This window comes from Microtus pennsylvanicus, chromosome X (genome assembly GCF_037038515.1).
Source record: "Microtus pennsylvanicus isolate mMicPen1 chromosome X, mMicPen1.hap1, whole genome shotgun sequence".
NCBI lineage: Eukaryota > Metazoa > Chordata > Mammalia > Rodentia > Cricetidae > Microtus > Microtus pennsylvanicus.
This window is the reverse complement of record NC_134601.1, coordinates 53,242,874-53,387,052: the sequence shown is the minus strand read 5'-3', so window position 1 is coordinate 53,387,052 and position 144,179 is coordinate 53,242,874. Positions and strand designations below refer to the sequence as shown.

Here is a 144,179-nt window from a genome sequence, read left to right as displayed (position 1 = left end):
CACCTGTGGCAGCTCAGGTCACTCAGATCAGTATGGCCCCAGCAGCAGCATGGCTCTCAAATGCCAACATGGTTTGAGATAGCTAAACAGACCCTAGGCATCAGCACGACCCTTGTTGGCAACAGAAACCATGGGCATTGACTCAGACCCTGGCTGCTGTAGGACCACGGACCCAGAGATAGCCCAGATGCCAGACATATGCATGGCCTTCAGTGATAGCAGGAGCCATGGACATCAACACAGAGAGCCTGGCCACTCTCCCAGACATGGCCTTCAGCAGCATCTCAGTCCCAGATATTACAATGGCACAATGGCCGGGTCTGGGTACCACCTTGACCCTGGGTGGTTAACAGGTCGCCCACAGCAGCCTGCTCCTCACCCCCTTTGCTCCTTCTGTTCTCCCTCTTTCTACAGCACATGAACTGTTCTGATTCATTCCTTCCAATTTCTAGACCACACATTTGCTCATCGCAGTGACCCTCTCCTGCCCATGAATGTCTTCAGCAGGTCCAGGAAGGCCTGTGGGCAGCTTCCACGTACCTGAGCTGAGGGACAGAAAGGGGAATGTATCCAGATGGGAGAGTAAGTGGGGAGGAACTGGGAGAAGTAGGGGGAAGGGAAACCATAATCAGGTATGAAAAAAATCTAATTACTTTAAGAATAAAAAAAGTATTGGTACAATGCCCCAAATAAAAGTTTTCATCACCATCAATATCGTCTGTGCCAACTTCTCCTTAGATTCTTGTTTGCAGGATTACTTCTGAATTACTTGCTCAGAGGATCTACTAAGCCTGAATCAAGAAGGCTTATGTGATCCACTGTCTTCCAATCACCATGTATTGGGAATATTCATCTATGCAAGCAACACTCATGACTTAAAATGCTAATCTATGGAACTAGACTTTGTCATTCTGTTTAGATGGAATTTCCTAAAAAGTGTACATCCTATCCTACAAAATACCAGAAAGCATGTGGAGCTTATGTGTTTATTGTTAACATGAGTGTTGAATTTTAGTAAATCTCGGCAATGGACACATGGGTCACCAATTAGCCATTTGGCTGCTGAACGAAGGATGATGCCATTCTAGGAAATATCTTCAACAGTTTCCCACAGCATGATGATGTCTTCAATAGGAGGTGTTGTCTCTATCAGTACACGTTTTTCCTTCCTGTCTTTCGCTCTTCGTTTGGCGAACCACACCTAAAATCAGAGGGAGACAAGATTGTTTTAGCATTGGCTTCCACCCCCAGAGCCGAGGGAGAGACATCACTTTAAGGCACCTAACATGGAACTTCCTACTCAGCTCACAAAAACAAGCCCCGGCTGTGTGTCAACCTCTGCAAACAGGGCCATGATTTTGTCTTTTTCCAGCAGTATATACACTTCAGTGGGGACTTCCACCCATGGTAAATCTGACCAGAATATTCTTTCATGTTATACAATGTTCTCCAGCATCAGGATGAAGAATACTATCTCTGCTTCAGCGAGATTTCCAGAATCCTGCCCTGAACAATATTAATCTTTGTATTTTAAGTGTTGTTCTTCCATACCTATCAGTCCATGCTTCCTCTCAACCCTAATATAACTATTTGGCAATGTGTTTGACTAGATACAACACAGAATCCCAGAAAAATTAACATTAAGGGATGTCACTATTAATTACCATCGTCTCAAGTTAGGATCATTTTTTTCTTCTGCAGTGTAGCACTTTTAACCCTGACATTCCAGACACAAAATAGAAAGACGGGGACAATTAAAGAGTTAATGGGGCAAGGAGTATTTCCATAGGAGGCTAAGTGTGTGGCCAGCTGGGGGTCCAAAATTGCATCACAATGAAAACCATGTGCTATGAATGTTGTCCACCTAGAGCTGATGTCCCTTTTATGTAGAGCTGTTTCAATTAAGGTTAAAATAGAGTTAATGACCGCTCAGTTTGTCAAGTGCTGTAATCTCAGCACTTGGGGGGTGCAGGTAAGAGAACCCTGAATTCAAGGACAGCCAGTGTTACACAGAGAAATCCTGTGCCAAAAAAACCAGCATTCAAACAGGGAAAAAAGGAAATGAAATCGATTCATTGAAAATTACCTAGGACAAGGCTAGCTAATGCCTAAGGAAGGCTATAGATTGTCTGTCCAATTGCTTTGTTTGGATTCACTGACCTTCAGTTTCGCTTCAGGCACTTTCAGAAGTCTTGCAAGTTCTTCCCTGTGTAAAGACAACCATGGATGTTTATCATGCAGTGTTTTACATGCAAAAGAACGTCATACATAAGTTCTATGCCTTTTAAAATATCACTGTCCTTTCTCACACTTGGCATTAACATTCATTCTCAGAGGCACTCTTAACTTTTGAAATGAATTCATCTCCTGCAAAAGTTTCTAAATGTTAGAGACAAATAATTTTAACAAAGTATCAAAAATTAAAAATAAATGTCAAAGTCTCTGCTGAGCAAAGCATGCTAATTTAAAAAGAGTACTAGGGGCCAGGTGGTGGTGGCACAAGCCTTTAATCCCAGTACCAGGAAGGCAGAGGCAGCAGATCTCTGTGAGTTTGAGACCAGACTGGTCTACAAGAGCTAGTTCCAGGATAGGCTCCAAAATCTACAGAAAAACCTTGTCTCAAAGCCCTCCCCCCAACCAAAAAAAGACAAAGAAAACTAAAGAAAACAAAAAACAGAACAAAAAGCCAGCACTAGGGTAGGGGAAAGAGAAACCAAAAGGAGTTGATGGCTAGGTACACAGTCCCTGAAAAGATGAGGAGACTACTGGTGAGGAGGTCACCCAACAAACTATGAACTCCTAGCACTCTTGAACTTGATGCTAGAAAGTTGTTTGGGCCCACAAATATCTATACTTCACAGAAATTAAAATATGACCCGGAATGAGAGGTGTTGACTATGGACATTTGATTCATGTCAGCACTACATGTTGGTACTGAGCTCGGGCCCCACACGGGGCATCCTCCTGTGCCCGCCACCAAAGGAGAAGACCCCTGTGACTTGGAGAGGGACGATAAGGAATACAGGGCCTCGAAGAACAAAAGGACACCTCAACATGAGCCAGAGGCCAGGGAGGTTGGGGAGCTCTTGGGCCAAACCACATACCTGGCCGCCAAATTTGGGTTCTGCCATATTTTAAAGAATCTTTCCATTTCCCTGATCTGGTGCGGTGTGAAACGGAAGTGGTTTTGATGACCCTGTTGCCTCCGACGAATCCTTGCCACACCAGCCTCTGAGGTGTTCAGTTCTTCCAGGTCAAGCTCCAAAGAAGAATCCGGGTGGCTATGGCCACCATCTACCTCCATGGCCGCAGCTGATGTGGAGGCCACAACTCCGTTCTCACAAACTATTTCCTCTTCACAATCTTTCGGACTATAACATTTACGCTCATAATAAAACGTCTTGGCCATAACTACAACTGTGGACCTCAAGCAGAACTAGGGTCCCGGAATGACTGACCTCGAGGTCTAGAATCTCGGCACTGATACTGAGTAAACAATGAGAGAACGGGAGAAAAGGGTGACGTCAATGCGTCAATGCACAGGTCCGCGCATGCTCCCCAGTTCTTCCGGGTCCTCAGGCACAATGTCCAAGCTCTTGCTTGCAGGAAGGAGCTGAGGACACGCGCGCCTGCCACTCACTGCTGCCCTGACTGACTGCGCTGGCCCTTCTGCCCACTTGCTGAGGTAAGTGCTGTCCATCAAACGGACCTAATAGTGGGTGTGGCTATTCAAATATCTAACAAAAGTGACTTCAAACTAAAATCAATCAGAAGAGATGGAGATGGATATTTTATACTCATAACAGGAACAATTCATCAGGATGAAGTCTCAATCCTGAATATCTATGCCCCTAATATAAAAGCACCCACATATGTTAAAAAAAATTACTTGAACTCAAAGCACACATCAAACCCCACACACTAAGTATAGGAGACTTCAGCACTCCTCTCTCACCAATGGACAGGTCAACCAGACAGAAACCTAATAGAGAAATAAGAGAAGTAATGGAGGTAATGAATCAAATGGATTTAACAGACATCTATAGAACATTCTACACAAACAGGAAAGAATATACCTTCTTCTCAGCATCTCATGGAACCTTCTCGAAAATTGACCACATACTCGGTAACAAAGCAAACTTCCACAGATACAAAAAAAGTTTAGTAACCGATAAGACCTGTGTCTTATCGGATCACCATGGAATAAAGTCAGAATTTAACAACAATTCTACCCCCAGAAAGCCTACAAACTCATGGAAACCATTCTCATTCAAACACATATGTGTGTGTGTGTGTGTGTGTGTGTGTGTAATCATGCTGTCAATGAGTGAACTTCTGTATACACCTATCTCGTAGGGTGGTTGGTTTATAATGTTTATTTTGTCTGCTTCTTTGCTGATCTTCTTTATAGATATTGTATTATTGAGGTAAGAATTGAAATTCCCAACTTCTATTCTAAAACTACATTCTTTTCAATTTTGTCAGATTGTTACATATGATTTGGCATTGTGGTGTCCACTGCATATAGATTTATGATTGTTACCTTAATAAAGAAGAAGTCAGGAGAGACAAAATGATATTATAAGCAATGGTTCTCAACCTGTGGGTCACAATTCCTTTGGGGTCACATCCGGGATATCCTGCATATCAGTTCTTTACATTATTATTTATTGAATGTAAGGCTCTATGAATACTGTTTAAGTTGTCCAGGATAAACAATAGATTTTCCTACAGATCTCTTTTCTACAGTAATCTTTGAAGTTTCCAGGAAGATGATGGGGCCCCACAGCAACAATTCCACCTGGTTGAGATGACATCATGACACTGATAGCACTATTATAAGACCAGTTGTTTGGGTACCAGCTGCTTAAATGGTGCACCTACTCATAACGTTCTGGCCAGAACTCCAAATAAGAATTTGGAAAAACCCTGTCGACTACATACAAATCGATAACAACTATACTAGACATTAATTTTGAAACTTAACCATCACTTTACTTCTCCAGGATTCCACAAAGAGAACATTGCCTCCATGACAGCAGGAAGCAATTCTAGAGGACAACGCCCCTGTTACAAAAATGTTTATCCTCAGGGTTGAGAACACCATTTAGGGGTTTTTGATTGTTACTTGTATCAGGTAGAGGGTTGGGGTGGAAAAAAGTTTGTTCCAAAGGACGTCTTGAATTTTGCATACAAATGGATGGAAATAGAAAACACTATCCTAAGTGAGGTAAGCCAGACCCAAAAAGAGGAACATGGGATGTTCTCACTCATATTTGGTTTCTAGCCATAAATAAAGGACATTGAGACTATAATTCACGGTCCTAGAGAAGCTAAATAAGAAGGTGAATCCAAAGACAAACATATACACATCCTCCTGAATATTAACCTTCATCAGGTGATGAAAGGAGACAGAGACAGAGACCCACATTGGGGCACCAGACTGAAATCTCAAGGTCCAAATCAGGAGCAGAAGGAGAGAGAGCACGAGAAAGGAACTCAGGACCGTGAGGGGTGCACCCACACACTGAGACAATGGGGATGTTCTATCAGGAACCCACCAAGGTCAGCTGGCCTGGGTCTGAAAAAGCCTGGGATAAATCCGGACTAGCTGAACATAGCGGACAATGAGGACTACTGAGAACTCAAGAACAATGGAAATGGGTTTTTGATCCTGCTGCACGTATTGGCTTTGGGGGAGCCTAGGCAGTTTGGATGCTCACCTTACTAGACCTGGATGGAAGTGGGTGGTCCTTGGACTTCCCACACGTCAGAGAACCCTGATTGTTCTTCGAGCTGATGAGGGAGGGGGACTTGATCGGGGGAGGGGGAGGGAAATGGGAGGCGGTGGCGGGGAGGAGGCAGAAATCTTTAATAAATAAATAAATTAATTAAAAAAAAGAAAAAAGTTTGTTCCAGAAAAAGGGGGTGATAATAGTGGGTTATAGAATGAATACTTGTGAGCTATTATTTAAGGATAATTTACATTGGTATAGTTTTTGTTCATTGATACAAGTTCAAATTATATTTGTTATTTCTGTTTACAATATTTGTACACTTATGCAAAGTTACCTTGTCAGATTGTATATATACATGTTTCTACCTCAGTTTAGGACATTTTGCATATTGATACAACTTTTAGGATATAGTTTCATATTGCATTATATATTACTCCTACCTCTAAACAAGATACTTACACATTGTTTACATTTTGAGGTCATTGTCCTCATTTGTTGCAAATTTGTTTACACATTATTTAATATTTTGACATGAAATTTTAGTTTTTAAGTTATACAGGTATTGCATATTAAGTCAATAATTTTTCATGTTTGTTGTACATACAGTCAGATCAATTAGGTTCTTTAGATACACAGAGATTGTATTCTGTCTAGATAGGTAATCTGCAACCACTTCAAGGATCTGTAGAACATAGCATTTAAAGAACTTAGGCTCTCATGTCGACATGAGACATGTTTGCTCCTGACAGCACCAATCATTTCCCGAGAGAATTTTGAGCATCAAAGACACTCCACTCAGAGTGTGTTTTCTTCTTGGCACATTTGGCCTTTGGGCAAGGAACTGCCCATGCCTCAACCGCTGATAAAGTACATGGTATCCAAAATGGATAAGCAGGACACAAGGAAAAAGACTGTCAAATCTTGCCAAGACAGGATAAGACAGTTCTAAAATTTTTCCTGCCTCTCAAAATGGTCTGCCAGTTACACTAGACCTTAGCCAAAGTTGGTTGCTTTCAGTGTTACAAATGAGACTTTGGGTGATTGCTCAGGTAGCCAATTGTCTCTATCATATGTTGCTTGCTTTGGAAGCTGCTTGATTGCACTTCATGCCTGCTCAAGTAATATTATCTCCCTTCTCAGGCCTTTGATGGGGTTGAAGATTAGATAGTCGCAGTTACCTTCCACTTATGATTTAGCCAAGCTTATTTCCGATGAAAGATTTAGACTCATTGAAATAAAATTTTACTGAAACATTTGTCATGTGTTCTTTGCTTAGTATTGCTTATGTTGTTTGTAATATATTGATGTCTGTTCCTATTGTATACAGTTTTGAATTGGGTTTGGATTACTCTTGATTATACAAAAGGGGGAGATGATGGGGAATCTTGTTAGCCAACCATCTATAAGGTGAATGTTAGTTAAGGTTTGGCCTCGCTGGGACCCAGGGTAAAAGGTGTGCACCTCCCTGTGCTCTCTCTCTACTCCTTTTCTCACGAGACATTGCTGTGCTTGGATTTCTCATTTCCTGTTTTGTGAGTTTTCTCCTTATAATAAATAAAATATAATTGTTTTTGCTTAGCTGGCCTGGTTAAGCCTACACAGGCTCTTCAACTGAAGGAGCTACTTGGGGAGACTTAGTGAGGGGTGGCCCCATTGAAGGAAATATGTCACTGTGGACAGGCTTTGAAGCTGCATAACAGCACACCATTCCCAATGTATGCTCTCTGTTGCTTCCGTATGGATCAAGAATCCTCAGCGTCCTGCCCCTGCTAAATGCCTCTTGACGTGAAGGACTCTTATCCCTCTCAAAACATAAGCTCAAATGAATTCATTCTTCTATAAGTAGCCTTGGTCATGGTATTTTGTCACAGCATAAAAAAATGTAACTGACACATGTACCTTTAATGCCCTTGTTTAAATGACCTGGCTATCTGAGAACACAATGCTTAACAAGGTTGTTCTTCAGATATGCCAGAGAAATAAGGACTTATACAAAACAAACAAAACCAGAGGGAACTCGTCACACAAGGTCTGTCCAGTCTATCTGACAACCACAGCTAAAGGGAGTTCTGCTGCCTATTTTCATGTCAACAGAAGCTAGAGTCACCTGGGAAGAGGGAACCATAATAGAGAAAATGCCCCCATAAGACTGACTTATAGGTAAGCGTGGAGCATTTTCTTAAGTATTGATTGTCACAAAGTGCCCGGGTCACTGTGGGTGGTGCCACCCCTGAGCAGGTAGGACTTGGGTGTAGAAAAAGCAAGTTTTGCAAGCCATGGGGAGGAAGTTACTAAGTGGTGAGTGCGGAAGGAACGGGGAAAGTAGGGAAGAAGAGCAGTGAAGTCATAAGTAGATCAGAAGCAACTTCAGCAGCAGAGAGGACGAGATGCAGAAAACTGAGCAGAGGCCAGGAGTGTGTGAAGAGGACAGCCACAGCTCCTCTCAGCTTATGTGGGCAGAAATCAACCCTGCACCTCTGGTACCATGTGCTCAGACACCAATATGGTGAGCAAGTACAGGGTGGGGAAATGGACAAGGGCAAGGCAGAATGGTTCAAGGACTAGGATAAGGTGGATCTGAAGAGTCAAGGGCAGTGACGAACGGCTGACCTGAATGGCCCTTGCCTCCCAGGTCCAAGGCAATGGTTGTCTGGGCTTGGGCTGTTTCCAGGGGCAATATCTTGGTCAAGGCCCTAACAAAGCTGTGGGGGACTGTGTTGATGTCTGTGGCTCCTGTTGCCACCAAGGGCCATGCAGAGGCTGTAGTCTGGGCCAACACCTGAGGTCATGTTGGTATTTGAGGGTCAGGGTACAGCTTGGGCTATATGAAGCCGGGTGACCTGTGTTGTCACCCTGGGTCCAGGTGTTGTCTGGACTGAACTGAGCCGAGGGTCTGGTTCCATGACCCTACTGCAGTCAGTAGGGCTATATAAAGCCGGGTGACCTGTGTTGTCACCCTGGGTCCAGGTGTTGTCTGGACTGAACTGAGCCGAGGGTCTGGTTCCATGACCCTACTGCAGTCAGTAGGGCTATATAAAGCCGGGTGACCTGTGTTGTCACCCTGGGTCCAGGTGTTGTCTGGACTGAACTGAGCCGAGGGTCTGGTTCCATGACCCTACTGCAGTCAGTAGGGCTATATAAAGCCGGGTGACCTGTGTTGTCACCCTGGGTCCAGGTGTTGTCTGGACTGAACTGAGCCGAGGGTCTGGTTCCATGACCCTACTGCAGTCAGTAGGGCTATATAAAGCCGGGTGACCTGTGTTGTCACCCTGGGTCCAGGTGTTGTCTGGACTGAACTGAGCCGAGGGTTAGTTCCATGACCCTACTGCAGTCAGTAGGGCTATATAAAGCCGGGTGACCTGTGTTGTCACCCTGGGTCCAGGTGTTGTCTGGACTGAACTGAGCCGAGGGTTAGTTCCATGACCCTACTGCAGTCAGTAGGGCTATATAAAGCCGGGTGACCTGTGTTGTCACCCTGGGTCCAGGTGTTGTCTGGACTGAACTGAGCCGAGGGTCTGGTTCCATGACCCTACTGCAGTCAGGGTCTGTGTTGATGTCCATGATTCTTGTTACCATGGAAGACTGAGCGGATGCCTGGGATCTTATTGGGGACTTCTGAGTGCCAGCCTCGGTGTCCCCTTCAAAGCTCAGAAGAAGACTTACAACAGGCATGGGACTTAGATTTGAGGGCAAAATGAAGTCTCCACTACATACTTTTCTGATAAGTTTCTTTATTCTTCTCCGGCTGTTCTATTCTGTAAAGTTTCCAATTTATATACACACAAAACAAGCTTCGACATCCCTTTATCTTTGAAGGTCCCTAATGTAATCTGTATGAAAGACTCCTTTCCTGACTGCATGTCCTGTCAAATGGAAGGGAGTTGCGGGGAGGTGGCTTCTAACGGATCTCAGGGAAAGAAGCGGAGATTAGACTGTGGGAACCAAGGTTATTGCCTGTGTGAATAATTTCCCACTAGTGTCCCACAGAGTTGGGGAAGAATGACCCAATATACCAGTACACGGGGAAGAATCGTGCCCAATAATCCATACTCTGCTGAATCTTGTGCCAAGGGAGAGTGCTTATGGATTCACAAGAGATCTACTGTAAGAATCAGCTGATATACAAAAGGTGGTGTAGGCCCAGGGCCTTGTGAACTGGTTTATCTCCATCAGAACACATTCATTCTGGTGGGTCAGCCTTCTGCTCTATCAGCTGAAATCTCACTGGATGGTCCTGCTGACCACAGCAGGATCTGGGCTGCCACCTGGGGCCATGTTGTTGTTCAGGGGTCACACTGCCATTGGGCAAAATAGTATAGCTGAGCCTATTGATGGGGGCGCAAGTGATCTGGCCCCACGAACTTGCATGGGAAACCTGGTCCCACCCTCATCTGCCATATGGTGGAGTGGGTAAAGAAGAGAAGACCTCCCTGCTTCCTTGACCCTCACTACCTATGGCATCTGGGAGAGCTGGCCCTGACACATTCTTGAGAATGAGAGAGCTGGTACTGCCCCTCACCAGCTACAGCACTGGGTAGAGGAGACCCCGCCCTCACCTGGGCTGCACACTACAGCTAACCCTGATGGCAAGGGCACAAGAGAACCGCCTGAGGGCCTGACAGGAGATATGACCTCACCCACTGCTCTCGCATGCCCCCTACCCAGCAATCTGGAGAGTGGGCCCTGCTCCTCTAGTGGGCAAAACTGAGAACCCACCCTGGTGGTGTGAGTGTGGGTGAGCAGTGTCTGGGAGCAGGAGAACGAGCCCCGCCCCTGGCTGCAGGCTGCACTGCGTGAGCTAGCCTAAGAAATGATAGCAAACTCACATGGTAGTGACAGCGAGGGAAAGCTGGCAGGCTGACCAACCAGCTCCACCCAGGCCCAGAACTAGGCCTATGAGTTGGCCCACGCCAGGATCCATCTTATCTCTGATCTGTTGGAGCATGTGGAGGGGTGAACCTGCAGAGCCAAAGTTGCAGGATCTCCACAACACAGGAGGCTATCCGAAAGGAGTCCCCCTGAGGGACCATTACCTATAGTGTAGCAGAAGCCAGAGGCCAGACCAATGACTCATAGCAGTGAACACTTGCAGTAATGCTGTATGGACTAAGGGAAAACTGTGATTCACTGGACCACACCACAGTTTCCACAATGACATGGTGATTAATCTTCTCTTTATCCTTCTTTTTTGCTTGTTGCTACTCATTTGGTTTAGCTTTTCTTTTAAATTTGGTTTTGTTTTGTGAGAGAGGTTGCAAGGGCAAAGGGCAGACGCCAAGGGGCAGGGAGATAAGTCAGATCCGGATGCATGATGTGAAATCCACAAAGAATAAATAAAATGTCTTATTTTTAAGATGAACCATGGGAATACTCAGGTGAGAGGGCTCAGGGGAAAGGGAACAAGTTCAAAGACCCCAAGGTCAGGATAGGAACATATCTCTGGTTGAGAAACAAGCAGCGTGGCTGAAGTAAGGAAGGTGAACAAAAAGGAAGTAAGTAGTAGATAACAGCTTCAAAATTAGAATTGGTTGGTAAAAGGGGGCTCAAATTTACTTGGGTTTTGCAGCCCATTGTCAAGACTTTTAGTTTTCCTTTCAATTTACTACATGACCACTGAGTTTTCCAGGTGCAAATTTTCCCTATCTTGGTGCCTCATTCTAGTGTTAGTCAGGAGCCCAGACTACAGCCCAGACATAAACGGAGACACACTCCAAAGCCAAATGCCCAGGAGTCACTTGCACCATTCAGTCCCAGAATGCTCTAGACACTCCTCTTACTGGATATCCCTACTGGTGCTAACAGTTCCACAGAGTAAGGATAAGAAGTCATCAGGCTTCCCTACTTCCTCCAGGAAGAACACCTGGACAGAATGGCCAGGGTCTAAGAAATTGCCCTGGGGCGGGAGTGGGGCTGCAGGATCAGATGAGCTGGCCAGAGCAACACACACCTGGAAACATCCAGGGGCTAGGTGATCCGCCAACTTTAGATTGCCTCTTTTCAGAGAAAATACAGTGGAAAGGGTTTCAAGCTGTTCTTTGTCTACAGCACCCTTTTATGATTATGCAAATCAGCCCTGAGTCTACTCCCCAAAACTATAGAAGCCACCCACAGGAAATAGAGCCAGACACATGGGAAAGAGTATGGAATTTGCAAGCATGATTTTCTGTGTGGTCATATTACAAAACAAAATCAAATATGTCTTTTGGCCCATTCACTTTGATATGAGCAAATTAAAGTTGGTGACAGACAGTTCTTTTTGTAGATGTGCCCTCTTTAGAACAAAGATTGTCATTTCACACCTCGATCTGACCAAAATGTTTAGTAGGGAATTTAACAGGGAAAATGTAGAGTTAAAATACAAACACTGGAAACTCGGACTGGTTTTCACCCCCAGACTACTGTCCCTTGGATTTTAGAAGGTAGATAGGGACAATGCTTACTTGTTCAAGTTACTTTCAATATGATTCCTAGTGTATCTATACTTCAAACTTTATTTTTTCCTTTTTAAAATTGATTTTATTGAGCTATACATTTTTCTCTGCTCCTCTTCCCTTCCTCTCCCCATCTCTTCTATTCTCTCCCATGGTCCCCATGCTCCTAATTTACTCAGAAGATCTTGTCTATTTCTACTTCCCATGTAGAATAGATCCATGTATGACTCTATTAGGGTCCTCATTGTTATCTAGGTTCTCTGAGATTGTGAATTGTATGCTGGTTTTCTTTGCTTTATGTCTAAAAGCCACTTATGAGTGAGTACATATAATATTTGTCTTTCTGGGTTTGAGTTACCTCACTCAATATGATGTTTTCTAGATCCATCCATTTGCCTGCAAATTTCAAGATGTCATTTTTTTTCTGCCTTGTAGTATTCCATTGTGCAAATGTACCACATTTTCCTTATCCAATCTTCTGGAATTAGTTTTGCTATTGAATTCTAATTTTAAGCCATGGTGATCTGATTAGAGACATGGGGTCATTCTGATTATTTTGTATCTGTTGAGGTTTGTTTTGTTACATAGTATGTGGTCAATTTTTGAGAAGGCTCCATGAGGTGTTGAGAAGAAGGTATATTCTTTTATATTTGTATAGAATGTTTTATAAATGTCTGTTAAGTCTATTTGAGTCATAAGAACTGTTAGTTCCCTTATTTCTCTATTAATTTTTGTCTGACAGACCCATTCAATGGTGAGAGTGGAGTGTTGAAGTCTCCTACTATTAGTGTGTGGAGTTTAATGGATGATTTAAGCTTTAGAAGTGTTTCTTTTACATATGAGGGTGCCCTTGTGTTTGGAGCACAGATGTTCAGTATTGAGATTTCCTCTTGATGGGTTTTTTCTGTGACTAATATGAAATGTCCTTCTTTGTCTCTTTTGACTGATTTTAGTTTGAAGTCTATTTTGTTAGATATTAGGATAGCTACACCAGCTTGTTTCTTAGGTCCATTTGATTAAAGAAAATTTTCCCGACCCTTTACACTGAGGATATGTATGTCGTTAAGGCTGAGGTGTGTTTCTTGTATGCAGCAGAAGGATGGGTTTTGTTTTTGTAGACAGTCTGTTAGCCTGTGTCTCTTTATAGGTGAGTTGAGTCCATTTATATTAAGGGATATTAATGATCAGTAATTGCTATCTCCTATTATTTTAGTTTTCATTGTTGGTGATGTTATTTTGTGTGTTTTTCCCTTTTTTGGGATTTGCTGGTGTGAGATCATCTATTGTCTGTGTTTTTGATGATGTGGCCAATTTCTTTGGGCTGTAGTTTTCCTTCTAGTACTTTTTGTAGTGGTGGGTTTTCTGTCTAGGTATTGATTAAATCTGGTTCTGTCATCTTGTTTTGTCTTTCTATAGTGATTGAAAGTTTTCCTGGGTATGGTAGTCTGGGCTGGCAACTGTGGTCTCTTATTGTCTGCATAACGCTTGACCAGGACCTTGTGGCTTTCACTGTTTCCAATGAGAAGTCAGGTGTAATTCTGATAGGTCTGCCTTTGTAAGTTACTTGACCTTTTTCCTTCACAGCTCTTAATATTCTTTCTTTACTCTGGATGTTTACTGCTTTTGTTATTATGTGGCAAGGGGACCTTATTTTCGATCTGGTCTATTTGGTGTTCTGTAAGCTTCTTTTATTTTCATACGCATATCTTTCTTTAGGTTGGGAAAGTTATCTTCTATGAGTTTGTTAAGTATATTTTCTGTGCTTTTGAGTCAAACTTCTCCTTTTTCTACACCTATTATTCTTACGTTTAGTCTTTTCATGGTGTCCCATATTTTCTGGATATTTTGTATCAAGCTTTTGCTAGATTTAATGTTTTTTTTTTAACTGATGAGTCTGTTTCCTCTATTGTATCTTCAGTGCTTGAGATTCTCTCTTCAATCTCTTGTATGCTGTTTATGCTTGCATTTGTGGTTTCTGATCATTTTCTTGTGCTTTTTGTTTCTATAATTCCCTCAGCTTGTGTTTTCTTTGTTTTCCCTATTTCAGGTTTCAAGTCTTGAATAGTTTTTCTTCATATGTTTGACTGATTTTTTTTCTTGCTTTTTTTTTTTAAGGGATTTGTTGATGTCTTCCAATTTCTTGTTTGTCTTTTCCTCCATTTCTTTGGGGGAGTTTTTTCATTTCCTCTTTAAGGGCCTCAAGCATTCTCCTAAAGTTATTTTTGGGTCATTTTCTTCTGCTTCATCTATACTTGGTTGTTCAAGTCTTGCTGTTGTAGGGCCACTAATTTTTACTGGTGTCGTGTTGCTCTTTGTGGTGGTGTGTGTGTTCTTACCTTGTCTACCCATCTTTTCCTCTAATTGGTGTAGTTGGGTCTGTCTGTGACTCTGGTGATCAATCTTTCAGGTGACAGCAGATCCAAGGCTCAGATGGTTGCTCCTTCTGGTGCAGTCAGGGCCAAGGTTCCAGTCACCCAGTTGATCTCTCCTTGTTCCTGGGAGTTGCTCAGTGCTTGTGAGGTTCCTTCTGCCATACCAGGGGTCGTTAAGACCTGATACCAAGGAGATTGCTTGCTTGGGGCTCTTTTTACTGAGGTTGCTGCCTTGGGCCTGCTCTGGTAGAGACCCTGGCTCAGACCTCGGTTGTCCCAGACTCATGGCCAGACCCGAAGAGGTCTCTGGTTGTGGTCTACTCTTTAGAATGTCCCAGACCCATACCAGGATCGCAGAGGTCTCTGGTTCTGGCCTACTTTCTCAGTGGTTGCTCCCTTGTACCTGCTCTTGTGGAGTTCGCTGTCTCGCGCCTGTTCTAGCAGAGGTCCCTGGCTCAGATCTGCTTCTGTAACTGTCCCTTGTCTGGGCTGGCTCACTCCTGTGGAGGCCCCTGGCTTGAATCTGATCCCTTAAAGGTCTCTGGTTCCTGCCCACTCCCTCAGGCCTACTCCCTCAGACCTCCTCCTGTCGAGTTTGCTGTCTCAAGCTTGATCTGGCCTCTCAAACTTTATTTTTATATTGTGCTGGAGACTCACTTCAGAGCCTTGGACATGCTACTGAAATACATCACTATTGTCATACATCATTTTTATCAAACTAAAAAAAAATTGTTGTTATTGTTGTTGTTAATTGTAGCACACCAAACCGGAATGATCAACTTACTGAAACAAATTTTCCTAGGGCCCAATTCTGCCATGTTCCCTCACACATGAGCCACTTTATGTCTCTGCTGAGGGTTGTGCATCTCTAGTGTACACTCTTGGGCAGAAAATTCTTTAAGCTTTCCTAACTGTTCTTTACGTATCACCTAGTTTCTTGTTTCTGTTCCTTTGGATTATAAAAGGCAACAAACTTTGAAAATAAAGTAACAACAGCAAAAACAACAGACTAAAACTCAGAGTGCAGATTCATCTCTCCATTCTGAATATTTATGCTAACAGTTCACACTTGCATTAATGCAGATGTGTATGTTATCTTTGAGAGTTTATGTGTTTTCAGAACAAGGGAAACACACAACAATGAAAATGTGTGGCCCAGGTGATCCAGCATCTCAGAGTGCATCTGTTACAGTTTCCTCAGAGTTTTATATCCATAACAGCTTCAAGGCTTCTGGCTGAGATGGTCCAGCATCACAGACTATTCTAGCCAAGACTTGACCATTATCCTAATTTTCTCAGGGTCCTCCAAAGATTCCAGTACCCCCAAACAACAGGAAACAGTCTAGAGAACACAAGACCCACATTCCCAAGAGATGGGGTGGGTAGTTTTTAGTCATTTGTTGGGTTAAAGATGTTTTTCACAACCAAAATTGGTTAGAAATTGTTGGTTACAAATTGTTACTGGTCATGGTCAGGGAGAAAGCTAAACAAAGGAAACTAGATTCAGGGATATCTTCCTGAAGGGAAAAAGAGGGGAATATAGTATAGAAATGATGGGATAAAAGGATGGATTGTTGAACCTACTTTTCAACAACCACTAGTCTCAAATATTTTACACTACTTTGAATTTATTTTGTATATTGATACAAATTTAAGGTTATTTTTTTATACTAAATATATGTTTCTACTCTTGTTAAATGTAGTGTGCTTATGCAGCTCAATTAAAAATGCAACGTATAATTAAGAAATGCAGGTTAGTAGTAAAAAAAAAAAAGAAGCTACACCCATATGGTCTCAGCAATATGACAGCCTGAACACTATCTGAATAAGAACAACAGCAAGCATGGGCAGGAGAAAGTTCACAGGCCTCAGTCTTACCCAAAATACTATAGGCAACTGAAGAAATCTGGAGCAAGAGAAACAGTCTCCCCCAAGGAAGAGCACAGCAACTGATTATACAACACCAAATGGTCATCCCTGCAAACATACATAGAAATAATATTATACAGACCAAGCAGGTTATATTTAAGGATATACATGTATGTACATACACACATATGCATATAATTCAATTAATGAAAAAGAGACTATGAATTTGAAGGAAAATGGAGAGAAGGTATAGGAGGATTTGGAGGGATGAGAGTGAAGGGGGAATATTGTAATTATATTACAATGTCAAAAGTAAAACAAACAAAAGAAAGTTATTGAAATAACTATTAGAAATCACAGCTGCCAAGTTAATTCTTAAGTTTTATTTATATTTTTAAAAATTAGCAGTAGCTGGGGACAAGATAATTGTTTGAGGCTATTCTAGGCTACACAGTCAGTTTCAAGGCAGCCTAGACTCTCCTTCAAACACGAATAAAAGTTTAGTTTTAATTTCAATAATACAAGTAAACATTTAAAGGTCTGGCTTTTTATTTTATGTGTACAAGCGTCTTGTCTGCATGTATGGATGTGCTCCTCATGTGTGCCTGGAGCCCGGGGATTCCAGGAGAGGTCACCAGATTCCCTGGAACTGGAGTTATATAGAGATGGCAGTGACCCATCATCCATGTGCTAGGAACTGAATTCAGGACCTCTGCAAGAGCAGCAGCCAGAATTCGAAACTGCCGAGCCATCTCTCCAGCTGCAATGAAATTGATTTCTTAAAGCTTAGTGGCCTGGTTTGAATCAGAGAGTTTCATGACTTATATTGATAATTTTGTTTTTACATCAGCAATGATCCCATCTTCTAGAATGTCATCTTTGTCAAATTATACTACTAACTTTTAGTTCACTGATCTTCATAGTCTGCAATGATCGATTTTGGGGTTCCTGTTGTTGGTGCTGCTGCCGTTGTTCTTTTGAGACAAGGTCTCACTGCATTGCCCAGGTTGACTCAGGCATCCTTGAACTCACTATCCTCCTGTTTATGCACCCACAAGTCCTGTTGTTATAAGTGTCCATCCCCAGGAGTGACTTAATAGCTTGTTTTGTATAGGATTCTGATTTCTGTCAAAGGGAGTTCATAAAAAGAGATAAGTAGATTTCTGGAGTCATCTCTCCATATCAAAAGCAAGCTGATCCTAATGCTATCCAGCTCTCAGCATGGAGGTGGGTGCTGGAACACCATGCTTGTTGTAGTCATATAGCTGTAAGAGTATGGTAGAGCTAAGATCCTTCCTGCCACTCACACCACAAACCTCCACCATTAAACCTCTATCCTCCACATGTACATACACACACTAGCACACAGCCACGCGAGCATATCTATAACACACATGCATGGAGAGAGAGAGAGAGAGAGAGAGAGAGAGAGAGAGAGAGAGAGAGAGAGAGAGAGAGAGAGAGAAAGTGCACATGGCCTAGCCTGGCCTGGGTTTTTGCCAGGACCTTGCTGACATAGGAATATGACTTGGTAACACAGCAACCTCACAGGCTGAACATCCTCTTTTCCAAGCTGCACGTTTCTCACACCTGCCCCAACAGGCTTCAAATCACTTTACAGATCTAGGCAAAGCCACCAATGGTAAGAAGTGGACATTTGTGGGAAGCAGGAACAGAAAGTGTTGCATGAGAGAATATGACTGCAGCCATGAGGAGCAATGCAGCACAGCCCCAGCTCTGCAACAGAGGGCGCCAGAGAGCTCCAGGTGAGGACACTCCTGCTGAGAGCAGCCTCCCTACCTGTCTTAATTTATTGTAAGCCATAAATAATCAACACAGAGCTGGAGAGAGGGCAGAGTAGTTCAGAGTTCTTGCTGGCCTTGAATTGAGGTGGGCATATTTTCCAGTACTTACATGGTGATCACAACTTTCCATTGTTCCATGATCAGGAATTCTGAGATGTTTTGATCACTTTGATGATCACGTACCCAGGTGGTGCATATCCACCCAGACATACATAATAGTCATATTGATTTTAAAAAATCAAATCAAGCATAACAAGATGGAAGACGTTCATGCTCCTGCAATTCAATGACTCGGAATGTTCAGGCAGTATTAATGTCATGAATACATGGCATCCTGGGAATTAGAGTGATACCTTCTTTCTAGTGTTTTCATCTGTCCATTTGTAACTGCTTTATATATGAAGTTACTTTCTACAAAATGTTATTGGTATTTCTGTTTAAGTTAGGGTACTTCAGATGTCTGGATGATGAATAAAGAACTGGAGTAAAAACAAAATTCTTTGTAGAAACTTCAATAAAAGTCTTTCAGTTCTTTCTAAAAAAAATTTATTGTACGCCAATGGAAACAGGCACTAACTACTACTCTTGAAAAACTACTCTTTCTTCTTGCTCCTTTTTAGTTCACTATGCTTCCTAAAAAGAATATTTTAAATGAAGCCGGAAGGTAGTGGCGCACACTTTTAATCCCAGCACTTGGGAGGCAGAGGCAGGCAGATCTCAGGAGTTAGAGGCCAGACTGGTCTACATGATTCTGTGGATCTCTATAAAACAAAGCTAGTTATCATCATTATTTTTTTAATCAGGTATATGTGTCATTTTTTAAATTGATGACAAAAATCTTGAAGGGTGGGAATGGAAACTGAAGAGTCTTCTTCTGTTTCTAATTTTGTTTGCATTATACGGTAAGATGTTTTGACACGTTTAATCTGTTTGATGTACTGATTAAAACATCTCTTTCAGGGAAAGACTCCTTTTTCAGAGTGATCAGACACTTATTGGTGCAATGAATTAGCTTTTCTTTCTCAAAAGATTTATGGGAAGGAAATAGTGGGAATAGCAATTTCACATATGAAAGAAAACAAATTGTGAAGATACCATTTATCACATTCAAATCCTCATACACCATTAAAGGGGGAACTATACCACTAATTAGATACATTAGGCCAAAGAATATTAGGACTAGAAAGAGGCTTCAAATTTAAGCTATATTCTTATAATTATGTTCATGCAACTGGAAGCTGTGATGATAAGTGGCTTGACTAAGTGCTCAGAGTACAGTCAGAACTCATTACTCATTACTTTGCACGTTAATTTCAAAACAACAAAACATTACTTTCTGCTAAATTATAATAACAACAGAAAAAAAAACTAGCATCAACATTCAAGAGATTCCCAGAGGGTTTTTAAGAAAATCTGGTTCTACAAGAACTGGCAGCCAAAGATGGAATGTGCAAAGAGATTGAAAATAGAGGTAGAAAAAAAAATCCAGGACAGTAGGAAATGTGATTTGCTGGGAACTTACAGACAGAAATGAATGTTTTTCAGTAGCCAAGACCAGGATGCTCCTCATGCCTCAGTACTGGTTGCCTGTAGGCCATGGATATTTGGTTGACTTTATAAACTCACTCACCCTGCACTGAGTTATAGTTATATTTTTCTTTAGTTATGAATAAAAGATAAACTAGATATGAAACTTTACACTCACAAGGAAATATTGTAAATGTAATTCTTGTTTGGTACCTGTTTTGTTATATGTAATTTTACTCTGTTAAAGTTAAAACCTTACTTTTTATTTAGACAGAAAGGGGGAGGTGATGTGAGATTGCCCTCTGTATGCTCTGAATATGTTTCATTACCCTTGGTTATATAAAAAAGCTGTTTCAGTCAATGGATTATCAGAGCAAAGTCAGGCAGGAAATCTGAATATATATATTATAATATATATATATAATATATGTGTATATATATACATACATACATAAAGAGAGTAGGCAGAGACAAGGAGACATCATGTAACTGCAGAAGGAGAAGGGCACACCAAAACCTTAGGAACCTTACTGGTAGATCACAGCCTCATGGTGATACACAGATTAATAGAAATGGGTTAATTTAAGATGTAAGAGTTAGTTAATAAGAATCCTGAGCTAATAGGCCAAACAATGCTGTAATTAATATACTTTCTGTGTGATTATTTGGATCTGAGCAGTCTCCTTCTACAACCCTGTCAAAAAAATTTTTTTAATTATTAATGAAAGAAACATCAGTTAAGAAATATCCTGGGGTCAATGGCCAGCACAAAACGCTTAGCTTGATATGTGGTTTGAAATGCTTGGCAAGTCAGGCAGAGGGGCAGTTATGTTCAGGGTGACTACTGTTATATCAAGGTATGAAACCTATGTATGAAGGATTCCTGTACAACACATTTGAAGAACCAGAGTGTCAACCTGTGCAGTTTTGACCAGTGGTATATTTGAATCCCACTATCCAAAATAGGATTTATTATGCTTTCTTTAGACTATATGTTTATGCAAAAGGATTTTAAACCTTAAAATAGGAAAATGAGGAATCAAGCAGAGAATGAAGGCCTATAATATCACAATGTGCACTTTGGAAACTTTCAAAGGGATTACCTATGATGTGAATGACAGAAAGAGGATGCTAATGCCTACTAAAGGGTTGTGTTAGGATCTGGGGGAAAGATTTGTGTGAGCTCATCTTTACACTGTTATTGAACTTGGACTAAAATTCCTAGTCCTATTTTCATCTTGCAGGAACTGGGGATGAAAATGGAATCCTTTGGTTGAGCAATGGAGCTGGCAAGGTCATCCCACGAGTCTGGGTAGCATTGTGTTCCACTGGAATCCTGCATCTGTAGGTAGGTGGAACAGGCTTAGCTGACAATGTTCTGATACCCAAAATATCTCAAGAGAATGAATTGCTTAGAGGCTGTGGAATTAACAATGCCCTGCATCTTCTACAAATCCCCATGTGGGCTACTGTTTCGAGTTTCCAGGAATTTAAACTCAACGAGGTTAAACTTTCCATAGTATTAAAGGGTTGAAAATCAAGGCAGCTTCTATAGCTTCAGCAAGCCTTGTGTCCCAGCCAGACAAAATTCAGACTTTCTTGTTGCCATGATTAGACATCCCTCACCATGCAATATTAATTCTCAAGTGATTTCAAGAAATAAATTACACATTAATCATGTTTTAAGGAAACATTCTGTCTAAAGACCCATGCAATCCTATCAGATAGTTAATTCACACCAAGGATAGGCATTTCAAATAAGATGCTTTTTTTCTCAAGAGCTAAGGGGCAAACCCAGGGTACTGTGCTTGTCAGTCAAGCACCGCACTGCTGAGCTGAACCCCAACCACCAATCAGGAGGTTTCTGAGAGAGAGAAAGTCATTTTTCTCTATCCTTGCCTAGTTCACAGGACTTGTGACACAAGGTTCTCCACTGCACACCAACTGAGTTGTCCTGTAAGTTAATTTAACCCTAACACTATATATCTGATGATAGCATCAGATCTCCTGAGTTAAGGGTTTGGTTCCATAAGACTACTGCCCACCCACTTCAGATGCCAGTCACCAGTTCTAGTCTGTCACCCACACTTATGATTGGCTGGCCGTAATTGGCAGGTTCCTACAGCTTTCCTCCTCAGGCTCAATTAATTGCCTAAAGCAGTGCATGGGATTTAAACTCACCAGTCCATCATAAGTATGTTTCAAGGACACAAAGGAACAGAAAATGGAAGAGGAAAGTAAGGCAAGACAGGGTGAGGAGTGCTCATGCCTTCTCTGGGAATAGCACTCTCCAGGCACCTCACTTTAGCAATACAGAAGTTGATCAAGTGTGGCTTAATGCCTAGCTCGTTTCTATAACCTGGTAGGTGAGGCTAAAAGTTCTGACCTTTTTAATACTCTAATCATTTGCTCTTTCAGCTTACCAGCCCCCATCTTTGGCTATCTTGGGGCCTCAACCTATACAAATTCATTAGCATAAATCCAGGTATGATCAAAACAATTTATTATAAAAAAAAGACACTCTACCACTAAGAAAACTGCATGGATGTGAGGAGCTGTGCATGGTCATAAGCTAGAGACCCAGTTTAACATTTCCCTTATTTTTAAATACGTGCATGTGGGAGAGGAGGCCCACACGTGAGTGTTGCTACCTACAGAGGCCAGAAGTCATCAGATGCCTTGCAACTGGAGTTACAGGTGGTTGTGAGCTGCTGACATGGGCGCTGAGACTTGAACTCAGGTCTTCTGCAAGAACGATACTTACTCACAACCACTGAACAGTTTCACCAATCCCAGGATCCAATTTTAAAGACATTAAACTTCACTGGGGATCAGATGGTACTGTTTCTAGGAAGGAGGAAACAGATGAGCTGGAAAGATGATGATTGGATGTCAGGACACTTTTTTGTTTAAATCTTCTTACCAGGCATGGGAAGCATTACCAAGGAACCACACAGACTGTAATTCATTAGGCACACTTCCATCCGAAACCTGGAGGTGGTGGGCAGGGAAAGAACCAGAAATATGGGTATTCCGAGCACAGATCAAAATCTAAAAAAATATTTCCTAATATGCTCCTCATGGGATCTTATGTGACGATGGTAGCCAAACACTCATTTGGTAAACTCCAATTTTTGTTCATGGTCCTCCCCTTTCTTCTGAAGACATTCAGAAATTGGAGCTGTTTGAACCTAAGGGTCCTGCTACTTTAACAAAACCCAAGAGGAGACTACATCCAAGCCAGAATGAGCTCTTCTTGCTTTTTCTCTCATCCACATTCTCCAGCTCAGAAGTGGAAGATCATGCATTAGGATCCTACTTCCTGGAGACTAAATACTAAAAGGAAATGCTCTAATTCTGACAGTGAAAGGAGGGACATAACCCTCCCCCCCACACACATGTTAACATTTCAATTGTTGAGCTGAAGGTATAATTCAGTGGTAGAATATCTACCTAAGATGTCTGGAGTCCTGGGCTCCATCTCTAACACCACAAATATAATCGATATCCCAATGGTTAACTGACCTTGAAAAAAAAAAAGCAGATTTGGGTTTTTTTCATGCTGCCTTCCTCGCGCAGAACTTCCAAGATATAAAACAATTTTTAAAAGTTAAATGGTATTTAATGAAATTGAAGAATTACTGCTAGGGCAATTGCGTTTTTCAAATATCTCATAGAGGAATGTGAGAAACTGATGATAAATGAAGACACTTGTACTGGTTTCCAATTGGAGGACGGTGACAAGCTTCCACTGGTTGGTAATAGTTCAGGATCAACACTGCATTCCTGTGAAATCATTATATATTCTCTCTACATATATATATATTTGTTTCCATATTAAAATTAAATTAATAAGTAACCATATGTATTTTCATCTTAATGTTTTCTTTGGCTTCTATTATTTTCCTTTCTACATCTTTCAACTGCAAATTGAAATATATTAAAATTACTATGGATAATCTAGTGAGACCAGTTTTTAAAAAACAAAATGAGAGAGTTAGAAGGAAAAAAGGAAAGGGAAGGAAAGAGAGGACGAAGAGAGAATAGGAGGAGGAGAATGAAAGGGAAAAGGAGGGGGAATATGAAAGAGAAGAAAAGCGGAAGGGAATGAAAAAGAGAGGAAGAAGGAAACACACACACACTGAGCTCTGGCTATAGATACATAGGTATACCTGATATATATATAATATTATATATATATATATATATATGATATGTATACACACATAGATAGACAGACAGACAGACAGATGATAGAGAGATAGATCAGAATCTCAGTGTAGTGAAAGTGAGGGGAGGGGTGGGTATTAAGGTGAACACAATCTAGAACAACTGAGAGAAATGTAGGTGCTTGGGGCATAGTAGTGAGCCCCCAAACTAAAGTGATTCAGAGAAAGTAATTGAGGAGTGGTTATAGGGAAGCAATGACTCTTAAGCTAGTTCTTTTTGAAATCAGTTTCTTGCAAAAGTAGTGAATGTCCTTTGCTGCACTGCGCAAGACAAGGTGGAGCAGGGAGTGACTGGTCTGAAGGCAGAGGCCTGCTGCACCAGGTGAGAGTCAAGAGAAAGCAAGTGGAATACTTAAGGCAGGATACAAAAACAGGGGAAACTGAGGGACATGAGAAAAAGAGAAGCCCTTCACCGGGCCATCTAGATGAAGGCTCTCACCAGCAAAAAATCCAGCACAATTCACAACTTAAGACCTTTTCCCTTCCCAACCATAAACCTGAAATTTTCTAGCAGAAATCCCATTTAAAGAGGATGTGTGTTAAACTTCCTGTGTAACTAACCCTCACAGCTTCTGATTTTACCTCATTGAATTCTAAATTCCGTACAATATATTTTTGGAGTCCCCTCCTGTATCTTGCTAAACGAGGAATAGATGGGTATAAAAGGTTTCTTAGCAACATTCTGAAATGCATATTTCAAGAGCCACCAAAAGAATGGCTATGACAGATGCTGAGACAACTAATTGCTTCCTCTTTCTTGTAGACACACTCCAGCACACCTCATTTTCCCCTCCTCTCGCATGGGAGCACAAGCCCCCACTTGTCTTATTTTCCTCTAAGTATCTTTCTTCCTTTTAACCCTCATGCTCAAATCTATATTAAAATATGTAAGAAAAAAGTCTGCTTTACTGGACGAGCTAGTCCTGGAATTCTTTTCAGCATGAAAGTCATGAATCCCCATCTGGCCTGAGGCAGGTCCCTAAAAGCTAAGGGGAATGCCTCAGGCCGCTGAGAGCAGCTGCATAGAGCTGTGTGTCTGTGTTTGCTCACCCACCAATGACACACTGAGATTACAAATGATGCGGCAAGAGAGACAGTGGCGTCTGTGGCTAGAGACTCAGCAGGCTGGGGTTGAAGTTTGTCTTGGAGGGTAAGGGAGCTGGGGGATGATTTTTTTCATTTTTATGTAAATAACATTTTTTTCTCATTTTACCTACCAACTAGTTTCCCCGCCCTCCTCTCCTCCCATCCACTCCCCTTTTCCATCTAATCCCCCCTTCCCCATCCACTCTTCCTCCAACTCCATTCAGAAAGGGACAGGCCTCCCATGGACTTGAACAAAGCATGGCCCATCAAGTTGAGGCAGGACCAAACTCCTCCTTACATGGAGGCGGGGCTAGGTAATATAGCGTGGGGGAACAGATTGCCAAAAGCCAGATAAGCACCAGGGAGAGGTCCCCGCTCTCACTGATAGAAGCCTTACTAAGAGACCAAGCTACACAATTGTCTCACACACTTGCAGAGGGCCTAGGTCGGTCCCATGTAGGCTCCCTGACTGTTGGTCCAGAGTCCATGAGCTCCTGCAAGCTCAGGTCACTTGTCTCTGGAGGTTCCTGGGGATGATTTTAAGTAGAAGACTGACCAGCTCACATCCTACACTATGACTGAGATCAGTCCTCCAGCAATGCGGAAATAGCAACAGGAGCCAGAAAAACGGATGCCATCAGAGGAAGAAGTAAAATTATCAGTCAGGATAGGGCACAGAAAGGTCACGCTCCTGCACGTTATAGTAGAGGTATAACATTTAGGAAGCACAGAAATAAACATAATTTTTAAAAATTGACAATATCATATTTTAACACATTTAAGGAAAAGTGGGATAAATCAAATTTGAGGGGTAGGGAAGTAGCTCAGTGTTAGGACATATGCCTAACATGTACAAGAACATCACTTCTTTTTATTCATTCTTTGTGGCTTTCACATCGTGCATCTCCATCCCATTCATTTCCCTGTCCCTTCCTATCCACCCTCTGCCCTTGCAACCTTTCCCCAAGATAAAATAAAATAAAATTTAAGAGAAAAAAAGAAAACTCAATCTCGTCATGGAAGCTGTAGTGTGACACACTGAGTCACACAGTAAATAAACCCTCTTATCCACTTATCTTTACTCTCAAATGTTTATTGCAAAGAGTCATTGGTCCGGTTCGAGGTCTTTAGCTTCTGCTACACTATTGATGCTGGGCCTTCACTGGGCCTCCTCTTGGATATCCTGTGTCATGGAGATCCTACAGCTTTGGGTCTGCAGGACCGGCCCCCTTTGCATGCTCCAGCAGATATAGATAGGTGAATGCTGGGGTGTGCCAACTCGTAACCCTGGTTCTGGGCCTCAGTAGTTGCAGGGTTGGTCAGCTCCCTCGCGGCTCTCCCTTGTCCTCACCACCAGAGTGAGCTCTCCTGCATTGCTCTGCCGACTTCACCCCTTGCAATGATAAGGAAGGGGCAGGGCCAGTTCTCCTGCTTTCATGTCCCCAGGGTCAGATCTCCCACACCTGCACCTTGGGGATCAGCTCTGCTGTGTTGCTCAGGTGTGATGCAGCTGATAAAGGACAGAGCCAGCTCTCCCACCTGCCTCAGTTAGCAGGGGGGCATCTTTCCCCCACCCACGCTGCCCAGATGAGTGACAGGAGCAGCTCTCCTAGGCTCACACCTTCTGGGCTGGCCTACCCACACCTCTACCAATGGGGATGGCTCTATGCATACTAACATTTTAAATTAAAATTATGATTTGGGCAAAATAAAACTTTTTTAATGGGTGATTCTGTCGTGATCCAGGTTTTCTGAATTTTAGATTTTAAGCTTTCCTCACCCTGAAAGTTTTCCTAAAGAACACATCGTCTCGACTCAACCTAATATAAACACAGAAATAGAGAAGAAAATTATGAATAACAATGAAAATAAATAAGCAAGAGAAAATGCACTAAGCTTTTGGTAGTATGGCTATAAAAGACTAAACAAAAGCATATTGTTACACTGATCTTTAATTTAATACTCTATATATATATATATATATATATATATATATATATATATATATATATATATACCTATATTTCTTTGTAATCGAGCCTGGTGATACAAGACCATCATCTCAGCTCTTTAGAAGCCTGTGGCAAGGAAGTCCACACATTTAATGCCTGCCTAGGCAACAAAGCAAGTCCAAAAGCAGCCTAAGCAGTTCAGCAAGTTCCTGGCTCAAAACAGAATACCAAGTAAAAAGCGGGGCTTAAGGAGATGGCTCAGTAGATAGAGCTTTTAACAACCTGAATTCAGATCTCCTGAATCCAAGTAAAAGACTAACACAGCAGTGCAAGTGTCTGTCATTCCAGTGAGCCCACATAGGATGGGAGGGAGAGCCAATACATCACTGAAAACACACAGGTCTGCTAGCCCAGTACCACAGTAGTGAGTTGCAAGAGAAAGCCTGTCTCAAAGTAAAAGGTGAGCACTGACACACATTTCATGACATGTATGCACCCCTCTACAAACACACACACACACACACACACACACACATTATACACACAAATTAAGGACAAAAAATAATTTTTTGAAGTGCTTGGAATGCAGTTTAGTAGTGAAGCGCTTGCCTGGTATGCTTGAGGTCCTAGGTTTAATCCCCAGTAGCATAAAAAAATTATAACACAATAATAAAGATCCTCTTGTAATATATCATCAGACATGCAATGTGCTACTAAGTTAAATAATTCAATATTAATATATTATTTGGTTTCACAATGAATCTTTCTGTTAATAAGAAATTAGCACCATATGCATTGATATTTATATTAGCATTAAAAGAACAATCAATATGCTAAAACTGACTAGCAACAAGTGTTTTCCTTACTTTCAAGTTCTTTGAGAATTTCATATAATGCATTTCATCATATTCATACTCCCAGTGGCAAAAATGTTTGTTCTTATATAGGTTCTGTGTTTAAAATGTAAGAGATAGGAGAGCTGTGGGATGGTTCAGAATTACTGATGCGCAAGCAGATAGACTGGAGTTTGGATCACCAGGTAGGCAAAGCCACCATCTCCATTTCCAGTCTCAGGGGAAAAAAAGACAGAGAGCACTCCTGGATAGGGAGATTAGTCTTATTGAGAGAGTTCTGGGTTTGACTGAGAGACCCTGCTTCTATGACACAGCTATAGAAGAAGATTCCTACCATCGGCATCCACATATACGTGCATACAAAAGGGAAAACACACACGCACACACACATACGAAGAAAATTATTAGAAAAGAATAAATCACACACACACACAAACGAATGAGTAAGATGTACTTAAAGTATACTTGCCAAAATCTTTGGAAGAAATCAAAGCATCCTTATTTGCAGGTGAACATAATTCCTTACATACAATTTCTTAAGACTCTACCAGAAAATTCATAGAACTTTCAGCAGTGTTAGCATATAATATTGACATACAAAAATCAGTAGCCTTCATATAGACCAATATCAAACATGCTGAGGAAGAAATCAGGGAAATAATTCCTTTCACTATTGTCTTAGAAAATATCTTGATATTTTCTATCAAGATAACCAAGGAAATTAAAAGCCTCTACAATGAAAACTATAAAGCATTCAAGAGAAATTGAAGAGTCTAAACGTGGGACGATATCCCAAGCTCATGGACTGGAAGAACTAACATTGTGGAAATGGCTACCCTACCAATAGCAATCTATGAATTCAATGAAATATTAATCAAAATTCCAATGCCACTACTAACAGAAATAGCAAGAGTGGACAGCCTTGTCGTGTTCCTGATTTTAATGGGATGGCTTTGAGTTTCTCTCCATTTAATTTGATGTTAGCTGTCGGCTTGCTGTATATAGCTTTTATTATATTTAGGTATGACCCTTGTATCCCTAATCTCTCCAATACTTTTATCATAAAGGGATGTTGAATTTTGTCAAATGCTTTTTCAGCATCTAATGAAATGATCATATGGTTTTCTTCTTTCAGTTTATTTATATGATGGATTACATTGATAGATTTTCGTATATTGAACCAGCCCTGCACCCCTGGGATGAAGCCTACTTGATCATAATGGATAATTTTTCTAATGTGTTCTTGGATTCGGTTTGCCAGTATTTTGTTGAGGATTTTTGCATCGATGTTCATGAGTGAGATTGGTCTATGATTCTCTTTCTTGGTTGAGTCTTTGTGCGGTTTTGGTATCAGAGTAACTGTATAAAAGGAATTTGGCAGTGCCTCTTCTGTTTCTATATTGTGAAATACATTAAGGAGTATAGGTATTAGGTCTTCTTGGAAGTTCTGGTAGAATTCCGCATTGAAACCATCTGGTCCTGGGCTTTTTTTGGTAGGGAGGTTTTTGATAACCTCTTCTAAATCTTCGCGACTAACAGGTCTATTTAGATTGTTCACCTGGTCCTGATTTAACTTTGGTATATGATATTTATCTTAAAAAGTATCCATTTCCTTTACATTTTCCAGTTTTGTGGCATATAGGCTTTTGTAGTAAGATCTAATGATTCTCTGAGTTTCCTCTGTGTCTGTGGTTATGTCCTCCTTTTCATTTCTGATCTTATTAATTTGCAAATTCTCTCTCTGCCGTTTGATTAGTTTGGATAGGGGTTTGTCAATCTTGTTGATTTTCTCCAGGAACCAGCTTTTTGTTTCATTGATTCTTTGTATTGTTTTCTTTTTTTTCAGAGACAAAGTTTTATTTTATTTAATTATATTTAAAAATATTTTAAAGTAAAATTTCAGTGTTTTTTTCCTCATCCCTCCATTTTGTAAGCTTAAATAAGTATTTCTATAACATCGGTTTTGCAATATGTCTGACAGCTGTTCTTTTGTCTTCTTACAACATGTTTACAGTTCACATTGAGTTTTACAATTGTTATCTTGAAATAATAGTAGGCACACAAAAACTGCAAATAAAATGCAAGGAAACTCCATGTGTCAATGACCCAGATTATGATAAGGGTAACAATTTACATAATGGCAATCAATTATTTAAAACAAAGTAGGAAGTAAGCTTGGGCAATTCATTAAACTAAATTAAGTTATATATAAAGGGCCTGGGTTATTTGTAACTGTGTGATTTTTTTTTCCAATAATCAACTTTGTATTGTATTCTGTGTTTCTATTTTGTTGATTTCACCCCTCAGTTTGATTATTTCCAGTCTTCTACTCCTCCTAGGTGAGTCTGCTTCATTTTTTTCTAGAGCTTTCAGGTGGGCTGTTAAGTCTCCAATGTGAGCTTTCTCTGTTTTCTTTAAGTGGGCACTTAGTGCTATGAACTTTCCTCTTAGCACTGCTTTCATAGTGTCCCATAAGTTTGAGTATGTTGTTTCTTTATTTTCATTGAATTCCAGGAAGACTTTAATTTCTTTCTTTATTTCTTCCTTAATCCAGGTATGGTTCAGTAGTTGACTGTTCAGTTTCCATGACTTTGTAGGCTTTCTGGGGGTAGCATTGTTGTTGAATTCTAACTTTAATCCATGATGATCTGATAAGACACAGGTGGTTACTAATATTTTTGTAACTGTGGATGTTTGCTTTGTTACCGACTATGTGGTTGATTTTCGAGAAGGTTCCATGAGCTGCAGAGAAGAAGGTATATTCTTTCCTATTTGGGTGGAATGTTCTATAGATGTCTGTTAAGTCCATTTGCTTCATTACCTCCATTAATTCTCTTATTTCTCTGTTAGGTTTCTGTCTGATTGACCTGTCCATTGGTGAGAGAGGAATGTTGAAGTCTCCTACTATTAGTGTGTGCGGTTTGATGGCTGTACTAACAGAAATAGAAGAAAACAAAATTCATTTACAAGCACAAAAGTCTTTGGATAGTCAAAGCAAGTCTGAACAAATAAAATAGTGTTGGCAATGGCATTATACCCGATTTCAAACAGCTAGACTTTCAGAAAAGCAAATAAGTTTGTGGTCCCTAGATTTTACAGTCACATGTATGTATGTACATATGTATAAGATGAAAGCATAAATGAAATTGCCTATGGCAATAAAGGGTACTAATTGGGGTGAAGGAATGGTAGAGAGGAGCATTAGGGAACATATTCAATTTAAAATATATACTTTATATTTGTGTGGGGGCATGTGGAATTCCACTTACATGTGGAATGAAAGAAGGTAAAGTGCCTTTACCTGTTGTGCCATCTCACAGCACCTGTATAAAAATTTGCTTTAATATTTTAAATAAATTTTGTCAATATATTTGATATTTAATAAATGTTCTAACATACTTTAAAAATACACATTGAAACAACTTTGTCTCATCAAGGTATGTATTAGTCAAGCAGGGCATCTATAACAAAATACTACAGGTAACATAGTTTAGGCACCAGAAATTGATTTTTTTCACCATTCTGGAGATTGTAACTATAAGAACAAGATCCTTTTATGGGTTGGTTCTCAATATGTGTTCATTTCCTGACTGGTAGACAGCTGCCTTCACCCTGTATCTGCATGTAGCCTTTCTTCTGTGCACAAGAAGAAAGAAATTTCTACTGTGGCTTCATCTTCTTATGAGAACAGCAGTCCTACTAGTCTACGGCCCACCTTCATGACTTCATTTAGCCTCAATTTCCTTCTTGGAGGTCCTCTCCCCACATAATCACACCAGAAATTAGAAATTCAGCATACAAATTTGTTAGGGTGGGACATAATTTAATCCATAACTAAGATTCTTTCAAGAGAAAGAATTTCAAGAACTTCAAATTCTCTAAATTTCTTTCTTCCTTTACCTCCTCAAGGATATAAACATATAACTTATAATTCGATGTCAGAATTCTGTTATATAAAAACAAAAAGATATGCATATTTAAGCATATATATGTAGGCAGAGACTGCTCATTCATTTCCTGGCTACCCAGGCCTGAAAAATTACACAGAAACTATATTAATTACAACACTGTTTGGCTTATATCTTAGGCATATTTCAAGCTATTTCTTATATCTTAAATTAACCTATTTCTTTTAATCTGTGTATCGTCACAAGGCTGTGGTTTATCAGAAAGGTTCCAGGGCTTCTGTCTCCTTTGGCAGCTACATGGCACCTCTCTGACTCTGCCTACTCTCTCATCTTTGTTCAGATTTCCCAACTGACTTTGCTCTGCTAAGCCGTTGGCCGAAACAGATTTATTCATCAACCAATAAAAAGCAACACATATACCGAAGGACATCCCACATCAAATATATGCTTAAAACCAAATTGTATAAAATTTTATAGCATTCTTTGTTACATGTAATTATATAACCATGATTTATGCAAAATAAAATTTATATAAATTAAATTCCAACAGGCCCAGATAATAACTTTTTAAAGGTTTACTTTTATTTATGAGTATGTGTATGCCTATATGAGTGAGTGCCAGGAATGTTAGGGTGCCCTGATAAACTTGTAGAAGAGGAAACAACCCTTTGGCTTGGAGTTACAGATGGTTGTGAGTCACCTGATACGGGTGCTGAGAACCGAACTCAGGTCCTCTGGAAGAACAGCAAGCACTCTTAATCACCGAGCTATTTCTCCAGTCCCTACATTTAAAATGTTTAATAGAAATTTAGTATAAATGCAAACTCCAATGTGAATGTTCCGGTGACTGTATCAAGAATAGTACAGACCACAGAAAGTGATTAGCCAGCTGAGACTGGCAGTCTGGAAAAACAGAAGTTATATCAGCAAGACAGCACAAGAGAGTTTTAGTGTTTATACACTTGAAGACGCCTGAGTTTGAACAACTATCCACTCGCCTTCATAGGAGAAAAAAAAAACAGGTGGGTTATTATATCATCTGCATGGAGCACAGAAATAAATAAGAATAGATGCATATGAATTTCAATCTGCCACTTGATGCCTGTTTTGTTTTTAATATTTTATCACACAGTGCACTTAAGATTTTATCTGATTAAGCATAAATACTTATGAATAATTACTTATGCAACAATAATTACAACTATATTCCTTCTTCTCCCCCACCGATTTTTGTAGTCCGGGATTCACTCTCACTACAGGAACACGTTCATCCTCTTATTCTTCAAGAACAGGATCGAGAAGATAAACACGTCTTAGGGCAGTCTTATCTGCGCTTTAGCACATCACAATTATCTTGTCGCAGGGCAATGCTCTTTCTCCCTTCCCACCTAAGCCCTTGATCTCTAATCTATAAAGAGTTTTCATTTGTACAACTTGGTACCATCTCAGCCTGGTTAGATGTGACACACAATGGTGGACCATCTACAGTCTAGTGGCAAATAAAGGTTATGGTCGCTGCTGGACACTATGGCACATGCCTGTAATTCTGATACTACTGAGGCAAAGAGTTGGGGGCCAGCCTGAACAACACAGCCAATGGGCCTGACCTACATGGGGACACTATCTCAAAAACAGCAACAACAAAAAGCAAAAAGTAAAAAAAATACAAGTGACAATGCAAAAAAATGCTATACTTAGAACTTCTTTCCTATATCCATTTAATATTCGAGGCAGAAGGAGGATGAGGGTCTTCGAACCTATGAAAGGGACCTGGGAATAAGTGGGAATCTAAAGGAGAAAAGAGGTTAACAAGGAAAGGAAGGAGCTTTTGTTGGTAGATTGAAAACAAGAATGAAAGAGAACACAGTAAAGTAGAACAGAAATGGGAAGAGAGCAGAGAGCTCTCAGAATTGCAGCCCCCTCACTCAGCCCATCTCCTTGTTGGATGCCTGGGGCCTGGGCTTGTAGCGCTAGATAACCAGAAGAAGCTGAAAGGAAGGAGGCACAGAAAACCTGCTAAGGGGACCATAGACAGAAGCAGCAGAACTAGTTTCAGAACTGTTAGCCTACCTTGGAGGCCATTATCACATGGAAGCCCAACCCAATCACAAGCCAGAGTGGTGCCACCATCCCCCACCCAGGAACATCCTATTGGCCAAGTTTGCCAGAGTCCACACTGACGATTTCTTTGGAATAGACCTCTGGAGATGTGGAAGTCACCAGAACAGGGTACACACTCACCAAGTGCTGTGGTGGCTCAAGCGCCTTGCAGAATCATACAAAATTAATAAAACCATTGTATTTACTTTGGTAAGTCTCCCTCGTGTTCCTAAAACCTCCAGCCAGGGAGAAGGTGTATGTGCATAGGTTTAAATATGCTGCCACTGCAGCCGCCTTTGGGCTCTTCATTTGTTTGCCAGGTCTGAACTGGACCAGAGACCATGTTTTGCTCAGCGTCCAATGGTTATAATAACTGAAGGACAAGAGGCTGGACCTCATGTGAAGTGAACACTTCACAGAATGGCTGTATCAGTTCTAACTATGTTGCATGCACTTTCTATAAATTTGTTAGATATTTTATACTACTGATGCCTACTGTCTCTCGTACTGTGTGGATACGTACTGTGGACATTTATTGGACTCATACTGTGTCACATGTATGTACATAAAATCTATAAAGATGAGTGCATATATATGCCATATTGCAATAGCACACATAAAATTATATACTTTCCTGTATCTACTTCAATGAAGAGGAAAATTTTAATAAGAATAGCAAAGAAAAAGGACAAAATATTCAAAATATTTCCTACATAAACTCAGAGGATCCTGTGTAACCAACAGCATGTTTATTTTGGTTTTATAGGATTCAGCAAAAGAAAATAATAGTATTTCAAAAATGAAAATAGAGTATTTCAAATAAATAACAAATATTTTTTTAGTATAAATATGTCCTATAGGATAATAACTCTATGAAGTAACAACCATAGCTACATAGGGAGATCCAATCTCAAAGTAATAAATTCCTAAGTAGTCATATAGAATTATCGTGTGTCAGGTACCATATTAAGTATCTTACATGTACTAGTAACTTTCAAATTAAAACAAAACATAACAGCCATGAATGACAGGTTGAAATTAGTATAAGTTTTTATTACTTTTTAAAAACAGGGTCTTACTATATGGCTCAGGTTGGCCCAGTGTTCAATATGTAGACTAGGCTAGTCTCAAACTCACAAATATCTGCCTTCCTCTGCCTCCCAAGTTCTGGGATTAAAGACATGCACCATCATACCCAGCCATAGATGCTTAATACGGTTAGGAAAGGGTGAAAGTACTTAAAGTATTTCCTACAAGGATTCAGAGGACCCAAGTAGCCCATGAGGTGTTCGTTTTTGTTCTGTTGGATTTGGTAAAAGGAAAATACACAGTAGGCCTACTTATATTGGAATTTCAGATAAAGAACACGCTCCATTAAAATAAAAAACACCAATGATAGCCTTTGCTGGAGAGGTTGTGGAGAAAGGGGTACACTCACCCATTGCTGGTGGGAATGCAAACTTGTGCAACCACTCTGGAAAGCAGTGTTTCAGTTTCTCAGGAAATTCGGGATCAACCTACCCCTGGATCCAGCAATACCACTCTTGGGAATATACCCAAGAGAGGCCCTATCATACAACAAAAGTATATGCTCAACTATGTTCATGGCAGCATTGTTTGTAATAGCCAGAACCTGGAAACAACCTAGATGCCCTTCAACGGAAGAATGGATGAAGAAAGTATGGAATATATACATATTAGAGTATTACTCAGCAGTAAAAAACAAGGACTTCTTGAATTTTGCATACAAATGGATGGAAATAGAAAACACTATCCTGAATGAGGTAAGCCAGACCCAAAAAGAGGAACATGGGATGTACTCACACATAATTGGTTTCTAGCCATAAATAAAGGACATTGAGCTTATAATTCATGTTCCTAGAGAAGCTAAATAAGAAGGTGAATCCAAAGACAAACACATAGGCATCCTCATGAATATTAACCTTCATCAGGCGATGAAAGGAGACAGAGACAGAGACCCACATTGGAGCACCAGACTGAAATCTCAAGGTCCAAATCAGGAGCAGAAGGAGAGAGAGCACGAGCAAGGAACTCAGGACCGTGAGGGGTGCACCCAAACACTGAAACAATGGGGATGTTCTACTGGGAACTCACCAAAGCCAGCTGGCCTGGGTCTGAAAAAGCATGGGATAAACCCGGACTAGCTGAACATAGTGGACAATGAGGAATACTGAGAACTCAAGAACAATTGCAGTGGGTTTTTGATCCTACTGCACTTACTGGCCTTGGGGGAGCCTAGGCAGTTTGGATGCTCACCTTACTAGATCTGGATGAAGGTGGGTGGTCCTTGGACTTCCCACAGGTCAGGGAACCCTGATTGCTCTTCGAGCTGACGAGGGAGGGGGACTTGATCGGGGGAGGGGGAGGGAAATGGGAGGCGGTGGCAGGGAGGAGGCAGAAATCCTTAATAAATTAAAAAAAAAGAACAAGCTCCGTGTTAAGAGAAATGTCTCATAATCAGCCTGAGTGTGGCAAGATGGCTCAGGAAATACAGGCACTACTCGCAGAGAGGCTCCAAAGCCACAGAGAAACCTTGTCTCGAAAAACCAAAAAAAAAAAGAAAGAAAGAAAGAAAGAAAGAAAGAAAGAAAGAAAGAAAGAAAAAAAATCGAACCTGCAGGATGGAATAAGAAAACTGATTCTCGTTTCGGACCCGCGGCAGCAGCCCGGGACACGGAACTCAGATGCTCCTCATCCTCCCTATACTTCCTGGGCTTCCTGCTGGGCCTATACTCCCAGCATACTGCCTCTCTCTTCCTATCCCATGCAGCTTGCATCCAGAACACTCCCCCCTTCTGCCTCCCTTCCTTCTTCGGGGATCTGGGCCCCAAATCCTGAGGGCAACCAGGCGGGGGGGAGTACCTTTGTTTCAATAGCCTGCCTTCAGCAAACAAGGTAGGCGCTTTGTTTATGAGCTACCCAACCAGCATGGAGATCTGATCTTGGCACCAGGAGAGCCATCACTGGGGTGAGTTTCTGACCCGTGGCAGCAGCCGGGGACATGGAACTCAGACGTTCCTCATCCTCCCTATACTTCCTGGGCTTCCTGCTGGGCCTATACTCCCAGCATACTGCCTCTATCTTCCTATCCCATGCAGCTTGCATCCAGAACTTCCCTCTTCGGGCACATAACATCACCCAGCTCAGACTATCTGGGCCCTGGGGCCTAATCCTGAGGGCAACCCGGAGGGCGGGAGTTCCTTTGTTAGAATATCCTGCCTACAGCAAGCAAAGTAGGCATTTTGTTTAAGAGCTACACAACCAGCACAGAGATCTGATCTCGGCACCAGGAGAGACATCACTGGAGCAACAGGAGAGCCATCACTGGGGAGTGCCATCACTGGGAAGGTACATCAGTAGGCAAGGAAACATGATCCAGTAAAAGGAGATCCATAGGGGAGCATTCGGAGAAAAAGATGGGCAGGCGCCAATGCAAGAATTCACCCAACAATCTGAAAAACAAGATAAAACCACCAGAACCCAGTGACCTCACTACAGGAGGACATGAACACCTTAATCAAGAAGAAGTAGAAAAAAATGGCTTTAAGAAAGTGATTGACACCCTTAAACAGCATGTAAAAAATGCCTTTATAGAAATGGATGAGAAGTATAACAGAAAGTTTGAAGAATTGAATAAATCAGTGAATGATACCCTAGGAAACCAAGGAAAAACAATCAAGCAGATAATGGAAACAGTTCAAGACTTGAAAACTGAAATAGAGGCAATGAAGAAAACACAGAGGGCCGGCTGGACATGGAAAATCTAGGTAAACGAATAGAGACCACAGAATCAAGCATAACCAGCAGAATACAAGAGATAGAAGAAAGAATCTCAGATTCTGAAGATACTATAGAGAAAATAAACACACTGATCAAAGAAAACAGCAAGTCCAACAAACTCTCATTACAAAACATTCAGGAAATATGGGACACAGTAAAAAGACCAAACCTAAGGATTATAGGGGTAGAAGAAGGAGAAGAAGTACAGCTCAATGGTCCAGAAAATATATTTAATAAAATTATAGAAAAAAACTTTCCCAACCTAAAGAGAGATGTACCTATGAAGGTTCAAGATACATACAGAACACCTAATAGGCTGGATCAAAAAAAAAAAATCCCCTCGCCATATAATAATCAAAACGCAAAGCATACAGAATAAAGAAAGAATATTAAGAGCTGCAAAGGAAAAAGGCCCACTTACTTATACAGGTAAACCTATCAGACTTACACCTGACTTCTCTATGGAAACCATGAAAGCCAGAAGGTCCTGGATAGATGAACTGCAGACACTAAGAGACCATGGATGCAAGCCCAGACTACTATACCCAGCCAAGCTTTCGTTCACTATAAATGGAGAAAACAAAATTTTCCAGGATAAAAACAAATTTAAGCAATACGTAGCCACAAATCCAGCCTTACAGAAAGTAAAAGAAGGAAAATCACTAAACAAGGAGTCCAACAATGACCACAATAACTCAGACATCTAGAGACCCTTCACACGCGCAACTCAAAGAAGGGAAACACACAAATTCTACTACTAAAAAAGTGACCGGAGTTAACAACCACTGGTCATTAATATCACTTAATGTCAATGGACTCAATTCACATATAAAAAGGCACAGGCTAGCTGATCAACCTACAGGGCTACACTGCCCGGTACCTCCTCTCTCTTCCTATCCCATCCAGCTTACATCCAGATCCCCCCACCCTCTGTTTCTCTCCCCCCTCCCTTCCCTGGTGGCAGAGAGCCTCCCTGCTCTGCCTGCTTGGGCGCTGGGTCCTAACCCCAAGCGTAGGGTAAAGGGGAGCTCGGGGGCTTCTTTGTCCCCATAGCCCGCCTGCAGCAAGCAGGGTGGGCCCTTTGTCTGCGAGCGAACCAAGCAGCACGGAGTTTCATCAGGGCACCTAGTGAGACATCATTGTGGTGAGCGAGTGCTACGGCACCCGGGAACAGCCCGCCTACACTTCCTGATCAACCTACAGGGCTACACTGCCCGGTACCTCCTCTCTCTTCCTATCCCACCCAGCTTACATCCAGATCCCCCCACCCTCTGTTTCTCTCCCCCCTCCCTTCCCTGGTGGCAGAGAGCCTCCCTGCTCTGCCTGCTTGGGCGCTGGGTCCTAACCCCAAGCGTAGGGTAAAGGGGAGCTCGGGGGCTTCCTTGTCCCCATAGCCCGCCTGCAGCAAGCAGGGTGGGCCCTTTGTCTGCGAGCGAACCAAGCAGCACGGAGTTTCGATCAGGGCACCTAGTGAGACATCATTGTGATGAGTGAGTGCTGCTGCACCCGGGAACAGCCCGCCTACACTTCCTGATCAACCTACAGGGCTACACTACCCGGTACCTCCTCTCTCTTCCTATCCCATCCAGCTTACATCCAGATCCCCCCACCCTCTGTTCCTCTCCCCCCTCCCTTCCCTGGTGGCAGAGAGCCTCCCTGCTCTGCCTGCTTGGGCGCTGGGTCCTAACCCCAAGCGTAGGGTAAAGGGGAGCTCGGGGGCTTCTTTGTCCCCATAGCCCGCCTGCAGCAAGCAGGGTGGGCCCTTTGTCTGCGAGCGAACCAAGCAGCAAGGAGTTTCATCAGGGCACCTAGTGAGACATCATTGTGGTGAGTGAGTGCTGCGGCACCCGGGAACAGCCCGCCTACACTTCCTGATCAACCTACAGGGCTACACTGCCCGGTACCTCCTCTCTCCTCCTATCCCATCCAGCTTACATCCAGATCCCCCTACCCCCTGTCTCCCTCCATCCCTCCCTTCTTGGAGCAGAGTGCCTCCCTGTTCAGCCTGCCTGGGCGCTGGGACTGAACCCGAAGGTGAGTGCAAAGGGGAAGGTGGTAGCTCCTTTGTCTCCATAACCTGCCTGCAGCAAGCAGGGTGGGCCTTTGTTTGCAAGCTAACCAAGCAGCAAGGAGATCGGAACTGGACTCCAGGAGAAACATCACGGGGGAGTGACATCACTTGGAAGGTACATCAGTTGGCAAGAAGACCTGATCCTGTAAAAGAAGATCCATAGGAGAATATTGGAAGGAAGAGATGGGGAGACGCCAATGCAAGAATTCACACAACAATCTGAAGAACAACACGAAACCACCAGAAGCCAGCGACCTCACAACAGGAGGACATGAACACCTTAATCATGAAGAAGGAGAAAAAACTGACTTCATGACAGTGATTGACACCCTTAAACAGCATATAAAAAACGCCCTTATAGAAATGGATGAGAAGTATAACAGAAAGTTCGAGGAATTGAGTAAATCAGTGAATGATACCCTAGGAAAGCAAGGAAAAACAATCAAGCAGATAATGGAAACAGTTCATGATTTGAAAAATGAAATGGAGGCAAAGAAGAAAACACAAACAGAGGGCCGGCTGGACATGGAAAATCTAGGTAAACGAATAGGGACTACAGAAACAAGCATAACCAGCAGAATACAAGAGATAGAAGAAAGAATCTCAGAGTCTGAGGATAACATAGAGAAAATAAACGCACTGATCAAAGAAAACAGCAAGTCCAACAAACTCTCATCACAAAACATTCAGGAAATATGGGACACAATAAAAAGACCAAACCTAAGAATAATTGGAGTAGAAGAAGGAGAAGAAGTGCAGCTCAACGGTCCAGAAAATATACTTAACAAAATTATAGAAGAAAACTTTCCCAACCTGAAGAAGGATGTACCTATGAAGGTTCAAGAGGCATACAGAACCCCAAATAGGCTGGATCAAAAAAAAACATCCCCTCGCCATATAATAATCAAAACACAAAATATACAGAATAAAGAAAGAATATTAAGAGCCGCAAAGGAAAAAGGCCAACTTACTTATAAAGGTAAACCTATCAGACTTACACCTGACTTCTCTATCGAAACCATGAAAGCCAGAAGGTCCTGGATAGATGTACTGCAAAAACTAAGAGACCATGGATGCAAGCCCAGACTACTATATCCAGCCAAGCTTTCGTTCACCATAAATGGAGAAAACAAAATTTTCCAGGATAAAAACAATTTTAAGCAATACGTAGCCACAAATCCAGCCTTACAGAAAATACTAGAAGGAAAATCACTAACCAAGGAGTCCAACAAAGACCTCAATAACTCAGACATCTAGAGACCCTTCACCAGCGCAACTCAAAGAAGGGAAACACACAAACCCTACTACTTAAAAAGTGACCGGAGTTAACAACCACTGGTCATTAATATCACTTAATGTCAATGGACTCAACTCACCTATAAAAAGGCACAGGCTAAGAGACTGGATACGAAAACAGGATCCAACATTCTGCTGTCTACAAGAAACACACCTCAACCACAAAGACAGGAACCTACTCAGAGTAAAGGGCTGGGAAAAGGCTTATCAAGCAAATGGACCTAAGAAACAAGCAGGTGTGGCCATACTAATTTCTAACAAAGTTGACTTCAAACTTAAATCAATCAAAAGAGATGGAGAGGGACATTTTATACTCATAACAGGAAAAATTCATCAGGAAGAAATCTCAATCCTGAATATCTATGCCCCTAATATAAAAGCACCCACGTATGTAAAAGAAACATTGCTAAAATTCAAGGCAGCCATCAAACCACACACACTAATAGTAGGAGACTTCAACACTCCTCTTTCACCAATGGACAGGTCAATCAGACAGAAACCTACCAGGGAAATTAGAGAATTAATGGAGGTAATGAAGCAAATGGACTTAACAGACATCTATAGAATATTCCACCCAAATAGGAAAGAATATACCTTTTTCTCTGCAGCTCATGGAACCTTCTCGAAAATTGACCACATACTTGGTAACAAAGCTAACTTACACAGCTACAAAAAAATATTACTAACCACCTGTGTCTTATCAGACCACCATGGATTAAAGTTAGAATTCAACAACAATGCTACCCCCAGAAAGCCTACAAACTCATGGAAACTGAACAGTCAACTACTGAACCATACCTGGATTAAGGAGGAAATAAAGAAAGAAATTAAAGTCTTCCTTGAATTCAATGAAAATAAAGAAACAACATACTCGAACTTATGGGACACTATGAAAGCAGTCCTGAGAGGAAAGTTCATAGCACTAAGTGCCCACTTAAAGAAAACAGAGAAAGCACATATTGGAGACTTAACAGCCCACCTGAAAGCTCTAGAAAAAAAAGAAGCAGACTCACCTAGGAGGAGTAGAAGACTGGAAATAATCAAACTGAGGGCTGAAATCAACAAAATAGAAACACAAAAAACAATCCAAAGAATCAATGAATCAAGAAGCTGGTTCCTGGAAAAAATCAACAAGATTGACAAACCCCTATCCAAACTAATCAAACGGCAGAGAGAAAATTTGCAAATTAATAAGATCAGAAATGAAAAGGGGGACATAACCACAAACACAGAGGAAATTCAGAGAGTCATTAGATCTTACTACAAAAGCTTGTATGCCACTAAACTGGAAAATGTAAAAGAAATGGACACTTTCTTAGATAAATACGATTTACCAAAATTAAATCAGGACCAGGTGAACAAGCTAAACAGACTTGTCTTCTAGTCGCGAAGAACTAGAAGCTGTTATCAAAAACCTCCCTATCAAAAAAAGCCCAGGGCCAGATGGTTTCAATGCGGAATTCTACCAGAACTTCCAAGAAGACCTAATACCTATACTCCTCAATATATTCCACAATATAGAAACAGAAGGGTCATTACTAAATTCCTTTTATGAAGCTACAGTTACTCTGATACCAAAACCACACAAAGACTCAACCAGGAAAGAGAATTACAGGCCGATCTCACTCATGAATATCGACGCAAAAATCCTCAACAAAATACTGGCAAACCGAATCCAAGAACACATCCGAAAAATTATCCATTATGATCAAGTAGGCTTCATTCCTGAGATGCAGGGCCGGTTCAACATACGAAAATCTATCAATGTAATCCATCATATAAATAAACTGAAAGAAAAAAACCATATGATCATGTCATTAGATGCTGAAAAAGCATTTGACAAAATTCAACATCCATTTATGTTAAAAGTCTTGGAGAGATTAGGGATACAAGGGTCATACCTAAATATAATAAAAGCTATATACAGCAAGCCGACAGCTAACATCAAATTAAATGGAGAGAAACTCAAAGCCATCCCGCTTAACTCAGGAACACGACAAGGCTGCCCACTTTCGCCATACCTCTTCAATATAGTGCTGGAAGTTCTAGCAATAGCAATAAGACAGCATAAAGGGATCAAGGGGATTCGAATTGGAAATGAAGAAGTTAAACTTTCGTTATTCGCAGATGATATGATAGTGTACATAAGCGACCCCCAAAATTCCACCAAAGAACTTTTACAGCTGATAAACAGCTTTAGTAATGTGGCAGGATACAAGATCAACTCCAAAAAATCAGTCGCCCTCCTATGCTCAAAGGATATGGAAGCAGAGAGGGAAATCAGAGAAGCTTCTCCATTCACGATAGCCACAAACAGCATAAAATATCTTGGGGTAAATCTAACCAAGGAAGTGAAAGATCTATTTGACAAGAACTTTAAGGCATTGAAGAAAGAAATTGAAGAGGATACCAAAAAATGGATGGACATCCCTAGCTCTTGGATTGGGAGGATCAACATAGTAAAAATGGCAATAGTACCAAAGGCAATTTATAGATTCAATGCAATCCCCATCAAGATCCCATCAAAATTCTTCACAGATCTGGAGAGGACAATAATCAACTTTATATGGAAAAACAAAAAACCCAGGATAGCCAAAACAATCCTATACAATAAAGGATCTTCTGGAGGCATTACCATCCCTGACTTCAAACTCTATTACCGAGCTACAGTAATGAAAACAGGGTGGTACTGGCATAAAAACAGAGAAGTCGACCAATGGAATCGTATAGAAGACCCGGACTTTATCCCACAAACCTATGAACACCTCATTTTCGATAAAGGAGCTAAAAGTTTACATTGGAAGAAAGAAAGCATCTTCAACAAATGGTGCTGGCACAACTGGATGTCAACCTGTAGAAGAATGAAAATAGACCCATATCTATCACCGTGCACAAAACTCAAGTCCAAATGGATTAAAGACCTCAATATCAGCCCAAAAACACTGAATCTGATAGAAGAGAAAGTGGGCAATACCCTACAACAGATGGGCACAGGCGATCGCTTCTTAGGTATAACCCCAGAAGCACAGACATTAAGGGCAACATTGAATAAATGGGACCTACTAAAACTGAGAAGCTTCTGTAAAGCAAAGGACACTGTCACTAAGACACAAAGGCAACCTACTGACTGGGAGAAGATCTTCACCAACCCCGCAACAGACAAAGGTCTGATCTCCAAAATATATAGAGAACTCAAGAAACTAGACTTTAAAATGCTAATTAACCCAATTAAAAAATGGGGCGCTGAACTGAACAGAGAAATCTCAACAGAAGAAGTTCAAATGACCAAAAGACACTTAAGGTCATGCTCAACCTCCTTAGCGATCAGGGAAATGCAAATCAAAACAACTTTGAGATATCATCTTACACCTGTAAGATTGGCTAAAGTCAAAAACACCAACGATAGCCTTTGCTGGAGAGGCTGTGGAGGAAGGGGTACCCTCATCCATTGCTGGTGGGAATGCAATCTTGTGCAACCACTGTGGAAGTCAGTGTTTCGGTTTCTCAGGAAATTCGGGATCAACCTACCCCTGGACCCAGCAATACCACTCTTGGGAATTTACCCAAGAGATGCTCTATCACATGTCAAAAGCATTTGTTCAACTATGTTCATAGCAGTATTATTTGTAATAGCCAGAACCTGGAAACAACCTAGATGCCCTTCAATGGAAGAATGGATGAAGAAAGTATGGAATATATACACACAATGCTGCGGTAAAAAACAATGACTTCTCGAATTTTGCATGCAAATGGATGGAAATAGAAAACACTATCCTGAGTGAGGTATCCCAGGCCCAAAAAGACGAACATGGGATGTACTCACTCATAATTGGTTTCTAGGCATAAATAGGGTTCACGGAGTCTACAATAGGCGAATCTAAAGAAGCTAAGTAAGAAGGTGAACCCAAGGAAAAACATATAGTTATCCTCTTGGATAAGGGAAGTAGACAAAATTGCCGGGGGGAAAAGTGGGATCTTGGGGGTGGGGTGGGATGGGGGTTAGGGGAGATGGGGAGAGAAAAGGTAGAAGGGAAGGAGGGTGGACTTGGGGAAACAAGAGGATCGGGATAAAGGAAGGTTGGATAGGGGAGCACGGAACCACAATTCTTAGTTAAGGGACCCACTTTAGGGTGGGCAGGAGACTTGACCCTAGAGGGGCTCCCAGGTGCCCAAGCTGAGGTCCCCAGTTAGTTCCCTGGGCAGCTGAGGATAGGGAACCTGAAATGACCCTACCCTAGAGCAATACTGACGAATATATTGCATATCAGCCTAGAACTTGCATCTGGCGATGGATGGAGATAGAGACAGAGACCCACACTGGAGCACTGGACTGAGCTCCCAAGGTCCCAATGAGGAGCAGAAGGAGTGAGAACATGAGCAAAGATGTCGGGACCACGAGGAGTGCACCCACCCACTGAGACAGTGGGGCTGATCTATTGGGAGCTCACCAAGGCCAGCTGGACTGTTACCAGAAAAAGCATGGGATAAAACTGGACTCTCGGAACATGGCGAACAATGAGGGCTGATGAGACGCCAAGGACAATGGCACGCGGTTTTGATCCTACGCAATGTGCTGGCTTGGTGGGAGCCTAGCCAGTCTGGATGTTCACCTTCCTAGATATGGATGGAGGGGGGAGGACCTAGGACGTACCACAGGGCAGGGAACCCTGACAGCTCTTTGGACTGGAAAGGGAGGGGGAGAGGAGTGGGGGGAAGGGGAGAGTGGTGGGAGGAGGGGGAGAAGAGTGGGAGGAGGGGGAGAAGAGTGGGAGGAGGGGGAGGGAAATGGGAGGCGGGTGGGAGGAGGTGGAAATTTGTTTTTTTTCTTTTCTGTATCCTCCTTTTATCAATAAAAAAATTTAAAAAAAAAGGCACAGGCTAAGAGATTGGATATGAAAACAGGATCCAACATTCTGCTGTTTACAAGAAACACACCTCAACCACAAAGACAGGCACCTACTCAGAGTAAAGGGCAGGGAAAAGGCTTATCAAGCAAATGGACCTAAGAAACAAGCAGGTGTGGCCATACTAATTTCTAACAAAGTTGACTTCAAACTTAAATCAATCAGAAGAGATGGAGAGGGACATGTTATACTCATAACAGGAACAATTCATCAGGATGAAGTCTCAATCCTGAATATCTATCTGCTAATATAAAAGCACCCACGTATGTAAGAGAAACATTACTAAATCTCAAGGCAGCCATCAAACCGCACACACTAATAGTAGGAGACTTCAACACTCCTCTCTCATCAATGGACAGGTCAATCAGACAGAAACCTAACAAAGAAATTAGAGAGTTAATAAAGGTAATGAATCAAATGGACTTAACAGACATCTATAGAATATTGTACCCAAATAGGAAAGAATATACCTTCTTCTCTGCAGCTCATGGAACCTTCTCGAAAATTGACCGCATACTCGGTAACAAAGCAAACTTCCACAGTTACAAAAAAAAAATTAGTAACAACCTGTGTCTTATCAGATCACCATGGATTAAAGTTAGAATTCAACAACAATGCTACCCCCAGAAAGCCTACAAACTCATGTAAACTGAAGAGTCAACTACTGAACCATACCTGGATTAAGGAAGAAATAAAGAAAGAAATTAAAGTCTTCCTGGAATTCAATGAAAATAAAGAAACAACATACTCAAACTTATGGGACACTCTGAAATCAATCCTAAGAGGAAAGTTCATAGCACTAAGTGCCCACTTAAAGAAAACAAAGAAAGCACACATTGGAGACTTAATAGCCCACCTGAAAGCTCTAGAAAAAAAAAGAAGCAGACTCATACCTAGGAGGAGTAGAAGACTGGAAATAATCAAACTGAGGGGTGAAATCAACAAAATAGAAACACAGAAAACAATCTAAAGAATCAATGAAACAAAAAGCTGGTTCCTGGAGAAAAATCAACAAGATTGATAAACCCCTATCCAAACTAATCAAACGGCAGAGAGAGAATATACAAATTAATAAGACCAGAAATGAAAAGGGGGAAATAACCACAGACACAGAGGAAATTCAGGATATCATTAGATCTTACTACAAAAGCCTATATGCCACAAAACTGGAAAATGTAAAAGAAATGGACATTTTTTTAGATAAATACCATATACCAAAGTTAAACCAGGACCAGGTGAACAATCTAAATAGATCTGTTAGTCGCGAAGAACTAGAAGCTGTTATCAAAAACCTCCCTACCAAAAAAAGCCCAGGACCAGATGGTTTCAATGCGGAATTCTACCAGAACTTCCAAGAAGACCTAATACCTATACTCCTTAATGTATTTCACAATATAGAAACAGAAGGGTCATTACCAAATTCCTTTTATGAAGCTACAGTTACTCTGATACCAAAACCACACAAAGACTCAACCAAGAAAGAGAACTACAGGCCAATCTCACTCATGAACATCAACGCAAAAATCCTCAACAAAATACTGGCAAACCGAATCCAAGAACACATTAGAAAAATTATCCGTTATGATCAAGTAGGCTTCATCCCAGGGATGCAGGGCTGGTTCAACATACGAAAATCTATAAATGTAATCCTTCATATAAATAACTGAAAGAAAAAAACCATATGATCATGTCATTAGATGCTGAAAAAGCATTTGACAAAATTCAACATCCATTTATGATAAAAGTATTGGAGAGATTAGGGATACAAGGGTCATACCTAAATATAATAAAAGCTATTTACAGCAAGCCGACAGCTAAAATCAAATTAAATGGAGAGAAAGTCAAAGCCATCCCACTAAAATCAGGAACACTACAAGGCTGTCCACTCTCTCCATACCTCTTCAATATAGTGCTTGAAGTTCTAGCAATAGCAATAAGAAAACATAAGGGCATCAAGGGGATTCGAATTGGAAATGAAGAAGTTAAACTTTCGTTATTTGCAGATGATATGATAGTGTACATAAGCAACCCCAAAAACTCCACCAAAGAACTCCTACAGCTGATAAACCCCTTTAGTAATGTGGCAGGATACAAGATCAACTCCAAAAAAGCAGTCACCATCTTATACACAAAGGATATGTAAGCAGAGAGGGAAATCAGAGAAGCATCACATTTCACGATAGCCACAAACAGCATAAAATATCTTGGGGTAACTCTAACCACAAAAGTGAAAGATCTATTTGACAAGAACTTTAAGGCATTGAAGAAAGAAATTGAAGAGGATACCAGAAAATGGAAGGATCTCCCTTGCTCTTGGTTTAGGAGGATCAACATAGTAAAAATGGCAATTCAACCAAAGGCAATTTATAGATTCAATGCAATCCCCATCAAGGTCCCATCAAAATTCTTCACAGATCTTGAGAGGACAATAATCAACTTTATATGGAAAAACAATAAACCCAGGATAGCCAAAACAATCTTATACAATAAAGGATCTTCTAAAGGCATTACCATCCCTCACTGAAAACTCTATTACAGAGCTACACTAATGAAAACAGTGTGGTACTGGCATAAAAACAGAGAAGTCAACCAATGAAATTGTATAGAAGACCCGGTTTTTAACCCACAAACCTATGAACACCTCATTTTCGATAAAGAAGCTAAAAGTACACAATGGAAGAAAGAAAGCATCTTCAACAAATGGTGCTGGCACAACTGGATGTCAACCTGTAGAAGAATGAAAATAGACCCATATGATGGAGGAAGGTCATTGGTTAAATAAAAAGAAACTACTTGGCTCTCATTGGTTAGGAGATAGGTGGGAGGAGTAAACAGAACAAAACGCTGGGAGGAAGAGGAAGTGAGGTCAGACTCGACAGCTCTCCTCTCAGGAGCAGACGCCGCAGCAGAGACACCATGCCCCGCTCCTGGGCAGACACACGCGATGAAGCTCCGACCCAGGATGGACATAGGCTAGAATCTTCCCGGTAAGCGCACCTAGCTGTGCTACATAGAATATTAGAAATGGGCTAGTCCAGGTGCGAGAGTTAGCCTAGAAGAGGCTAGATAGAAATGAGCCAAGCAATGATTAAAAGAATACAGTGGCCATGTAATTATTTCGAGCATAAGCTAGCCGGGCAGGCGGCTAGAGTGTTGGGGACGCAGCCCCGCAGCAGCTCCCATATTACTACAAATGGCGCCCAGACGTGTGGCTAACTGAGTCCACAGAAAGCCTGAGAAAGCTTGGAAAAGAGTAGAGTAAAGCAAGTTTCTTGTGGCAATTTCTCGGGTCTACTCTGCTTGCCAGAGGCAAGCAAGCGCCTCATCTAAGAGAGGCTTCCTGACTCAGCTTTAGCTGCAGAGCCTGCAGGTCATTAAGAGGTCCTGCCACGAAACACTTAAACAGTGTTGATGTGTACCCGCACAAAGTAAAGGCAATGCAGATATCAAAGAATATTTACCACTTTAATGATAAACTTACAGAACCAAAGTTCCAGCGTAGTACAGGTAGGGAGGAAAAAAGGGAGTGAGCCTCCTCTCCACGCACCATTTATTGGCAGGCATTCGCCTGAGGCAAATCCTGCCCTCTAAAGGGGGCTGTCTTAACCCTACATCTCCCCCTTTTGTCTAAATAAGACACAACTAAACCAAATATAGCTATAAACAATAATAACAAATGATAAATATAACAAACAATATTGAAAACAAAAGTTTTGCTAGAGAGTAACTACAATTAATTAATCTTCAACTCCATCAAAGATCTGAGAAGGGAATAAATATTACTTAACAAATGAGAGATATCCAAAATGTGCAACAAATGACAGAGACAACTGACTGCCTGGGCAATCACCCAAAATCTCGTTTGCAATGTTGAGACAACCAACTTTGGCTAAGGCCTAACATAACTGACATACCATTCTCAAATGCAAGGAACTTTCTTAGGATTATCCTACCCTGTCTTGGCAAGATAAGACAATCCTGTTTTATATCTTAGTCAGTAGTTGAGGTATGGGTTTTTCTTAACCCAAAGGCCAGTTCTGCCAAGAAGACAAGCTCCCAGTGGAGTGTCTTTGGTGCTCAACGTTCTCTCGGGAGTAGAGTGGTGTTGCCAGGAGTAAATTGTGTCTCGATGGCACAGAATTCTAGGTTAGATTAAAGGCCATTTTCTACAGCTCTTCAAAGAGGCTGAAGATTATACTATCTATACTGAAAATAATCTCTATGTATCTAAAAGACCTGATTAACCTAAAAATAATATGACAAACATATAATTCTCAATACCTATCTAATTTGAAAACTAAGAGAATAAACAATTTTGCGATGTATGAAGACAATGATCTTCACCTGTAAACAATGTCATTACTTATCAAATGTAAACAATGTTATTACATAAATAGTACCAGAGGTAGAAATGTACATTGTGATATGATAGATGTATCCATAAAATATAAGCATACTCTTTTACCAAAATAGAGGTAGGAACACTCACATTCAATATTCAATATATCAATATACAAGAAACAGTACCAACATAATTTTCTAAAAACAGTAAGTCACAAATACCAATCATCCCGTCAACCCAGTTAATCCCCCTCTTTTTTTTAATTAATAATATACCCTTAATTCCATACAATATCTCGCCATCCCCTCAACCCTAAACCAACCACTAAAAGATGTCCCTAACCCTGTGGGCAAACTCTGTTGGGAGAGGGGACGTCGTCCTCTTAGATTGCTTCTAGCTGACATGGGGGCGACGTTCTTCTTAGGGGCCCCTGTGAAAGCAAACGATGGTAAAATTCCCAAATTAACCTTTGACTTAAGAAAATTATAACTAGTCTCTGTGTGTTTCGAGAAGGTCCGGCCAGAGCGTTGTCAAAAATGTGCATCATATGAAATTGTCTCTTGCAGTTGGTACCAAAAAACAGGTCTAAAATTAGTGCTTAAAAAAATTCATGACGTCATAAAAACCAGATTGAGTTGATGTTGTGGGGCCCCATCTTCATCCTGGAAACTTCAAAGATTACTGTAGGAAAATATGTTGCTTGTTATGGGAAATTTAAACATTAACAACAAGGACATGTACTGACATATAAAGAAAGACACAGATGTAAGGGAAGGCAAAGAAAGTTTATCAAGTATAAAATTATTCTTATTCTGTCCCATTTCATGGCTCCTGACCTGAGACAGAAACTTTGAAATATCTCTTATTAACAGGCTTGGAATTGAAGAAGGACTGAGCCATAGTCCAACTCCAAAACAAGCTCTACACATTTATAACGAAGTGTTCAATAAAACATATATATATATATATATATATATATATATATATATATATATATATAAAATCAATACTTACGATATGTATAGAATTTTATTGTTGATGTTTAGTGGGTCGTAACTATTTTCCATCCATCAGTAATTAAATATTCAGGGTCCCTCAAAATTCTTTGGAGATGAATATTTTCCTGTGGAGATAAGAAAAGAACCCTGCCCCCATCCTATCAGTAATCCTTACCATCTGTATGTCGGTCATCCTTGTGAATGAATTGTTATTTATCTTTTCCAAGTGACTTCTCTTCCTCAAACCGAACCTTTATTAATTTTGACAGTATCCATAATTTTTCCTCACCTGTGGAGATAAGAGCAAAACCCCTTCCCCAAACGCAGCACATCTCCTGGCTTCCATTGTGAGGTCAGTACATCCTTGAAATAAACTGGTTGATTTAGTTCAGCAGACTTTTCCATTATCCAATGTCTTTCTGCAGCCGTCGTTCCCTTCTCATTAGCGTTGAGAAAATTCAAGGTTAACAAAGCATTATGTAACCTATTTCTGGGGGTGTTTTCCACCCCTTTCTGTTTGTTCAACATATCCTTTATAGTTCAATTTGATCTTTCTATGACTGCTTGACCTGTAGGATTGTATGGTATACCTGTAACATGCTTGATATTGTAATGATCAAAAAACCTCTTCATTTTCCTAGAGACATAAGCAGGACCATTATCTGTCTTTATTTGTGTAGGTATACCCATGATAGCCATGACTTCTAATAAATGAGTGATTACTGAATCAGCTTTTTCTGAACTCAAAGCAGTTGCCCACTGAAAGCCTGAATAAGTGTCAATGGTGTGATGAACATACCTCAATTTGCCAAATTCTGCAAAGTGGAACACATCCATCTGCCAGATTTCATTTCTATGGGTGCCCTTTGGATTAGCCCCTGCTGGCAGTGGCGTTTGGTTATAGAAAGAGCAGGTAGGACATTTCTTCACAATCTCCTTAGCTTGTTGCCATGTAATAGAAAACTCTTTCTTCAAACCTTTGCTATTAACATGATGTTTTTTATGAAATTCAGAGGCTTGTAGCACACTACCAATCAATAATTGATCAATTTCTGCATTACCTTGTGCTAGAGGACCTGGCAGACCCGTATGGGATCGGATGTGTGTTATGTACATAGGGCAAAGCCTGTTCCTGATCAAATCTTGAACCTGGATAAACAATGAGGTTAGTTCTGTATCATCAGGTATAAATTCAGCAGTTTCAATATGTAAAATAACTCTTTCTGCATATTGTGAATCAGTAACTATATTAATAGGTTCTTTAAAATCTCTTAGTACCATAAGAATGGCATATAATTCTGCCTTCTGGACAGAATCATAAGAACTTTGTTCCACCTTACCCAAGTCTTCTGATTTGTAACCTGCCTTCCCTGATTTATTGGCATCAGTATAGAATGTACGGGCTCCAGTTATTGGAGCATCACGGACGATTCGAGGAAGGATCCTAGACGTTCTCTTTATGAAGTTGAGCCGCTTGCTTTTTGGATAGTTGTTATTAATGTCTCCCAAAAAATTAGCACAAGCTCTTTGCCATGGTTCATTATCTTCCCATAATTTCTTTAGTTCATCAGCAGTGAAAGGCACTATAATTTCTGCTGGGTCTATGCCTGCTAGTTGACGAAGTCTCAGCTTGCCTTTTATAATTAACTCAGAGACTTTTTCCACATAAGTTTTCAGTGTCTTACTTGGTTTATGTGGTAAAAAGATCCATTCCAAGATAATATCATCTCTCTGCATTAAAAATTCCTGTAGGAGAAATTTTTGATGGTAATATGACGAGAATACAATTGAGCTCGGATTCACTCTGTCCACATGTGCCTGTTGTAATTTCTCCTCAATCATTGTCAGTTCCTTTTCTGCTTCAGCTGTTAATTCTCTGGGACTGTTTAAATCTTTATCACCACCCAAGGTCTTGTTCAAATGAATTATTAGATCAGGTGTTATCCCAATAGTTGGTCGTAAACTGGAAATGTCTCCTAACAGTCTTTGAAAGTCATTAAGAGTCCATAGGCGATCTCTCCGAATTTGTGCCTTCTGTGTCTTAATTTTTTGCAAACCTATTCTATAACCTAAATAATTAACAGAATCTCCCTTCTGAATCTTTTCAGGAGCAATTTGCAATCCCCATTTAGGTAACAGTATCTGTATTTCTTCAAACAGTCTGTTCAAGGTATCTATGTTTGAATCAGATAACAATATGTCGTCCATGTAATGGTATACAATAGATTTGGGAAATTTCTTGCGTATTATTTGCAATGGTTGGTTCACAAAATATTGGCACAGGGAGGGGCTATTTAACATACCCTGGGGGAGGACGGTCCAGTGGTACCTCCTCGAAGGTTGAGAATTGTTATAAGTAGGTACTGTGAAGGCAAATTTTTCTCTATCTTCTTTTTGCAAAGGTATAGTGAAAAAACAATCCTTTAAATCAATAACTATGAGAGGCCATCCTTTTGGTAATAAAGAGGGCAACGGAATTCCAGATTGCAGAGGGCCCATAGGTTGAATAACCTTGTTGATGGCCCTGAGATCTGTCACCATTCTCCATTTACCTGATTTTTTCCTAACCACAAATACAGGAGAATTCCAAGGGCTGGTAGATTCTTCTATATGTCCAGCATCTAGTTGCTCTTGTACCAGCTGTTCTAAAGCCTGTAACTTTCCCTCAGCTAAAGGCCATTGCTTTGTCCATATTGGTTTCTCAGTCAACCATTTTAGAGGCAAGGCTGTTGGTATTTCTGAAGGGACATCAATTGCTTGTTCTTGCACAGCCCTAATGGCCGGTTTTGTCCGTTTGTAATAACTTTTAATATTCTTTTCAGAAATATGGGCTCTAGAAGTAGCAGGAATGTTAATTTGAGTATTCCATTGTTGTAATAGGTCACGACCCCATAAATTCATTGCAATATTGTCTACATAAGGCCTTAATTTTCCTATTTGTCCCTCAGGCCCTATACATTCAACCCATCTCGTGCTCTGCCTTACTCGAGATAGGGTTCCAATTCCCAGGAGCTGAACATTTACATTCTGAAGAGGCCAATATGGATGCCAAGATTCTGGGGTAATGATACTTACATCAGCACCTGTGTCCAGTAGGCCAGTAATAAAAATGCCATTTACACACACTCTCAGCTTAGGTCTTTGATCATTTATAGAAGTTTGCCAAAACACATGTAACTCATCTTTCTGATTACTATTGCTTGTAACAGTAGGCATGTGGCTTTCTAATTGTCCTGACGAGGCATGTTCTCTGCAGAAACTGGGAATGACTGAACCATGTTTGCCATGGGGGCCTGAGAGGCCCCCCTCTCACGCTTCCCGTCTGTATCAGGTTGCCTTGTCTATCTCTTGTAGACCTGCATTCATTCGTCCAATGTCTGCCTTTCCCACATCTTCTACATAAACCTGAAGGCTGAGTCCTTCCATTCCTGTTATTTCTAGAAGACGCATTATTATTATTTCTGAAAACCCGTTGTTTACAATTCCTTTTCATATGACCCATTTTGCCACAGTTAAAACATTTGGTATTCTGGTGTCTCCTTTTACCATTGGAAACTGCTTCTTCTACCCATGCTTCAGTGCCATAGTCAAATGTGTCAACATCTAGTGTATGCAAGACCCATTCTTCCAAGGACGCTGATCTGAACATTAAAGGCCTCAAGATCATTTTGCATTCCACATTAGCATTTTCGTAAGCCAAAGACTCAATTATTATACGTCTTGCTTCTGGGTCAGGTATCCCTATTTGTACAGCCTTAGTTAATCTTTGTAAAAAGTCACTAAAGGGTTCTCTCTGACCTTGTTTAACTGTGACAAATGATTCCATTCTCTGTCCTGGGTCTTGTACTCTGTCCCAAGCCCTTAAGGCTGCTGTAGTACACAGGGAGAGTATGTTTTCATCCAAATTAGCTTGTTCCTGAGGGTCGGAAAAGAGCCCTTCACCTAGAATTTTATCTAGGGAAACGTCAATTCCCTTCGCCTTTTCCTGCTGTTCCAAAAGTCTAGCCTCTTGCCTGAATAAGCATTTCCATTTTAATTGCGGTCCACTCTCAAGGACCGCGGAGCTCAGCTGGAGCCAGTCCAAGAGGGTTGCTCTGCTTGTTGTGGCCCAAGATTTTAGCATCTCTTTAACAAAAGAGGAGTGCATCCCAAAAGACATGATGGCCTGTTTAATTTCTTTGAGATCATTCATACAGACAGGCTCCCATGTATCTTCCTTGATGACCCTAGGGTTTCTGGAACCAATCACCTTTTCTGTTGTTATTACAGGAAAGGCATGTAGGGCTGTAGGTAGAGCTTTGTGAAAATTGTCCCGGAGGGATTTATCCACAGATGTAGTTAAAATTTGCCTTTCTACCCTTTGCTCTTCTTCATCAGAATTTAGAAATTCCTCAATCTTTTCAATTCTATTCACCATTGCTTTTTGTAATGTCTGAATCTCCTGCCCAGAATTATGTTCTAAAGCCTTCATTGAGGATTCTAGAGTATGAAATTTGTCCAGTAGAGATAACTTGTCATCTTTGGACATAATTTTTATGGCATAAACCGTGCCTTCTTGTATTGACAATCTTTCCGCCAATCTGTCATAAGCTTTAGACAAAATTCGATTGTCACATTCAGCAGTTTTGATTCTCTCAGTTAATGTTTCAGTTCCTACAGAAAGGAACTGCTGGAACTTACGATCTAATTCAGCTGTTCCTTCTTCCATAGTAATGAATTTCTCCTTAACATCAGCCTGTACCTTTTCTAGATTTTGCTCAGTTAACAGAGTCATATTAAACAAAGATTTGTTTTCTTCCTGGAGAACTTCAAACTGATTCTTGAGAAGATTGTTGTCGCTCTCAATAGTTTTCAAACGTTCAACCTCTGCCTTAAGAGATTTGATCATTTTCCTATTATCAAACCAAATAGTGCTAAGGAAAATTAAGAATCCCAGGAATATCCATATATGTGGTGTGGTAGACAACTCTTGTAAGATCTCCCAAATGGTGCACTCAAAAAAACTGTTGAAATCGGATGCCGTCACGTTCTCAGACATTATTTATAAAAGAAAAAGTTCTCTTACCTGTAATAACTGGTTCCTGCCAGTGGTGGCGAAAGAGTCCAGTTGAATCCATGTGTCCTAAATCTGAAATAAAATGACTCAAAAACAAAATTGAAACAGACACCAGGCTGATAAGTAAAGAAAAGCCAGCAAAGTAAACAAATCAAAGGGATGCCGGCATTTTTTGTTTGTTTGTTTGTTTGTTTGTTTGTTTTTTGTGTCGGGGCTCTCAGGCTGCTGTCACATGACCCGAGCGCTGGCGGTGGTGGGAGGGGAACAGACAGCCCGGTCAGGCAGCGCGCGCGCCGGCGTGAGAGGGCACGGGAAATCTGGCCGGGGCGGCTCGACTTTTCAAACCCGCTGCTTGATACTCTAGCAAGCAGCAGGGAAAATCGAGTCGCTCAGAATCTCGGCTGCTTCAGCGCACACCCAGAGATACCGCCGCAGAGGCCCGGGGTGCAAGAGACTCCGATTTGGGGCCGGTTCTCGGCAAAGCCCCACGTTGGGCGCCAAATGTACCCGCACAAAATAAAGGCAATGCAGATATCAAAGAATATTTACCACTTTAATGATAAACTTACAGAACCAAAGTTCCAGCGTAGTACAGGTAGGGAGGAAAAAAGGGAGCGAGCCGCCTCTCCGCGCACCATTTATTGGCAGGCATTCGCCTGAGGCAAATCCCGCCCTCTAAAGGGGGCTGTCTTAACCCTACATTGATGAAAAGCTGAACACATGCTTTTTGGTTTTCAGCTGTAGCAGGAAAAAAGCTGTGCCGTTTAAAAATGCCAGCTTTCCAGTCCTTTTTTTTTCTTTATTCTTCTTTTATCAATAAAAAAAAATGTTAAAAAAAATGCCGGCTTTCTGGGCTGTCCTGCCAGGGCAAACTCTGACTCTTTTACGCAGGCGGTTCCATCGGTTTGCAAGCATAGGCTGCTGAAGCTCGCTTGCTGGCAGGGACCTTGAAATGCCATGAGGCTGGAAAGCTAAGGAATGGGCTACATCTAGCCGGCAAAGCCACGCCTTTAGTCCTACTGAGATTGCTTGGTAAATTAAAGACTCATGTGGTCAGAAAAAGAGAGATATACAATAAAGAGAGATTCAAAGACAGAGAAAATTTCTGAATGGTTTAAACTGTGTTAAAAATATATGCAGACTAAAAGTTAAAATTCTTAAAGTAAACCTCTGTGACTTCAAGGTGTGGTAGCACACGCCTTTAATCCCATTGCCTAGAAGGCAGAGACGAACAGATCTCTGTGAGTTCAAGGTGTAGTAGCAAACACCTTTAATCCCAATGCCTGGGAGGCAGAGACAGGCGGATCTCTGAGAGTTCAAAGACAGCCTTGTCTACAGCTATTCCAGGTCAAAGATATACGCTCAAAAAGCAAACCATTAACCTAGGAATGTCACAGCTTAGATTCTTAAGCGCCTAGTGATTTAAAGGCGCAAATCAAAAGTGCTCCTGGATAGTAAAAAAATTGCAGATTCACAATAGGACAGATTCAGACCACTAAATGAGTCACACTGTTGGATGAATGTATGTAGGCTTGGGAGTGAGAAGAAAAAGAATATAGAAAATAAAGTTAATGGTTTAAAAAAAAGGTAAAGTCTTTAAAGAGACAGAATAAAGTAAAGTGATAGAGTGAAAATAAGCCATGTAAAAATGGAAAATTCATAGAGAGTCTGGATTATGTACATTGTGTTTTCTTTAAAATTTTTGACTGTGAAGGAGCTAAGTACAAAGAGACATTTCATTATATGGGCTGACAAGTGGAACCAGAACGGATATCATGAGGGTATGATTTCAGAATTTGGATCTAAGGATATGATACTTTGGAAAAGAGATTCTTCTTTTGTTTTCACAGAGGATCAGACCTTATGGATTGCATTTATCCCGATTTGATATGATGGACCACGCCCTCCTGAAGGGTTGTTGTGAACATCTTTAGAAAATTGCTTCGCTCAACTGCCAACTAAGATGAAACTAGCACACAGGTTATACCATGAAAGACCTAATTAACGACGCCCCCATTCAGCAGGAAGCAGTTTGGAGAGAAAAAACTGTGCCCATGTTCCCAAATATGGTTTATAAATGTTCTTTTACATTTAAAGGGGAATATGATATAGGTATGAATAATTTGCATTAGTATAGATTTTGCTTTATATCAATATCTCTATCAGAGATTTACGGTCAATTTTGTTATATGTATACGTATTTCTGATTTTGATTAAGGTATTGTGATTGTGTAGTTCATTTAAATATGTACTGTATAATTAAGAAATATAGGTTGTTAATGGATAATCATCGATAATAGTAAAGCTTGTAGTCATGTGAGTTAGATTTTCTAGATATATTTTAGATAGACATTCTTCATGACTATCAAAGATTACAGAATAGGACATTTAATGTTTTAATAACTTAGGACTTTTCATGACAATAAGACACCCTGCTCCTGGCAGCACCAATCTACTTCAGGAAGAAGATGGGCATCGAAGAGGCTCGTTATGGAGTTTGATAGCCATTTGGGCAAGAAACTGCTCTTGCCTGGACTGTTGCATAAACTGGACACAAAGAACCCACAAAGAGAGAACTACTGAACTTGCCTAAAGGTGAGATGATCTTTCGAGGTTCCTGATTCATGAAAGAGTCTGCGAGACATTCTGCAGGACACAACAGATAGTGACTGAACTGACTTTGAATTTTCCTGCTTTATGGAAATGTCTGCTGGATACCATGGGCCTAAAGGCTGAAGATGGATGCCCCAACGGTACAGAGAAACTTTGGGTGACTGTCCAGGCAGCGAGATGTCTCTGTCATTTCTAGAGTTTTAAAAGTTGCTTTTTTCTTGTTTGCTTAGGTAGTATTGTATCTTTCTGGAGTCTTTGATTGTAACTTTTACTTGATAACTGTTTCGTTATATGTAATTTTGCTATGTTAAAGTTAAAGCCTTTTTTTTTGTTTAAACCGAAAAAGGGGAAATGATGGAGGAAGGTCATTGGTTAAATAAAAAGAAACTACTTGGCTCTCATTGGTTAGGAGATAGGTGGGAGGAGTAACAGAACAAAACGCTGGGAGGAAGAGGAAGTGAGGTCAGACACGACAGCTCTCCTCTCAGGAGCAGACGCCGCAGCAGAGACACCATGCCCCGCTCCTGGGCAGACACACGCGATGAAGCTCCGACCCAGGATGGACATAGGCTAGAATCTTCCCGGTAAGCGCACCTAGCTGTGCTACATAGAATATTAGAAATGGGCTAGTCCAGGTGCAAGAGTTAGCCTAGAAGAGGCTAGATAGAAATGAGCCAAGCAATGATTAAAAGAATACAGTGTCCGTGTAATTATTTCGGGCATAAGCTAGCCGGGCAGGCGGCTGGGGTGTTGGGGACGCAGCCCCGCCGCAGCTCCTTATTACTACACCCATATCTATCACCATGCACAAAACTCAAGTCCAAATGGATTAAAGACCTCAATATCAATCTGAACACACTGAACCTGATAGAAGAGAAAGTGGGAAGTACCCTACAACAGATGGGCATAGGAGATCGCTTCCTATGTATAACCCCAGCAGCACAGACATTAAGGGCAACATTGAATAAATGGGACCTACTAAAACTAAGAAGCTTCTGTAAAGCAAAGGACACTGTCACTAAGACAAAAAGGCAACCCACTGACTGGGAGAACCCCGCAAGAGACAAAGGTCTGATCTCCAAAATATATAGAGATCTCAGGAAACTAGACTTTAAAATGCTAATAAGCCCAATTAAAAAATGGGGCACTGAACTGAACAGAGAATTCTCAGCAGAGGAAGTTCAAATGGCCAAAAGTTACTTAAGGTCATGCTCAACCTCCTTAGCGATCAGGGAAATGCAAATCAAAACAACTTTGAGATATCATCTTACACCTGTCAGAATGGCTAAAATCAAAAACACCAATGATAGCCTTTGCTGGAGAGGTTGTGGAGGAAGGGGTACCCTCATCCATTGCTGGTGGGAACTCAAACTTGTGCAACCACTTTGGAAAGCAGTGTGGCGGTTTCTCAGGAAATTCGAAATCAACCTACCCCAGGACCCAGCAATACCACTCTTGGGAATATACCCAAGAGATGCCCAATCCATATGACAAAAGCATTTGTTCAACTATGTTCATAGCAGCATTATTTGTAATAGACAGAACCTGGAAACAACCTAGATGTCCTTCAATGGAAGAATGGATGAAGAAAGTGTGGAATATATACACATTAGAGTACTACTCGGCGGTAAAAAACAATGACTTCTTGAATTTTGCATGCAAATGGATGGAAATAGAAAACACTATCCTGAGTGAGGTAACCCAGACCCAAAAAGATGAACGTGGGATGTACTCACTCATAATTGGTTTCTAGCCATAAATAAAGGTCACTGAGTCTATAATTTGTGACCCTAAAGAAGCTAAATAAGATGGTGAACCCAAAGAAAAACGTATAGTTATCCTCCTGGCTATGGGAAGTAGACAAAATTGCCGGGCAAAAAATTGGGATCTGGCGGGTGGGGGATGGGATAGGGGTAATGGGAAATGGGTAGAGAAAAGTGAGAAGGGGAGGATTGGGGAAATTTGGAGAAACAGGTTGATTGGGATAAAGGAAGATTGGAAAGGGGAGCAGGGAAGCACAAATCTTAGTTAAGGGAGCCACCTTAGGGTTGGCAAGAGACTTGAACCTAGAGTGGCTCCCAGGTGCCCAAGGCGATGTCCCCAGTTAGTTCCTTTGGCAGCTGAGGATAGGGAACCTGAAATGACCCTATCCTACAGCCACACTGATGAATATCTTGCATATCACCATAGAACCTTCATCTGGCGATGGATGGAGATAGAGACAGAGACCCACACTGGAGCACTGAAATGAGCTCCCAAGGTCCCAATGAGGAGCAGAAAGAGGGAGAACATGAGCAAGGAAGTCAGGACCGCGAGGGGTGCACCCACCCACTGCGACAGTGGGGCTGATCTATTGGGAGCTCACCAAGGCCAGCTGGACTGTGACTGAAAAAGCATGGGATAAAACCGGACTCTCTGAACATGGCAAACAATGAGGGCTGATGAGAAGCCAAGGACAATGGCACGGGGTTTAGATCCTACTTCATGTTCTGGCTTTATGGGAGCCTAGCCAGTTTGGATGTTCACCTTCCTAGACCTGGACGGAGGGGGGAGGACCTTGGACTTTGCACAGGGCAGGGAACCCTGACTGCTCTTTGGACTGGAGAGGGAGGGGGAGAGGAGTGGGCGGAAGGGGAGAGGGGCGGGAGGAAGGGGAGGGAAATGGGAGGCTGTGAGGAGGCGGAAACTTTTTTTTCTCAATTAAAAATTAAAAAAAATAAAATAATGTTTTTAAAAACAGCATTTATTATTTAAGCTTTTCTACATGTCTAGATAAATATCCTATAAGCACATAAAAATTAAGAACATGTCATTTTTATTCCCTATCCTGATGGCCCCAACTCATGGCCAGAAGACAGGCTTTAGGTAAAGGTGCAACTAAAGGAAAAGCTAAGAGCTGTGTGCCTGTTGCCTTTACTTTCTCTTTTATTTTACCACCGCAATTCTTGACAGAGTAGAACATCAAAGCAAATGACTAAATGTGTTAGTCATCTTTCTGTCTCTGTAACAAATACCTGAGATAATCATCTTTTCAAAAGAGGATGTGAATTTGGAAGGAAGATGTGTTACAGGGATCCAGGGATGCCGAAGAGAGGGAGTTGAGGTGGATGAAACTGAGACTGTACACATGTCTGAAGTTTTCAAAGAATGAAACAGAAGATTAATAAAATAGAAAAGGGCTATTTTGAAAAGAAAAGAAAACTGATTCTCATATTGTCCTCTGACATCCACACATATGCTGTGGCATGAACATGCCCCTCCCACCACCCACATAATAAACAATTTTTTAACATCTCTATTAAACAACCATTTGTTTTGAGACAGGTACTTGTCCTGTAGCCCATGTATTCCAGGAACTAGACATGTATTCCAGGCTGGCCTCTAATTCATAATCCTCCTGACTCAGCCTTCCAAGTACTGGGATTACAGGCATGTACCACTATGCTCTGATCAGAGATATTCATGAATTGTGTAAGGTGTGTGTGTGTGTGTGTGTGTGTGTGTGTGTGTGTGTGTGTTGCTGGCCATTAAACTTGGCCTTCACATGCTAAGCAAATGCTTTTATTACTGATATAATAAAATAGCAAATGCTATTATTATATCTAGCCACAACTACCACTTTCTAAGGTGGCAGTCACTCTCTTGTTCTTCCTCCCCCTTCTAAGAGTCGTTCCTTATATTCTCAGGCTTTCCAGCTGCTGTCTGAGAAAGCACCATTTGAACAACCTCTGATATCATTTACAACTCGGCAAATTTTTCTCTTGTTAGACATTAACCGACAAGATACCAAGCGAGGTCACAGGGAAATGACTCAGCTGAGACTAGATGATATGATTTTGTCCAAGTATGGGCAAAACAAGGTCAGTGTGCCACCCCGGAAACACTGAATTTCCCCTACTGTGCAACACAGGTGACTCCATGTTCCCAATTACAGCACTAATCTCACTTAAATGTGCATCCACTATAAATAAGAATTACTGAGTTCGGCAACCATACAATTGTTCCTAACTTCTGATGGCATCTGAGTTCAAGGGAACACCTGTGTCCTGAGGCTTCGCCTTCAAGTTGCCCAGCTTCTCTAACGCTTTTGTTCTTGGTACCGGATATTAAACTGGAGCTCACACGTTAGGCAAGTACTCTACTGCTGGGTGACTTCCCAAGCTCCTTCCTAATTTTCCTTTCAAAATTGAGTTGCCAAAGCCGACCTTCAACTGGCTTTGTAGCTCAGACAGGCCTGGGAAGCTCCTGCCTCCACCTCCTACAGATCTGGGCTCACAGGTAGATATCAGAAGACCAGCTCAAACTGGTTCTTTCTACAATCCTGTTACTGAGACACTCCACAGTTTCCTGGAGGGTATGTTTTCTTCCTCTGAAAATAATAAGCTCAACCTATCGAGTATAGATACAATCTTTGGAGACCATGCTGGCAGAACAGTTCACATCTTGATCTGCAAGCAGGTGGCAGAGAAAGAAAACTGGGAACAGCATGACTCTTTTGAAACCTTAAAGCCAGGCCCCAGTCACACACCTCCTCCAACATGGGCACACCTCTTAATCCTCCCCCCAAACAATTCCACCAACTGGGGACCCAAGTATTCAAATATATGAGCCTATGGGGGCATTTCTCATTCAAAACACCAAACTGATGCTATATGACGTGTTTAAATTATATATTCATATCTGTTTATTATATGTTCCTCCCATTAGCATGTAAGCTGCATGAAGACTGGCATTGTGTCTTGATGATAAGTATATCCACAATACATAAAACCTTGACTGGCTCGAGCTGGTACTAATTTGTATGCATTTAATACATATTAAGCAACATAATAAATAGATTTATGTTGTGTTCAGTCTTATACATTTTATTCTGCCCATAGTCAAAATTAATCTTATGGGTTGGTCTCATCCTCCAAATGGATAAGTTCAAATTATCAAATATCCATTCTCTCTCTTTTTTGCCTCTCTCTCTGTATCACTCCCTTCTCTCTCTCTCTCTCTCTGTCTCTCTCTCTCTCTCTCTCTCTCTCTCTCTCTCTCTCTCTCTCTCTGTGTGTGTGTGTGTATGTGATAAGTGTTCATGTGTAGTATATGTGAACATATGTGTGAAGGTGTATATATATACATACACACACATACCTATAGAGACCAGAGATTCATGCTAATATATTCCATTACTTCTCTAAACCTTATCATTTGAGACGTGGGGAACTCAGAATTCACCTAGTGACTAGACTAACTGACCAGAGAACTCCAGGGTTACAGACCTTCAGAACTGGTTTTTATCTGGGTGCCTGCTGTGGTTTCAATATAAATGGCTCCCATAGTCTCAAGTATTTGAATATTTGGTTCCTGGTTGGTAGACCTGTTTGGGAAAGATTAGAAGGTGCTGGTCTTAGTGGAGGAAGTATGTCACTGGGGTGGGTTTTGAGAGCTTAAAAGACTTGGTGCCATTTTATATTTGTTCTCTTGCTTTTGGCTCAAGATGTGGGCTCTCAGCTTGCTGAGATGTCGGATCAAGATGTGAGTTTCAGTTGCTGTTCCCGCCACCATACCTGCTGCCTCAGGTCAGGTTTGCATGGTTTCCTACCCTCTAGAGCTGTATAAGCCCAAATCAGTTATTCCTTCTGTAAGTTGCCTTGGTCATGGAGCTTTGTCACAACAACAGCAAAGTAACTAAGACACTGGAATTTCTGCAAATTGGTGCAGCCAATCTGGAAACCGGTGTGGAGTTGTCTCAGAAAACTAGAAATAGATCTATCATATGACCCAACTGTACTACCACTCCTGGGCATATATCGAAGGATAATATTTGCTACTATAAAGACACGTGCTTATCTGCATTTATCGCTACTCTGCTCACAATAGCTAGGACATGGAAACAGCCTAAATGTCCACCAACTGATGGATAATGAAAATGTTAACTATGCACAATGGGATTTTACTCAGCTATATAACCTAGTCAATAAACAACCACTAACATTTACATGTAAGACTCTAAGTGCTTCTGAGGATGAAATGCTACGGGGATAATAATGAGAAACAGGACAAATAGTATTTGCTTTCGAGATAGGGCTCATTTGACACTGGTTTGTTATTTCCGTCTTGTACAATACTTTCATCCGTGTTTATGGACCTACCGAACCCTCTAAAAAGGGAGAAACTTGCCTTACCTGGTGTATATTTGCTGCAGATCAGATGTGATCACTGTAAATAGAAACGGAGTTAATAAGGCACTGCACCATTTAATATTCACTTAACAAGAGTTATTCGAATATAGGTTTCTTCTTAAAAGTAGACACTATAATTTGGTTATCTTGTTATCCTACAATTTGAATTATGGTTAAGAAACTTTAATACACAGTTTATATTTCAAGGTGGTTTCGCATCCAAGCAACACAGGCTAAAGGAAAAGATCGAATTTGGAGAAGACATGAAACTCTGAAGGTTTTTTAAGCCCTGGGGGCTTACAAGGAGTTTGAACAAACAAGACTAGCTTCCCTGCCACTTTAAACAGAGTTAGCGCCTTTCCCTTTCCCACACCGCCTTCCGCTCCAAAAAAGAGCAGAGCACTTTAAGAGCTTCCCGGTGACGGAAAGAGCCGAAGGCGGAGCATGGCGCTGAAGCGAGGACTCGGGCTCTTCCGGACAGCCCCGGACAGCTCTCGGAAGAGGAGGGCGGCTGGCCCGCCCGCGCGCTGCTCCCTCTGTCGGCTGAGTGGCGCGTCCATAGCGGCGGCGGCTGCAGTGGCGACGGCGACGGCGGCAGTTGCTTAGACGTCGACGGAGACTGGAGCGACATTTAAAGAGGCAGCACAAGCGCCCGGGAGTCCGGCTTCTTCTCGTGGAAGGACTCTGACCCTTCCTCGGCCTGAGGAGGAGAAAGCGGCAGCGGTGCGGAGCAGGTGAGGAACGGCTGGGGTCCGGGCTGGGGACTAGGAGCTCGCCCGGCGCCTTCCATGCCCTGGCCGCGCCTACGTTTGCGTTCGCCTCACTTGAACCAGGAAGCGGTGGAGTCGGAGGCTCGGCTCCCTAGGCTCTTTCTTTGTGTGGGCCCGGGAGCGCTGGGGGAAGAACCGAGAGGGCGCGGCGTGGTCCCCTTGTCTGTCCCTAGCTGGAGCCGCCGGCACCCTGGGCTAGGCCTCCGGGCGTGAGGGACCCCACCACCGCTACCCACTTGACTTTCACCTTTCCCTTCTGCCGGCCTGCGGGGGTGGGGGCGGGGGTGCTCTTTTTCTGCCTACCACCTGATTTGATTAGACCGAGCTTTACTACGGGGCCCATCGTCCTCTTTGGTCCCCATCACAGGACACAACAATACCTAGTGCTTCGCCTGACCCCCTACCCCCCAACACCGTACCTTTCAGATCTAGGCCTTCTGCCTTCGCCAGCACCACCACCCCCATCCTCCCGCCTTCGCGCTGCTGTTTGCACCTCCATCTCTATTTGCGAGAAGCTAGCCGTTGCACGCAAATTGGCCTTTTAAAAAAACTCGATTGCGTCGAAGTTCAAAGGACGAAGAGGCAGGTGGTGGAAGAAAGATAGTGTTCAGCTGCTCCAGGGAGCCCCGCTTGGTTTGCTTCACTCTCTGCCGGGTGGCTTTTATCTCTTTGCTACCTTTCATCAGCCCTGTGAACCTGCCCACAGCCAAAGATTTGTCACACAATGGTGTAGGGTGTCTTTTCCAAGGTCAGGTCGCACATCACTGGGGGAGGAAAGGTTTGCCACCCACTTGGGTCGATCCTGAGCCAGCCCCCTGACAAGCAGGATGGATACCTAAACAAAATGAAAGCGAGGCTCAGTGTCAGCTGGACACCTGCATGTGAGCCTTTCCGACGTTGGGAGAAAAAGTATTTGTAGACGGTAAAATCACGTGGCCATAAGTAAAGACCTGTCCACTTGAAGGTGGTTTCTGTCGAAATCGTCTTTTTTGGATTGTTGGTACCTGGTCCAAAGGTCACACTTTGTAATGAATACCTTTATGGTAGCCTGTAGTTCCTTGCTTCTGTTAAAATGGAACCGCTAACATGTTTTTAAAAACTCTCGACTTTTAGGCTTTGGTCTATAGTTTGTTTTTAAGTTATGATGTTGGAAAGTTTTTAAAAATACAGATACTCGGCCTGCCATGTGTCTATATTTGTGTGTGTATCTTAAGTACTGTAACAGTGATATCTTCTGCAACTTTAAAAGGAAAGCATATTAATGACGAAATAATTCTTTACCAATGCTCTTAGCAAGTCATGATTAATGCATAATATTTGCATATAACACGTGTTTTGTGCTTACAAATGTTTTGATATATGCATATAGCTTTTTGCACTCTGGCCGCAGTTTCCAGGATATCATCTTGAAATGCAAAAGGAAAGTGTTGGAAGTTTCACACAGCAGAGACACTTGCTGCCTTCTGTGTGGGAATACTGCCTATGTTCCAATAAGTTACTGTTCTCATTTTCACTCTCATTTAAAGAGAAATAAGCTCTTATACTAGGGCACATAATTTTTTTACCAACAAAATATGATATTTCTAGTTTGTATGTAAGAAAGCACTAAAAAATGGGATGCTTTCCCCTTCCATTTTCTTATTCCTTCATGAGAGTGTGTCCTGACTTCACTTGGTGCTCTGTTTAACATTGCACCTCTGGAGAGTGTAAGGGGGTGGGCATAGACCGGCAAGGGGTAGGTAAAGAGGAAAAATGGGAACTTGTGAGGTAAAAATTGCCGGTGTTTGTTATTGCCCTTGGCTGTAGGGTTAACTTTTGAATCTGATCTTCCTAAGAAGAGACTTTAAATTTCAGACTTAATATTAAACACACTAAACTGTTCTGGCATTTAAACCATTCATTTTCAGAAGTAATTTGTATGCTTTGTGATGAAGATTTTTCTTAAAATTAAAAAATAGTTCTTAACTCTTGAGAAAAAATAAAATTGGGGCTAAGAAAGTGAATTCAAATTTTAAGAGGGTGATTAGTGAAAATATGTTTTCGTGAATGTCAAAGGGAGGTGACCAAATGGATTATTGTCCAGATGCATAGCAATTTCAAACTGTCTTGCCTTTTCTCAGAGGAAATCATACGATTGGACACATGGTCTAAAGCTAGTGTATGTACGCAGCATATTTCAAAGTCAAAATGTTGGAGCAAACACTGATTAAATTTTAAATAAACTTTAATACTTCTGTGCCTTAAATTCTAAATCATTAATTGTGGATTTCTCCTCCCTAATCACTTCCTCCTTTCCCTTGCAGGCATGGAGAGTAGGAAACTGATTTCTGCTACAGACATCCAATACTCTGGCAGTCTGCTGAGCTCCTTGAATGAACAGCGTGACCATGGACTCTTCTGTGACGTTACTGTTATTGTGGAAGACCGAAAGTTCCGGGCCCACAGGAACATTCTTTCAGCTTCAAGTACATACTTCCACCAGCTCTTCTCAGTTGCTGGGCAAGTTGTTGAACTGAGCTTTATAAGAGCAGAGATCTTTGCAGAAATTCTGAATTACATCTATAGTTCTAAAATTGTCCGTGTTAGAGCAGATTTACTTGACGAGCTGATTAAATCAGGGCAGTTACTAGGAGTGAAGTTTATAGCGGAGCTTGGTGTCCCACTGTCACAGGTTAAAAACATATCAGCACAGGATGGTACTGATGAGGCCTTACCTCCTGATTCTAGTGACAAAAACCTTGATATACAGAAGTCCAAGGATGAAGCCCCAGATAATGGGGCTACTGTGATGCCCATTATAACGGAGTCTTTCTCATTATCTGCCGAAGATTACGAAATGAAAAAGATCATTGTCACTGATTCAGATGATGATGATGACGATGTCATTTTCTGCTCTGAGATTTTGCCTGAAAAGGAAAATTTGCCAAGTAACAACACGATGGCACAGGTCCAGCCTAACCCAGCCCCTGTTGCTATTTCAGAAGTGACACCTTGTGCTAGCAATACCTCCCCCCCTTTAACAAATATCACACCTACTCCGAAGCTTCCCACACCTGTAAATCAGGCAGCTCTTAGCCAAACCCAAGGAAATGAAGAATTGCTGGTGTCTTCGGCTTCAACACATCTGACTCCTAACATTATTTTATTAAATCAGGCTCCACTTACTACACCACCAAGTGTCAGCTCTGCACTTCCAAATCATATGTCCTCTTCAATCAATTTACTTGTACAGAATCAGCCGACACCAATCAATTTACTTGTACAGAATCAGCCGACACCAAACAATGCTGTTTTAACAGGAAACAAGACCAATGGTGTGGAAGCGGAAGAAATTATAGATGATGATGATGTTACCATTAGCTCCAGTCCAGACTCAGCAGTCAGTAATACATCTTTGGTCCCACAGGCTGATACCTCCAAAAGTACCACTTTTGATGGATCATTGACACAGAAGGTACAGACTCCTGTAGTTCTTCAAGAGCCACCTTCCAATTCTTTAAAAGTTTCAGATGTAATTACTAGAAACACTAATGATCCAGGCTTAGGATCAAAGCATCTAACGGAGGGTCAAAAGATAATTACTTTAGATACAACTACTGAAATTGAAGGCTTATCAACCGGTTGCAAGGTTTATGCAAATATTGGTGAAGATACTTACGACGTAGTGATCCCTGTCAAAGATGACCCTGATGGAGGGGAAGCCAAACTTGAGAATGAGCTACCGAAAACATCTGGCAGTGAGCCATCAAACAAGCGTATGAAAGTAAAACATGATGATCACTATGAGTTAATAGTAGATGGAAGGGTCTATTATATCTGCATTGTATGCAAAAGGTCATATGTCTGCCTGACAAGCTTGCGAAGACATTTTAACATTCATTCTTGGGAGAAGAAGTATCAATGCCGTTACTGTGAGAAGGTATTTCCTCTTGCAGAATATCGCACAAAGCATGAAATTCATCACACAGGGGAGCGAAGGTATCAGTGTTTAGCATGTGGCAAATCTTTCATCAACTATCAGTTTATGTCATCACACATAAAGTCAGTTCATAGTCAAGATCCTTCTGGGGACTCAAAGCTTTATCGCTTACATCCATGCAAGTCTTTACAGATCAGACAGTATGCATACCTTTCTGATAAATCAAGTGCTGTGCCTGTCATGAAGGAGGATGCTATTGGATATAAGGTTGATGCTGGAAAAGAACCTCCAGTAGGGACCACATCTACTCCTCAAAACAAGCCAATGAACTGGGAAGATTTTTTTATTCAGCAGGAAAATGATTCCATTTTTAAACAGAATGTAACAGATGGCAGTACTGAGTTTGAATTTATAATACCAGAATCTTACTGAACTCCTTTGAAATATCTGAAAGTTTGCATTGGATTAAGGGGCAGGGATTTCAGAAGGCCTGTGAAACAAATTAAGGTGAAAACATGTTAATTTAATCTGCCATGTCATCTGCAAGTAGCCAAGTTGCATCGTTAATTTTTAGAAGCAGTTTTTTCTAAAAGTTTGAGTAGAGATTGAACACCCTCTGAAGTATCTGTATACTTTAGCTTTCAGCTCATCTAAAAGATGGAACTTTTTAAAGGTACAGAGAGATAATTTTCTGAATCGAATTTGAAGCAGTGTAAATGTTCTTTGACAATTACTGGAATTACTGATATACCCCAGTAGAAGTTATACTGTACTAGGGTAACTTCCATGCTAGCACTTTACAGCTGAATTTTCAATTTTCTTAATGTTAAGCCTAAGTGTGTTGTGTCTTGTATACAGCATAAAAGGTAATGAACTTCCAAAAGTTGTTCAAGTAAATTTCAGAGTAAGTCCTAACTAGGTGTTTTGTTCTGTCAGTCCAAATGGAGATCAGCTTCCTGCCTCTTTCCTACTATAAAATAACCATGCAAACAAGTCTCTCCTATGAAGAATGAGTTAGTTCTAGCTAATTGGGATTAACCATTGCTTTCCTGGCCATAGTCTGTAAGAGACTTTGATGACAAGGCCACTGTATGCTTTTAAAATGGCCCTGAGCAAAAAAAAAAAAAATGAGCCAGCAGTCATGCATGTAGTACAAAGGGGAGGTAATACAAAGTTCTTTTGTGCTTATCTTTAATCTTCTGCTTTTATATGGATATTTTTGTTAATTATGGTTAAAAAATGTTCCCACGAAATGTTGTGAATTTACTATCTGAAAGCCACCGAATGCATCTTTATATGTAATGCTGGTAAATGTTGAGATTCCATAGATGAGACTCGTGTATTTTGGGTGGAAGGCTACTGGCATAGATTTTTAAAAGCTCACGTTAGACTCCCCAGTAGGAAGTTTTCATTTTAAGTAGTTTTAATGGCAATCTAGCATTGTCCTTTCAACAAGGTCTTTTAGGGATTTTTTTAACCCCTTAAAATAAGTTCCAGTCTTTGTGCAAACTGCTGTTATATTATAGCAGAAACTGCATGTGGAATACTGCAGGCATGTTGGTTCCTGTTTATTTTGACGACAGTATCCCCCTTCTTCCTTTAAAGATGGCACATATTTAAACACTTAGAATTTAAAACTTAAGAGTAGTAATAAAAGGAAGCAGGTTGGAACAGATATATAGCTTAGCATTTATAAAAGATTTAACACATTTCTGTAAAAATTTAACCTACTTTTTTTCAATGGAAAAAATAATAGATACTGAAAATGGTTGTGTTGCATAGTTACTAGTCATTTGTGACCTTGCTTATATATTTCTTAGTTCAGCATAGGTATTTTTATTCTCCTTACAGTGTATTTTTTATCTCTTTCTTGACTTTGGACTTAAAGCTTTAATCATAATTTTTCATGCATAGGTCATTTTTCTGGTGGTAAACTAGGTGTAAAGAGAAAAGTTTAAGTGTTTCTTAACTGGTAGTTGAGGGTATCAAGAATCAGTATTTTTAATAATACAAAGAAAAAAGGATAGCCCCTGTTTACCAAGTAGTAGAGTGGTGTACATTTATGTTTTCTGTTTGATAAGCTTAGATCTTCAAACCATTTTCATAAACTAACTCTTAGAAAACTGAAAAGCACCCTATAACTCTAGACTCTGATCTCTGTGATCACAGTATCTATTTCCTTTCTCTGTAGATATTGATGTTACTGCCTTTCGAGTAGAAGGTATGTTCAGAAATGTTCCCAGTTGAAATTTCAGTTTCATGAATGCAATTTCAACAGTTAGACACAATTACTTCTACCTGTGTGAGCAATAGTGACATTGCAGTTTCAACTGCTAGGTAAATTAGTTTGCTGTGGTAAAACGTGTTAGTTCTTACAAGCCTATTATGGGTTTTTTTGGTTGTTGTTGTTGTTGTTGTTTTAATGTTTTGTTTTTCTTGAGACAGGGTTTCTCTGTGTAACAGCTCTGGCTGTCCAGTAACTCCCTCTGTAGACCAGACTGGCCTCAAATTCACAGAGAGCCACTGCCTCTCCCTCCTGAGTGCTGAGATTAAAGGCACGTACCACCACTGCCTAGCTCCCTACAAGCCTATTATAACAAACCAGGGATAATAAAAACCTTTCCATTCTGAATAACATTGGTAAAATTATTTGCCACTGCTGCTGTACTCTGTAAATTTTGAATAAGAACTTCTTAACTCTGTGCCTACTGAACATAACTTCTGGAGTTTGCAGGGAGGAGGAGAATTATAAAGTTCAATTGTAATTTTGCCAGGAAGACTCTTAGACATGTTTTGGGGTCTTTGGGATTTTTTTAATGTTTTTATAACCAAAATTTAGAGTTTTGTGGAGTCCACCTGCCTCTGCCTACCCAGTACTGGGATTAAAGGCATGTGCCATCACTGCCTGGCTCAAAGTTCAGAGTTTTTATAAAACTCTTTACTCCTAGTCATTTTAGGATTGGAAATTTGTAGCAAGGTGCTGTTTAAAACCTACTGTAAAGATTTTCTGAGGTTTTTTTACTTAGCTTTCTGACTACTGAATTTTCTATCTTTTTTTGAACTGGGCTTCAATTTTGTTCAAATGCTGAATTATCTGTAGGTATTCTGGAATAGGAAAATTGTTCAAAGAATACCGACTTTCAGCAGTCTTAAAAGATTATGATATTTTGTTATCATTTTGATGGTCACTATCCTCCACAGAGTCACTGAAGAACTTGTTCCATTTCACTAAAAAAAAAAAATAAATGACCACTCATCTGGGCATTTAAACATAATCATGGTATGTGTATTTTGAGGAATTAGATGCAAATTCAGCAGCACTGGCTTCCTTACCTCTGTTCATTTTCCCCAATACTGCAATGTTCATATCTGTACAATCTTCCTTTTCATGACTTAAGTTCTGCTTTCCATTAGCCATACTTGACATTAGTTCATAGAGTTTGTTATGGTGAAATAAAGCATATTCATTCTCATTTCTGAGTGCATTCTTTACAAGATTATTGTGAATGAATTACATAGACTTTCTGTCCTATTGTTTTTCTGGGTTTTTTTTTTCATAGCAGGAGAAAAGCTGTGTTTCTGATGACAGCATGGTAGAAATTAACATTATGTTTTGTGTATTGGTTAGACATGTCCCATTGTTTCTCACACCGTCATAGTCAAAAGTGAGTTGTCATTGCCAGTTGTTTTAGAGTAGCCACTGGACTTTCGTACACACCATGAATGCCTATAAAGTGCATAGGGAGAAGGATAATTTTATTAATTTGAAACATCACAAAAGCTGTCTGGGTTTCCAACATGGCAGTGATACAGATTTTAAGCAATATCTAGTTTATACAGGTTCTGAATTAATATTTTAATATTTCATGCCCAGTTCAATACTTTAAAGCAGAATTAGGAAGAAAGCAGTAAGTGTTATAAAATGCAGTCAAGATACATTGGAAATACAAATTCCTTCATTACAGCAAATGTTTTGCAGAATAGTGAAGCGGCAAATATTAATTTTCCTAAAGTAACGTGCACTTTATATAATTCAATGTAATAAAAAAAGCTGCTCAAATTAAGTGTTAGAAAATCTATACTGTTTGAAGTTATTTTGTAAAGTAAGAAAAATACATAGAAATGAGTCATAGAATCTTAATACTTTAAGAAATGTGACCATTGAAGATATACTTTGTAATGGTGCCTTTAAAAATCTACACATTCACTAAAGCAAGGGGTAAAGTGTAAATGACAAAATACTGTTAGGTATTACAAGGTGATGTTTGTACAAGAAGTCAATTAATTATTAGTCCTTTTTTGAAATCCAGTAGAATTTTATTATGTTCGGAACTGTAAAAATAACCGTAATTTTGTATAACCTAAAAGGGTTGTGGCCTTTTGGATTTGAAGTCTGGATAGGACAGTATGGTGCTGAAAGGTAAACTCAGTGGTTCCTGTGAACAGTGAGTGCACTTGTTGTGCCTTGATTCTTGGTGACTAGGTGTCTACAAGGTAGATGGGAGCACCGGCATTTATCTGCCACCTCCAACCGGCAAAGATGGGAGGCAGCGAAATGGGCTGGAAATGTTTCCAGTGTGTGTTCTGTGTTTGCAGAACTGTCTCATTAGGAGTCCTCTGTATCTCCTGTACGTTTACATAATACAAGTGTAGGATTATCAGTCTCCCTTTAAACCAGTTCTCAGGTTAAAATAAAATCCTAGTGAACGTGTTCATGCTGGAGTGAAGGCATGGGTGCCAAAGTGTTTCCAACTCAACAGCTTGATGGTTTAAAGCTCTGTATAATTAAAACAACTGTATAACTGCCACAGTGTGCCAGATGGATTTTAAATACGGAACACTTAAGAATTTGTCAAGTTGGCTGGCTGCATTTAAGGTCTTGAAGACTTGAAATGGCATTGTAACACTTTCATAATCTTGAATTGAATGCTGTCACAATTGATCTCAACAGGGGAAAAAGGACCAATAAGAGCAGTGGCATTAAAATACAGATGAGTTTTCAAGGGTGGGGTGCAGGATCGTGCGGTTTGCTGGGGTTAAAGCACAATATCCAAAGATTAAATAGTCACAAAGATAAGGAACAATTCATATCACGACCCAGTCTAATCTAGCATTTTTAAACTCTGAATTTCAACTGTAAGATTTGTATCTCCAGTAGCAAATGTGTTTTATAATAATGCAACATATAGAAACACTGTCTCCTAAGTTGTCAGTTGTATATACTGAGATCTATTGAAAACAGCACACTTCTGAATCAGTTAGTCCTCATCACCACTCACAGTGAGGGACTATTGCACTTTTCCCCTTAGGAGGTACTAGTAACAAAAGCTGAGCTGAATGATCACAACAGCCATTTTTACAAGACTCAGAGAAGAACAGAGTAAGATATGGGCAGCTTTTTGTTAATATCCAATATCCAGACATAAGCAAACAAAAATCCTAGCCAGAACTTCCTGTGTCAGAACTACTTCCCTTCTTGGAAGTATTGGGTTTGGCCTAGCCAATCCTACCCTTCCCTTTTAATGAATAAGCTCCATCCCTATCTTTCCCTAGCCTGGCAAGCTGCTGTAAAACTATGCATAAGAGTCACACGTTAGATGTTGTACCCTACACACTTCCACTAAAGCAGAAACACAAAAGCCACAATAATCTCAATAGCCGACAGGTGCTCCTTAAGGACTGTAAGGTGGTGGCTTTTCAAAAGGTGGGTAGTAGGGTGGAGAATAACGGGGTGGTGCGCTGGAGGACCACATGTAGCTGGGCGAAGGAGAGGCGGACTGGGGCTCCTGCTCATCAGAGGGAGGGGAGGGAAAGACACTGGAATGCTGTGTAATGAGAAAAAAAAACAGGCAGTGAGTTTGCAATCCCTTCAACAGACATTACTATTTAAAATGAATATAGGCCAACAAATGCAAAATCTGTTTCTGTTTAGAAAAATAGCTCAAATCTTAGGGTGTCAGTAGGGGACAGGATAGGTCTGCATCCAATCACTCAGGTTGCAAACTTCATGCAGAAAGTTTTGGGGATCCTCCTCTTCCCCCTTGACCTTTACATCTAGACAGTCATTCAATCCTGATGCTTCAGCTGTGTGGCATCTTGAAGACATCACTCCATTTTCTGCATCTGTTACTCAAACCATCGATTCCTAACTTATGCTCAAAGCATTACAACCGGTGTTTCAAAAAGCCTTGGCCTTAAGGATGTTTAATGAGGTTAAGTAATTGACCCCTAAGAAAAAACTTTTCTGTGGGAACATATACCATTGGGAAGTTCAGGGCTCGGGAGCCCATATCATAGACTAAAACGGAGGTTACACAAATCAGTTGGTTTGCTTGGCTCTCAAACCATGAAGTCCTGTTCCATATGAACTACCATCCCTTTCATTACCCACAAACTCACCATAGATCAGAAAACAGTGATTAACAAGGGCATGGGGGTGAGAAACCAACGCTAAGAATGAGGAGCAGTGTGTCAGTTTGCAGAGTTACTGGGGGTTCAATTTCCTTTTTTGTTATCTAAATTTGGGAAAGGAACAAATGTGGACTTTTAAAATTAACCTAGTGAGATATGAAAAGGATAATATTAAGCAAGGTGTCCCAAACTCAGACAAAAACTTCACATTCTCTCAGATGTGGATACTGCCCTGTAAAGAATATGGGGGTGAGAGGTAAAGTGTAGATAAATCCTGAAAAATAGGAGCCCAGGAGAGGATTAAGGATAGGTGACAACGAAAGAGGAGTGTGAAGACAGAAAGACACATAGAGCATGAAAAAGGAGAGATGGGCAAGATGGGTCGTCAGAGATAGCAGGGTTGAGGACCTGAGAGGGGAGGAGACCTGCTAAAATATTGTGTTTGAAAATGCCATAGTATCTAATGCCTTTTAATGCTGATTTACTATTTCTTCAATTTCCAAGTAAAAATGTAAGGCAAGTTAGAGAAGGGTATTTTGCCTGTCTCTCCTCCTATGTCTTTCCGTGTAATTTGCTGTTAAGGGAAATGACTTCTAAAGGGAGGAGGGCATGGCACAGCTAGCTGTTAACAGGTCCAGTGCGGCGTCCTGTTTCCAGGGGCTCAGTCTGAAGTCTTGCCTGTCACTGAGCGAGAGATCTTGGCACAGTTAATGGATATGTTTGTGCCCATTGTTTTCTCTTCAATTGAGATTTGATATGAGATGAGTGAGCATTAGCTAAGCAAGGAAACAGTCCTCATCACATAGTCAAAACTCAGTATTTAAAAATATATTAAAACAACCAGCAAATTGCCATAAGAACGATCACTTGCCTCTGTTCCCAGGCCAATGGCCACCCATAACCCTAATAGTTCTCCTGCTCAGGGGCAGTTTTTTCTTCACTGTTCTATTCCCCAGAGCTCAGAACGGTGCTTAAAAAATAGTAAGTGCTCAATAAATCTTGGATGACTGATTGTTCCTTCAAGAGAATATATTAGGTGACCTTGGCCATGCCTTCTAAAACTAAAATCCACTGTAGAGTCATACTAGAGGGAGGCTAAGATGAGGTCTCACATATGGAGGGAACTACAAGAACAGTAAGAGTTAGGAAACAAATTCAGGGTCTCAGAAAGAACAAAGCTAGTCAGAACCCGGTATAGGACTGTAGGGATTCTGGTGTATCTGACTCCAAGAGGATGTGGTAATTTTTTTAGATCCACTTACACTAAATTTTCTCAAGAACTCAAGTGCTGTTTCACATGGAGGTGGGGGTCACATCTTTACTTGGTCTAGGCAGAGTTTGAGTTGATCGTATCATTTTTCCATGTTTGTAGCAATCTCAGGCCGGCCCTGGCATGTGTCTTCTAGTGTGTGAAATCAGTTAGTTGATGGAGTCTAATCCCCACGCCAGACCCTTATACTCCTGGGAAGGCAATGTCTAGATTTCTAGGCGCTGTATAAGACACTGAAATACCTTCATTGCATCATGTTAGGGGTGAGGAGGGAGGCGCAATCCTCTTCCTTCTCTACCCTTTCCATTTTTGAGCTTAAAAATGACTGGATTACAGACCTGGGAGAACCTACAACTTGAGAGAGTGGACCAGAGAAAAACAAGATGTCCTCCTAACTCTAAACTGCCTCCTCTCTCCAAGAAGATATCCTTTACTAAAACAGCCCGGTTATGTGTTGTTTAATAACAGGGGTAAGTTCTGGGAAAAAATGCATTGCTCGATCATTGAGCAACTTGTTCACTTAAGGAAGGTAACTATGGTGTCACTCCTGTCACTATCTGCCCTCACTGTGGTGAACTGTTTGTTCCCTCTAATGGGAGATAAAATAACCCCTTCCTAGGCTAGGCGTAGTGACACAGGCCCTTAATCTCAGGAAGTAGAGGCATAGGCAGTGGATCTCTGTGAGTCAAAGGTCAGCTTGGTCTATATAAAGACTCCCACACCGGTCAAGACTCCATAGTGAGATCACATCTCAACAAAAGAAAACACAACCAAATAAATAAACAAGTAAATAAATAACCCCTTTCTTCTATGTTGCCACACTGACAAGAAAAATAAGTAATAGATCCTCCTTTTCTTTCCCTTCTCTCTTGTTGCTTTCTTCTACTAAGAATGTTTCTCTTAACCAGAGAGGAAAAGAAAAGCCACAGGGCCGAGGATCTCTGTGCCTGGGCATGTATGCAGCACTCTGCCCTTCTAAATCCCACTCTGGGGATGGCAAGAGGCAGCAGGGCGGTTTTAGGTGCTCGCAGTCACAGAAGGGAAGGACAAGTCCCTGCAGTAGTCAAGTCAGCTGTGTCCTGAGAGCCATTCAAAGGCTCCTGTGGGTAGCAGCTGCTGCGGGTAGCACTTGGGCACTTTGATAATAGAGCAGGTAGAACAGCCGCCTCTGGATTTTCATTTCTCAGTTTCGTCTTTGGTGAATATTAGGGGGTGGGTAGCAGAAAAGAGGTGATTCTCATTTCCCTCTGAGGTCAGAACTGGAAATCCAAAGGATCAATTTGAAGGTTTCTGGCAGAGCTAGGGAGCTAACTGGCTGCAGTCCTCATACCCTTGGGGGTTGGAAAGGGAAAAGGCCCACAGTACCAGTGCATAGTTTCCTAGCAACAGGCAATCACCTTGAGAAACACTTGGCTTTGTTGCAGCTAGAGAGCTGGCTGGATGTGTTTTGGTTCCTGCTTGAGAGATGAACTTCACTAATGCTCTGAATCCCTGCACACCACAAAGCATAAGGAACATCTAAGTAGCCAGCCCACTGCTGGCCTCATCAGCGCTGGCTATCCTGAGCTGCCCCCGAGGCCCAGGTGGCCATTTAATGTACTTAAGAGGGTAGATAATGTGTTCTAATGGTGCTAAGGAGGGTGCCACCCTTCATGAACACAGATGTCTCTCTATTCCCCACCCCCTCACCTGCCCCATGCTGTCCACATTCGCTAATATCTATGCGCATTCTGCGAATGTGTGCACATTTCTCTTGGGGGGGGGGGAGCATGAACCTTTTACTCCAAAAGGTGCCCTGGCATTACCTACCGACTGACTAGTTAAGAGAAGTTGTGTCCCAAAGCGGGGAAATAAAAGCATTTGATGATTTTTTTTAAAAAAGCATCCCCCCCCCCCCGCATTCTGCCCTGGAAAGAAAAGGCTAAGCAAATGGAAGAGGAGCAGACAAAAAGGACAGAGGAAAATGAGGAAGAAAGAGCGAAAAAGGAGAATATAGGGGAAAGTTGAGAAGGGAGGGGGGAAATAAAGACAAAGCAGAAATGGCTTCCTGAGCTTCAAGGTAACCTGTACCTTTAACTCCTCTCACCCCCACAGGATTGAAGCAAATCCTTTATTAAATGGGCTCAATGTCTACTCAATGTCACTTTAATGGCTGCAGTGAAGCATCATGTACTCTCGGGTGCCGAATAAAGAACATAAGCACCACTGTTTGCATTTCTCATAGGCTGAGATTTTTGAGCCTAAACTCGGCAGTTCACCAAATGGACAGAAAAGGGACAAGTCTGTGAGTAAGGTAGAGGAACTAACCCAGCAGTCCAGATTGGGAAATGTGGCTGGAAACCTTCAAGGTTTTAGGTAAAACTACACTGGGTTCAATTTCGGAGCAGAAGCAGGAACTGATAATGCCCTATAGAGTTTGGGCTTAGCTGAAACTGAAGAGGTCATAGGGAAATGATTTCAAAGGGCAAGAGAAGTAGTGCTACGGAGATGCGAAAGGAGGCTTCCTGTTTTGAAGTACAGGAAGTTCACTAGAAGTAAGGACACATTGGAATGAATGCAAGACGGAAGTAGTCCGTTGCCCCACACCCAGGTCTCACAACTTCCTCAGGGCCAACTGACCCAAGACAAACCCTTGTTCATTTCTCACCACAAGGAATGTTTCCAAGACTTCCTAACTGGATCATTACCCAATGAAGACAGAATTTTGAGGGACTAAAACAACCCCTGTGAGGGGCTGGGGAGATGGCTTAGCCAGCAAAGGCACTTGCTGTCAAGCTTGATGACCTGAATTTGACTTGGGACCCACATGGTGGAAGGGGAAAGCCAACTCACGCAAGTTGCTATCATTGTTTCACAAGTACGTGAATGTGAATTCATGCGCGTGCACACACACACACACACACACACACACACACAATTAATTAACTAATTAAAACCATGAACCTTTTTCCTCATTCTTCTATTAACCTCACTAAAAAGAGAATAGAAATGATCAAATCAGAGTCACAGAGATAACCCTATTTAGAAATGAACTACATGAGGCTGGAGAGATGACTCAAAGGTTAAGAGCACTGGCTGCCCTTCCAGAGGACCCGAGTTCAACCCCCAGCACCCACATGGCAGCTCAGAACTTTCTATAGCTCCCGTTCCAGGGGACCTGACACCCTCACACAGGCATGCATGCAGGCAAAAAAAACCCACTAGTACACTAAAAATAAATAAATTAGAAAGAAAAAGGAATGAACAAAATGGAGAAGTCTTTCAGACAAAGAGTCTTAAAGCATCTGCCTATAATTGAGGTCATTTTCAACTTGAGAAGAGCAAGAGGAAGCTGTGGCCTCTTTTTGGACAGGCTCACTCTTCTATAGGTTTCACTCACAGAATTCTGACTATTTTGTATTCATCCAGGATCACATGCGGACATTCCCCAGCCTTTTGCATGTTTTAGGTCAAGACTGGTATTTCTTTCTTTGAAATTATAAGAGAGTGTACCGTTGGGAATGAACAAGTGTTCAATGTATATACCAAGTTCTAGAGACAAAGAAGTCAAACATATCCCAAGAGCTACACCATAAGACTCTAAAGTCTTTTGATTCATGAAGTAGGATTTGAACAGAAAATGATGGTTGAATATATGCTTGAGTATCTTAAAAAGGAATTTTCTTTTAAGAGTCTGTGGTAACTGTTACACAGGTTCATCACAAGATCTAACTTCCTCAAATCAATACAATTTACTTTGATATAAAAATAAAATGGCTCATCATGGAGGCTCACATCTACATTCCCTGCATTTAAGAGGTCGAATAATAACTTATGATTCTTGTTATATACGGTTTAGAAGCGTCCCCTAAAAGTCCAAGTGTTGAAGGTTTGATCCCCAGAACTCTGAGGAGGTGATGCAACATTTACAAGTCTACATGTTCTGGCCAGTCGGTCACAGACAGAAGCCTCCAAAGCTGTGCTCAAAAATAACTATCTCTTGTTTCCAAGCTGACTGCGATCTCATGGGTTTTGTCATAGTGATGGAAAGCTGCCACCACAATCACTGTTAATATGTAACGACCCACTTGGCATGGCTTTCCAAAGCACCTCCTCACTGCACGCAGTGAAATCCTTGTGCCCTTTTTATGCTTTCATGTCTTTGCAGTTAGTCCCATCTCAGAAGAAAAGGTTGAAAATTTAAGTTTGGTAACACTACTTCTGACCTATGCAATAAGGCAACATATGGGAGAGAATTGTTGTAAAAATATTTTCTCTATGTAGTTCTAGTTAGCATGTTTGCAAAAGCAAATGACTTCCTCATTGGAGGACTGAGTCATACCTTTGTGTGGCTCGGAACATGCTTAGGTCAAGCATCAGGGCTATGCCTCTCACCACGGCAAAAGTCGCTCTTGAACAGGGGTCCGTTTCCCAGCCAAATTATCTTCTTAGTGTATTTAAACACAATCTGAGCAACCTGACTCCTACCCCTCCTCTGTTTTACTCTCATTCTATTTCTTCCCTCATGCTACTCCCACTTTCTTGCGCTTTCCATCATTGCCTCCCTGCAGGTCCTTTATCTAATCACTGCTTCCTACAAGCTGATAAATTCCATTGGGGAAGAGCACCTGGGCTAATTCCTATCAATTCCAAAGGCAACGGAAAGATTCTATAAATAAGTCAGGGGCAATAACAAGGGATGGGTTTACAGCAAAGGGGGCCAAGAGGGTTTTTTTCTCTCTCCAAACATACCTGAAAGTCATAAGCAGAATATGGCGGCAGATGAGGAGGGCTATGGTAGTAGGTATTGTACGATGTCACTTGGGGACGAGCATAGTAAGAAACAGTTGGGTGGGCATTTTCAACAGAGCAGTTCAGTGCCGGAACGGTAGGGTTCTGCAGAGAAACAAATTAGAAACAATATATTACATACCATCATCATTAGGTGAATGGTTAAATAAGCCATAGCACAAACATTATAGCCTATCACCCAGCTAGCGATAAGCAAAATTTATATTTAGTGATATAAATAAATATTACTGATATTTGTTTATAATAGTGATATTATAAAAATAGTGATATTTAGTGATAAATATTTATACTTGTATTTAGATAATCAAAGACCTATGTATAATGGCAGAGAAAGCTGTCCAGAATACATGGTTTTTTATTTTATATGTATGAATGTTTTGCCTATATGTATGCCTATGCATCCACATGTGTGCCCGGTACCCAATGTAGCTGGAAGAGAATGCTGGATTCCCTGGAACTGGAGTTACAGATGATTGTGAGCCACCATGTGGGTGCTGGGAATTCCGGGTCGTCTGGAGGAGCAGGGAGTCCTCTCAAGCACTGCGCCATTACTCCAGCCTCTGATGTTCTTTTTCTAGCTACGATAGAGCTCAGTGGTCGAGCGTTTGCCTAGTATGTGCAGGGCCTTGGATCCAGTGTCCGGTTCTGTGGAACAAAAGGCTACCGTGCTAAATCACTGTACTGTGCTCTAGTGTATGTTTCCAAACCTCGGTGACATATTTATGTGTGTAAATGCAAAGCCTCGGTTACATATTTATATGTGTAAATGCAAAGAAATTAACCTGGAAAGATTAATAAACTGTTATTAAAAGTTACCTCTGCAGAAGGAAGTAATATTAAGAGGAAAATGGAAAGTCTTCACTTTCTATTATATATGCCAATATTTTTGCAATTAATACATACTGGGTCGTTTTCCTTAAGCTTTAAATTTATTTTAGATTTATGTATTTTATTTTATGTGTCTGAGTATTTTTGCCTGTATGTATGTATGTGCACCACATGCACGCCTGGTATCCACGGAAATCAGAAGAGGGTGTCAGATTGCCCAAAACTAGAGTTACAGGTGGTTGGTTATGAGCTACCATGTGGGTGCTGGGAAACCAAACTTGGGCCTCTGCAATAAGTGCTCTTAGCCATTGAGCCATCTCTCCAACCACTCCACCTTTTAAGACAGATTTATATTTCTTTGTGTGTGTGTGTGTGTGTAAATGCATGCACGCATAGGCATGTGTTTGTGTGTGAACATGTGAGGGTACTGTCTGTGCTGATCAGAAGATTGCATTGGCTCCCCTGAAGCTGGAGTTACCGATGGTTGTGAACCACCACACAGGCAGTAAAACAGACCTTGGGTCTTCTGCAAGAGCAAGTGCCCTCGGCCCCTGAGCCAATACTGCACTCCCCATACTCCCCAACTTTTTGCTGGAAGAATCCAAATCTACGGAAATATTGAAATCAGTTGAGTGACACTTCCATTATTTTTGCCAATAAAGCAGCGTAGGAATGATTTCTTTCTTTGCTATAACCTGCTGACAGAGTTAAAGCCACTGCCATCCATTTGTGTGCTGTCTGCAAGGTGGACTTCTTCCTTCCAAAATGTCTCTACGCTACATTAACACCGAGTAGGAGCTTTGTCTGAAGCGGTGAAAACCTGTGGGTAGGTTTTGGCCGTGGCACCGGCAAGCATGTCAAGGTATTGATAGGAAAACTCCTTTCCAGACAGTTTCAGCAGAGTTCTGTTGCTCTGGTGCTTAGGTGTTCTGTGGGCCTAGAGGTGTGCAGAGCTACAAACCTCAGTCATTATAGTGTACCTCACAGTGCCTCTTCTGTGGGAGAGGCGTGAGATCTTGGCTTACTTTACAGAGGAAGATCTCGGAAAAGTGCCCTTCTTTCGCCACCAAAATTCAAAAACGACATTTCACCCCTGAGGATGTATCAGAAAGTATGTTTCTTTGGTCTCCTGTCTACTAGAAAACTACCCTGCCAGCTGTTACAAAACAAAACCTTCTATCCAAATAAACCAAACCTAACCATAGGAGCGCAAGTCAACAATGTAACTCTATCTGTAAAACGATTTCATGTGTTCAGCAGGCCAAGGGTTCAGAATTGTGTCTGAAAAAAGTGAGCTATTACAGAGAAAAAAGCACAGAAGAACATAAAAGGAAGATTGAGTGCCTGCCGGAAAGATGCTGATGAGTCCAGGATAGAGGGGATAGAGAAACGGGAAGGGCAGCAAAGGTGAAATGAATCGGCAGGGATGAAGCAACAGAGACGGCCAAAGACTGATCCAGCTATATTTCAAATGGGTAATAGGCTTTTAAAACATGCTTGTCAATATTCATGTGCACACATAGGAGTGAGTGTGTGTGAGTGTGTGTGTGTACATTTGTGTGTGCATGTGTGTTATTTCAATTGAAACAATTCTGGAGATCAAATTGTGATTCTACTCCCCGTTACTGCTCAGTAACTTTCTGAGCTCATCAAAGCAAAGGTTACTAGGAGGCACAGGAAAAGATGAAAGCAATCTTCTGTGACAAAACTGAGTCTACTGAGACAATGGTCATAGACTTTGGAAAAAATGCCACTTTTATTCTTCTCCAAATTATTCTAAATCGGAGACACTGGTGACTCGGGAACAAAATGTACAGATGTGTTCACTTTTTAGAGAGTCATCTCAAATCCTCATATCTTTGATCAACAAACATTGCATTGGACATTTCCTTCGGTTCACTCTTAAGCATTTATGGCTAGGGTGTGAAGACATCCTTCTTTCATTTCAGCTTTGCAACAACGCTGCAAAATAATGGCTCCTAGCCCACTGTGTTTAGGTGCTGCCAGCTCACAGCATTTGGCTCCTACCCTTCCATCAACCAGCACCCCTGAGCCTCCCTACAGACTCCAGGGCACCGTAATAAGGGAGCAGACATGCCAGTCACCAACTACATTGGGACCTAGGCCAAGGATTTTTGTTTGGGCTCCTACATCTGTATTCTAGGACTTTCTAGATCATGTTCTCATTTTGATGACATCATCTCCTTGGTGGCCTCAAGTTCTATCCCCACTAGAATTCTTTTATTCCATGAAGCAACTATCTTTGGCCACGATCTTTGCTGTCATCTTTTCATTTCCCCCATGGGTCTTTGACAGAGCTTCCAGGCTTATGGTTTAATAACATCCAGCATTTCTCCTGCTCTCCACCCTTACTGCTAAGGAAGCTCCCAAGCAAATAGCAGGAAGCATTTGTTGCAAAGCTTAAAGAAGCAGAAAGGTCAAGACAAATGTCAGTTGGGGGCAGAAGGGATGGAGTAGAAGGAGCAACACACTATCTGGGCTCCAGTCCACAATCTGCTACTTAATTCTGGGCAAACCACTTGAGCCCACTTGATCTGTTTTTCTTGTCTGTTAATTGGTTATAGTACTTAATATCTGCTCAAGGTATTGAAGGATCTAACAAAGAACAAACAAAAGTAAATGCACAAAGGCATTTGGAAAGGGCACACGGTCACAATCAGAACCGTCAACAGACTCCCCTCTCTTCTGCGCATACAGAACAACTGACGTTCAGAGAAAGAGCTATGTATGTGAGGGTAGCTTATTTTTGACAAGAACACTAAGAGTGAAATGGGGAAACAGCAGTCTCTGAAACATATGTGCTACAGTAAATCATACATCTAATAAGGGTATAGTATCTCTAACAGGAGAAGAATGCTTATAAGTCACCAGCAAAAAGAAGAAAAACTTAACTGAAAAAAAAAAACAGGCAAATCCAGGCATGGTGGCTCAAGCTTATAATCCCAGTGCTCAGTAGGCTGAGGCAGGAGGATTGTGCATTTGAGGCTAGCCTGGGCTATAGAGTAAGAGCCTATCTGAAAAAAAAAAGATAGATAGATATGTAGGTGGGGGGAGTGGTAAAAAAAGAACTAAGATGGACAATTTTTTTCCAAAGAAGGAATATAAATTGTCAGGCCTGACATTATTGGCTATTCTAGAAAGGCAAGTCAAAATGACAGTGCTGTACCTACTGGAATCTTCTGTCAGCAGGGATGTAGAGAAGTTTGAATCCAAGTGACTGGAGAGAGCTCAGATGTTAGGAGAAGTTTGAATCCTTGTATACTATTGGCAGGAATATGAGCTCTCTGATAGGAAAATAGATTGGCTCTTTCTCTGGAAGCTAAACATAAAAGCGCCATACAATCCAAAACTCCCACTTTAAGTTTATAAGAAAAAAAACTGGAAATTTTTATGAATATGTTTAACAGCATTTCCCCATGGCCAAAAGGTGGGCACAAATGTCCATCAATAAATTTAAAAAGGTAAATAAAATGTGGCAAGTCCATAAGGAGAAATATTATTCAGCCATTGAAAGAAATGAAGCCCTGGTATATGCCAAAAGGCAGTTGCGTCTTAAGATGACGGTCCGTGGAAGGAGTCGCACAGGACTTTGTATATTATATTTGTCAAGTTGGGAGCATAGGCCCCTGTTCCTCACATCTATCCCAGCCCCCAGGCCTGGTCTGGACTCCAAGTCCCAGCAGGCCAGGTCCTGACCCCTCCCTGGGGGTGGGGTCAGGACCACTCCCCAGGGTATTTAAGTGATCCCCAAAAGAGGAACATGTGGTCTCCCTTTTTCCCTCCAGGGGGTCGGGTTCCTGCGACTTCCTGGTTTTCCCCTCAGGGCCACCCTGAGAGCACAGATCCCCCATTAAACCTGGATATTTCTTGATTTTGCTTGTTTTGATTTGGCTTGATTGGGAATTTTTGCGTTGTCAGGGAGCTCCTAACAATATTAATCCATTTGTAGGCAACACCCAGAGGAGACGTGTCCACAATGACAGCAGATTAGTGGTTTCTGGCGGTTCGGGACAAGAGGAATAAGGAGTAGCTGACTAATGGCTACAGCCTTCAGGTAAAGAAAGTGTCCCTGAAGTGGACGAAGCAGAGGTGATAATCATGTGGAATTTTGAGTGTACTGAATCACCGAACTGTACACTTCAAAGAGGTTGATGCTACCATTGAGATGTCCTCCTGGAGTTTATAAGGTGAGGGAAATCTTAATTTCCTAGAGCACCACCTTCTAAATCTTTCCTTCTTCCCAATTTGCAGAACTTTCTTGAAGAAAGTCGTCTTTCTTAGGCACACTTTGACTGCACATCCCAATTCCTTTTGCCACCATAGAAAATTATTAAATCTTTCACTCAGAGAGGTTAATTAATACAAGGTTTTTACACCTCCGTGGCATATTAGCCAGCCTATTTTAAATGTTACTACTATCTGGGGCTGGAGAGATGGCTCAGTGGTAAAAAACATGTATTGTCTTGAAGAGGACCCGAGTTCAATTCTCTGCACCCACAACAGACAGTTTACAGTTGCTTGTAACTCCAGCCCCAGGGGATGCCCCTAACCTCTGGCCCATGCACACATACAGACATGCGCAATGTATACATAAATAAATAATAAGAAAAATAGAAATAAAATGTTACTATCTTAATTTTGAAACTCCAGCCCCAGGGGATGCCTCTAACCTCAGGCCCATGCCCACATACAGACGTGCATATGTATACATAAATAAATAATAACAAAAATAGAAATAAAATGTTACTATCTTAATTTTGAAACTCCAGCCCCAGGGGATGCCTCTAATCTCAGGCCCATGCACATATACAGACATGTGCATATGTACACATAAAGAATAATAAAAATAGAAGAACATAAATAAAATGTTACTGTCTTAATTTTGAAAGCAGACAAGAAACAAAGGGGCAATGCCTACCTGAAAATGTGGAAGGAAAGCAAACAAATGAATCGTTAGCACCATGACTTTGTGGGGTAAAATTAGAGGGAGGGACACCTTGCAGGTAAAGCAGCATTCATTCCATCAATGCAGGATTCCCTATGTTCCACTAGATGGGAAAGCTTTTCCCATTCAGACAGTCCCCACCACTAGGAGACTCTTCTGGGGAAAGCATCCAAGGACAATGACAATTCTTTCTCCCCAAAGAAACCTCAACCCAGAAACAGCTATGTCTTCTAAACGTTTCCTTGGGCCCCAGGTGACAGGAAATCCTTCTCTTCCCTAGGTTTTCCCAATGTCAGAGCAGAGGGGATGAGAAATGTGTGCACGGGAGATGGAGAGAAGAGAGAGCGATAGACTGTGGTCGGACAAGGAAGGATTTCTCATGACAGACCCACCAGCGGTATTCCCACTCTTCCTAATCAGGTCAGTCCTGCTGGAGACGTTGTAACCAAAACTCCATTATCACTCTTACCCTAGTTGCTTTCCATTTTCCCATCACCACCTTCTCGACTGTCTGTCTGGGGTCAGATTAGAGATTGCTATTGAGGATTCTGTTTTGAGGGGCCCTCAAAGAAGACATAAACAACCAAGGGTCTAGAATCCTTGGGTCCAAAGAAAGTCCCTTTTAGGCACAAAAGAACTCCGAAAAGCAGCAGCCAGAGAGGTGGCTCAGAGGATAAGAGCGCCCACTGCTGTTCCTGAGGGCCAGAGTTCGAGAGCAGCTCACTCTATGTAAATAATGGGGGGGGGGAGAACTCCGAAAGGGATATGTGAAGCAGTGGTCCTCAATCCTGCCTGTGGGTCAGAATCCCCATTCATAGATGGGTTTCCATTTATACCGGCCAAATCAGAATGTCTAGGGGAAGGGCCCAAGCGTGTGGATTTATTTTATTTTGTTTTGCTTTGCTTTATTTTAATACTCCAAGGGATTCTAATATGAAGCCAGGTTAATAACCATGGCTCAAAACTAACAGCTCATAATTGGAGATTAAAGTTTACCAGCATAGCAAATAAATTATTAGAAACATTTTGAAAGCAAAAGAATAGGGCATCTACTGCTATTGGGGGAGCATGCATTATTGAGGATTCTGAGTGCTGGTGTGCATTCGCAGTCATGCACACATGCATGGAAAACATTTCAAAGAGAGCAACAGGAATGTGGGTAGACCGGGGTTGAAGGCAAGACCTAACAAGCAGCTTAGCCTAGGGCTGAATCTTCGGGTATAAGAAGGGAGGGGGAAGTCTATATACTTTTACTGCAGAAACTCCACTGTGGATTCCCTATAGGAGATTAACATTAATCATGCCTACAACTAAACATAAATTCCTTTTTCTTCATTGTCTCCCAAAGACCATTAAGGAGAAAACTAACTAGGAAAGTTTCTACTGAAAGTGATAAATTGTTCGCACAAGCAGAGAGAGTGGGAAGTCTGAAAAGCCCCCCTCTCACTCATTTTTCTCTCAAAATATGCCTCAAGATAACAGGAAGTTCATATTAGCAAGAAATATAAACAGATTGATGGCACTTCTCGCTCCAACTTGAGATATTTGTAGGTAGCTGCATATGCTACATTCTGATTCCTCCCTTGGAATAATGTATCTCCATTGTCCCAAACATCCTAGCCTGGTTTTCCATCTCCCAACAGATGGCCCTATGAAATGGAAAGTCGCTTTCTCTCTTACCATATCCTTAAATCCTCCAAGGACCGCAGCAGTGATGATACCCAGGAACAGGCCAACGATGTTGAGGATGGTGGCAGACCAGAGTAGGTGGTACAGGTGGATGATGTCCTGGCAGCTGCTGACATCAATGTATTCATAGTACCCGCCAGTGATTTCCACCCTACTGCATGGGGAGAAGCACAGCATAGTCAGTCTCCTAGGAGCAAAAAATCTTCCTCCCTTGCCAGCACCACCAGGATCTGACTACTGTGTAGCTCAGGGGGAAAAAAATGCCTAGAAAGGTGGGGAGGTTTTATAAAACATATTATTGCAGCTCACTTGGAGTGTGTAGCACAGCAATAAATACAATTGTGATTGATGTTTGCCTTTAAAAAAAATGTTGCCTGCTAGAGAGACGCTTGTAACCATCATTAACACTGATCCTAAAGGACATTAATAGACACATATTATCTACCAGGCACAGTGCTTAGAATTTCCCATATGTCAGTTCAGCAAATCAGGGCTGTCCAATATTGCAACTACTAGCCATGTCCAATATTGCAACTACTAGCTACTTATTAAGTCAAATTTATAAGTCCAAGCATTTAGTCTTCTCATGTTTCAAGTGCTTCATATCCATATGTACATAGTGGTTACTGAACAGAGCATATTATAAAGAATTTCTGTTATCACAGCAATGCCTGTCGGCATTGCAAACCCTTACAATACTCCACAAGGTAGAGAAGCAATTCTCAACCTTTGGACCAAGATCCCTTTAGAGGTCAAATGACCCTTTCACCGGGGTCGCCTAAAACCATCAGAAAACACAGATATTTACATTATGATTCATAACAGTAGCAAAATTACAGTTATGAAAGAGCACCAAAAATGATTTTATGGTTGGGGGTCCATAGCACATGAGGAACTGGATTCAAGGGTTGGTGGCAGCATCAGGAAAGCTGGGAACCACTGAGGTAGATGCCCTTACACTTCCGCTTTTCAAAGGACGGAAGTGAAGCCCAGGGAGGGTAAGGAACTTGGTCAAGTTGTAAGTGGTGCTGAAGTCTGATGGAGGCTTCAAAGACTTCATTGTCTCCCCTTTCAAAATCAACCGCCCAAAAGTCTAATGTGCTAATACACTACTAAAACTGAGATGTACCACAAAACTTCGACTATCATCTCCTTGGAGAGGTCTTCCCCGGGCTACCTTGTCTAACGATGCCCACACTCAGCCTAGTTACTCTGAGTCGTATTATTTGGTACAGACTGATTCGTACTCTCTATCCAAATACATATATGGAAGATGTAAACCCCGCAGGTTCTGCATCTACAAATTCAACCAGCCAAAAATTAAAAACGTGGGTCAGTACTGAACATATACAGACCATTGGCTGTCGTTATTCCATAAATAATATAGTATAATACCTCTTATCCTGACATTTATGTTGGATTAGGAATTACAAGTAATCTAAAGGTGATTTAAAATATATAAAAAGTTGTGTGTAGGTTGTGTAGGTTATAATACTCATGTTATATAAAGAACTTCCGCATCTACAGATCTTATCAGTAGGGGAGAGGGAGCTAGAAGCAATCACCTCCTTCATGCCAAGGGATTAGTGGCAAGATAAACTCACCGGTTTACTAAGCTAAACTTGGGTTGAATAATTTATTTCGTCTATCTCTGCTTTTTCTGGGGTGAATAGATATTTGTTCAAATCTCAGGGGGAAAAATCCATAAAACTGCCATGCATGACACACATCCTGTGCTGTATAAATACCCAATAAAGGAATTAAATGGAAATTCCTGTCCTTCTGGATATTGCAAAGCAGTCAGCATGAAGCATGGTGCTTAAAATTAAACATACAATAAAATGCCCTGGCATCTGAAGAGTATTATATGAGACTTCCATGTAATTGCAATACCAAGAATGAAAAACAAACAAAGCAAAATCAAGGATTAATCTCCACAATTCATGCAAGAATGACTTTTTAAGTTTGTGAATAAATTTAACTTAGGATCCTTTAAAAACAATTTCTCTGAGGAATTGAAATCAGTATGCTTACAGGGTAGACGACATCAGAACCATCGATGAGTGTATTTAACGTGCATTGCCTGTGTGTATCAATTATATTCTTTGTGTGTGGTTATGAATGTGTGCGCAAGCTTACAGAATGCTCCAGACGGCATTGGATCCCCCCCCCCAAACTGGAGCTATAGGCAGAAGACAGACCTTGGTTTCTGAAGCATCCATGTGAGGCAGCTCACAACTGCCTGTAACTCTAGTTAACCACTGGGCTGTGCCTCTAGCCCCTCATAGTAGAATTTTAAGAGTATTTGAATTTATCTGAACTTGAATTGAAATTTCAGTATTTTTAAGCACTTATCTGAAGAACCCATTCATAAGCATACCTTGAGTGTCTCCTATCTGTTGGCACTGGTGGTGGGGAAGGAGAGTATACATATTACTTATTACCCCCAAAAGATGCAAAAGTACAGGTTCAATCCTTTTGAAAAGGGCAGGTATGTGTCTGAGTGCAGAATTGTAGGGACATGTCAATGGCTTCAGAGTTATCTTCTGACATCCTCCCAATTATCCTTGTCTGTCTCCTAGGCTACTTCGTATAAGTGAGCCGTATACACAGGAAGGCAGCACACCCTAGCACATTCTGGAGTCAGGCTTCATTAGAATCCTGACTGAAGTTTATTTGCTGCCTGATGAAAACATTTTGACCTTCTCTGAGCCTGGGAGATTTAATAAAAATGTGCATGACAGGGCCTGGTAGATGGCTTGGTGTATAAAAGGCTTGCCTTGTAAGCTTTATGACCTGAGTTATATCCTCAGAACCCACGTTTTAAAAGCCAGATGTGGTGGCATCTTTAATCCCAGTACTCCTATGGCAAGATGAAAAGTAGAGCCAGAATTGGCTGGAAGCTTTTGGACCAGCTAGCAGAGGCAGGAACAAGAGAGGAGACTCTGCCTTATTAGGATGGAAAGTGAGGACTGACCCCTGAGTGTTGCCCTCTAAAAAGTCCACATGTGTGGTGCGCCGTGCGCACACGTGCGTACGCGCGCACACACACACACACATATCCAAAAGGCTGCGTATAAAGCAACACACAACAAGCAGAAAGAATTTTTTCCTTCTGAGAGCCCCAGTCTGGAAACATAATTCGGACCTTTGAACCACGTGTTTAAAGACACTAATGTTTTAAGTGCACATGCCTCAACATGGAGCTGTGAGTTTTAAGAGTATATATTAATTTGCGACTTGATGCATAGCACTTGCCTAGCATGTACAAGTCCCCTGGTTCCATCTTTGGCACCTCACAAAAGAAAAAGTAGTCAATTTTCTAGAGTATAATTGGTTTCAATTTGAGTGGGTTCGGCAGCTATTTAATTTTTTAAAAACTGAATCATGAAGCAAAAGAAAGTTAATGCTTAATTATAGTATGGGGTTTAGCAAATTAATGTGGTTTCTTCTATTTGAGAGCCATGATTTCATTTGGTCCACTTTCTGGGAAAAAAATTTACCCTAAAATTGTATCTTTTGCCTTCCTATTGTCCTCACCCTTGGGCAGTCCTGCCAGACGCCGTCCATACTTGATTAATCTTGCTGCAATCTGAGTTAAAAATGGAACGCATACTCTAGCTAGGCTGCAAATTCTTGGGGGGCCCAGACAGGGAATGCTGGGAGCTTTGTCAAAACCTTTACTCAGGTTTTTCCCTTCTAGAAGGTACTGTCTTCAGTTCCCAGCCTGTCTAAATCCCCCTTTGACTCAAAGCTTCAACGGGGCCTTCTCAAGGACTCCAGTGCCCACTCAGTAGATTTTCCCGCGAACACCCACAGCCTGAGACAGTCTTTTCTTTGTAGCTTGTCAGTTATGAGTTTTTCATCTAAGCTAATATATACCGAGAGGCTGCTCCATGCTGAATAGTGTACTATAACCAGGCCACCATGACTGTCTCTGTTAAACTTGTGACCTGTTGGAAGCGAGGGCCATCTCTTACATCTTTTCATCTCTCGTGCTGTCTAGAACAGCTAGAAATATGAAAGACCACAGATGAACACACAGCGCACGAGGAACTGAATGCAAAGCCCGATGGCTGCATCAATCATGAGCGTGCTCATCGGATGTGCGCTTGCTTTCCCTTGGACTCCACTCCCCGGCTGGGTCTAAAGAAGCAGACAACCCGTGTTCCAAGGACACAAGTGGCAGCCGATTTGGGGGAAAGCAAGAAGGCATCTTTCTGTTCTTAAATAAGAGAACGCGTGGCAATTTATCTTCTTACCCCTCCCATCTTATCTCTCCATCCCTCCCCTTCTCTATCTCTTTTTGTCTCCTCTCCTCCCCCTAACTCCCCCTCTCTCTCATCCACCCTATTTTTTAAATCCCTTTCTTGTCAACTGAGTTTCTAAAGAACACAAAAGCTCCTGCCACATAGTGGGAATGTCATCAAGTTAAAGGAAATGAGGAATGGAAGTAAGCTGGCCTCTATCACTGTGCTCCTAGCTGAGGCAGTGCACAAACCACTCCATTTCCTTTAGGTTACACACTGAAAACCAGCGATATTGACTTGACCTCTCCAAAGATGAGTGAACAGGTGGAAGGAAGACATACCCTGCAAGGCCACTGCAAAGAAGCTGTGTCCTAGAGAAAGCCACTGCCTGCACAAGGCTAAATGGAATAATCTATGTTTGGTATTAAACCTCACCACCCATGACGTCAGTGAAGGTCTGCGGGTTCGAGGGGACAGTAGACACTCTGTTTCTGCAGTACTGTACAAATGACTGCCTGATGTTTTTGTTCCCACTTTTTTTTTCTTGGCCTCCTTTCCAGGAAATGGACTGGAGGAGCTGGCAATTGATTAAAAATAGGCTTCGTGTGAGGAAAACAAATACGCATTCGGCAAAATTAAAGTCTCCAAGCCTCAGAATGCTGCTTGCTGGCTATATTTAGGCCTTGAATTTAACTCTCATTGGCTCTGACTGAAAAAAAAAACCTGGGTCAAGGAAAAGCTTTCCCTTCTTTTCAAGTCTGTCCCCTATTTAGTCTTATAGCTGTTTTCTGAACTGAGGGAAGTGCAAGCAAGTCCTGTTTTACTGGTTTTGCCCTTGGGATCCTGGCCACACAGAACTTGGGAAAGGGCACTGAGAGATGCTTGGGTCTGCCTTCTAGATACAGGGTAGATTAAAGCTTGAAGCTCTTTAGGAACGGCATGACCCATGTCAGCTGCTTCATCTAATATTTTCTTTTCCTGGTGAAAAGGAAGACTGTGCTTTGTTTTGGAGTGGGGATTTCTGGGGGGATGGGTTTTTTTTTTTTGAGACAGGGTTTCTCTGTGTAACAGTCCTGGCTGACCTGAAACTCACTCTGTAGACCAGGCTGGCCTCAAACCCACAGAAATCCACCTGCCTCTGCTTCCTGAGTGCTGGGATTAAAGGCGTGCGCCACCACCACCACCGTGTCACCATGCCGGTCTCTCCATTTTCCTCAGTTCTTTCTCTAGTGATGGCTGTGCTGGAGGCAGGGGACATGAATGAAATGGAATCATATTCCTTGCCCTTTGGAGGTTCAGTTGAGTACAAGTTCTTAACAAACTGCTTTCTTAAAAACAACACTGGTGCCGGGTGGCGGTGGTGCACCGGTTGCAGCGCACACCTTTAAACCAGCGCTCAGGAGGCAGAGGCAGGCGGATCTGCCTAAGTCAGGTCAGCGTGCTCTACAAATCAAATTCCAGGAGAGCCAGAGCTGTTACACAGAGAAACCCTGTCTCAAATATCAAAAACAAACTTCCTGTGTTTCATTGCCACTAACCCAACCTAGACTGGGTCTCATTCTCTCCAACATCCCAGCTGTCTAAAGTGTCTACCAATTAGTTCAAGTTCATTTTTCATTAGCTCACAATCGCCTCCATGGTCAAGGCCAAAGGGTTCTTTAATATGCGAACCTGGCTCCTGCTTTCCCTTCACCGGCCACTACATTTTTCTCTACCTCCTGACAACTTGCAAGCATATTTTCTCCATTTCTACCTGCTTTTAGTTACATCCTAAATTTCTCCTTATCCCTTGTCTCCCATTCGCTTAGGCCACCAAGGTCCTTGTTATAGACACTGATCCTGACTACCCTATTAAATTATGTTCAAATAGCAATTGTGTATTTATTTGTCTTTCCTACAAGCATGAAATCTGTATTCTTATCACCTAACATTTTGAAAGAAAGAATTAACCCGTCTAATCCTAACTGGATGGCAGAGACTTTGGATGGTTGGATCATTGCTGGCACCAACCCTGCTTTGAACCCTTTATAGTTTGAGGTCCCCCTGCTTAAGAACTCTCTTCTGAAGTATCTTCTTGTTTTGCTCTTCCGATTTATTCAGGTCCCCTCACAAATGTCACCTTCACAAAGAGACATCCCATACCCACTTTGTGGACACAATTTCTCCCTCATTGCTGTCTAACTTTCCTGATTTATTTTTCTTCGAAACTCTAATCACAGCCAATATTATGCCAGGTATTATGTGTGTTTATAGTCTCTCTCCTGCTAGAACATAAGCTCCAGGGGACAAAGACTATTGCTTTAATCCCTGACTAATCCTTAGTGTGTAGAACAGGTCCAGGCTCTTAGAAGGTACTCAATAAATATTTACTGGATGCTGTCAAATGTAGACATAGTGTTGGGTTTGCTTTCTACATCTAGTTTCAAGTTCTGTATATCCTTTAGTTAATTGTCTTTCTTCTGAGCTCCACTTTCCTCGGCTTTAACATTCTACAGACTTTAGAGGCAAAAATAAATTGTAAAGAAAATTAAGTGAGATAAAGGTCATGAAAGTAGCCAGCATGACACCTTGCACAGAGAAGGCCGGTTAGGTGGAAACTGTAACAGACCAGGAGCCCCTGTTTCTATAACCCCCACCATAACAGCCTTCACCAGCCTTGGCTCGCCTAGCACCGAACATGACCAACCTATGACCGCTGTGTTTGCAGCACCATACTTACTTGCCACAGTTGTAGAGGTCACAGCAGAAGCAGGTGTTGCCCCGGATGCGAGGTGTGCAGAGTCCACGGCTAAGTTGAGGGCAGTTCACCTGAAGACACAAAATAACAATGGGAGAAGCTAGCACTGGGTGGGAGGATTGGTCCTCTGGGATTGGAGTGTGAGCTAGTGGCTGATGGAGACAGAGATAAGGGCTGTGGCGGGAGGATAGTCATGCAAAAGAAAGATGAGGCAAAGCAGAGAGGTGGCTTTGTGTGTGCACAAAGCAAGCACCTGTAGAGCTGGCATTGTGTTCAACCCCAGGCACGGCCCTTAGTGCCCCACTTATCAAGGGCAGAGGGAGAGAAGAGGAAGGACAGGTGGAAGAGTCTATGGAATATTAGATGGCTCTTAGGGAAGGAGGATGAGAAGGGTTTGCAAAGAGAGACAAGTAATGACAGAGGATCTGGTAGAAGGAAATACAGAAGGCCATACATGCACAGGGAAGTCCACCAGTACCTCTTTGACTGCCTGGGTAAGGTTCCGCAAAGCCCTCGTCGAAGTAGAAAGTTTGCTTGAGGAAGTTATGACCTTATACAGGAAAAATTGAGTTAAGAGGAACAGGATTACAGGCAAACTTATGTACACTGTTATGATATTTGCGCAGTCAGAAAATTAATACAAGACGCTTTCAGAAGGAAATCAAGAGAATAACCACAACAGTCGTTACACTTTCTGAGTTTACAAAAACATTTTCCAGAACTAAAAATATAAGGAATAATCTGCATTTGCCTTCTCTCGCCTACAAGAAATTGTTTAAGTTCCCTTCCCTCTACTGGTATAGTAAAGTACTTTCACAGGGTTTGGCTTTGTTGCAGAAATATTCATAGGAAATGGGCACTTTTCTTCATATTGGACCCTTTGCATCCAAGTGCCTATTGCCTTTTTGTTATGCTGTTCGCACGCACACACTTTATTCCTCTTTCTAACCCAGGAACAATTAGAAAAATCGTAACTTTGGGGTTGCTAGCAGAAAATGGAGGAAAGGGAATGGTACTTCCATAATGAAAAGCATTTGCCGTCCTTGGGAGCAAGACTATGGCTTTGTCTAACTGCAGGAGCACCATGCATGGTGTGTTCTATGTAAAGGGGCCTCCCAGCCACTTTATGTGTGTGATGGAGTGGCCATTTTGCCTCCACTTCTCTTCTTTTCCAATCACACATGTGCTAGCTTTTAATGTTATTTTTATAATTTTTATTAGTTCTCTGAGAATTTCATACAATTCATTTTGATCCGATTTACCCCCTTTCCTAACTCTTTTTAGACCCCTCCCTGCTTCCATACTAACCCAACTTTGTGTTCTTTATTTTTCTCCCCCAAGTCCAATTTGTGTGCACCAATGCACCCTTGGGTGTATCCTCACAGTGAATGGCTTTCATTTTGAGGTTAACAGGGTGCCAAATTGTCAGAGTTCCCAGAAACAGGTAGACCTTCATATGTTGGAATCCACTGGTTGGGATGGGCTTATGACATGCTGAAATGAAAGTGCCTTCCCCCCACCCCCAATGTTGCCACTGTTAGTATCTCTAGCTGAAGCAGCATGAAACACAAGGGAGTGTGGGGCAGGACACAAATACTCTCCTGAGATTATGCAAGGACTATTAGGCTGCCCTCTTAGCGGTGTCAGGAGAAGGCCAGACTATCAATCTGGGCCTTCTTAGAACCTTGAGACAGAACAGATTGTTGAGCTATTCTGACTTGGCCTCCAGACAGTTCCCACATGTGGGATTCAAGCTTTGCCTTCTTAACACAGGCCTGGTGACCTGGTGGGCTTCATATCTCCTTTGAGCTGAGCACCAAGTCCAGGCAGCTGAATCAGTAGCAGCAGAGATGGGGGAGGGACACACACTGAGAGACTACTGGCTGGGGACGGAGAGGCAGCCTGTGTCCGTGGAACAAAATGAACCTGGTTAGGCCTCATGAGGCTCCAATCTATGGCATATCCTTAGTAACACTGTATTTTGACCCACTGAACAAATAGCTCAAGACACCTAGCAGTAAGACTTAGGCCTGTGGAAAGAAATAATATAGAAAGTGTTTCATGGCTGGAGAGTTATCTTGGCAGTTAAGAGCACTTGTTCTTGCAGAGGACAGGGTTCGATTCCCAGCATCCACATGGTGTCTCATAACTAACTATGTGACTCCAGTACACATGTGGTGCACATACATACATGCAGGCACAACACTCATTCACATAAGATAATCAGTAGACCTTTTTTTTAAAAAAAGAAAGTTTGTTTCAGATAAAACAAGGGACTTTCCCATGAGGTAAAGACATGCAGTGTCATTGTGGCTCACCTCCTCAGCTTCCCTCTGGGATGTCTTGGGAACATAGTGGCACCGGTTAGCATAGAGTGGTTTCAAATCCTATAAAGGGAAACACCAAACCAAAAGGGTTTTGGCTTTGGAAAATAAAATATCAAGAGCCCCACTTGCTAATAAAAGATCTGAAACACACACATGGGGTGTGGGGGGGCAGTAGGTCGAGTTAAATTCTTAAAGTTGTCTATGAGGAGGCCTGAGACTGTATGGATCGGACAAAATCCTTCTACTAACTGCTTTCTGTTAGACTACTTGGGTTAATGAGAAACCAGGAAAACTGATTGAAAAGTGAGCTTCTTGAAATTTCCTCTCTGGTTTTCTTTCCCTTCTAGGCTTTGTCTTCTTGCACTCAGTCCCTAGGGAGCAAGATGATTCAAAACTCCAGGTTATTGCAATATTACACCTCTAAATAGAGAGAGCACAGCTTCAACTATGAAGTCTCATTATCACCTGGGGACTAGGTAAGGGCTGGTTGGCTTGTGCTCCCTGCCTTTTCAAATGGAAGCGATGAAGAGGCCAGAAGCTGGAGGAGGATGTTCAACCACCTAGTCAGCTGGAGGTTTTAACTCAACTGAACCACAAGCCATTTTCACTCACCTACGCAGCTTAGATAAAGTCAGAGAACTTAAAATGTACTTCTAAGGCAAAGGCAAAAAAAAAAAATAATGTGGAGATCAAGGACGGTTGATTTACTCCGCTAGCTTGCCCAGTTTTCTAATGAAGCTGTCAGGCATGAGGGTTGGAAGTCAGACATGCTTGATAACCAAAAGATACTGTCATTTCCAGAACCAATGCTAAGCATCCCTGTGTAGTGGGGGTCTTTAGACAAGGACACATTAGCAGCATAAAGTTTATGCAAAATGGCCTTAGGGGTTTAGTTCAAAGGGCTCGGGCAGAATGAAATTTATCTTTTGCCTTTCCCCTTCTGCCCTCACTTCTCTTTCTAGTTCCAGTCCTGATGGTTATTTCCCCTGTATCTGTGATTTAGAACCCCCTACACTTGGCATTGAGTGCCTCTTGCCTTCTATTCTGTGGCCCCATCAATGACCCTGGGCTTTCATTAGCTCATGCGCCATAATTCTCTTTGCTGTTCAGTGTTACAAAAATGCACGGCTGTTAATTCAGTCTGGAGTCAGACTAGGAAGGACCGTGGACTCTCGTGCTCACAACTGGTAGGATTTATTTTCTCTGTTGGAGTAACAGCAAATTTATTATTATTGGCTCAAGGAAAGGTTTGACCATGGTGCGAGCCATAGCCCTGGGACCTGGTTTTGCAGAAGCCATTCAGCTTAAACAAAGACAGACATGCAGGATGATTGCCCACTAGCTATGGCCGCCTACTATTCTACACTTAATCCCCCAGGAGAAGGGCAAGAACAGGCAATTCAGGGGTGAGAAGAGGTCACTGAGCCTGAGCTTGCAGCCTCTTTAGCTTGGAGGACTGCCAGACTTGACAGGGAGGGACGGGAAAGGGTACTGCTATATATTAGATGGCTTGCTCATACCTACTATGTAACTGCACTCTCTTTCTAACCCTGAAAGGTCAATTTCTAATCTCTACACCGGGAAAAGAAAGAAATCGTAACACCGGAGAGCAAACAGGCTTCTCCAGCTAATGAATGGTCACAGGTGGGGAGATGGAGAAAAGAAAGGAATGCGAAACAAGAAAGAGGAAGAAGAACACACTTAGAGGGATGCATCAGGAATTATTAGATCTTGGGAAAGTTTAGATTCACTCGAGTCAAAGAAATATGACGAGATGATATTAGAGGGCCTCCCCAACAGGGCAGGCCGGCTTTAGCCCACCCGAGTTGGCTAGGATCTAAATGGGACTTTTATTAAGTAGTCCAGTAAAAGTCCACCAAACAATTCAGGTGCCAATGACAACTGCCAAATCTCCTTGGGCAGGTTCAGTGTTAGAAGAAATATTTCTTGAAGATGTGCCCAGCCTTACCTTATGATATGTATTATAACTAAAAGACAGCAGCTTTCTTTTTAAAAATACTTATTTATGTATTATGTATACAATATTCTGTCTGTGTGTATGCCTGAAGGTCAGAAGAGGGCACCAGACCCCATTACAGATGGTTGTGAGCCACCATGTGGTTGCTGGGAATTGAACTCAGGACCTTTGGAAGAGCAGGCAATGCTCATAACCTCTGAGCCATCTCTCCAACCCCAATAGCAGCTTTGTTGAAAAAAGCTGTGACTGTCCTGCCAGAGAAATGCTCACTAGTAAGAGTAGTATCACGGCGTTAGGGCAGCCGTGATGTGGTTCTGTGGGATAACGGATCATTTGATTCTGTAAGATAAAGAGTTTCTGACTCCTGTAGGCTTCCTGGTGGCTGGGGATGGGGGTAAATTCCACATCACGTGACCATCCTAGAAGTCATAAGGCACTGATAAAAGTAAAGTTATAATCTGGGTAGTCTCAGGCCTGGGAAGCAGGGGGAGCTGGACTTGTTGGCAGCTGAAAGGGAGAGAGGAGTCAACTCAGAAAGGTCATGGTATGCCTTCTTATCAACTCTCTGTGCGGGAAGAGAGACCGCAGGGGAGAAAGACTTGACTCCTGGGACAGAAGGAGAGTCAGAGGATCTGTGACTTAACAGCATTGTGGTGCCACCAAAATCTGATGACTATGATGCTACCACAGAACTGAGCAAGTGCAGAACTTGCAACAGGCCTTGAGTCTTAGAGACAAGTAGGTGGCTGTGGTCGTTAATGATGATGGACTTGACATAACCTGGAATCACTGCAGAGACGAGCCTCTGGGCATATTTGTGAGAAATCATTCAGATTGGGTTAGCCTGCGGTCATGACTGAGAGCGACGATCTTGGTTGGGTTAAATGAAACGAAAAGACCCACACTGAAGGGCAGGGGCACCATTCCCTGAGCTGGCATCCCTCACTGAAACAGTAGAAAGTGAACTGAGAACCAGCGTTTCTCCTGCCTGCTTCCCGGCTGCAGATGTGATGTAACCAGTGCTCTGGGGCCCGGCAGCCATGCCCTCCCTGCCATGAGGGACTGTGCCTCAAACTGGGAGCAAAATTAAGCCCATCCTTACGTCGCTAGGTCCTTTTCCTCAGGCAAAGTAACTAAAGCTGCACTCATAGGAACATCCCAGTCAATAGAGCTTGGATTTTTTTCACCACTGCCACTCACTGAACCAATGATCCAAAATGTTATGCACATAAGGAAAATATAAATCAAAACCATAATGAGGTACTGCCCCACACTCTCTGGCACAATCAGATACTAATGACAACTGGTGACGCTGTGAAAAAATCTGAATCCTAATACATTGCCGGTGAGTATAACACAGCACGACCACTTTGGAAAACAGTCTGGCAGTTCCTCGAACAATTAAACAGAGTTATCGGATGTCCTAGCCGGTCCATTCCTAAGTGGAAAGGAAAGGAAAGGAAAATGCAAATAAGCCCAATCAGAGACATGTGCTCAAATGTTAACTACTTCATTGTGTATACTAGTAAAATGGTAGAAATAACCCAGCTGCCCTTTAACTGGTGAATGGACAAACAAAATGTGCTCTATTCATACAGAATTGCACCACAGAAAGGAATGAAGCACTGTCCCGGGGTATAACCTGGATGAACCTTGAAAACATTATACTAAATAAAAGAAGCCAATCATAAAGTCCACATATTGTACTATGTTCCTTTTGTATGAAATGTGTAGAATGGGAATAGCTATTAAAGTTGATGCTTCGGGTTGAAGAGGATAGAGAGATAGGATATAATGGGCAAAGTACATAGGGTTTTTCTATGAAAAGAATCTAAAACTATCTGATGTCCCCATCTAGCTGTGAATAGACTAAAAACTATTGGATTATAATCTTCAAATAGATGAGTTGCTCAGCATATAAACTATATTTTAGTAAATACATTTTAAAAACATTTATGAGTGGAAGAAAGAAGAAGAAAAGGAAGCCATTTTAGTTCATGATGCCATCAAAATCTACTCTAGGCTTCTGAGTCGCTAGGCCTATGTTGCCATGGAGACTGTTTCAGAGTGAGTACTGCTTGTCAAATGGGGATAATAATGCCTGCCCTACATATCTCACAGGATTGCTGTAGGTCTCGGAGGAGGTAATAGATGTGAAAACACATTGAAAACCTAATGTATTACATAAAAAACAAGGAATTAGTGTTATTAAGATGGCTCTTATTGAATACAAAATAGCGCGCACACTATGGCTGACTGCAACCAATGCTACAAAACATGTATAGATTCAGGGAGTAATATGCAAAGGCCACCGTAATTGCTATGTTAAGGAACATAATTGTAACTGTTAATAATTACTGTTATATCATTTAGGAATCAAAAGATGGCTGGAACAAAGTGACTTCTTTTAGCTAAAATATTTCAGTCTGGTAGAGGAAATAATATTTATATTCCTGACCCTCAAAACAAATCAGAGAAAGGGCATCTCTTTTCCGTACCTTATTTTTTCTCCCTAGACAGATTTTTTCTTAGGCTCTAATTTCAGAGGCTGATTAGGTAGACAGCATTAGCAATAATGAGGCCTTTGATTTTGGCAAATAAGGAGTAGGCTCTTTTGTCTGAAAGAAGAGTCCACAAAGGCGCTCCAATTGAAATAATGATGTCCCAGGTCATTCTAACCCAGAACTCGTCACAGCCTTGACGCTTCTTCAAATGACCTGGACAATTAGCCAATGGCTGACGTGCACCAACATGCCATTTGAGCCACAGAAAATTCTGATAAGCTAATTGTGCTCTGATTCAGCTCTTTTAGAAAATATAATTTTCAATAGTTCGGGGAACATTTTCATTTTCAAGCTTAATTCAGCGGAAAAAAACTGAGTTTGCTCTGGAGGCTTGGGAAGTGCTGCATCTTGCTCTTGATGCTGGTCCTTGGACCACATCATGGCTACTTAATGATTTCTTATGTCCAAGACTCGTCTGTTTTCCCAGTCTCCCTTTTCCATTGAAAAGTATTCTTAAAGAATGTTTTTTGACTGTATTGGAATAAAAACAAATATATTTATGTTGTGTGCCAGACTTTTTTGTCCCAACCTAAAAGATCACCATTTTTCTTATTTGAGAAGAAATAGCAACATTTTTGTGGGACCCTAAAATTATGATGTCTTCTAGACACTAACTATGCTTACTGGGATAATAGGAAAGTTGTTCCTGGGCCAGAAATCTGGAAAAGGGTGAAACAGAACATGGTAAAAGAAGGACAAGGGCCAGAAGGTGCTATGTAAGTTGTTAGCATGGAAAAGGTATCAATAGTCTAACCTAGCTTTGAACGCTCCGAACTATAATACTAACCTGCCAGGAATGTTGAAGCCACTTGTGAGAACTGTTATTGGTAGTAATCAAGCACTCTGCAATTGGATTTGAAGCCCACCCCATCGGAGGAAATCTATACCTGGTACTGAAAATCTGCTTAAAAGCACATGATGAGGGAAGTCATGGGCCCTGAGGGAGACCTTAATTCCATTGTTTAGCTGAATCAACACTGCACTGACCCAGCTTCTAAATACATATGTTGGGGCTGGAGAGATGGCTCAGCGGTTAAGAGCATTCATTGCCTGCTCTTCCAAAGGTCCTGAGTTCAATTCCCGGCAACCACATGGTGGCTCACAACCATCTGTAATGAGGTCTGGTGCCCTCTTCTGACCTGCAGACATACACACTGACACAATATTGTAAACATAATAAATAAATAAATATTTAAAAAAAATAAATACATATGTTGATACAAGTAGACAATTATCACTCTTGGCCTTAATCACAGAAGCCGTTCTTTCTAGTGAACTGTGATAAACACAGAGACTTACAGTTGCAAAAGGTGTTGAGAATCAGTGACAGTTGAGTGCTCAGCCCTAAACACAACATTTATACCAGTCCCTCCAAGACTCAGGAAATACTATAGAAGATAAAGCAGAAAGAATGTAAGAGCTGGAAGCTATGGAGAGGGGTTGCAAAATGCCATCTTCGGGGAGAAATGCACATTTTTCAACAATTATGGATGACTTTTCTGGGTATGTACAAAAGTGAACCCATTAACAGTCGGGCATGAACAGGGGCCCAGGAATCCCTAACATATTGCTGAACTATTTCCTACAGTTAAATTCAGTAAAGGGGGGGGGGCATTGCCTTCAGTTATGTACCCATTGGTGATTCCACCAAATTGCAATGCATAGTCCCAATAAAATGGTCACACAGACGTCTCTGGACAAATTAAATAAAGTCACAAATGAAATAAAAAAAATCACGAATCTGGGAAAAAGACAGGGAGGGGGAGTGGCTGTTGATGGGAGTGGGAGGGGATAAAAAGAGGAGGGATGGGGACAGTAATCAGGATCCATTTCTATACATGCCTGGAATTTGTCAAAGAACTAAGTTTGAAAAGGGAGCGAAGTCCTTTATAAGGAGCTCAACGGGCAGTTCTTTGTCCAGACTTCTCCAGATAAGCAGCACAAATTTAGGGCTCAGGAGTGAGGACGGCCCTTACTGAACGCATGGCTTCTTCAGAGTGGGAAACATTTGACACCTGGGCCCAAGGACTGAACTCAAGGTAGAGGATTTAGCTCTAATCTTTCTCCAGACATCCAAGTACATCATTCCATTGCAACCGCTGCTATGGAAAAAGCAATGTTTGAGTCTGAGAGAAAGGTAGCTTTGTCCTCACAGTCTGTTCTTTGTGGCCGTTGAAGGCAAGGTTGATTTGGAAACTTTTAGCACTTCCAGGAAGTCATATGGCTTCCTTCTTCTCTATCACTGCCCCCAGGACTAGTTCCAAGCCATCCCTTAACCCCATGCTTTTGTCTTTGCCTTTCCAAATTTCACATGCCGAAAGGCTAGGCCTATTTCTATTGCCACTTAGAAGTCTTTCCTGTGCTTTGAAGTTCAAGACACAATGAACTCCAGGTACCACTACAGCACCTGGGGTGTGTTCTGCCATTTTCTGCCCAGTTTTCTAGATGCTTGCATTGTTCACTGATGCTGTCACCTTGACTACCAGCTACTGAAGACTGAAGAGCTTCCTTCTCCCTTGTACGTGTGTGCCCCTCGAAGCACTCGGTACACATTAACTGGGGGTTTGTAGTGTTGCACAGTTACTTCAGTTCAAGGCTAATAATACTCACAATGTGTTTGGCAGCAAAGACCCCGTCTACTATGGCACAACAAAAAGCTGCAATCACGCCAAAGCTGATAAACACGATAGAAGCCACCAGCTGCAGGAGGAAACAAAATCAGCATGTCTGTTAGCTTGCTGCTGTTGCTGCTTTTGGAGACTGGTTAATCCCCCAGAGACTGCCAGCCAAAGCAGAACTCTAGTCTGTCACTGATGGGGGATGCTTTTTTTTAAAGTCATGCAGGATGAGTGGGCATGGGAGTAGGCAGGGAGGGAGAGAAGGGGCAACTGAAGCAATCTGTTTTAATAAATTTCCAGGGTAAGCCCATCAATTCATTCTGTGAGCACCAAACAAAGAAACTTGCTGCTATCCAGCATGCTATCCAGGAAGGAATTTAACTGCATAGCCCTTCCATCCTCAGATTCAGAAAAATGTTGGACCTTGAACATCATGTAATCCAATCCTATATTTTATTTTATGTGGGAATGGAGGCACAGCAAGGGGAAACAGTGTGTCTAGTGTCGCTACTTAGCCTATGAAAGAACGGGTGCCCACCAACTCATAGCCCTTTGTTTTTGTACCCCCTAACTCTGCTGCTTGATGACACATTGGACACTTACGATAACAAGAGTGATTCTTGGATCCTGCCTAACTCTACATCACCTTGTACATCACTGAAGAAAGGGGACATTCAATTTACTAACACTTACGTATCAGAGAAATTTTCCAAGGATTGAAGTCTCTGAAATGGATAAATTCTGTGTGGTATATGTAAAAAAAAAAAATCTTTCTCTTTTATGAGACGTGGGCTGATGTAGCCCAGGCTGGCTCAAATTTATTTTATGGATAAGTCTGGCCTTAAACTTCTAATCCAGCCACCAACGGGCTAGGAAGACAGGCCTAGCTAGAAATTTTCAAATAGCAAAACCAAATTGGCAAATTCACTAATTCCGTTAGATAGCAAAAATTTTCCTAAAGTGTGTCTTCTAGTACCAAGACAATGCTTTAACTCGTGGGGGCATCACAATTTCAGAATGTCTCGAAGGACAAAGGGACATGGTACATGAGGCCACAGTCTGCCATGGTGACCCTCTGAGCTACATGGAATCAGCATTTTTCTTTCTTGAGGCTTTTGGGGAGAAAGAGGAGGCAACAACATGGCATCAAGCTAGTCCCCAGGGAGAAGGAAAAAGATCAAAGCCAAGGGTACCCTAGGGTTCACCCACTTCAGCAGGCTGAGAGGAAATACTTATCTCCTTTGGGAGGTGTTCAGAAACCTCTCTCCATAAATCTCACTTCACAGCACTGCAGATGATTGGTAAATAATGGATGAACGATGTCATGAAATTGGCATTATTAGCTATGCTATCATCAGCTCTACAATTAAAACTCCCCCTCCCCCATTATTTTGAATAATTTAAGCCCAAAGTGCAAACGCAACTGGCAAGGGATGAAGTCCAGGTAAAATGGAAGAAGAAACTATTAGAGAAGTCCCCTGGCAGTGATTCCCATATTGCTGGGGGAGACACATGGTTAGAGTTCTATCCCTAGAGCTATTACATCATTTTATTAAGCGTGATGTTAAACAGACCCCACTGCCAAAGTTTCGATGCCACAAAGACTTGTCCACGGGGAGTCTGATCAGGCCAGTGTCTGAACACTCACCAGGCTTCCTGATTTGTGATTCTATAAAACTGCTGTGCTAGCAATTCTGCATATCCATTCTACCTCTTGCCCTCAAGGAAGCCTTATCAAAATTCAACCAGGAAAATACATCAGCTTGCCTTTGGGGGATCTCATTAGGATGGCAAACCTCACCTTCTGTTACATGCTGACCCCCTCCTCTCAGCTTTATAACTGGGGATGGCAAAGACACAAAGATATTGTAGATAGACCATAAATTTCATTTGTCTGATCTAGGTCTTAAGTGTGTTTACTTTCTTTATCTTTCTAGTTTGGGTCTTGGTTTTGGTTTTGAGACTAGGTGCCAAGTAGCTCATGCTGGCCTCGAACTCAAGAAGTATTCAAAGGTGATCTTGAACCTAGCTCCTGACCCTCCTCTCTCAACATCCTGAGTGTCAGGACTAGAGGCACGCACCACCATGCCCAGCTTACATTTGTTTCCTTAACTGAAGTCCGCTAGACTATAATCTCCTAAAAGGTAAAAACCCTTTGTGAAGATGTTTCCAAATCCTTATGTAACCAAAAGGAAGCTATGAAAGTAACCAAAAATTCAGGGCTGCAGTACTGTATATCATAGAAATACAGGCATTCTGTGCCAGAACAGCAGCCTGATTGAGCAGCCTGAAGAATTCTTTTGAGCATGAAGGAGAAAGCTTAAAGAGATGGGGCAGGTCAGTCAGGAAACACTGGGCAAGATGCAAATCAGTCCCTACCACCAGCTCACTATGAGACAAGTTCTCTGAAGGCTTAGGGAAAAAGATGAAATAACAGTTTCTTTTGTGGCCAAATTTGCACAAGCTTAAGAGATGTGCTACTAGTCATCCACATAAACATTGAGCTTCCTACAATGGTGAAAACTTACCATCTGCCGCTTGTTCTCAATAAGGTTTGATCCGATGATTCCAAGGAATGATCCAAAGCCAAGCTGTAAAGCAACATAGCATTTAGAAAGACAATCAACCTGCCCACACAGTAATTCTAGTCCCTGGCCATGATTCAGGATAGTGGAAAAGAACTGAGAGTGTAAATGTCAAAGCCACATGTAGCTTCTTACACAAACACACTATGTACGGTGAAAATATATTTATTATTTGCAGTTTTCTCTTATAGCAATGACTCACACTGAAAAAAGAAACTCCTGTGCCCCCAAACGAAAGGGAAAGGTCAACTATAGCTTTTTAGAGCCTGCCTGTTTCAATTTTAATATCCATTACCTAGCATATGACTGGTGATTCAGTAAGAGACATATAATGGTGAAAAGCATACATTATTGCCTGATCTGTATCTGGTTTTGAAAAGGACCTTGCACTCTGAAGCATGGATTACAGAATAAAGGTTTGCAAAGGCAATTTTTGATGCATCAGGCATACTAATCAAACTCAGGAAGTACTTTAGGAATCAGCAAGCACCTTAACGCATACTAGAAAAAAAATAGAAATAGAAAAGAACCTTTGTGGAAAGCCTATATTTGTGGTTGACCTACTGCAATTTATGTTAGCACTTATTCCCCTCCTTTTCCATCTCTGCTTCATTTATGGACAGAAAGCATTCATTAAAGGGTGAACAGAAATGGCAGTGTAAAACCCTGAAAAACAATTTCCCTGACTAAGTGGCTGGGATTATGGCTCAGTGTAGAAGATCCCACTGCCCTTTAGGCTCCGCCATTAGTGGATTGAGTCTGCCGGTCTCAGTTGAAAATGATCGCTAACCAATAGCTATTGATGGGTATGGAAATGGAAGAAGTAAAAAGTGGTGGAAATGGACCAATAAATCTTAACACCATTTCTCTTTCGCCTCACTAACAGTCTCACTTTGCACCTGCAGCTGTATCTTGGCTCACAGGGGCATCTGCTTTAATCTTACTCCCAAGCTTTGCATCTAGGCTGGGAAATCTAATGAACCCAAGAACTGGTTCTGATGGGACCATGTTGGGGAACTGTTTGCCTCAGGATCCCAAGAATGGCAGAGACTGAAAGGAAGCAAAGATTCCTTCTGCAGGACCAGCAACCATTCTTGGGAAACCAAAGCTGATGTGTGTGAATGATAGCCCACCCCATCCCAGCCTCCTGAGATTAGCCTCCTGCAACAGCTGACATGTGCTTTTCTCCCTCTCAATATTCTTTCAAGTACAGCTACAATATGTTGCCTCATAGTATACTGATGTAATCATGGCCATCGTACTAGCCTGTGTGTGATGCAATCCCAGATCTTCTACTAATGTCTGTGCAATCTAGAACTGACTAATCAGCCTTCCTTGTCTGTAAAACAGAAGGAACCACCGTAATGTTATCTTATAGAACTCTGTAAAGATTAACTCAAACAATACAGTCAAATAACTTTGCATAGCACCTGCTATATAGTTAGTACTGAGAAAATACTGTCTTGTTCTAGTGACTGGAATCATATTTTTAATTTAAAAATGTATTATTGCATGTGGATGGCTATTTTTCCTGTATGTATGCCTATGCACCATGTGTGTGCAGTGTCCTCTAGGTCAGAAGAGGGAGAAAGATTTTGACATTACAGGTAGTGGTGAGCTACCATGTGGGTGTACAGGGAATAATCAAACCCTGGTTTTCTGGAAGAGTGACCAGTACTCTTAACCATGAAGCCATTCTGCCCTTAGTATTACATTTTAAAAGACATTTAAGTTTTTAAGATTTATTATTACATTCATTTATTTACATTATTACATTCATTTATACACTCACACACAGCACACACATGAGTGTCATGGTGTGAGAGTGAAGGTCAGAGGACAACTTAAAAGAGTCAGTTCTTTCCTCCCATCACCTGGGCCCTAGGGACTGAACATGGGTTGTTGGACTTTGTGGTAGGTGCGTTTACCTGCTGGGCAATCTCACTGATACAAAAGACATGTAACTTTGCAACCGCTCTAAACGTGATTTGACCTGGAAAATTCTGTCACTGCTTCTTTCATTCCATAAACATCTCCATGTTTTGTCTCCTCTCCTCCTAATATGTTTCATAGCTTTATTTTTATGGAGGAATTCAATGAAGTATTATTTTATGCTAAGACATTGTGAGCCACTTGTGGAGACTAGAAATCCAGAGCATTACCTCTTACAGGGCAACTACATCCTTTAACCAGACAGTTTCTCAGTCTCCACGGATATTTATACACTATCTTTTGAACCCAAACAGCAATCTTCCCCTAAGAAAGCATGATGGTTAATATTGATTGTCAATTTGACAGAAGTAAGAATCATGGTGGAAGAGGAAAGCTTACCTCTGTGAGTTTGAAGTCAGCCTGATCTAAACAAATCAGTTCCAGATCAGCCAGAGCAACATAGTGAGACCTTGCTGAACAACAACAACCACAACAAAACAAAAAAACCTTATAATCACCATGGAAATACACCTGTGCCGGTGTTTCCAGAGAGATTTGACTGAGGAGGGCAGACCACTCACTTGGAGTGTGAGCAGGACCATTTCATGAACAGGGGCAAGCTAGCAGAGGATGAGCAGTGTGACCAGCTGCCTCTCGCACCTGCTGCCAGACCTTCCCCTCCACAAAGGATTGTGTTTCCTGTAACTAGAAGCTGAAATAAATCCTTCCTTCCTTAAGGTACTATTAGATTTTGTAGATGTATAAATATATATTTCAGTTAAATAGGTATTCTTCAAATCTTTCAGAGACCTTCAAAATATGGCATTTAAAATGTTTAAAAACCTAAGACTTTTAATGATAGTGAAACACATCTGCTCCTGGCAGCACCAAGCTACTTCAAGAAGGTGATGGGCATTGAAGAGGCTCCTAATGGAGTTGGTTAGCCATTTGGGCAAGAAACTGCTCTTGTCTGGACTGCATGACTAGAACTAGACATGCAGGACCCACAGAGAAATGACTGATGAACTTGAAGTGAGATGATTCTTTGGTGTTCCTGCTTCATGAAAGACTCTACTAGACATTATGCAGGATACAAAAGAAAGTGACTGGCAAACTGCCAATATAGGCAGAACTGTCTTTGAAATTTCATGATTCATGGAAAAATCTGCTGGATACTATGGGTCTGTAGGCTGAAGATGGATGTCCCAATGGTATAGACAAACTTTGGGTGACTGTCTAGGCAGCGATGCGTCTTTGTCAATTCTAGAGTTTTGGAAGTTGCTTACAAAGCACTTCCTGTTAACTTAGGTAAGAATATATCCTTCTGGAGTCTTTGATGGAGTTGAAGAATTTATAGTTATAGATATAGTTTTCCTTAGTTATGATAAAAGATAAAGTAGATATAAATATTATAACTGTAATTCTTGTTTGATAACTGTTTTGTTATATGTAATTTTACTATATTAAAGTTAAAGCCTTCCTTTTTGTTTAAACAGAAAAGGGGAAATGGTGTAGGAGGTCCTTCTGTCTATGTGTTGCTTTTATTGGTTAATGAATAAAGAACTTCTTTGAGCCTAAGGCAGGAAAGAACAGAACTAGGTGGGAAAAGCTAGGCTGTATGCTGGAAGAAAGAGGGTGGAGTCAGGGAGATGCCATGGAGCCGCCAGCATAGACATGCTGAAACATTGCTGGTAGGCCATGACCTGACCTTGTGGTTATATACAGATTAATAGAAATGGGATAAATTTAGATGTAAGAGGTATCCAAGAAGAAATTAGAGCTAATGGGCCAAGCAGTGATTTAACTAATGCAGTTTCTGTGTAATTATTTTGGGTCTAAGCTAGCCGGGAAGCTGGAAACCAACAAGCAGCCTCCTCCAACACAGTCCAACCCATTCAATTGTGTAAAACGCAACAAAAATTTTATGTCAGATCTATAAAGAGACATCACACCTGACCCCCAAGAGCTCACAGTCTTGTAAGTTAAGGACCACAGGATATATATATTTAAAAAAAACCCAGGACTCTGTGATCTGAGAGGAATTCACTCCAGATCATAGTCCTGGCTCTGCCACTCATAAGCCATGTAACCTTGGCCAGTCCCTGAAACACTTGGTGCTTCAACTTTCTCTTCTATAAAATGGGCATCATGGAGCCAGTGAGATGACTTAACAGGAAAGGGACCCTGATGCTAAGCCTGATAGCCTGAGTTCAACCTCCAGGATCCATATGATGGAAAGAGAGAACCAACTTCACCAAATTGTCCTCTGACTCCACACCTGCACTGTGGCATGCCTGCTCATGTTCACCACCTTATCCTCAGCACAAAATTAAAAATTAAATAGATAAATGTGATCTAAACATTTTAAAATGGTAATATCAAAGTATTTATGAGACAGTGTTGTTACAAGGATCAAATGAAATGAAGTATGTGGCTGCTAAATAAAAGGTACCCTTAAATTTCTGTAGAAGAGGAGGCATGTTATATGGGTTCAGAAGATGTGTGGAGGTCGGCAGGCAAGGAACTAACATCTATTGAGTGATGAAAGAAATCACTTACCTAGGTTGTAGGCAGATAAACTTTCCCGTATTGTTGAAAGACCTTATGTCTAAGAACTTTACACTAAATGTATACCTGTGTCCCATCTTTGACTATAGAAATGATACAGAGTTTAAAAGTGTTACTATCATTCCCATTTGGCAGAAGGGAAAGCAGAAGTCTAGAGAATTATAAGAACCGTATACCACATTCATCTCAAAGCCAGGACTAGCCCTCAGACTATCTAGTTAGCAACAGTCACATCTTGAGGCCTTAGAGGTCAGTGGCTACTTGTGGGTTTTGTTGTTGTTTTTAAAACAGGGTCACACTATGTAACCCTGGCTCTTCTGGAACTCACAAAGATCTGCCTGCATGCCGGAATTAAAAGCGTGTGCTACACATCCAGGTCAGTGTTTATAGAATAGTGACTTTGAAGCAACAGGGTCTTACTCCTTAGGGAAAGTGTTCTCTGCAGGGATATAGCAAGAGAGAGCTCAGGGGGTAAAAATAAAGGAGCCACCAGTCTCCTGAAAATGGGCAGCTGCTTCTAATCAAATGCTAGCTCTCAAGGCCCAGATGAAGGGGTCAGTGGTTTGCGCATTGGCTAGCTCTTCCAGAGGATCTTAGTTTGCTCCATAGCAACCACATGGTTACTAACAACCACCTGTACCTCAAATCCCAGTGGTTCCAAGGTCCCCTTCTGGCATGGTGCATAGATATACATGGAAGAAACTCCCATGCATATAAAAAAGACACACTTAAAAAAATGGTAATGGTAGCTTTCAAGACCTCCAAAAGGCAAGGTACTTTTTGGTTGCTCATCAAGAGCTTCAAGGAATCAGGTAATGTTTAGACCTTTGGACTTCCATAGTTCTTTCCACTAACTGAACAAATAACTGGTTTTCTTTGTTTTGGCTGCTCTCCTCTTATCACATAAAAAATACCAATCACTAGAAATTAGAGTCAGATAGGAAGGTTTTTATGGATTTCTGGCTTGAGGGTATTTTTTTTAATTTTTGGACAAAGCTTCATTTTGTAATTCAGGTGGCCTTGAACTTGTCATTCCTTCTGTCTCAGGCTCCCAGATGCTGGGATTGCAGGAATGGGCCATCATATCTAGCTGATGGACTCTTTGGCAACTGGACCTTATTACCTGTTCCTATTCGCATCCACTGCCCCAAACACCCAAGACAGAGGCTCAAATAAATATTAATTGAGCATATACTCTATGGTATATCTTGTGTTTGATCTATGGTTTGGAGTTGGATGTTGAGGTGGGATGTGATGCCAAGAACAGTGAGACAGGCTCAAGGAATTCATGCTACTATTAGCTAAAACAGTCCACAATTCCTTTCTATAACCCAGAAATTCAAAAATCCCTGGAAACTAAATGAACATTCTGATGCCCAATTCGGTGGTAAAGCTTGATCTTGAACTGATATGAGTTTTTTAAAATATAATCTTTACCCTACTTTATATTAAAATTCATATTTTATGACAGAATTATGAAAGAACTTGATTGTATTGCTTTCCAAAGTCCTACTGGAATGCTAGAAGGTATATCACTATAATTTTCTCCAAAATTAAAGTCTAAATCCTGAAGTATACTTTGCTCAAGAAATTGTGGACCTGTATAAACAAAGATAAATGAGGATATTGTCCAACAGAGAACACAAAATAAGATAAGAGTCTTTTCTGGGAAGCGGGAATAAGAGGCTTCAATAGAAGAGAGTTCAAAGATAATAGGTAACACTGTAAACCTCAGTAGCTTAAGAATGTTCCTGTTATGTAGAATAATAGACAGAATTTAGTAGAGACAATAGAGAGAACATTCGGAAAACTATGTAAGTGGCAGTTAGGAGGCAGAAAAGCTCAAATTATAAGCAGGCGATGCTGTGAAAAGCAGAAGCAGCAGGAGGCCAGACTGAGGGCTTCTTCAGAGAGCTCTGCATGGCATACCACCAGGCCAACAAGAAGACAATGGAAGTTAGACACTTGTGGCATTGAACAAGTTTGTTCAACACATCAGGATTTAAATTATATCCTTAAAATGCACTCGGGAAGTTTAGAAATTGTTTTAGAACAATGTCTGTTTAATTTACAGCAATCACAAAACCCATCTCTCCAGGGCTCCTGATTGTTTCCTAAGTACTCAAAATACCATTGGACATCAATGTCCTTACATTTCTTTACAGAGTCCTTATGTGTGCAGGTAAAGAAAGTCATGCAGCTAGGAGAAGGCTTCTACACTATTGAATGTTCCTATTGTCCCTGTCTGCTGATATCCCACTGTGACTCAATATGGTTTTCAATCAACTAGCCCTCTCCAGGAAATGGATTGAAGCTCCCATGTTTCTGTGCTGAAAGAAAACACGGGGCCTTACAGGACAATAACCCTGAGACTAGAAAGCCAGAAAGGTTTTCCTTGCTGATCAAGGGGCCAACTCCATCTTGTGGGTTGCTTGGGAAACACATTTACAGACTTCCTTCTCCTGGCAAGAAAAGATTTAGAAGAATGAATGGAGCAACCTTCCTCCTTGCCCCAGCCTTTTTCAGCTTGATTCAATAACCAAGGGTCGTGGATAGTTTTTAGGCTTTCAAAATAAAAAGGAATGGAAGATGCCTCAAACATTGGAGGATAATAAAAAAAATCATAAGCCACTTTGTCTTTATCAGTCCAAATGGTTCAAAACCTTACATTTCAGCCTGTACAGGTTAGCTCATCCTTAAAGAGGCATGTGTGCGTGTGTACCTTAGAATGACAACATTACATTATAACTCAGGTAGACTAGCTAGCATGCTATTATAATATGCCTCACTGCATATTAAACACCTCACTGCATTTGAAATGCAGGTCTTAGTATTTAAGTGAAATGTGTGACCATTTTCTTGTAATCGGGTATTTTATCCGTAATTTATGTTTTGAACATTCAAATGCTCATGCATTGCTAACACATTTAGTCGGACTTGAGAACAAAATAGTTGAGCTCAGGATAACTTGAAATGTTTTCACAGATCCATGCAACTATAATTTATATTCAAAATGACCAATTTGACAGTGCAGAATCTCCAAATACTCTGTCTGATTTGTACTCTCTCTGGTTTTACTGTTAAGTGTGTTTTATCTCCCATCTGGCCTCTGGGGTGACTAGTAAAATGTATATTTAGCTTGTATTACTTTTTCGGTCAAAGATTAGCTTATGAAAAGAAATCACATTCATAGAGTCCACCAGAATCAAAGTCTCTGGGGATATGGAGGAGAGATCTGCATTTTTCACAGACTCAGCACAAGGTTCATGCTCATACCTGGGTGGGGAAGTCACCGTTTCTCCCTAATAACCCAAACTATTCAATTAGTGAAGCCCTTCGTTCCGGGGCAAATCTGGGTTCTCAGGCATTTACTGCTGCAGAGGTAGGAGTCCTAATTGTATTTGCTATAACACTGTCTGACCTATAAACGTAAATGGATTTTTTTTGACTGTTCTATCTGCTATCGTTTCTGCTTCACTCTGTATAATTAAAACCCATTTTAAAGAAATGATCCACAAACATTCAGAGAGCAAATTTGTAAAGTTAAACCAGCGTGGGGGGACAGGGATGCAACATTATCTCTGATTAAGTTTACTTTTAGTGAAACACATACACACACGGCTTGGGGAGGGGGGGGAGAAGGGGAAATGCCCCCGCTGCTTCAATTACCAGTGCTAGCTGAACATCAAGTACTTGAATAACAGCAATCACGAGTCCTTATTCCTTTGTTAATGTATTCCAACCTAGCCTCCCACAGTCAGATATTCTACAGAGAAGGTTTGCACTAACATGAAAAGTACCCTCCCTTCTCCCGCAGCTACTCTGGATCCTGGCTTGTGCATTTGCTCTTCTGTTGGAGAGATTTCACTAATGCAGCAACCTGAAGCACACAAAGTCACAAAGACCCTGTAAATTCCTTTCCAAGCCACCAAAATGCTCTCTCTTTCTTCCCCTCCCCTTTGCTTGCTTTTAAAAATAAAACCCAATTCTGCTGACAGCTGATTTTCTTGTCTCACCACAGGAAGTGGACAGGGTGAGTTCTCGCATCACATGTTTAACAAAGGGCACTGGGTACCAACCGGGGTCTGTGAGACACCTGCCCTAAGCTGGGGGAGCCCTACCTTCCCCCCCAAACTACAGAACTTCCATTAGGCTTGAAGGAGGTTCAGCTTACGTCAGACCCAACGTCAAGCCCAGTTTTTCAAAAGGCTCTTGAGGAGTGAGAGTGTGGAAGGGAATTGGTGACCTAGGCAACAGGCTCCAAGCTGGTCACTCACAGTGACGCTTGTTAAAGGCGTCATCCTTAACCTCTTCTCTTCTGAGTGAGAGAGTGAGAAATACAGACTGAGACCTAACATCGTGTCTGATTTCTTTGCTGTTTAAATTTTTGTTTAAAAAAAAACATGAACCATTTTTAACATCTTCCTACTCTCTTACAATTACAATTCAGGAATCATTTCATTGATATTAAAATAAGATTCAGGGGTCTGGAGAGTCGGCTCAGTGGTTAAGACCATTGACTGTTCTTCCAGAGGTCTTGAGTTCAATTCCCAGCAACCATGTGGTGGCTCACAACCACCGGTAATAAGATCTGGTGCCAACTTCTGTCTGCAGAGACACATGCAGGCAGACCATTGTATATATACATAATGAATAAATATATCTAAAAATAAAATAAGATTCGATCTCTAGACTGAAGATTTGGGGTTCAACAGTATTATTCATAGAAGGGGTTTTTGTTTTGACAGAGTCTCATTATGTTACCAAGCTGGTAAATGAGATTATTTTTATGTAGCAAATTCCACCATTGAGAAAATGGATTGCACACACTGCAGGGGAGGGCAAACAATCCATTGGACTAAGAACTTTGATTCTTATTTACTGTTTATCAGAAGTAAGAAAACAGACGTTATGACAATGTTCCATAAATGGACTGTGACTGGCTTTTCTCTATCATTAGGAAGACCAGATCACGGGTGCCATCCTTTGCAAAGAGGGCAAATTCCAAGTAGTGAATTGTTAATGGTAGGCCATTTTATGTATGATAAGATTAGATTATCAACTTTTAACCAAGTGAGGACTAACAAAATGGACGAGAGATTTGGAAATCCTATTGGGGAATTACAAATTGAAGTTGATCCTAATAACAAATGACCAGTGAAAAATGGCAGAATTGCTATTCTACCTCCTGTACACGTTTTAAAATCAGACACATTGTAAGAGCCATATTTTAAAGAATTTTTTAAAGACCAGTGGCTCTGATGACAACTTAAACATGCCTGATAAGAATCCAGCCAAAAATATTCACAAATAGCTCATGGGCCACTTGAAATATGGGCTTGTAGGTATTCCCTTTGAACTTCACACAACGTACATAACATCCTGTAACATTTTAGTGTTTGTATAAAACGATACTAAAATTGGAGTTTCATTTTCATCTAAAGTTTGAATTTCCATTTTACATACATTTTGTGAGTGTGTATGTGATTTACAAATGAATAAATATGCACATATTAAAAATATGTCTTCCACACCCTTTCCTGGGAGGACCACTTTGCAAGTGAATGAGGGCTCTTGGCCAGGAAAAGTGGAGATGTTGGTGTTCTCAGACTCAAGGGAAGATCAGGTGGCCTCTATCACACACAGGAAAACAACTCAAAGGCGAGCACTTAGCTAAAATGGATGCTGCTAAAAAGGACCATGTCTTCAATCAGAAAACCAACACCCTAGACAATAAGATGACATGTTTAGGATCTCAATCTTAGTTAAGGAAGACACTGGGACTCTTCCAAGTCTCTTTCAGTCCTGTGTTTTTCCTAAGGAGAGTCACCTCTCTGTATAGTTACAAAGAAACAGAGCGAGGGAATCGGAGCAAATGCTAAAAACTCAAAGGCAATTGAAAACTAGCCCAGGAGAGTCTTTAACTCTGTAGCCAGCAAATGACAGAGACTGACCTCTGCTCTCTGTACTTACAATAACTCCTGGGTAGTAACCTCCCACAGTCACATTCTGGGTCCTGGTCGTTGCAGCGAGGCCCACCGTGAGAATTAACATGGACACAATAAGCAGAGTCACAGTAACATAGATGGAGTTCCGCTTCCTCCTATTGAAGGCCCCTGTAAGAACCGAGAGACATTGAAATTGCTCAGTTCATCTGAGAAAAGCAGAGAAAATGGACTAGTAAGCTTCTTCTTTCCTCCCCCTGTTGCTAACTGGGGTATCTCTAGGGAGTGAACTGCAGAGAAAGAAGGGAACCTTCCGTTTTGCAGTCGCCGGGCGCCACTTTCCTCATAAAAACATTGTGCTTCTTTGAAAACAAACAAGAGGAGAAAACTCAGCAGTTATATAACAGCAAAACCATTTTGTGTTTTTGACATTCTATAAAAGATGTGTCGTACCACTTAGTGGAGTGTTTTTTAGGGCAGATTATAAAGGCATATGATGAACGACAAGTGTTTGTATGAGGGTTTTAAAGGAAACTATTCTAAAGGCACCAGGTAACGAAGAACATTTTTTTCTTAGAAGCTAGAGATATGAAATTTAATTTTTAGGGTAAATATCAGAACTGAGCCAGGTACTGGCATTTTATTTTTCATTTATTTCTGACATTTGTTGCCTCATGCATAAACTTAAAAATGGTGTGTTGGCCAGATTTGTCACATAACAAATGTGCTTAATAAAGTAAATGTTTGAAGGCTATTAGTCCACAAAGATTTGTATCAGGGGAGGTAGCTAAGAAGGATTATAACTTATACACACTTACGCTTATGCAAGGCTGACATAAATTCAAATGGCATGAAGCCCATGCTCCTTCCTGCTCAGGGCTTATCACACATGATAGCACCAACCAATATTTTTTTTTCAAAACCAAGCTTATTAAGTCAGATAGAGAAATGGTATCTAGGCTCACTTTTCAATTTAAAATGTTTTTAGGAACCAAGTACTGTGTATGCTAGGAACCAAGCCCTGCCTTATATCATGCAGGCATTTCTCTGGCGCAAGGAAGGCCTCCTCAATAGGAAATACTGCGGGAGAATTAACCACCTAGGAGCTCTCAGGGGAAAAAAATAACCAAATGGGCAACACTATTAGGACCCAGCTCTCTTGAAGCCCTAAGGAAGACAGGGCTCTAAGAAGCAGTGGGGAGCTGTATGATCGGTCTTTAAATATCCTGAGTGGCCCTGATGAGAACCTTTGGTTTCTGTCTGTTCATAAGACCCGACATTCTGAGAGGCCTCTCTGCAGCCTCTGCAAATTATGGGGCAGAGAAGCTGCCCAGACTGCACTACTGGGAGGAGAGGGAAGAAAAAGAGGAAGGGAAGGGAGGTGAAAATCCTTTGAGAGAGGCTTGTTGGTAGTTAGAGCTAAGAGTGAACAGGAACTAGGGCTGTTCCAGCAGCCTGCTGAAGCTACCTTTCCACGTAGAAGAGTAACGTAAAAATGCCACCCTGGGTCTTTCCCAGTGTGCTCTCCACCGAAGGCTCGGAGGGAGGCGGGAGGGGCTGACGGTCTCCCCTGACATCATCCTTGAAACTAAGGGACGTGACTCATCAGGTACCCAGCTAAGACAATACTATTCTAAGACCTTTTTACATCAAAATGGAGGCGCGGTTTGAGCTGGTACAGGCCCCTAACCTACTGTGAAGCTCCAGTCTCAGAGGCAACGGGGGTTGTAAAGGAGCTCACTCTGCGGTGAAGTGGAAAGCCAGCCCCCAAGCAGAAAAACCGAAAAGCCCCTAGACACCTGTGACAGCAGGATCCTTTGTCTGCCGTAGCCATCAGGGATGCAAAGGACAACCTGAATGCTGTTGGTAAACTAATGAACAAAGGCTGGCCATGTGGACTGCCTGGTTCTGGGAAGGAAACAGTAGAGGGGTAGTGGGGGAGTGGACAGGATTTATTTCTTTCATCTACCTGCAGGTTCCTTATCCTTCTTGTTGACTCCAGAGCACCCAAGGGAGTCTGTAAACCCGGGTTCCTAATTTTATTTCATGATAGATACTAGGTGAATATCCCAGGCTTCCACTGTGGGGCTCTAACACGAATTCACTAATACAACCTCCCATTCTTTTCTTGCTTTCGTGTTTGCCATGCACATATGAACTCGAGCCTTTCTCTGCCCTGGAAGACGCAGAGAGCATCTTACACAGACAGGGACTGTGTAACCTTAGAGACTAAATCGGAAGAGCAAGTGTGGCTGGTGTGGTCTCTCTAATTTGTTGTCTCGCTGACCGGCTCGTTCCTACCAAACGACCTTTAAGCTCATCCACAGCCCTGGAGTCTTCTTTGCAAATATCACTCTAACTCTTAAAAGCTAGGAGCCAGGTCAGAAAAGTGACTCAGCAAACCACATGGTGTCATTTGGAAATCTTTTCTTTTTCCTTTTGCTTTAGAATCTGAAATGAAATTTCATCTGTTGAAAAAAAACCCAAAGATCCTACCACCCTACAGGGGTCCGACTAAGATTGGTTTGAGATCACACTGCTCAAACAACTCTTAGGGCACTAGATTGACTACCTAGTCTCTAGTCTGTCAGTCAGTTTTTATTTAACATTCTGAAGACCTTAACTACATAAAATCAAATGATTTTAATTGCACTTGGAGAAGTGACTATTTTTAAGAATTTCTGGGTAAATTCTTTTGAAATGAAGACACCCCCCCCCATTTACCTGTGGTTTTAATTTGACTTAATAAAGTCCATTTCTACTTTTAGCAAGACAAGCCTTAAGGTACTTGGAAAGTGTGGCCAGAGATCCTAAAAGGCAGGAATTGTATGTACTTACGCCATTTGCCTGCCTGTTGCTGTATTTTAGAAGGCGGGAGGACCCTGTTTTTACTAAGGTACAATTTGGGGCTGGCCTTAGATGTTTCTGTAAATATAGGACCATCTTATTTAGGTTTTGTTTACTAAATTAACATATAAAGCCGGGTGGTGGGGGGACAGGCCTTTAATCCCAGCACTTGGGAGGCAGAGGCAGGCCGGTCTCCGTGAGCTCAAGGCCAGCCCAGCCCGTTCTACAGAGGGAGTTCCAGGACAGCCAGGGCTGTTACACAGAGAAACCCTGTCTCTAAAAAATAAAAAATTAGCATATAAAAAGCTCAGACCATGAGCTACTTAAAATAACCTCGAAGGCTGTAAAGAATGCCTTTTGCTGTGTCAGATACACAATAAATAAGTAGCCAGCAGTTACTAAATAAACAAGTAATGACATCCCACAATTGTTTTCCTCCTAGAGAAAACGTCTGGGGAGAGGTTGTGCAAATCAATTTGGTCATGCTCATAGAATTCACTTTTTGAAATAGGGTACACTTTGTGGGCTCCCCAGAATTGAAAGCTTTATGGCTAACTAGTGTCAAAACCACAGAGCCTCACCACCCCGTCTACTTGGTACTTAGTATAGTATAGGCAGTTCTGTTTCAACAACTATTGCAACCAATAGCAGTGAGAGGCCAAAATCTCCTTATTGGCACTTCCTGCCCCCCCCCCAGCAGAGCTACTGCAGCCCTTCCTCTCTGCAGTGCCCCACCTTCACCCCAGATACCGGAGGACCAGGATGTAGCTCTAGAGGCACCCACTCATTTGCTGGCCTCCCCCTTCCAGACAGCATCAGATTCTTTCTCCTCTGGTCCCTCTAATCAAGGCCCCTCCCCCGGATCTGTATTTGTATCTGAATCCTCTCTTCATTTGAAGCAAGCTTAAAGCTCCTTCCACCAAAAAAAAAATTATCTTAATCAAGCCCCCCACTTTGATCACCCATTAACTCAGTTTCTAATGCCCTAAAGGACTTAGTGAGTATTTAGATTGTGACAGCAGGTTTCTTCTACAACTCGTATGATGGCCACCAGTTCCAGGATGGTGTATCACAGGAGCCAAGCTGTGAGTTACTCTAAAATAGGATACTGCCTTATAGGATCCTGCCTCTTACACTAGTGCTTTACCTTGTACGTATTGGTTGATCGCCCCCTCCTAAAAGAGGTCATGTAATCTTTATTGAAATGTAGTAGAGATGCTTCGTATCCTGCTCTGTGCACTGAGGAGCTGGTGACAGGGTACTTTTCAGACTGGAATGTTCGGGTGGATTAGCATTTGCTTACCTGAGTCAGCTTTTGCCGCAGAGTGGATCTCAGAAGTCCCCAACTTGAGCATCCCTGGAAACAGGTGGCTGCCCACACATGAACCTTAAGGCCAGTCTCCCAAACATGTACCTAAAGGCTCTGAGATCTACTACCCTCGCCTCTTTAGTAAATTATTCAGGACATGGAGAAATCAAAGATGGCTCAGTAAATTACAATGTGTTGTTGGGGGTGGAGAGAATGCCCTGGTGTAGTATTGGTGCATTAGCGCCTGAGGGCGCTGTTGCCAAAGTGGAGGAGGGGTTTACTGGGAGAAGATGGAGGGGCGCAGCAGCTAAATTACTCTCTTCATAATTCCCAAGTGCCTGCCTCCTTCCCAGCCTTGGACTAACGGCTGATTCCGAGGCAACCAGCAAAAGTAGTGCAGGCACCTTGGTGCAGGGGTGTGTGTGTGTGTGTGTGTGTGTGTGTGTGTGTGTGTGTGTGTGTGTGTTCTGTCGTGTGTAGTGTGGTGTGTGTGTTACATTTTATTTATTTATTTGTCTATTTGTTTGTTTATTGCAGCTGTGTCTTCCCTGTAAAAGGAATCTTCTCAGAAATGCTGCCCTTTAAGGCAGAAACACAAACCCACCACCTCTCCTTCCGTTGGCAGAAGAAGGTGGCTTTGCCAGAGCTTGGTTAAGTGGGAGTATCCTAGATGCTGATTCAGGCCTGGGCTGGGGGATCAGCGCAAGGGAACTCCAAGGAGACTCCGCTGTCCAAATTGTGGGAGCCTAGAGTTATCACTCTACTCAAGAATTTTCTAGTGACTTTGGCCTGTGGATTATTACCAAAACACGATTCACGGCGATAGTACCTTATCTATGTGAGATCTATGATTCCTTTCCCTGCAGTGGCGAACCTGAGCTGGGCAAACCCACTTAGCTTCTTGTTGCGCAGATCTTTATAGAAATACAAGACCGACTGGGGGGCCCCCCGGGAATAAATGAAAGAATTCTCTTCATCTTGTTCTGAAACCCACAGAGCGGTGTCAAGTAGCAAGCCTTTGAACCCTTGGCCTCAGTCCCCGCAGCCACACGGCTCTGGGTGGGGAGGACTGGTTTGCAGGTGGTTGTTGCACGCAGTTAGAAAGGGTGCTGCGGAACCCTCGCCCTCTGGCGTCCAGCTCTCTTTAGCGCTGTGGCTTGATGTCTGGGAGCCTGGGCTATGTTAGCGCCACAGCTGGTCAAGGCAAGGAGTGCGTTTAGTGTTCTGTGTGTCTGTGTGTGCGTGGGGTGGGGTGGGGGGCGGGGGTACTGGAGAATCTGGTACTACTGGGCTCTGGATTTGGACCCCAGTCCTTGGTCTCATTTTGTACCCAGTTCCAAATAACTACGACCTTAAAAATGAAAAGCACAAGTCGCATAGTAAACATGCCAAAACACTGGAGATAAGAATATTTTCACCATCCAGGTGATAATACTTTCAGAGGCCCCTTCCTTGAACGAAATTTGTTGCGACTGAGTCTTTTGCAGGCAGCAGAGAGCTCACACTGGGCTCAATCTTCTCCCGGCCCCTCCCCTGTGGATGTTCCAGCAAATTCATCGGAGAAGACTGAATGGCAGAAATTCGGGACAGAGGAGTTTTGCAGACTGTGAAGTGTGATAGAAAAGGTGAAATGAATTTTGCTAAAGTGTATCAAAGGCAAATTTTAAGATTAGGTGGAATCATGGCTCAACAATCCCCTCCCGCTTTCTCAGGCTCTAAATTAATTTCTCCTCACGGCGAAATCACAGGGCTTGGGAAGGTGCCTAACAGCTAAAGGAAACTGTTTTTGTTTTTGTTTTTTAATTCGTTTGTAGCTACCGAATAGCTCCCTCAAAGAGTCACCAAGTTGATGCAAGACGGTAGCAATCCCCTAATTTTTAAAAAAGGTTGAAAGGTGCCCCTCCCCCTTCATTCCTCTGAAGAGGAAAAGCGCGACTTCAGAAGATGCGCGGGCTCTCGCTGGATCTTCTTTTCTTGTGTTCTTTACCTCCCCCCCCCCGCACACACACTCACACTCACACACTCACACACATTCTGTGTATCTGGAGCAGAAGAATAAGCATATTCAAGGACTGTTGATCTTTCTGTTGCGTATGTCAGGGCTAGGCTGTCTTCAGTGATTCTTTAGGAATTCCCGTCCCGCCAGCATCCTTCTTTTTCTTCCCCCATCCCCAGTCCCCGGGGTTGCAGCCCCCACCCCCGTCTGCGAATTGTAAATTAGCCCCCCCCCACCATTGCAGGTCTGAATTTCAGAATAGCACCTAGAGAGTTGAGGGGGTGGTGAAGACCCTGCTTAGTCTAATTTTCATTAGTCGTGATCTCAGAAGTGATGAGGACTTTGCAAAGAAGGAGAGTTGAATCGAAAGCGAAGTCGCAGGTTGAAGGAAGTGTTTTGATGCGCAAACAGCTGGAATTTACCACTGGCTGCAAGTCTGTACACACGCACACAAACACGCACACACTCGCACTCCGGGCTAGGTAGGGCTACTCCGACCCTAGCTTGGCGCTCCAGTCTCAGCGCGTCACCCTTATCACAGCTGGGCCGCTCCCTTGGGGCTCCTGTCTCCACCTCCCAGACACTCGAGTTTGAGGACCCCCAACCCAGCTGCCCTCTCTCTGGCTCTGGGGCAGCCAGGAGCCAGCTGTCCGGAGGACAACGCACTTATCCCCTTGCTATCGCTGCCCTGAGGACAGGACTAGCGGCTAGACTTACCCATGGAATCGGGCAGGGACATGTCGCTGGACCGTTGCTGAGTCAGGGACTGATGCATGATGAAAGCTGTCCAGTTGCCCCGGTCCCCGAAGCTCCTTCTAGAGCCCCTGACTCAGGGCGCTCCGCGGAGCATCCTACTCCGCCGCCGCCTCTCTTGGTCTTTCAGAGCGCTGAGAGAGACTGACAGCCTCGGGTTGAGAGCTGCAGCCCAAGTGCCGCCTCCCCCTCCCTTCCCCTCCTCTCCCTCCCTCCTCTTCTGCCTCCCTATGCTCCAAGAGGCAGCAGCATTGGCGTCCTTGCAGCAGCGTGCGCTTGCGCAAGACCCCCCCTTCGGCCTCCCCATCCTAGTTATCCACCTCCCAGCCTCCCAAGCCAGACAGGGAGACGGTTTCGCCCCTTGGGGCCAAAGCTGCGCAGAGAAAAAAGAAGGCTTCAGCCTGGGGCCAACTGTCCTCTGCAGTTTAAAGAGAGGGTCTTGCTTGGGCAGTAAACCTTTTACAAGATTTATAATTGGGGAAGAGGGCAGAGTCAGAGGTTCAGAACTGGAGAACGCATACAGGGACACAGACAGACAGACACAGACAGACAGGCAGACACACGCACACACACACACACACACACACACACACACACACACACTTATGCAGGTCTGATCTTACAGCTTCCAGAATGACATAATGGACCTGGAGATGATCCAGAGAAGAGCCACTCTATAATCAAAAGGATGGTGGTGGTTGCGGAGTCGGGACGGGGGGAGGGGGAGCAGAATGCCTTATGAAGATAGATTAAACAAATTCGTACTCTTTAGTCTAGAATGATGAAGGCTGGGAAGGGATGTGACCAGAGTGTATAAAATTATGCAGTTATAGACAGAGAACACAGCCTTATTCATCACAACTGAGAATTCTAGAACTAACGGCCCCCTAAGAGCTAGAAGGAGGTTCAGCTAAAGAAAACATGACACTATGTCAGGATCCCAGTTTGCGTTTTTGTTCAAGACAGTTTTATATCAAGATAGGCTTTTTAGACCACAGCAGCCATGAAGAGGAGACAGAGGGATTATCAGTAAGCTTATTTTATAGATGAAGTAACTGAACAGGAGTTAAAAATTCTCTGTGACTTTGCAGCTACTAAGTGACAGAAAAGTGATTCAAAGAGGGAGCTCTAGTCGAGGGCTCTTACTATAAAAGCGCCTACAAGGCCCTGCTCCTGCAACTCAACCCAAGTAGGAAATTCTCCAGGCAGGCTGGGGAGATGGGGCAATGTGTCTGCTCTGCAAGCTTGAGGACTGAGCCCAAGCTCAAAGTCAGGTGCAGCAGCACTTGCTTGTGACCCCAGCCCTGAAGGTGCAGAGACTGCATAATCCCAGGGGTTGTTGGCCAGTCCCAGGTCCAGTGAGAGATCCTGTCTCGAAAAAAAAAAAAAGATGGAGAGAATGATTAAGGAAGACTCTTGACAGATAACCTCAGACCTCTTTATGAGCGCATGTGTACACACACACACACACACACACACACACACACACACACGCACACACGCACTCCCACACAGAGTCCTGAGAAGAAGGAATGGGGGTGAAGTCCTTGGTTCCTTTCCAGATCTGCCTTGCTAATCTGCTCTGAGACATTGTTTCCTTACCCAGGAAATGGAACCAAAGGCCCTTGCCCTTTCTCACCTTCCAAAGGAAGAAAAGATTCTTCCTGAAGGTTAAAAAGGAAGGCTTTTGTAAAGAACTTGGGCGCCCCAGGGGCCAGGTTGAATGCTGTGTCAAGTATTATTAGCTGTCCTACACTACAGACGTGGTTTAAAGATCTGTGGCACATGTCCTAGATAGACACAAGATGGCCGCTCTTGTAAAGATGGGTGTCTTAATCAAGCTTGGCGTACAGGTCATTCTCCAGGAGCTCCAGGGAGGCAGAAAGAAAACCTGTATTTATACTGTAGCAGTGACTGTCTTTCAATCCGATTTACTTAGCTCTTCCTTCTACCACTCTGAATATCTCATGTTTAATGTGAGGAACTCCTGCAACCAGCCCTGATTTCTCAGGAGTGCTTCATAATCAGCTTATTTTGCTTCCGTGAAAGTAGCCTTGAGAAAAAGAGACTTTTATACAGGCTGGAAGACTGTTCACCGCCACCTTGTTTAGCAATGAGTGTCTCCCCTAAGCAACCACACAGCTAGAGGGGCTGAAAAATGCCAAATACAAGCTTGTTACTGTAGCGTGCTGCCTTAAGTAGACTCAAGGAAGCTTTTGCATCTTAGAAAGAGATGCACCTACTCATCCAGTGAAACAGAAAGCGTATGGTATGGGACATTTATAAAAAGAGTCACAAACCAACAGGAACTCTTAATGGGGGTGGGGGGAGTAAAGCCTTACCTTCTGCAGCGTCTGTATTCCTGAGTCATGTGTGAACATAATTTCTAAAAGAACTCGAGGAGCCAGCTGTTTAAAAGACTTGCATTCAGCTAGGCAGTGGTGGTGCACGCCTTTAATCCTAGCGCTCGGGAGGCAGAGGCAGGCGGATCTCTGTGAGTTCGAGGCCAGCCTGGTCTACAAGAGCTAGTTTCAGGACAGGCACCAAAGCTACAGAGAAACCCTGTCTCGAAAAACAAACAAGCAAACAAACAAACAAAAACAAAAAAGCCTTGACTTCTATGTATGTCTTCCATACTATCTCTTGGGGAGGGGGAGGTATGGGCCTTGGAACACAGCAAACACGCAGTCAAGTTAAAATGACTTTGAGACTCCGAGCAGAGAGAGCAGCAGTGGCTGTCACGGGGCATGAAAGAGTAGCAGTCTCCTTCCCAGAAATGATGTACCTGTTTGGATCTCGGAAAAGGAGAGGGGCTAGAGTGAGAACTAGTGGGTAGGGGGACTCAGTGGGGGCCTTTCTTCAGGTATCTAAATTTCTTTCTCATCCAAAGAAAGTTTATCTGAATTCAGAATGAACTGGGCAATTGAAAAGCAAAGGACAATTTCTTCATGGAATTCATCCCGATTTTCTTCCTTTCCAAACATGTGCAGACTGTATGCATAAATAGACTCTTAATAAATTTTACCAATAGACAACCCATCTAGATGAAGGAACAGGTATTTCATGCAAATGGAGACTACTGTAAAATTGCTTGGTTAGTTTCTGATTAAAAAAAGAAATTATTATAGCAGCTTAAAATAAATCCTTTTCATTGAGAGTTTAATCAAGCATATAGTGCTGCCCTAGGTTGCAAACTATTTTACAGCACCGGGAAACTTTGCCAACAGAGCTGCAGCCCAATTCTCTCTATCTTCTTGAAGCCAATAATGAGGACTCTTCCCAGAAGCCTTTGGAGTAGAAAAATGCCAGATGGCGCTCTGTTTCTTACACATTCACCCTGGGAATACTCAAAACAATCACCTCCTTATTTTGATGATCAATTTGACTTAGTTAAATTAATGTAGTACATTCCAGACTCCAAATTTGCGATTCTGAACCAGGATATCTACACACACACACACACACACACATTATGCATGTATATTTAAAAGGGATGGTCATACACATTCATATCATAAATATACATGCACACATATTAATTCACACATGCTATATGTATATACATCTACACTACTATGTCTATACACTGATTATTACCACTTATTTCCCAGTTTTCAGGCTTCTGTTGACCAAAAATACAGAGGAGCTTCAGAAAAATGGAGCAGCTCGGAGTCCACACATTCCTAGTTGAGGTTCGGCATTGGATCTACCAGACTACTTTAGGTCAATGACTGGTACTTAGTGTCTGTACCACAAAGTGAGTCCTTACTCAAGAGAACCATAGTTGAAGGTCTTATTTCAACCATGAAACCTGAATGGTTCCCATTGTCAGCTGGTCACTTTTGTTGGGCACCAGGACATCAAGTACAGCACGAAGGGATAACAGTGGTACTGTTTTGTCTTTGTTTATTGTTGTTTTCTATTTTATAGTGAACTTTGTTTATCAATCACTATTTCCCAATAGCAGTAAGCAATTTATCATAATGTGATATTGACGTGGGTGAGCCATCATTTCCTTACCCTTTTGCTCTTACTGGACATTTTAGTGATTTCCAGTTTTCAAACTTGTAAATAGCATAATGAACTTTTACTTAGTAGAAGCTACAATTATTGAATTATTAATTGAAGAGTTCCAAAATATATATTATTGAATGAATTTTATTCCCATACATAAAGTGCACATACTGATACATTCACACACACACACACACACACACACACACACACACACACACACACACTGACCAGACCAGATTAACCTTTCCAACATGGATGCCCTTTCTCTGTTATCCTCCAGGATGCTACCAGAACTCTGATATTTATCAACAAACCTATATACTTTTTTTATTTTTGTAAATGCATTTTAATTACAATATTTCTCCCTCCCCTTTCCTCCCTCTAATCCCTTGTTTTTACCCCTCCCCATCTCTTCTTCAAATTCATGGCTTCTCTTTTTGACAATTGTTATTGCATGCATATCTGCATTTGCATATACATATATGTGCCTAAATAAAACCTGTCGGACCTATATGTTACCCGTATGTATGTTTTCAGGGCTGACCATTTGGCATAAAGCAACCAATTGTGCTCTTCCCTGGGGAGGACCTCCTCTCCTGCTCCCAGCTTTCCTCAGTTGCCCTTAGTTATTTGTATAGGACTGAGGACTCATGAAGCCCAAATACCTTAAAGTATGTACTGTCAGATTTCCTCCAAAACATTGGTAGCAAAGTATAGGAAAATGTCTGAGTTCCCGGACCATTTTGGTTTGCCATAGAAAAGGAGATACTTTGCTGAAGCCACATCAAGATAGAGTCATCAATATACAGAGATAGTCAAGAAGCTAAATTGGGGTTCCAATGAGCAAAACACATTCAGTAGGCACCACAGATATAGACTACAGACACAGAAGTCAGTCAGAGATGACAGACAGCACGGTCACAGCCCCCAAGTGTCTTAGATCCTTCAAGCACTCACGTGTTTCCATCATTGTATTTTTTATTTTTAATGTTTTGACTGTTTTGCCTAAGTGTACGTCCGTGACTGCCTGATGCCCAAAGAAGCCAGAAGAGGGTGTCAGATTCCCTGGAACTGGAGATACAGACAGCTGGGAGCCACCATGTGGGTGCTGGGAATCGAATCCAGGTCCTCTTGTATATTCTCTGTTGCTCTCTTTGCACATACTTAGTCTTTATATGTAGTGTTCAGTTTTCCTGCACTAATCACTTAGCTGTACCTCGTACAGAGCTGGCATTTAAATACTCGTTGAATATAACACTTTGTAGCTACGTTTTTCTTCTTGTTAAAATAAACGGCGACATTCTAAAACTTTCCTTGGCTTCTTAGTTCTACAGAGCAGCAGAGACCCAGCTCCCCACAGTTCCCATCACAAGCAAAAGAAGGGTCTACAGCTTGGTTGTCATTTTTTCAGAATTCTTCTCGGCCAATATTTTTTACTTTTACTCACCCACTTTGAGGACTCAACGTTCATTTTTAAAAGTAAACTTTTGAGCTAACAAACAGTAAATCTTTTATTAATCATTGTGACTTACTTAATGGCTCACAAATGATTCACATCTTCAACTAACCAAACCTCCTCCAAGGTTATGATACATATTGAGTTGTTCCAGGCTGGGAGTGGAAATTCCACATCTCCGTTCTGTTCACTAACGTGTGATGAAGAGCACCAGGAGAGGTCTAGGAAAATGAAGAGAACAAACACGATTTTTATTTCAGGCAACTCAGTTTGGAATCTGAGCATCGCAATGATGCAAGGATACATAATTCCACTGAATTCTTGATAGGAGTGTTCTGAAGAAAGAGCAATCTGTTTCCTACAACAGGAAGGGGATGGTTTCTTTGTAAGGTCAAAGTATTTGTTTTCCCACAGAATTTCACGTCTCCCTAATGTAAAGGCACAAAAATGCAACAGAGAACAATGGCGCATAAAACAATGGATACACTGAGGACGGTGTGATATTAAAATAGCTAGACAATGCTTGAGTTTTAGAATAAATGCAGCTGTCTCTAATAATAATAACATAATGATATTAAAATCAGAGTAAGATCACTCAAGGAGTAAATGTAATTAACATTTTGTAGAATAAATATTTACATGAAACACTATTAAAGAAGCATAGCTGTACTGAAAAATTCCCCACGCTTATTACTCTTTCATCAGGAAAAGAGAATAGATGGTGGGGAAAGTAGCTTTAAAAGCACAGGAATGATTTGCAGGGAGCATTCGGGTTATCTCATCATTTAAATGCCCTGGTTTACCTGATAGCAGCGGCAGTTGGTGGGGTTAGTACATACAATAGAATTCAGTTAAGCCATAACTACCCAGTTTCCTTCCTCTAATTAATTACTGAGCTCAGTACATCCTTTTCCCTTTTTGTCATAAAAATATCATTAAACACCTAATTAAATGTGGCATTGTCACAGGCGGGGAAGTGTGTATCCAACTGCTTCGTTCAGCTTTAGCCTGGAGAGGATGCCTGTGTTCCGTAGTTTCTGGGAATCAATAGATTTGCTACCAGTTAAAACTGTTCCACAGAAGCTTTCAAAATGTTTACTCTCTGCGACCCAGTAATTCCACTTCTGGGAATCTGTGCTAGGAAAAGAGAAATCTGGTCGAAGATTTATTGTGGAAGTCAGCAATGGCAATGTTATTTACAGCCTAAGAATTGGAGGGGGGAAAAACCCTGAAATACTCAAAATTAAGGGAGTGATTTAGGATGTGATGCTATAGGCACGTGGTGAATTTGTAATACAGCTAGGAAAATGGTGTTTTCAAATATTTAAGAGCCCAGACACATATATAGCAATGAGGGAAGGGGTAGGCTAATATGTGTGTGTATGCTATGATTCCAGTTTTGTTTAAAATTTCACTTGTTCGCAGAGAAAATGACTCAAAGGTCACTTGCAACATTAACTGTATCTATGCAGGGAAATGGCCAATTATATTTATGTTTTCCTCTATTTTTAAATGTATAAGAAATTGTCCTACTGAAATTAGCACCAAGCAACCAATTCTGTTCGATAAACAAATTGGTGGGTGTGAATTATATTCTCAGCCTTGCAGGGTATGCCTGAACTCACCCTGGATGTGCTGTTTGATTCCCCAGCGAGTGCACATGCATGTGCACGAACACACACACATACACACACACACATACACACACACACCTTTTTCAGTCTTGTTTGCCTTCGTACAAGTTTCAGAAAATGTGACACCTCTTTCAAGGGAATTTGTAGTGCTCATTGGTGTGATTAATGCTCGTTGGTGCTAGCAGGTGGGCATGGGCATGCACTTATCCTGGTACGACTATTTATGCCCCTGAAATAACACCAGTAGAGGGCTGTCTACTCTGTGGATTGCCTGGAAGGAGCTGTTTGGTAGAAAACTGGCCAGACTGTGAAGACAAAAGGAAATTTGTGCAGAAACCTGGCGAAGGGGAAGAGAAATTTAAGGGCAAGACAGAATAGCAAGAGTGCTACACCATCAGCTACTGTTTGCTAGAGAAGATTCCCCTGCTAAGACTTCCGTGAGTTACAGTTTACAAGAAATAGGACTGAGCCAGTAAGAAATCCTATTGGAGGTGAAATGCGCCCTCTCTGGAAGGAACCCAGATTTTTGCTATAACAAGCAGGGAAGTGTTGGGGGAAGGGCTGCCTTCCTTTAACAGAAACTCTGATGTGGGATGTCCTTCTGTATTTGTGTTGCTTTTATTGGTTGATGAATAAAGGTGTTTTGGCCATTGGCTTAGCAGAGTAAAGCCAGGCGAGAAACCCGAACATAAATAGAGAGAGAGAGAGTAGGCAGAGTCAGAGAGACACCAGGTAGCTGTGGAAAAAGAAAGACGCCGCTGCTGCAATCCAGCAGTCTCGTAGTGATACACAGATGACTAGAAATGGGTTAATTTAAGATATAAGAGCTAGGTAGAAAAACGCCTAAGCTATTGGTCAAACAGTATTGTAATTAGTATAGTTTCTGTGTGATTATTTGGGTCTGATCATCTGGAAAATGAACATGCAGTCTCTGCCTACAAAACTTTTAAATGATACAAGTAAAATATACAGGCACATCTCAAATAATACAATTGCATTAAAAATGAGTCTTCCCTGCCCCAGTTTCACTAGCCAAAGGTAACCTCTATTGAAAGTCTCTTACCAGACCTTTCTATTTCTCCTCTGCATATACAATAGGTACAGAGCTTCACACATATTTATAAATGTAACAAACCAAAATTGAACCACTAAATATTATTCTATAGCAGACTTAAAGAAACCCAGCTGGGTAGTGGTGACACACACCTTTGATCCCAGCATTCAGGAGGTGGAGGCGGAGGCTGAGGCAGGAAGATCTCTGTGAGTTCGTAGCCAGCCTGGTCTACAGAGCTAGTTTCAGAACAGCCAAAGATACACAGAGAAATCCTGTCTGGAAAAACAAAAGAAAGAAAGAAAGAAAGAAAGAAAGAAAGAAAGAGAGAGAGAGAGAGAGAGAGAGAGAGAGAGAGAGAGAGAGAGAAAGAAAGAGAGAGAGAGAGAGAGGGGAGAGAGGGAGAAAGGGAGAAAGAGAGAAAGAGAGAAAGAAGAAAGAAACCCAACACTTTTCATGAATCTTTTTTCTATGTCACTTTCTGTAAATTTGCCTCATTTTTAGCTGCTGCATATTATTCTATAGGGTTTTTGTTTGTTTGTTTAAAAACAAATCCCTCCATGATTGAGCATTCAATTTAGTTCCAGTTTTTCATACCTATAAGCAATGTGCTAAACATGCCTGTGTGCACACCACAGAATCAATTTAAGGGAAAATCTTCCTTCCATCAGATATGCATTACCTAACCATTTGCAATTAGTTTCCTGGGCTCTGGAGAACAGTTTTTAATGGCTATGCCAAATGTTCTGTAGCATCCCGAATAGTTCAAGGCATCCTTTCCAATTAAGTTGGAGTCTACTACACACTGCATTTTAAATTACATTGTGCTTTAAGAACAGCGAGCTGTCTTACATTATTGATACAGTGTTATAATGTCCTATCTTGGTATTAATATCCTGAACTTGAATGAGCACTGTCTGGAGAGAGGCGACAGAGGGAGGCTGCTGGTACCTACGACCAAGGGCAGCCCAACCCAGGGCAGCACAAACACAGAAGAAACATTGTTGCTCCTCAAGTTGAGCCCAGCATCTGGCAGAAGGCCCAATTTCAGACAAGGCATTTATCTGCTGCCTATTGGTTGGCAGGAAAGGAGGGAAGCACCTATATGGCTATCCGAACTGGTAAAGGAGACCTGCTGCTTTCTGGTACCTCCTATCTGCCTCCCCTTAGCCAAACTGAAACACATTGTTTCAAACATGCTGTTTGGCTGCTACAGGCTCTTATCTTGATATCCTACTTGGAGGTGAACTCCTTAGCCATTGGGTGACGCCCCCATCAAAACTTAGCCTTTTTATAACGTCTAGCTACTAGTGTTCATTTGTATTGACAATCATAGGATCAAAAGGCCACACTTTATCTGTATGTATTTGGTCAAATCAGCAAATGCCTCTCTGAGTCTGTTTTTTTAATTTGTTTTATTTTTTAATTAATTAATTACTTGTTTATTTTACGTACCAACCACAGTTTCCCCTCGGTCCTCTCCTCCTTTTCCCTCCCCCACCTCCTTTATAATCCCCCAACCCTCAAAAAGGGTAAGGCCTCCAATGGGAGTCAGCAAAGCATGTGAGCCTCTGTTTTCATGCCTGTAAAATGGGAATCACGCAGATCTTTTTTTAAAAAATGTGCATTAGTGTTTGATCTGCATGTCTTTGTGAGGGAGTTGGATCCACCGGAGCTAGAGTTACAGACAGTTGTGAGCTGCCATGTGGGTGCTGGGAATTGAACTTGGGTCCTCTGGAAGAGCAGTCAGTGCTCTTAACTACTGGCCGTGTCTCCAGCTCCCATGTAGAACTTTGTTTGCAATATTTCATCATACCTTATCTCACAAGGTTGATGTAAAAAAAACATGCAGTATTACATAATGTCTTCCCCCACAGGTGTAAGGAAGGGTTCTCTGATGATATGATGTCAAAGTTCCTCATTATTTGTTTCAAATAAGCTAGTTTCGTCTCCTACTGTTTCAGTTGGATTTTTTTGGTTAAGAGAATGTAAGAAAACTTCTTACTAAGGTGAAAATGTCAGGCAGTGGAGATCCATTGTCATGGGAAAATCTTTCCAGGCCTTTAAACACACATATGGGGAAGATGATGTTATAATCAAGAAAGAAGCTTGCCAGCGACCACTAAAAACAACTGTCAGAAAGATCTCTCGTAGTGTCTATTGTCACCAGTGAAGAGGAAGGTTGGTAGGAAGGGGGTGGGAGAGTATAGACTTCTGTGGGTTGGCCCGAGGCTCTGTCTTCCCTGGGGAGATGTGCGCTAGCAACTGTTTGGTATATTTTTAAAGGTCAGAGAGGCTTGGGCTCTATAGGGTGGAGTGGCTGTGGCAGCTGATTAATGTCTGTGCAGTACTTTCCAGAATGAAATTTAATCAGCAGAATGATTGCAGCAAGCAGCTGCCTGGAGGAAAATATTCCTGTTCTAATGGTGACTCGTTTGATGTGTTGGCATTGTAGTAAGGCACGTACATTATTAGTTCAACCAAAGGGGCCCCAACTAGGACACTAGATCAACGAATCGGGAAATACAGCAAACAGCATCGGCCTTGCCATGACTCTGCATAGGGCCATCACTGTCAGACTGTCAGTTCCTCCTCACTCCAAGGACCTTTCCTGTCAGCCTCCTTCCCACCCCTAGGGTCTTCCTTGTCAGCTCTTTTTGCACCCCCCTCATCATTATCCATTCCCAGAGTACCCTCAGATCCATCATTCTGGACACACTCTCGCACTGCGGCGTCAAGGCTTTCACTGACTGCTTCCTCACAACGTGCGTGCACGCACGCCCAAGCACATCTCCCTCCTCTCCCCTCATAAGTATCCTCGAGATTTAAGTGAAGTGACAAAATTGCCTCTCCTCACAGAAAATGATGGGAGTGTTCAGGTCTAATTAACCCTTCTTGCCCTGTTTTTTCCGTCGTCAGCACAGAGGTGATTATACAGACTTGCAGAAACTCTGTGCTCACTATTACACTCTTTAATATGTAGAAAATTCAGCACAGGCCCATGTGACTGACATCTCCTACCACTCAAATGATGAATTCTGCATGAAAGCTGAGTGCATGAGGCATTCCTCGCCAGGATGTGTGGGTCTGTAGTGTGCGATATTTTTTTCTAATAGAAGAGGTAATACAGTTGAATTGGTCACGATTTCTTTGCTGGACTTTATTTCCCTTGTTGGCATTTTTTTTCCACTGAATCTCTCCAGAGTGTCCCCCAAATGATGACCAGTGTCTGAGTCAGAATAAGTGCTTGAAGCTAGGAAGTCTACGGTCCACAGTAGGAAGAGAGTAGGGCAGGGTCAAAGTGGATGGAAGCATAGCCTTCTCTAACATCAGAGGCTGAACAGTCCAGTGTTCTGTGGGTCACTGAGACTGCTTCAAGATTCGTACACTTCTTCTGATTTACTACCCAAGGGCCCTGTGTATGAAATAAATGTGGAATCTAAGAAAAACAGAAGCTCGCTTAGTGTCCCTAGTCATATTGAGTTGTGTTTGTGGCAGAAAAGGGCTATCGAGATGGCTGGGAAGGACTGGAGTGTGTAGAAATGTTGAGTCATAGCCAAAAGACACTGCACCTAGAGTAGAACAGACCCTCGGCGAGCACTTGATATTTCTAGGGACTAGAAATAAGGAAAATGCAGATCCTGTTCTCCGGGAGTTCATACTGAAATAAGGAAGACAGATTTTGAAAGATCATTTCAGCCAGGGTTAATAGCACATACCCATAATTCTAGCACCCATAAGAACTGAAGCAAGAGGATCACAGGTTGGAGACTTCTCTGAGCTGCATGTCAAGACTCTCTTTCATTTTCTTTCAATCCAAATACTTAAGAATGTTGTGTTGGCTACTGAGCGAAGAGGGAGACGAGGTTCATGGACAAAAGGTACAGAGGAAGTGTCACCTGACTTCATTATTAAAGAATTTATTCATTCATTCCCTGTGAACATAGTCAGGGACTGGTTTTGTTCATTATTGTATGCATAATGCTGAGGATATTACCAGAAATATTATAGATCAATCGATGTTCATTGAACAAATGAACACCTGATATGTGCCAGCCCATGTGTTAAACACTGGAGATACACGAGGAAGAGGATCTATATAGATTTCAGTCAAGACTAGGTAGTTTAGAGGTTGGAGAGATCTCTCAGTAGTTAAGAACACTTGCTACACCATCATGAGAACCCCAGTCCAGATCCTAGTACCCACATAAAAAGATGGATGTCCTACAAACACCTGTAATTCTGATTTCAAGAAATCCAGTTCTTTCTTCTGGCTTCCATGCCTGTACAGGCACAGAGCACACACACACACACACACACACACACACACACACACACACTGCAAAATAAATGATAAAAATCAATCTTTAAATAGACTAACAGGTTTTTAGCATTCCGATTGCGTCTTTCCTTTTTTCTCCTATGTAACTGTATTAAAGCAGGGTATTGAGGTCTTCACCTGTTACTATTGAATTGTTCCTTTCCCATCACAGTTGTAGCTGAGATAGTAGCTATGAAACATAGCAACAACGAGAAGATCTTGGTAGTGTGGGAATCTGGTGTCATTCTAGGTGTGCATTTATTACGGTTATATATTCTGAATTCCAGGTCATTTTAAACTATAAAATGTACCACTTCGTGTCAATTAACTCTTATCTCAAAGTCTATTTTGTCTGAAGTATGTGTTCTTCAACTCTCCTTTCATTAGACTGCATGGTCTAGTTTGAGCTTTTTATTTTTAACATAATTATGTTGTTTTAATCTTAATCCTTGTCTCTTGCAGCTAGCAGGTAGTTGGATCATTTTTAAAATGTGATAATTAAATTTGTTCTTTGATTGTTTCGTACATGTATATAACGTATTCTAATTATTCTCCCCCATCATGTCTTATCTGTTTCCCATGCCTATCAATAACCCCTCCAGTCTCCAACTCCTTTCCTTGAATTTTTTTTTCTGATGGGACCAGTCTTGCGCATACACAGTGCAGGTAACTGAAGCTTCTGTGAGCTCATGATTGCAATGACTATGCCATGCCCAGACGATGGCATTCCACATCCCTTCTCACTTAACTGACATTCTTCCTGCTTCTTCTTCCATGATGCTCCCCTAGTCTTAGAGGGGCGGCTACAAATGTCTTATTTAAGGCTGCAAATTCAGTACACTCAGTGTCTCTGAGCCTCTGCATTCACTGCTATTCACTGCAAAGAAAAGCTTCTCTGAGCAAGGCTGAGAGCAGCATCTATCTACGGTTATAAACACAGGGATTTAGAAGACAAGTTGGTGCTGTGTCAATGTAACTCAACAGCAGTCATAAGTTCCCCTATAGGGCCCAGGACTTCCCCAGTCATGTGTTTCGGTCTAGGTTACAATACCAGACATGGATTCCCTCCTGTAGAGTGGGCCTCCAATTTAGTCAAAGGGTGATTAACTGTCCCCATAACAGCAGAAGCACTATTGCACAAGTAAACACATCTTGCCTGGGTGGCTGATATTGAAGATTGTAGGGCTCACACCTGGTTAAGATCATCTGGATCATTTCTTTAACAGACATTTTCGGTCTTAAATGAAGCCTGTTTCGTTGTATGCTAACTTCAAGATTAACTAACAAAAGAGAAACACAAATGCGAAGAGGGAAAAGGGACTTTGGTCCAGTCCAGCCCCGCTCATTTCCCTTCCTTTATGCTTGCCACACAAATTACAAGTCACATCTTTCCATGCCAGATGTGTAGCAATGCAGGTCTGTTAGGAGTGCTTTCTGAACTTGTCTCTTAAATCAGAAAAGAGCGAGAGAGAGCGAGAGCGAGAGAGAGAGAGAGAGAGAGAGCGAGAGAGAGAGCGAGAGAGAGAGCGAGAGAGAGAGAGCGAGAGAGAGAGAGAGAGAGAGAGAGAGAGAGCGAGAGAGAGAGCGAGAGAGAGAGCGAGAGAGAGAGAGCGAGAGAGAGAGAGAGAGAGAGAGAGCGAGAGAGAGAGCGAGAGAGAGAGCGAGAGAGAGAGAGCGAGAGAGAGAGAGAGAGAGAGAGAGCGAGAGAGAGAGCGAGAGAGAGAGCGAGAGAGAGAGAGCGAGAGAGAGACAGAGAGAGAGAGAGAGAGAGAGAGAGAGAGAGAGAGAGAGAGAGGCAGGGTGGGGGTGGAGGACTAGGACTCTATAGTAGAACCATGGCACAACAGTAGGCCAAATGTTTCTTTCTCTACCGCCTATTACTAATGCTGTCAATGTAACAAAGGGCTCAGTTTTCAGGGGTGCATGAAAGAGAGATGGAAACTTGGGTGCAGAATATGACAAAACTGGACATTCAAATGTATTAGGATAATTTATGCAGTGAATCATGAACTGGGGCAGACTAGCCCTTGGACCTCTGTATTACTACATGAATTCTGAAGTGACATCATCCTTTGCCGAAATCCACCAATTAGTAAAGCCCTGCCCATTGATCAATATAGAGAATCAAATTATAGCTGTATCTAGAGGCCCATGAGCTGTAAATAATAGGAAAGAATTTATTAAGTAGAGCAGGAACACAGGTGTGCCTCCACTCAACTACCAGAATCATTATTTGGCTGAAATTCCCCGTGGTCATCATACGCATTATGCTGAAAAGCCTTTACATTTTTAAATTGGCATGGACATTCTGAGCAATAAATTTAAATTAAATGTTTGGCATTTTAAACTTGGCTCAGTTAAATGAGATGCAATCGTTTCATTAAAATAATTAATATGGCACAGTGTGACTTATAGCAAGGAAGATCCTTCAATAATGAAAAAGTATTACATAAGCCTTAACTAGCAAAGGGGCAACTATTCCAAGCACATTTCTACTTAACACCCCAGATTGGCCTGTTATTTTTGTTTGTTTGTTTGTTTTTAAAGACAGGGTTTCTCTGTAACTATGGAACCTGTCCTGGAACTAGCTCTTGTAGACCAGGCTAGCCTCCAACTCACAGAGATCTCCCTGCCTCTGTCTCCCGAGTGCTGGGATTAAAGGCATGCACCACCACCGCTCGGCCCAAAATTACATATTCTTCAATCTGAAAAGATAGTGCCTCAGTAGATAACTGCACTTCAATACAAGTCACGTCCATTAAGGGCCTTATGCCCAATAGCCAGCATTACTGGAATTGATGACATTATCCAGTTAGCAGCCAGTAAAGACTAGGTCATTATAGATTTGGATTGTATGTTTTATCCAATGCCTATTTCAACAAGCTCTCAGTGTAGATAGCTTTAACCTCCTAAAGGATACAATATGCCATTTGTGCGTGGTCTTTGCAGGCAAGCCACTGAGTCCTCCTTTCTTCACAATGACACTAAATCTGGGACCTCCAGTAAGTTCCATACACAAGAGAGATTGGACTTCCTTTTCCTCCATCATTCGCTATATGTCCTGGTACTAAAGGGAGCCAGCCTTTTGATAAGCCCTTGGTGAGGTAGGAATTCATTCACTGTAGATGGCTTCTCACCATTATACAGTATAGAATTCAATAGAATGTTGTTATTCTTCTCTTTGCTAGAAAGTCTCTGAAAAGGACATATCAAAGAGTTAGCATAATTAGTCACACTTTAGACAGTCAACTGGATGCCCTGGCCGACAAATGATCCTACACAGACCTTGTATAAGCTCTGGAACTGTTGCATTAAAGTTGTGTCTTCTGGAAGAAAGGACTCTTGAAATCTATTTTATAGATACTCAAAATATAAGCCAATATAACACATATTTCTGCATATACTAAGGTCATAGTAAATGGACTTACCAAGATAATCCTTATTCCTTTTGCAGTTTCAAGTCCTGAGAGCGGGAAACGCACCAATTTGCTTTCCAGAGCACAAAATACCAGGCTCTTGAAGAAGGCATTCGGCATAACTCCCACCCCGTGGGCAGCTGCTTTAATTGAAAACATAATGGGCTCTTTAGAGACTCTTCAGTTGAAAAGTAACAAATGGACCCCACTGAATGTCACTTTTGCCATAGGTACTGATTACTCTAAATTCATACATAGGAGGGCAAGTATTGCCTACATCGATGCCATATAGGTCCTTCAAATGCCATTATTAGCTATATAGGGCGACACCTGTAATGTTCATGGTGTTTAAGGCCCACCCAACCATGCTCACACTCCTAAGTACCTGCCTACTCCACTTCCTAGGAAGATGCTTCTACTCCTCCACAAGTCTCCGTTGTCACCAGTTTAAATTGGTATAATGACACCAAGGGGTCATTCCTGCCACAAGTCCTAAAATTAAGCACTTCTTTGACATCCAGAGAAGTCACAAGGGTATAAAATAGATTATCTATAAATTTTCTTCTCCACTGTGCGCCTGTAGAGAAAATCCCTACCCAACCCCCAATCTTTAATATATAAATTCAGCACAGTTCTTGCTTATCCCTACGTGGGAAGCATCAGTCCTTGAAGAGCCCATGAAATTATTCAAACAAGTTAATCACATCCTTCCATGGGAACCAAGGGGCACATAAAAATCGTGATCCTACAAGGTCTCTCTCCCACAAACCCTGCTGTTCGCTCTTTATCAAGGACATCTTCTTGTGGCCTTGCATGGTACAAACAGTCCTTCTCCTTTAGGCTGCCGGTTGTTTTGTTTTATAAACTACTGTCAGTCTCATCTGACAAATATGGAGTGTTGTGTGTTCGGCTATCTTGATAAACCTATGAGGATCCATCTGTCCTTCACCAATGGATTGAAGATGTGGCCCAAAGAAGGAAATGCAAAGGGGGCAAGCATATGGCCATTTATGCTTACTTCCATAGTTACTGGCTAATTTTTTTTTCTTTCATGCGGATCTAAGTTACTAGCGTCCTTTCATTTCAGCATGAATTCTCCCATTTTCTCATTTCTTATAAGGCTTGTGTACCAGCAATGTATCTGTTTGTTAATCTGGAAATGTTTTCATTTCCTTTTCCTTTTTTTCTCTGAGATAATATCTTCCTTTAGCTCAGGCTGGCTTGAATCTTGTGACTCTTCTATCTCACGCTGGGATCACAGCCATGTGCCACCACACTCAGCTTCTCCTACATTTCAGTGGAAGTCTTACTGTGCTTGTAGTTCCTTTTCTACAACAGGCTTTCACTATGTTGCCCAGGCTGGACTTGAACTGGTGAGTGTCATGCTTCAGACTCCAAGTAGCTGGAATTTTAGGTATGTACCACCTCTTTCAACATAGATACAGAATTCCTAGGTGACAGCATTTTTACTTACAAGCCATTTTACTGCTGTCTAGCCTCTATAGTATTCCATAAGAAATGTAACTTTTAAATGTGGTGAATATCCCTTGCATGTATTGAGTTTTTTTCCTTTCTCCTTGCAAATTTCGTTGCCTTTAGGTGGTTTAGTTATGATATAATTAAGCAAGGAACTCTGAATTTATACTATTTGGAGCTCGTGTCATTTCTTGAATGTGTAGAGTCATGTTATCCTGCAACTATAATGAAATTCAGGATTTGCTTTTACATTCTTTCAAATACACTTCTACCCATGTTTTCTCCGTTTTCCTTCTTGGCCTCCCATTGTGCTTACGTTGGTATACTTGGTCATCTCCAGCAGGTCTCGGAGTCTCTGTTCTTTATGCTGTGTTTTATTCTCTCTATCCATTGTGCTTAACAATATTAACTAGCTTATCTTTGAGTTCACCAATTCTCTCTTGTGCCTGCTGAGTCTACTGTCAAGTTCCTACAGTGCCTAGTTTGCATTGGTTATTTTACTTTTCACCTCCACACTTTCTTTTCTTCTTTTTTATTTTAATTTTTTTGAGACAGATAAGGCCTCTCTTTTATGTAGCCCTTGCTGTCGTGGAACTCACTATCAAGAGCAAGCTGGACTTGAGCAGAGATCCA

The 144,179-nt window shown here is 41.8% G+C and overlaps 2 protein-coding genes across 3 annotated transcripts; one reads left to right on the top strand and one right to left on the bottom strand.

The window, feature by feature from the left end:
* The first annotated feature begins 65,607 nt into the window (after positions 1 to 65,607).
* On the top strand, positions 65,608 to 73,284 carry Zbtb33 (zinc finger and BTB domain containing 33). The gene is made up of 2 exons (XM_075958958.1): positions 65,608 to 65,856; positions 68,196 to 73,284. Exon 2 carries the CDS (start codon positions 68,198 to 68,200, stop codon positions 70,241 to 70,243), a length of 2,046 nt encoding a protein of 681 aa, XP_075815073.1. The 5' UTR covers positions 65,608 to 65,856; positions 68,196 to 68,197; the 3' UTR covers positions 70,244 to 73,284.
* Positions 73,285 to 73,550: 266 nt separating this feature from the next.
* Positions 73,551 to 126,538, bottom strand: Tmem255a (transmembrane protein 255A). 2 transcript variants are annotated; one of them, XM_075958959.1, is made up of 10 exons: positions 126,140 to 126,431; positions 119,299 to 119,441; positions 108,769 to 108,831; positions 106,233 to 106,322; positions 99,072 to 99,140; positions 97,232 to 97,303; positions 96,736 to 96,824; positions 89,758 to 89,920; positions 82,224 to 82,367; positions 73,551 to 75,636 (listed from the first exon to the last, which is right to left on the bottom strand). In XM_075958959.1, the coding sequence occupies exons 1-10, from the start codon at positions 126,195 to 126,197 to the stop codon at positions 75,484 to 75,486; spliced, it is 1,044 nt and encodes a 347-aa protein (XP_075815074.1). In that variant the 5' UTR covers positions 126,198 to 126,431; the 3' UTR covers positions 73,551 to 75,483. The 2 variants fall into 2 exon arrangements, with proteins under 2 accessions (XP_075815074.1, XP_075815075.1); XM_075958960.1 differs by lacking the exon at positions 99,072 to 99,140 and having other exon boundaries at positions 126,140 to 126,538.
* Between the last annotated feature and the right edge of the window lie 17,641 nt (positions 126,539 to 144,179).

Bases quoted from the DNA above. Each gene is read 5' to 3' on its own strand.
- Zbtb33 (XM_075958958.1), top strand. From the start codon at position 68,198: ATGGAGAGTAGGAAACTGATTTCTGCTACAGACATCCAATACTCTGGC.
- Tmem255a (XM_075958959.1), bottom strand. From the start codon at position 126,197: ATGCATCAGTCCCTGACTCAGCAACGGTCCAGCGACATGTCCCTGCCC. The intron at 108,832-119,298 runs GTAAGTACAGAG...GTTGCTTTACAG, and splicing joins GTTACTACCCAGGAGTTATT to CTTGGCTTTGGATCATTCCT. The intron at 99,141-106,232 runs GTGAGTATTATT...TTCCCTTTATAG, and splicing joins TCTTTGCTGCCAAACACATT to GATTTGAAACCACTCTATGC.